General features: G+C 38.6%; 1 protein-coding gene across 2 annotated transcripts; it reads left to right on the top strand.

The window, feature by feature from the left end:
* Positions 1-44,858: 44,858 nt before the first annotated feature.
* Positions 44,859-116,047, top strand: BARD1 (BRCA1 associated RING domain 1). 2 transcript variants are annotated; one of them, XM_064587012.1, is made up of 11 exons: positions 44,859-45,120; positions 56,613-56,669; positions 61,739-61,887; positions 73,911-74,863; positions 79,900-79,980; positions 82,331-82,503; positions 88,469-88,577; positions 94,693-94,825; positions 95,373-95,465; positions 112,185-112,375; positions 113,374-116,047. In XM_064587012.1, the coding sequence occupies exons 1-11, from the start codon at positions 44,978-44,980 to the stop codon at positions 113,704-113,706; spliced, it is 2,415 nt and encodes an 804-aa protein (XP_064443082.1). In that variant the 5' UTR covers positions 44,859-44,977; the 3' UTR covers positions 113,707-116,047. The 2 variants fall into 2 exon arrangements, with proteins under 2 accessions (XP_064443082.1, XP_045724019.1); XM_045868063.2 differs by having other exon boundaries at positions 112,185-112,282; positions 113,374-116,042.
* Positions 116,048-144,179: the final 28,132 nt, after the last annotated feature.

The raw sequence follows: 144,179 nt of genomic DNA, 5'->3' as shown, positions 1-144,179 counted from the left end.
AAGCCGAGAGCTGTGGAAATAGAAGATCCTCCCCAAGCAGGTAACTGGTAGGTCACTTCTGCTCATGGGACTAATGGGTCCCAAACCAGTGTATTTCAACTACAGGTAAGTAGCACCCATAGATAAAGGTCATCAATTAAAGCAAGATTTCTTTAGCTTAAGATTATTGACATTTTGGGCTGGATAATTCTTTGTTGTGGGGGCTGTCCTGTGTAATGCAACATGTTTAGCAGTATCCCAGGCCTCTATTAACAAATGCTAACAGCAAACCCCTACTTGTGACCACCAGAAGTATCTCTAGCCTTTGCCAAATGTCTAGAGGGGCAAAATCGCACCCAGTTGTAAAGCAATGATTAAAGTATATACTGGGGGTATTTACTGGAGGATGATATTACATCATTGCAAGATATTGCCTCTGAATTGGCATTCTAGCTGTGTTGTTAGCTTCCTGGGTGGTACAGAATACAATGTGCTCAGGCGGTCCATTGGTCATGCACTTACTTCCACATTTTCTTTGTTATCAAATGGGTTCCTTAGTCTTACACAATGCATGTAGGATGAATGGAACAAATACTATGTAAACCCTTAGATAGCGGCCCTGGCTACTTATTAGGTGCTCATTATACATAAAGATAAATCCATTTTCAGTGATCCCATTTTTGTTTCAATATCAAAAGAAAACCCAAAAAAGATAAATGTCAAGATATTAATACTGATTATCTCTGGATAGAGTGGTTATGTGATTTTTACATTTGGCTTAAATTGCATTTTCCAGTTTGTAACTAATAACCAGAAAACATTACTATGAAATCAAGACCAATCACAGCATCAACCCACCTTCCTGTCCAGAATTATGTTAGGTAACTAAAAATATATCTTTCAAAGGGTATTTCCATCATATGCTAGAAAACAAGGGTGCCATCTGTGGAACAGAAAGTTCCCAGTAGTAGAAAACAGACGGGATCATACAGACAGAGAATAAGATTGGAAGAAAATATGTACACAAGGAAGTGACTGGAAGGATAAGAGAAGTCCAGAGATACTGCACACTCAGAGTGAACAAACGCAAAGAGCCTGCAAGGTATTGAAATATCATCAGGATATGAATTAATTATTTGGAATAGCAGTGGAAGGGTGGATATGGCTCTCCAGGTAACACTTTAACTGCTTTCTAAACCCAGTGCACGGTCTGCCTAGAAGTTCTCCCCGCATGACTACTAGGTGGGAGGGAGAAACAGAGTAGGCTCCAGGATTCTCTACAGACCTCCATTAAGAACAGCAGGTCTATAGAGAAAGCGAGAGAATCTGACTCCTCCCTTGACAGGACTGAACCATGAATATTATCCTCTAAATCATTTCTAAAGAAATGCTCCCATAGGAGGCCAATGCCTGGTAACAGGATATCTGGGAGGAAGGAGGACCCCAAACATCCTTGTGTACCCTGACTGACTTCATGCACTATCCCCTCCAACCACCACCGGGGGTAAGCTGCTGTAAACAGAACCTAGAGTCACCAGGACAGAAGGAAGAATTTTCAAATATTAACATAAAGAAAAAACAAAGTCGCCAAACACTTATGGAAAACCTATGAAACAGAGGCTCCAAACTCAACAGAAAACTCATTATCAAAGGAATCAGTTAATGGGAAAAAAAAGACTCAGTGACGATGTGAGGAATGAGTAGAAGTTACAGAAATGAAAACCAAGAGCCCTGCAATTCAGTAGATTGGCAGCTGGGAGCAACTGACGGCTGACTTCGTGCGGGGGCCCACTGAGCTAAGGAGGTTCTCTGAGAATGTAGTTCAAGAGAAGAATGAGGCAGAAAGTACAACAGGAAAGTTAAAACTGGAGAATACATTCACATGTTGCCACAGCATTCCAAAAAGAGAGAGCAGAGGAAATTATAGTTAAAAGAAGGAGAGGGGAGAAGGAAGAAGAGGGAAGGAAGGAAGAAAAGTAAGGAGTCCAGGAGAAGATCATTTACCAGAGCTGAAAGGCCCACCACTGCCTGAGGTCTGATGTAAAAAGACCCACATACAGACAGCCTACAAATAGTCCAGAGCTGAAGGATAAAGAGCAAATGTCTAAAGACTTTCATAAAAGAAAAAAACAAACATGTAAACATGAAGTAATGAAAATCAAATTAGTGTCGGACTCAAGGCTCCACCTTTTCCTATCCCCCGGGGAACGAGCTCACGCTGTGCTCCTGAAGGGCCAATCTTATAAGACTAAAAAATAGATGGCGCTTCTAGAAGTAGAAATCTGGCCAGACTTGTCACTGCTAATGAGAAAGCTAGAAAATGGTGGGGCAACCATTTCCAAGTCCTGAGAGAAAATTAGCTCAATCAATTCAAAAATTCTAGATCCAGCCAATTTAGTGTGAGAGGAAAATAAAGACATTTTTTCAGACATACAAGAGGCTTTCAATGGCTATGGACTATAACTCCTTTTTGGAAAAATTTATAAACTCTAGAGAGTAAGAGAAAAATCCATTTAACAGAAGTAAGCAAAGACATCTGATTTGTTGACATACAATATTTAACTAAAGCTACTCTGACCAGAGGAAATGTTAAGAAAGGACCGTAGGGCGTAACTGCAAGCAAACTATTGTTGTCTTATTCAAGAGGAGGGCTGTGTAGTTAAGAAATGCACTTGCCTCAGGGTGCCTGGGTGGCTCAGTCAATTAAGTGTCTGCCTCAGGCTCACGTCATGATTTCAGGGTCATGGGCTAGAGCCCCACATTGGGCTCCCTGCTCAGCGGGGAGTCTGCTTCTCCCTCTCCCTCTGTCCCTCACCCCCACTCATGCATATGCACTCTCTCTCTCTCAAATAAATAAATAAAACCTTAAAAGAAAATGCATTCAGCTTCAAGTAATAGAGAAATCCAACTCATGGAGAGAATTTTCTTATAACAATTCTGGAGAAAAGAAGCTGCTAGATATTGGCCCAGAAGTTTGACGATATGTCAGGAGAGTTGCCTCTACATTCTCTCAGCCTTCCCCTCACTCTGAGCATCTCATGGTTGCAAAGATGCCTATTGTAGCTCCTGATGGCACAGCCACACTGATGTAACAACAAGCAGGGTGGATGACAAGTATTTCTGTCCCTCTTGAGGGACGCCTGGGTGGCTTAGTCGGTGAATCGGCTGCCTTCAGCTCAGGTCATGATCCTGGGATCCTGGGGTCGAGGCTCGCATCAAGCTCCTTGCTCCACGAGGAGCCTGCTTCTCCCTCAGCCTGCTGTGCCTGCCGCTCCCCCTGCATGTGCCCTCTCTCTCCTGACAAATAAATAAAATCTTAAAAATCAGATGATTTCTAGTTTATTTTATTGGCCACGAGTCAAGTCATGTGACCACTCCCAGCTGGAAGGGAACCTAGAAAAAGAGTATTTAGCTTTTACCACCTCTATACCCAAGAAGGCAAGGGAGAAGTGGTTTGGGAACAACAATGGATCATTCGACCAGGTGTTGGCTACTGCTACAGACTTTTTTCTCTGGTGGTGCCCATGGTTTTTGGTCACACTCCTTCTCCATTGGTCACACTCCTTCTCCCTTGGTCACACTCCTTCGAAGAATGAAGAAGTAGACCAGACAGAGTGGTGTGCAGCAAAGCAAGGTTTATTGAGTGATAGCAAAGTGATAGTACAAAACTCCCAAGTGGGGCGGGGGGTACCTGAGAGGGTGGCCATGGGAGTTCCTAAGTCTAGGGGTTTTTATGGGCTTGTTGGCGGGCTCTTTTAATCTGATTAACCTTCCCTGTGACTGTCATCCAATCAGGTTTTTGTCACATGGGAAAGGGTGGAGGGCTCCTTCCAGGGTGGTGTAAAATCCTTTTAAGGGTGGTTTCCCCTTGAGGGGGTGGGGAGGGCGGGGGCTTGTCCCCGCCTGCCTGCCTGCGTGTGGACTATCCTTCATCACTACAGAGGCTAAAGATGCTGATTCACTATAGATGTTGGTAGTGAAGGGGATCCAGATATGCCACCCCAAAATAAGCAATCTTAGCCCAAGGATTATTTTGAACTGAAGGCAATTAAGGATCAATATAGGAAGAGTTTTCTGCCCTCTCCTTATCTGCCTGAAAGCAGGCCATAAATTCCCCACCCCCTCCCACCCCCCACCCAACCTGGACCAGGAGAGGAGAGGGACATTCATCACCAGAGATGGAGAGCCAGCACCGAGAGCAGTCTGCACAAAGCTTCTGAAAATAGCCCTTATCTTCCACTAGCTCCCCCCTGTATTTCCTGCTCACTTCCCCACAACTTACCATCCTGGAAGCCCAGATCCTCCTCATTTTATTTTATTTTTAAGATTTTTTAAGTAATCTCTACACCCAACATGGGGCTCAAATTCACAACCCCAAGATTAAGAGTTGCATGCTCTACCAGCTGAGCCAGCTGGGTGCCCTTTTTGTTTTGTTTCCAAACCTTCCTTCTTTTGTTAAGAAGAGTACAACTGGGTATTACTGCAAAGATACAAATGTAGTGATTTGAAGGGGTACATGCACCCCAATGTTTATAGCAGCAATGTCCACAATAGCCAAACTATGGAAAGAGCCCAGATGTCCACTGATAGATGAATGGATAAAGAAGATGTGGTATATATACACAAGGAAATATTATGCAGCCATCAAAAAAAAAAAAAAAAAAAACCCACCGAAATCTTGCCATTTGCAACGACGTGGATAGAACTAGAGGGTGTTATGCTAAGTGAAATAAGTCAATCAGAGAAAGACATGTATCATATGATCTCACTGATATGAGGAATTCTTAACCTCGGGAAACAAACTGAGGGTTGCTGGAGTGGTGGGGGGGTGGGAGGGCTGGGGTGGCTAGGTGACAGACATTGGGGAGGGTATGTGCTATGGTGAGTGCTGTGAATTGTCATCAGTCATCAAGACTGATGAATCACAGACCTGTACCTCCAAAACAAATAATACATTGTATGTTTAAAAAAAAAAAGTAGGCAGGGAAAAATGAAGGGGGGGAAATCGGAGGGGGAGGTGAACCATGGGAGACTATGGACTCTGAGAAACAAACTGAGGGTTCTAGAGGGGAGTGGGTGGGGGGATGGGTTAGCCTGGTGATGGGTATTAAAGAGGGCACGTATTGAATGGAGCACTGGGTGTTACACACAAAGAGTGAATCATGGAATACTACATCAAAAAGTAATGATGTAATGTATGGTGATTAACATAACATAATAAAATTAAATTTAAAAAAAAAAAGAAGAGTATGTAAGCTCCCAAGTCTATAGTCTCCCAAACTACTTCTTTTGAGTTTCACTTCTTTTCTGTGAACACCCACATATGTAAAAATATTAATAAATTTATTTTTCTTTTTTTTTTTTTAAAGATTTTATTTATTTGACAGAGAGAGAGCATGAGCAGAAGCAGAGGGACTGGCAGGGAGAGGGAGAAGCAGGCTCCCCACTGAGCAAGGAGCCCAACGACGTGGGGCTCAAACCCAGGACCCCTGGGATCATGACCTGACCTGAAGGCAGATGCTTAACCAACTGAGCCACCCAGGTGCCCCAATAAATTTATTTTTCTCCTATTAACCTTTGGTCAATAAAATTCACAGGCCCTCAGTACTGAATCTAACTGTATAGAGGAAAAGGTTTTCTTCCCTAACAATAGAAGAGTATAAATTCAAATGAATGTTTATAAATCAGGATAACAACAAATATAAACATCTGGAAAAAAAAATCTTATTAGCAACAGGGTGCCAAATACCTACCTTCTAACAACCAAAAAGGGAACTATGTAGTTTGTCCTGCCATTTGGAGCTGAGTCTGAGACTCCAAAGGTGTAAGAATGAGATGGTCCTTGTATTATTTCCTCATGTGAGTAGACTAAGTTATCTACAGGACTCTTTTTTTTTTTTTTTTTTTGCTGAATGTCATACACAGAGTTGAATTGTTCAGAATTTTGAGAACCAGGAGGATGATGAAGAAAAAAGAGAAGAAATTAGAAATACTGTAGACTTTTAAGTATTTTCACCATCTACCCCAGAAATGTTTTCTGGTACTCTAAACAAGTGAACTCCAATAATGTGTGTGTTTAAACATTTTATTTATTTATTTTAGAGAGATAGGGAGAGTGTGTGAGCAGGGGGAGGGGCAGAGGGAGAGGAAGAGAATCTCAGGCAGACTCCAGGCTGAGCGGGGAGCCTGATGTGGGGCCTGATCTCAGGACTCTGAGATCATGACCTGAGGCAAAATCAAGAGTCAGATGCTTAACTGCCTGAGCCACCTAGGCGCCCCCCCACCATGTATGTGTGTTTTTAGTTTTTAAATATAATACGTGAACTATTATATGCCCAGTCTGCTCCAAGGCGGCGTTCTGATTCAGCAATACAAGGCATTAAGATGGGAAGGCTGCCTGAAAATAAAAGATTGTTCAGGGATTTCTTTGTACCGTGATTGTTCACCCTTGTGATTGTGAATGGAATTCAAATCATTTTAAGCAAGCAAAGGAGTTCTGAATCACCTTGAATGCTACCTTGCAAATCTGCAGCAACAAACAGGAGGGCCAAAAGGTTAAAAACTCTGATGAAATTTTTAATGATAAAGATTTTCAGTTGAATTTAAAGTCTTTAATCATAATGAATTTTAGGTGAAAGAAATTACTTGCTGTTCTTGTGACTTATAATAATCCTCAGGCAAAAATTATTTCTTTAGAGATTTTATTTATTTATCTATCTATCTATTTATTTATTTATTTATTTGAGTGGGGAGAGGGGAAGAGCACAGAGGGAGAGAGAGTCCAGGGAGAAGCAGACTCCCCGCTGAGCAGAGAGCCCAAAGAGGGACTCGATCCCAGGACCCTGAGATCATGACCTGAGCCGAAGGCAGACACTTAACTGACTGAGCCACCCAGGTGCCCCTCAGGCAAAAATTATTACGACCTATTTACCACACTAATATTTTTCATGAAACGGCCCCCTCTTTTTTTATGCATAAGATAAAGTCTCTTTTAATTTTGCTTATGTGGTGTTATCATTTGAGTTTACCATTTCTGTAGCATAAAACAAACATAACCTTTACTTGAAGCATATTTAAATGATGTCAAATCTAATAAAATTAATGGCCCAATTCTTTGCAATCGTTCCAATATATTTTCTTTCTTAAACCAAAATTATGAGTAAAAATACCATTTCTTTTTAAATGATTTCACGTAATAAAAATATGAAGTCTAGATTAAATTGATCTTTTTACTACTGTTCATTCTGCTATATTCCCTTTATGAAATTGATGTTTCATGTTCAATTGTTTAATTTCAACTGAAATTGGAAAACCAAAGCATCTTAGGCTATATAATAATAAAATCACCTTACCCCGGTACAGTTTCATATTTTTCAAAGCACTTTCCCATTATTGAATTTTGTCTCATAACAAATCTAGTTATTATTATTTCCCTTTTGATATATAAGGAAAATGAAGCACCAAAAGGTTAAGTGACTTGTTTTTAGTTACCTCATTTAATTAGTGATAAAGCAAAGGCTGGCACTGAGTATTTCTGTGTCTCTCATAGAGTTCTTTGCTTTTCTATTTTATGAGTCCTGGTATTTTCAAGAACTGAGCTGGGAGCATTTCCCTCCAGCTGAACTCTAAGCTCTTCAATGGAGAGTTCAAGGAGATTGTCCGTTCTTGGCACAACCTTCCAAATTCCACAAGAGAATGTGGAAACTATAATGAGACGGGCAATCTAGTCTTGGGGGGGGAATGACAAAGTTTCATGTTTATACCTCTTTCGCCGGGAATCAGATAAATGTACCATCTGGTGAATGGATCAAGCTTAAGTCCAAGAAACAACCTCATGAAGTAGCAGGCTAGAAATTGATGGTTAACCCAGTGTCCATGGATGATTTTATAAAGTGGAGGTGTACCTCAAGGAAGATCAGAGGTCTAAGGTACAGAATAACAGGTTAAATCGGGGTATTTTCTGTCTTTCAGCAGCTGACGTAGAGTCCTATCAAGTGGAAGCTACATATTACTAGAAAATATATTTTTAAAAATTTTTTAAAAGATCGAAAAAAAATTTTTTTAATTTTTAATTTTTAAGTAATCTCCACACCCAACACGGGGCTCAAACTTACAACCCCGAGATCAAGAGTCGCACGCTTCACCGACTGAGCCAGCCAGGCGCCCCTAAAAATATAAACATTTTTAAGGCACCCAGTAGTAAAAACTGGAGGGGAAGATTTGGGGATGAAAATATACATTTCAAGGCCTAGCATTCAGAATGATTCCAGGTTTCAAGGCCTCAAAGGTCTCCTGTGACCTCAAACAGGTACCTGGGAATATGGATATCCAGAGAGACAGGGATTTGTCAGGGGTAGCATATCCATCTGGCCATACAGGTAACAGGGGAGACAAGGTCTCAGCCCAGCTTCCAGAACTGGAGAGACTGTGCCAAGATGGATTCAAACAAGATGATGCTCTGGAACAAAGTCAGAAAGATAATCCAGATTGTGGTGGGTAGTTACAGGAGCAATTTACAGTAAGATTTTTCTGAAGAAACTCGGATAGCTAAGAGACAGAAGCAAGATGGATAAGAAATTTGCCAAACTTTTACAACTGGTAAGGATAATTTAGAATGAGGAAGGACGGGAGAGATTTGGTTGCTTTCAGGTTACACGTAAACCCAAAAGGGAGTTTGCATAGGGAAGTTCCGCTTCAAACTTGGGAAACTACAGTTCTTATGGTTCAACGCCCCCTCCGCTGCCCCCCACTCCAGGCCAGTTCCCCAGAGGAAGAATTCCCCAAGAAGTCTTCAGCTTCGGGCCCTGTTTAGACTCCATCCACTAAGGACAGATGGTGCAGGCTGCCTATTCCTGGACAGGACCAAAACCAAGGAGGGCCAGGACTCTCTAGGGAGAAATAATCAGCTTTTTTTTTTTTTTTCTATTGTGGGCAGGGTAGGTATCTCAGAATAGATAATATCAAGAGGCAAACTCTACTCTGGTCTCCCAGAAACTGAGGCCAAGAGCTAAGGCAGGAAGCTACTCTAGTTTGTTGGGTATTTATTCATGGGTGTTCCAGCTGGTTAGGCTAAACTGCCTTCCCAGGACCCTTTCCCCTGACTGGAGGCAGGGAGCCTCAGGGAGGGGCTGATGGAAGCCCAGCATAGCCCTCATAGACAATAGGGTGGGGGTGAGAGCAGCAAGCACAGAGTCGAGTGTCCAGGCTTTGATGTAGTTGAGAATCCGGACTGGGCTTTACACCTACTCTCCCAGGCACGTTTATGTCCCTGGGCTCCTGTAATTATCCACTTCTGCAAGAACTATAGAATCTCCAGACGGCGAGGTGGACTACGGTGGGGAAGATGCCCTCGGGGAAGAGGTGAAAACATTTTCAGTACCCACGACCTCACCCATCCTAGCAGGAGTGGCTGAGCCCTGAGGCTTGAGAAGCGCTTATAAATCTTGTGTTTTTCTTCCATTCATTCAACCTAAAGGGACAGAGTTTATATAAATGTCAGGTTGGAAATATTTTCTTAGGGAAATATATAGTACCTGGGAAAAAAAATGCTCTTTGCAGCTGGCAGGAGAATTTCCTTTGTAGGAAAAGACAGGTTCCTTAAAGAGATGCCAGTAGCAGGGTCCTAAAAATCTTCCTGTTTATCTCCCAAGACTCCTGAAGTGGGAAGTAATTTACATAATGTGAAGGGAGGAAAGGGGCAGGCATAGGTGCGGGGAGAGGCATGTTTCCAGAAAGAAGACAGCATAGTTAGTGGCCCAGCCTAACAGGTTTGGGGGAAATAGTACCAAATCCTTGGCTAAGTCACATACAAAGTAAAATTCCTCCACCTCTGCTGTGAAATTACTTGTAAATCTAACATTTCTTGCTAACGCCTTTGCAGGGGTTTGGTTTTGTTTTTTTGTGGGAGGAGTTCAGAGGGACAAGTGTGTGCCAGGCACTTGAGTTACCCCAGGAAAAATAAAATGCTTCAGGAATACAGCTGTTGATCCCTGTCTTGAAGTGCTTATAAAATACCTTGTAGTTTAAAAATGTTCTCATAAAATCATTATTTTCTGTAAATAGGGCAGTATCAATACTTTCCATTTTGCAGATGAGGAATGCGGCTTCAGAGATAGTAACTCGGCCAAGTGAAAAGTAACTGGAGCTTTGATTCTTTTTTTCTTATTGAAGGCACCTGCTGAATTTTTTTTAATGACTTTATTTTTTAGAGTGGCAAACTTGAGTGGAAGGTACAGAGACTTCCCATACACCCCTTGTCCCCACATATGTGCATCCTCTCCCCTTATCAACAGCTCTTACCAGAGTGGTACATTTGTCACGATGGAGCCTGGGGGCATGGGTGCCATAGCGCTTGGCTCCCGGGGAGGTGGGGAGGTGGGGGGAGGGTTGGGGGAGCAAACAGATCAGGTTCCACCACTCACTGCTGACAAAATCCAAAGGCAGAGAAACCGGTGGTGGTGAAACAAGAAAGCAACGTATTTTAATTAAGGCCAACACCAAGAAGACAGCAGATGTCTCAAAAAGTCTCTCCAAGGGACGCCTGGGTGGCTCAGTCATTAAGCGTCTGCCTTCGGCTCAGGTCATGATCCCGGGGTCCTGGGATCGAGCCCCACATCGGGCTTCCTGCTTGGCGGGAAGCCTGCTTCTCCCTCTCCCACTCCCCCTGCTTGTGTTCCTTCTCTCGCTGTCTCTCTCTCTGTCAAATAAATAAATAAAATCTTAAAAAAAAAAAAAAATCTCTCCAAAATGACAAAAATACTTTCAGGTTTATGCAAGGAAAATGTGGGGCAAAGGTGGGTGGGTAAGAGCAGGTAGGCAGTGAAGGTTAAATCAGTCATCCTCTTGGAGTCAATCTCAGGCGGGGTCTTGCTGGCTCAGAACAGTCCTTATTGCTGGAAGAGGTAGTTTCAGTTCCCATTTGGGGAAGCTTTGTGTGCCTGCCCCCGCCCAGGGTCTTTTGCCTGAATTAGGAGATAAGCTGGAAAGAAGAATTTAATCAATTAGGAAGAATCTAATAAACTGAGGTCAAAATGGAGGTAGTTGAAGTCCTCTTTCGATAATCAATGAACCTACACTGAGGATCACGATCACCTAACATCCATAGCTCACATTAGGGTTCACTCTTGGTGTTGCACATTCTATGAGTTTGGACAAATGTATAATGACATGTATCCATCATTATAATATCATACAGAGTATTTTCACTACCCTACAGATCCTCTGTGCCCTCCTACTTATACCTACTCACTCCACACCCAGCAACCACTGATCTTTTGACTGTTGCCATAGTTTTGCCTTTTCCAGAATGTCATATAATTAGAACCATACAGTATGTAGCCTTTTCAGTTTGGCCCCTTTTATGTAGTAATAAGTATTTAAGATTCCTCCATGTCTTTTCATGGCTTTGGACTTTGATTCTTGTCAATTAATTGTTGGTTATAAGGAGTCAAACCTACTCATACTTGTTAAAAGGTGTCAGCAGTGTGCTGGGAAATGTTAACAATTAGGTCTCTAAGAGAGAAGAAAAGACCAGGATTTGTTTCCACATGGTAAATACTTTTCACCTGTGGCTGATTTCAAACTACCGGTGGTGACGTCCCTGAGTGCAGAGTTGGGGAAAGGTGCACCGAGTCGGCAAGAGCAGGGAAGTATGGGCTCTCACATTCCACTGGGCCTTTTATAGTAAGGACATAATAGGCAGGTCTCAGGGACATCCAAGGAGGAGCAACAAATGATAGCTAGGACTTTCTTTTAAAGCATTTGATGAGGAATCTTGTACCCTTTTTTGCTTTGCTTTGGACAGATTCACTGATCTTAATCATGCCTCTGCCAAGTTTATCTTGCTAAAGTATGACTTTCAGAGTACAAAACAAAAAAGAGAAGTCGTGTGCAGAGTCATTCGCTATGGTATCTTTCTCTTTGAAGAGACTAAGTAGGGGCAAGCTGCTGCAGTTCATGGAGTACAGAGGCGGAAAATATCAATGCTCTCCTGCGTTACCCAGTGGTATGTCATGAAGGACAGCCACCTAGGAAAATCCAGGTCAAGATCATGCAGCAAGAAGAACTAAAGTTCACAGCAGACTATTTCTCTTTTCCAAGTTCTACAACTTTTATCACAGCCATGGTGACAATTCTCTTGTAAGAGCCTTTTGGAATCTCCTAAGCCATGGTGGTTGGAAAAGCCAAGTGCAAGTTTCTGAAACTACCCCTGCATTCAACAGACACAGTCAGGGACCTTGGGAAGGAGCCCCTGTGCACCCGTGCCTGCTGGCTCCTAGGGCTTTTCTTGCAGCATGGAGTACAGACCAGGGAGCAAACTCGACTGAGACTGGTTCAAACTAGTCTGAGACAATGATGGCCCCCAAGTTTAACCTTTCACTACCTTTTACCCTCATTATAATGCTAAAAAAATCACACCCAGAGGTGGAGACTTAATATGCAAATGGAAACATAGGATATAAGAAGAAAAGGTCTCAACTACACCTCCACACCCAATTCCCTGTATTTCCCCCACCCCCAGCCACTGAGCCAGCACTCCTTTCCCATCTTGGGTCCTTAAAAACTTCCCCTGGCTGTTGTTCTGGGAACTAGTCTGTCACTTTTGTCCTGGCTGTGTCTCCCTTCAGCAGCAGATGTTGCCTGAATGAAGCCCTGCCTAAACCTTTAAATTTGGGGTCCACCCTTGTTTCGACCATTGCTGGGCCCAACAACCTGAGTCCAGTAACACAACCCCAGAGAGCAAGTTGAAGGCAATCTATACCTCAAATGGAATGGCAGAAATTCGTGTCATCCTCAGAGTCTTAAAAGAGGGGCCCCATTATATTCTCATTTAATTCACTGGTATGGCCCCTACAAAAATCAGGTTGATCCCAGCAAATGATAGTGGACCACCATAAAACAGACTAAGGTGGTAGCTTTATTCACAGCCGCTGTGTTGTATGTGGTGTTGCTATGAGAACAAATCAACACAGCTGCTATTGACCTGGAAAATGATTTTTAAAATCATTATCAGAAAAGAGGACCAAAAACACTTTTCATTCACCTGGATGAAGAGCAGTGCACGTTCCAAGTCTTGCCCTAGGTCTTTGTTAATCTTCCTGCTCTCCGTTACAATAGATTCTAAAGGGACACTCCAGGAACATCATGCTGGTCCACTGGCGAATGACATCATATTAATCAAACTAGTGAGCATGAAGTGGCAAATGCTCTGGATGCTCTGGTAAGTCATATGTGAATTGGAAATTAGATAAACCTTAGAAAAATTCATGGTACATCAGTGATATTTTTATGGTCCAATGTTTTGAGGAATGCCAGGACATTCCTTCAATGCTAAAGGACAAGAAAGCATTGTTCTATAACAAAGAAAAAGGCACAACACTTAGCCTTCTTTGGATTTAGGAGATATCCTATTAGTTGGGTTAACTAACTCAGATTCCTTGCTCCCTGGTGGCAAAATTCAGACACTTTTCACTCAGTCTCTCAGAGGACCCCAATCAGGATTGAGCCCCAGTCATCCACAAGAGTAAATCATTTTTTGGCTTTTACCCTTCTCTCTGCACCATGCCTTACAATGCTAACTAGCATCACCTCCTAAATAATTATACCCAATAGTAGGATCTGCTATTGAAGGGACCGAAACCAAGACACGGGTAGAAATGAGGGAAGTAATTACAAAGTTATTGTCATCCAGACAGAAGATAATGATGGTTCAATTAGAGGGATAGCAATGCAAGTAATTGGATGTGATCAGGAGTGGTTGAATTCTGGATGTAGTTTGAAGTTCGATGTGTGAAGCTGGATGTATGCTATGAGGAAAAGAAGGAGCCCAGGATGTCTCCAGAGATTTTGCCTGGATTAACTCGAATGATTGAGTTTCTTTCAAGTGAGATGGAAAAGACTTCAGGAGGAGCAGACTTTCTAGGGAAGATACAGAACTCAATTTTGCTCAGCTTAACATTGAGATACCTAGTAAATATTCAACAGATGCTTTCAAATAGGCGGTTGGATACATGAGTCTAGAATTCAGGGGGAAGGCCCACAGAAGAGATATGATGAGAGTCATTAGAAGAAGGATGTTATTTCAAGCAGTGAGATCACCAAAAGGGAGAAGGAGTAGAGGAACAAGGCATGAGCACTGGATCCCCCAGTGCTATAGAGAAAAGAGAAGGAACAGGCAAAGGAGATTAAAAAGAAGCTATTGGTGGCATAGAAAGAAAACTCAGGAAATGAGATGTCCAGGAGGCCAATGAGACAAAAAAAAATTTGTATATTAAGGAGGAGGGAGTGACCAGCTGTATTAAATGCTGCTGATAAGTCAGGTCAAATAAGGACTGAGTGTTTATGAGTGTGTTTAGCAGTGGGAAGATCAGTTTGAGCCTGATGATAAAGTTTTGATGCCTAAAACCCTTCATGAATTAGATGAGTTTCAGTGGATATCTGAGCATTCCTGGGGCTGAATACAATCCAGCCTTCCTCAAGAAAATGGGGAGGATATGTATGGAAAGAAGGAAGGACTTTTAAAATGAATTCTGGCCCTGGGTGGCTCAGTCGGTTAAGCGTCTGCCTTTGGCCTGGGGTCCCGGGATCGAGTCCCGCATCGGGCTCCTTGCTCAGTGGGGAGTCTGCTTCTCCCTCTGCCTGCCACTCCCCCTGATTGTGCTTGCTCTCTACCTCTCTCTCTCTTTCTGACAAATAAATAAATAAAATCTTTAAAAAAATAAATAAAATGAATTTTGGCTACTTTGCAATTTTGCCTAGGGTCAGCCATGTCATTGGCAATAAAACATTGGGAATAATATGAATGGCAAATGAGCAAAATCCCTTGGGTGCCCTGAGGGGTGGGGGTGGGGAAAATACAATAACACTAGAATCTCCTGGCAGTCATGCTAGATTAATTTACTGAATGCTTTTGTGATAGATTTTGCTGTAAAATATATTGGATCATAGATTCTACTGAACAATAGTACTTACAATTTCCAATTGTAGAGTGTTTTTGGCTTATTATAATCAATGGCGGTGCCCCTAGATACCTTGGAAATGATGGCTTGATTCAGGATAGCACAACCCTCTGATAATAATGCTGCAAGTCGTCTGACAGTAAACCTCAATTGTTCAATGAGAATCCAGGAGGGATAATGCTAAAAGGCTTACACACAAAAAGCAACTGACTCCCAGAAAGTAGGAGGCAAAATAAGTCTATGTAATCATTTCATCCATTCTCTACATTGCAAAACGTTGTTCTGTGTCTAGTTGTACTCTGGTACAAATGATGGATTTTTCTTTCTCTTGCGATAGCATTTGAATTTGGTCCAGGAATTACCTCTAGCTTACTTTACCAGCATGCAATGTCATCTCTCCTGATGGAAAATGCTGCCTACTGATGTTTGCATTTCTTCACCCACTATCCTCTTGGCAGTAATTGCACTTGAGATAAAAATAGTCTCTACCTATAGGGTTGTGGAGGATCATGTGATTTAATCTAGCATACTTAAATCACGTAGAACAGTACTTGGGAAAGAGCTTGTGCTGTAAGTGTGAGAGCTACCTCTTATATTTACCTTCATACAGCAATGCTTCCATCTCTGCATTGCCTACCATTACATGGATTTCTGGGACATGTGGCCATGACCGATTATAAAATATAGAACTTATCACATCATTGTGAGAATGAATACTTCTAATTCTAAAATGTATGAATGTGTGGGAAATGATGATCCTGAAATTTTCAGAAACCCTATAAATTCTGAAGACAAAGATGAGTATGAGCCACTCTTGTTCCAAAGGCCTGAATCAGACCTTGGAATCTTAAGATCTCTGAGCCTATGAGAAGCAATTGACATGCTAAATGAGTATTTACAGCAATTGCATACTTCTAAGAAAAGTAAGATGCATATCCTTCTGCCAACCCCACTACTCAGACTCAGCAGGTTGTCTTTGGTTCACATGGGTCACTGCTTATTGTCCAAGGCTGAATTTTCTTTGTAAAGAGGCTTTGTTGGTAACATGAGCACTGAGATCCTTGCAGAGGCATTGGTCATTCTTTTTCGAGCTCCTAATGCTGCCCTGGGATGCAGTGAGGAGGTGGAATGCAGGTCTTCTACTTCCAGAACCCCAGACCACCAACCCTTCTAAGAGCATCTTTCAGTTTTTGTCACATCCGGTTCCTGGTTGCAGAGTCTCAGAGCCCATCCTCTCTCTTGGACTCTTTTATAAAACAAAATGGTCTTAACTCTGCAAGACAAGCCCCAGCTCCCCATTCAACCAAAAACCCAACTGAGACTGAGAAAGTTTTGGAAAGGAGGAAAAATACCTCTTATGCTTCTGGTCCATCTACAGCTATACAAACAAAACTCAAATTTTTATCTCAATGAATTATTCCAGCACATCATAAAATGGGCCATAGGATCTCTTGCCTCTGGCCTTCACACATGTTGCTTTCTCTGCCTGAAATATGCATGTTTTCCCTGCCTCCTTACCTGGCAAACTCCTACTCACTCTTTGCATCTTAGTTAAAACAACACTTAGCAAATTTAAACTGTGCCTTGATTATTTTTAAACATCAACACATTGAAAATTTTAAGAACATAAATCTACTTTCATACATGATGCTCACTAGCATAGTTTAAAGTGAGGACGGGGTGGCCTCAGATGACCTGTGAATAAGCCAGGTTTCTCTTCAAGGGCTCAGTCTTCCTTCCGGCAACCTCCTCCTCTGAAGGACAACCACCTCATCAAGGAGATTTCGTTTCCTTCATCCCTTCCCAAGGATCTGGAAATCATTCCTTTACATCTAAGTGGAAATGTAAGTTGATATGTTAAATCTCCCAGGGCATTTGCAGATTAAACCTAGGTACTCTTGTGCTATGAGAGGCTTTGCTCCCAAGGAAAGTGATGTCAAGCAGCAGAGAGGATTTTCCTTATTTCAGTACAGAACTAGTGACTTTGGGCCTGCCCTAACTTCTATGAGTAAAATAACACTAAATGTATTTCAATTGTCCCTAGGATTATTTTGAAAACCAAATGAGATAATGTATTTCAAAGTAACCATAAACTATAAAGTATTACACAAATGTTAGTCCTATTATTAGTAAGTTTTACAAATTAAGTATTCATTGGCATTCAAGGCAAATCTGGAGATTCCTTATTCATAAGTCCCAGATCTCTCAAAGTTGCTAAATTCTGTTCTGCATTCAGTAGAGCTTGGAGTTCTAGGTAGATTTAGGGACAGGTTCTGAATATTTTCATAAAGCAAGGAAGCATTTTTTTTTTTAAGAATAAAATGATGCATGTGTTTCATAATGATCTTTTAAAAAATATTTTTTTATTTTCTCTTTTGCCTCATTGGGAACCTTTTGAGCCTTTCTTACTTTTGTCCCAGAAGAACATTTTATTTTCCTTTGTGACTTGAAATATTTTTTTCCTTATGGACCCAAGAGCTGAACTTTGATGTTTATTAAAATAACTCATTTCTTCATTTTCAGTAAAAATTGATTAGATCCTCCCTTACCTCCTAATTAATTTTTTAAAATTTATTTACTATGTCATATAAGTGAACTACACAGGTCTATAGAGGTTTATCTTTTATTTATTCATTTATATTTATTTATTTATTTATTTATTTATTTATTTATTTATCTGAGAGAGAGAGAGAGAGCGAGTGCGCACAAATGGGGGAGGGGCAGAGGGAGACGGAGAAAGAGAATCCCAAGCAGACTCTTGGCTGAGCGCAGAGCCAGAGGCAGGGCTGGATCCCATGACCCTGAGATTATGACCTGAGCTGAAATCAAGAGTCAGACGCCTAACCACCTAACTGACTGAGATACCCAGACACTCCAAGGCTTATCCTTTAAAAAACTACTTTTTTCTGCCAAACCAAATGTGTGCAGTTGGAACATCAGCATATATTTCATATTTGTTGCATATCACTAAGGCACTATATTTTTCCTTTTATCAAATGTTATGAATTTGCATGATTAAAAATGATTTTTGTCCACCCATATCGAAATTTTTTTTTGAAGATTGGTCTTTGTTTAAAGTGGTCTTTGTGAATCTGTTTTTCTCTGAAGCCAGAAACTGTTTAAGAAAGCAGGCAGTGAATTATGCTAGTTTGAGAAAAGAAGCAAAAGAATCTGTTTATTTTCTGTTAAAATGATATATACTAGGTAAGCGTTTGGCTGTTCATGTGCCTAGGTCAGAGGCTAGGCCCTCTCAACCAAAATCAAATGAGCCACTGAGCTTTGCTCATACCAATGCACTCAAGCACAATAACCAACCAACCAAATAAATCCATCCATCCGTCCGTCCATCCATCCATCCTCAAACTACCTACATCATTGTTCTGAGTGTCAGAAAACTGGACTGCAGTGTCCCACATTTACACTCTGAGAGTGTTGGCCATTTTTTCCTCTATTTTCATTCATTTATTCATTCGCTCATTCATCCAACAAATATTTTTGGCTCCCTATGTGTCAGGTACCCATTTAGATGAACAAGTGCCTGATCCAGGCATTCAGATGAATGAGAGAGACAAGATCCCCTGCTTTCATGGAGATTATGATCAAGTGGGTAGAAGCAGGTGATAAACAAGTAAATAAAATGAGATCGTGAAGCAGGTAAATGAGTGAGACTGATTGGCATAGGAAGGGAGGGCAACTCATTTAGAGTGTCTGGCCAGGAAGGCCTTTCTGAGGACATGAACTTTGTTTGAAGCTCTGAAGAATAAGAGGGAACCAGTCATACAAAGAACGAGAGGGAGAATGTTCCTGGCCCAGGGAACAGAAATGCAAAGTCCCTAAAGGAGGAACAGACTTGGCCTTCTCCGTATTTCTGCAAGAAGCCAGTGTGGCTGCATTTCATTGAACAGAGGGCAGAATGGTAGGACATGAATTTAGAGATGGAAGAATGGGCTGCATCGTGAATCTCATGATGACCAAAGTAGGGGTGGTTGAGTTTTATTCCAAGTGGAAGAAGAAGCCATAGGGGAGTCTTAAGCAGTGGAGTGACAGGGTCTATTTTACATTTAAAGCACTGCCTGGCTGCTGTGCAGCAACTGAATTATGAAACTGCTAGAACAGAAGTAGAAAAACTAATGGTGGGATTATGGCCCTGGTCCAAGTGAGAGATGGTGAGGACCAGGGTAAGAGCAGGGAAGACAGAGATAAGCTAATGGATTTGTGGTACATTTGAAGGTGTACATTAGTGGTACAGTTGGCAAAATGTTGATTAGATTAGATACTGAGAAGGGGATGAGGGAAAGAGAGAAATCAAGAATATCTCCTAAATTTTTGAAATGATGCATTACGTTGATGGCAGGGCCATTTACTGATATTGGAAGGCTAAGGGAGGGATATATTTTTGATGCACAATCAAGAGTTCTGTGAAGAGCATGAAATCCAGGTAGGAGAAAGTAAGGTACTAGAATAATGTATTTACCAGGTTACATCAATCAGTGTTACCAAACTGCAATTAAGGAGGAAAGAAACACGTTCTTCTAGAGTTATCTTTTTTGTTCATGGAAGAAGACTAAAAAATAGGCACGGACAATTTAATGCACTGTAATTTGGGGAGGGCAGTGATCATGTTGAGGTGCAGAACACATGGATTTACAGCACTTTTTATAGTACATTATAAAATATTGATATATTTAATTTCATTGTATAAGTCAGGAAATATTTTACTAGCAGATATATATATATAATATATATAATATATATAATATATATATAATATATATATAATAGAACTTGAAAGTGCTTGGTATAATACTATACTATTACTACAGTATAATAATATACTATACTATAATAATGTACTATTATATGCTCAAGAAATATGTGTTGAATGAATGTAAATATAACAATATAAAAGAATCACAAGTACATGTACTTATGAAAAAAGCCACTAACTAAGCATCATAAACTATTTAAAGATGTGTTTGTTGACACTTGTTTGTTAGACAAATGGTGGCAAAAAGCAAAGTGAACACATAACAGCAGGGTTCCAACAGGCATATAGGTTGAGAACCCCCAGCATAGCAGACTCCATTTTTAATTGCAGCCCAACTAGATCCAGTTATCGGCTTCTGAACACGTTATTTAATTTGGGACTTTCAAACACAAACTTCTACAGTAGCTAGGCAGCATAAAATGGTCTAGAACTATCAGTACTGATGCCAGAGGATAAAATTGAGAATATTTGCTTCGTTCCCAGGGGCAGTCCTTTCTCAGCTCTGATAGTTACTACTGTGCTGGAATGAAAGTCTCATCTTGCCAGATTTTTCAGTTTTTCAACACTTCTAAATGTTGGCAATTCCATTTTCTTTAGAAAATGCCGTGGGAGCCAAACAAAACATATCAATAGGCCAAACTTTGCTCTTGGGATCTTAATTTTGACCTTGGACTTAATCTTTGTGGGCTTCAGATAATATAATTATGTGACAGTGACATGTAAACTTAATATTATTTTCTCAGTGGTTCTTAACATTTTCAGTTACAAACTCCTTTAAGAATCTGATGAAATGGGGCACCTGGGTGGTTCAGTCGGTTAAACATCTGCCTTCGGCTCGGGTCATGATCCTGGGATCTTGGGATCGAGCCCTGCATCGGGCTCCCTGCTCAGTGGGGAGCCTGCTTCTCTCTCTCCCTCTGCCCCCTGGCTCATGCTCTCACTCTCTCTATCTCAAATAAATAAATAAAACCCAGAAATGAACCCACAACTATATGGTCAACTAATCTTTGACAAAGCAGGAAAGAATATCCAATGGAAAAAAGAGTCTTCAAAAAATGGTGCTGGGAAAATTGAACAGCCACATGCAGAAGAATGAAACTGGACCACTTTCTTATACTGTACACAAAAATAAACTCAAAATGGATGAAAGACCTAAATGTGAAATAGGAATCCATCAAAATCCTTGAGGAGAACACAGGCAGCAACCTCCATGACCTTGGCCACAACAACTTCTTGCTAGACACATCTCCAAAGGTAGGGAAACAAAAGCAAAAATGAACTATTGGGACTTTATCAAGATAAAAAGCTTTTGCACAGCAAAGGAAACAGTCAACAAAACTAAAAGGCAACCTATGGAATGGGAGAAGATATTTGCAAATGTCATATCAGATAAAGGACTAGTATCCAAAATCTATAAAGAACTTACCAAACTCAGCACCCAAAATACAAAAAACCCAGTCAAGAAATGGGCAGAAGATATGAACAGACATTTCTGCAAAGAAGACATCCAAATGGCCAACAGACACATGAAAAAGTTCTCAACATCACTAGCCATCAGGGAAGTACAAATCAAAACCACAATGAGATACCACCTCACACCAGTTAGAATTGCTAAAATGAAAAAGTCAGGAAACGACAGATGTTGATGAGGATGCGGAGAAAGGGGAACTCTCTTACACTGTTGGTGGTAATGCAAACTGGTGCAGCCTCTCTGGAAAACAGTATGGAGGTTCCTCAAAAAGTTAAAAGTAGAACTACTGTTTCTCCAAAGGATACAAACAGTGATTCAAAGGGGCATCTGCACCCCAATGTTTATAGCAGCAATATCCACAATAGCCAAACTATGGAAAAAGCGCAGATGTCCATCGACAGATGAATGGATAAAGGAGATGTGGTGTATATATATATACAATGGCATGTTACTCAGCCATCAAAAAGAATGAAATCTTGCCATTTGCAATGACGTGGATGGAACTAGAGGGTATTATGCTAAGTGAAATAAGTCAGTCAGAGAAAGACAAAGGCCATATGATTTCACTTATAAGTGGAAGTTAAGAAACAAAACAGATGAACATAGGGGGAGGGAAGGAAAAATAAGATGAAAACAGAGAAGGAGGCAAAGCATAAGAGACTCATAACTATAGGAAATAAACTGAGGTTGCTGGAGAGGTCAGTGGGGGGTGGGGTAATTGGGTGATGGGCATTGTGGAGGGCACTTGAAGTAATGAATACTGGGTATTGTATGCTACTGATGAGTCACTAAATTTTACCTCTGAAACTAATAATACAATATATGTTAATTAAATTGAATTTAAATAAAATATTTAAAAAAAAAGAATCCCTGGCTTAAACAAATGCAAAAATTAAAATGTTATAATGGCGTCTCTTCAGCTGTCAGCTCAGACCCAGATCTAACTGTATAATTTTATAATGTCTACTTTTCAGTTTGATGTTTCTCCTTGGTCTTGACCTTCTAAAATTTCTCCTATTTCCTTTTCTCCTCTCATTTTCCCCTTGTTGGTTATTCTTCTCCCTCTCCTCATGATTGTATTTATGCTACCGTGGTTGCTCAGAGATCTCTACAGTTGCCCCTACCCAAACCTGTGGTCCACTGTAGGGCTGTCTTGAATCTGCCTTGGGCCAACTCCCTTAGACATCCCTGTGGATATCTTTCAGCAGAACTTCAAAAGCACTTACTGACTACACATCTCATTTTGACACTTAATCACACTCTTGCTTTTTAATGTTATTAAATATTTTGCATGACTGTGCCATAGGGCTGCATAAAGTCTGATGGTTTGTGCCTCTTTTATACACCCCACAGCATTGAACAGAGTAGTGAACATAGATAAGGCCTTAGTAGACACAGATTAAGTTCAATTGTACTGCTCATGATTTCAAAGCTCCCTATTTTTCCATTTCTTTTTTTTTAAACAGGGCAAATCTCTCAAAGCACATGACATTTTTAAAATAAGCTTTCACCTGGTGATACAATGAAACCTAGATCCACAAGGGAACATGAGGATTTGGGCAGATGAAGGATACTCCTGTCTGGAAGCTGTAAGAACTAATATGGTAATTGATCTGCCTAGATTCTAAGGCTGATTAAGTGGTCATAGATCTTTAGGACGTAGAAGAAGATTAACCAGCGAATATGTTCTTTGCTATAGAGTAATAAGCTGTGAATTTATGGTTTTTGATAATTTCTCAATCCATTTTACATTTTTATTAAATCTCTGTTATTGGAGTACATTACCAGACTTTAGATGTAACCTGTTATTCCTTGCAAAACATAGCCTTTAAGTAAATGTTAAGATGGCTTCTAAAGGTTAATGTTGCCAGTGTCAGATTTTTCTAGGTGACAGTTTAAAAGGCTTGACATTTGCTGGGTAGCCCCTGAGGAAGTGCTTCTCCTCCCAGAACATAGCATGTGTAGAAACTAGCCTCATTGAACAAACATTAATTGGGTGTCCACTATATACTAGGTATGCTGGTATGAGGGAAAAGGAGTTCCTGCCTTTGAGATAGTAGGGATATGGTGATTAATAAAACAAACACCTGCCCCTGCCTTCTCCCCACTGTTGAATGGGGAAACAGCACAGCAAGGATAGGTACCCTGAAAGTATGAAGGAATAGCATTATGCATACTAGTGGACCCTGGAGACCCAGTAAACCTCCTGGAGGAAATGACAAAGCAGTTTTCAGAGATATTGAGTAAAACTTAAGGGAAGTTTACCTTTGGAACCTCAATCACCATCAATTCACTGTCTATTGTTTCTTACTTATTGAATTTATATTGCATAAACTGTCATCTAAGGATTAATACTTTTTTTTAAGATTTACTTATTTATTTAGAGAGAAAGAAAGCATGAGCAGGGGGAGGGGCCGAGAGAGAGGGAGAGAGAGAATCTCAAGCAGACTCTGTACTGAGCATGGAGCCCAGCTTGGGACTTGATCCCATGACCCGGAGATCATGACCTAAACTGAAATCAAGAGTCAGTTGCCTAACCGACTGAGCCACCCAGGTGCCCCAAGGATTAATATCATCTTAACTGAAACTTTGTGTATTCAAACTACAAGAGTTCCTTTTTTTTTTCTTAAGATTTATTTATTTACTTTAGAGAGAAAGAGGGAGAGAGAGTGTGTGAGTCAGGGGACAGGAAGAGGGAGAGTGAGAGAGAATCTCCACAGACTCCCCGCTGAGGGGAGCCCAACTTGAGGCTCTATCTCACAACCTGGAGATCTTGACTGAGCTGAAACCAATAGTCCATCGCTTAGCTAACTGAGCCATCCAGGTGCCTCCAAACTACAAGAGTTCTAACCAGAGTGGGTATTGGTTATTCTGAAAACTGTGCTTCACTCACCCACCCGGTGAATTTATTGTAAAGACTGCATTTGTCAAATTACATCCCAGAGCAGAGGTATCTGGGAATACCTTAAACAATAAGGTGTACATAAGTAGCGGCATTATGAGATTTCTTAGGCTTCAAGAAATATATTCTATTACTGGAAGTTTATTGGGAAAGTATTGTTAACTTAATGAAACAGGGAGGCATTAGACTGAGGTAGCTCTAATGCCTGGATCGCCTATGCAAGCAAATCAAAATCTAAGCCTATAAATGTCTTGAGGTTATGAAATCAAAACACTAAGGACAACCAGTCATAAGCAGGCAATCTCCTGGTTCCTGGAGGTAGAGGGCTCCTCACCACTTCTGGTTTGGCACCACCTGATTGGAAGGAATTGCTTTTTGCTCAAATAAACTCTAGAAATGTTTAATATGCCTGTTTACCTTTTAATGGTGTGGCGGAATAGAAAGCCATTGCCTACTAAGCCTCACAAAGATTTTGAATAATGTTTCTCAGTCTACTAGCTTTTAAAATAGTAGCTTAAAAAATGTTTCAGACTCTGATGTTGACTTAAACACAAAGATAAGACTAAGCCTACCCTCCTCAGGTTCACAGTTCTATAAACTTAAATAAATATATACATAGAAAATAAAATTTCAAATTAAACATAAATCATAGTATAAAACTAACACAATTTAAATTAAAACATTAATATAATATGTGCTACTACTTTGGTAAAACTAAATAATAAAAAGATTTCAAAGATATCAAGTCAGATTTTATATTTTCGTATACATTTTTTGACCTCAATAATACTAACGCAGAGTGTGCCAGTTCACATGAGTATTAATAATTTCAAGAATTTATCTGCTAGGTGAAGATAATCAGAAGTCATACTTAACCAAAATCTGGCCAGGAACAATGCTTGATTGTCAGTTTATTGAATTTTATATTAAATAGGTACATAAATCTAGTTATTGATGAGGAAAAGAAAAGAAATCTTTAATATGTATCTCCTCTTCTATTTATTACATTCAGAGCTAGGATATGCACATACACCTTGATATTAGTTTCCTACTGCCCAATTTATCACACACTTGGTGGCATAAAACAACTCATACTTATTCTCATACAGTTAGTTCTTGGAGTCAAGGGTCCAAAATCAGCTTTATTGGACCGAAACAAAGGTGTTGGCAGGACCACACTCCCTCAGGAGGCTCTAGGGGAGAATCTATTCCCTTGCCTTTTCTGGCTTCTAGAGATGCATTCCTTGGCTCATGGTCCCTTCCTCCATCTTCAAGGTCAGCAATGTTACTTTTTTTTTTTTTTTAAAGATTTTATTTATTTATTTGACAGTGGGAGAGATAGCGAGAGAGGGAACACAAGCAGGGGGAGTGGGAGAGGGAGAGGGAGAAGCAGGCTTCCCGCCGAGCAGGGAGCCTGATGCGGGGCTCGATCCCAGGACCCTGAGATCATGACCTGAGCTGAAGGCAGATGCTTAACCGACTGAGCCACCCAGGCGCCCCTATATTTTTTTTATTTAAGTAGGCTCCACTCCCAGTATGGAGCCCAACATGAAGTTTGAACTCACAACCCTGAGATGAAGACCTGAGCTGAGATCAAGAGTCGGATGTTCAACCAACTGAGCCACCCAGGAACCCCAGCAAGCAATGTTACATTTTCAAATCTCTCTTTGCTTCATCATCGTGTACCACCTTCTCCTCTTCTGTCTCCGTCTCATGACACATGTGATTGCATTTAGGTAATCCAGATAATCTCCCAATCTTAAAGTCTTTACCTTAATGACATCTGCGAAGTCTCATTTGCTATGTAGAACAACTTTCATAGGTTCTGGGAATGAGGACCTGCCTATCTTTGGGGGCCAGTGTAGCCTACCACAGTCTCCTTGCAGCCCAAGTATGGTGGTAGTGACTGCTGTGCAAAGGCTTTTCTTGACTTCAGTATGTTATCACTCAAAATTCCCAACACTGTTCTCAAGTTCCATTACTGAGAAAATGGTATTTACTTTGATTGGCCTTTACTCAGTACATGAAATATGGATGCAGTATAGACACAAGCATGAAATTGCATGATGGCATTCAGCTATTAGGTGGCCGTTCCAGTGACCCATGCATGTATTAGTTTGTTGTCTCAGACTATCACATTTTTCAGCACACAGCATCTCTCTGGTCTACTTGGCCCATCATCATGGTGATTTAGCTCCTTCCAGCCTGAGTTTTGACTTCCCTCACAGAAAGGATCTAATTGGTCGACCCTGAAGCATTCTTAGAGGTCATCTCCTTTGGAAAGAGCTTTCATGGCAGACTCCCTAGCCCTTGTCAATTAGTTATGGGATAAGCATCAGCAGGTCCAGTGACGCATCAGGCACTTACTACAGAAGTCCTCTCAAAAAGAGGATCTTGGGGGCGCCTGGGTGGCTCAGTTGGTTAAGCGACTGCCTTCGGCTCAGATCATGATCCTGGAGTCCCGGGATCGAGTCCCGCATCAGGCTCCCTGCTCGGCAGGGAGTCTGCTTCTCCCTCTGACCCTCCCCCCTCTCATGCTCTCTCTCTCTATCTCATTCTCTCTCTCAAATAAATAAATAAAATCTTAAAAAAAAAAAAGAAGATCTTGGCAGGGTAGGCAGTTCCTCAAAGGTGGGCCGTCTAGTTGCAAGTTTAAATGCATCATTTCTTTAGTAAAAGGAGAACAGATTCCATGATTCTATGAACTACAGAATAATGACAATCACTAGCTATAATTGAGGAGCTAGGATACATTCAAGGGAGACTATTCAAATTCATTAAGTCTTTTTCACTATCAGTTACAGCTGTATACAAAGCTAAAAGGATTGCTAAATGCTTAGGATAAAGAGGAAGGTGGGTTGAATTTGAGGAAATTGCCCTTGAGTTCTTATATCTGTATTGATTTCTTGCATGACAAAAGGTTCTTCTCTTCGGAAGAAAGGAACAAAAATCACTTTGGGGGGTAAAAGTAAATGCAGAAGCAAGTCAAAGTGAGATAATCACAAATGCAAGACCAAGCAGCAATTTGTCTGCCTTAAGTAGACAGATTAAGTTGGAGCAAAGCAGATGAGGGGATTCATTGTGACTTCTCTAGTGAGCAGGAGCCCAGTCTCAAACTCTGGCATATCCAGGCTCACAATTCAGGGTTTTTCTACCATATTTTAATTTCTGTAATTTATATTGTCATGAGTTTCAAAACTTCAGAAAGGTAAAATGACAGATAATGTTTGCAGTATTCATAGAGATTGTTTGGAGGAAAGATGCAGCAGTTACCATGATCCAATCTTTTTATGGTCTTTTTTTTCCCCATGTACTTCTATAGAAGTATATAATTTTTTTTAAAAGATTTTATTTATTTATTTGACAGAGAGAGACACAGCGAGAGAGGGAATACAAGCAGGGGGAGTGGGAGAGGGAGAAGCAGGCTTCCCGCCAAGAAGGGAGCCCGATGCCAGGACCCTGGGATCATGACCTGAGCCGAAGGCAGACCCTTAACGACTGAGCCACTCAGGCGCCCCATAGAAGTATATAATTTTTAAAACCTCCTTGGGAAATTTCAAATCATTTGGTAATTTTTACATACTACTAAGTTTCTAGAACTTGCTAAATTTTGGCTTACATGAACTAAAATTACTATGTAATTGGATTTACTGAAAAATTTAATTCAAAACAAGACTAACAATAGTTGAGAATCACCTTAAGACAACATTGTTGTTTATATCATTTCACTGACCTATCCTTATACAATCACACTTCTTTGTTACTCATTAATTAGAAAGTGAGAGGAGTAGTGTGTGTGAGAGAGTTTTTTGTCCCCGCTGTAGACCATGTTCGAAAACAGTCCTATGGCCAATGTCCTAGGAAACTGGTTGGCCACTTATCATAATTGCTAGAGCATGTTTGTGGCCTACCATAAGGGGAAAGTGAAGTCAAAATGTCTATCTTCAGAAGTGGCCCTTACTTCAAAGCAATGAGAAGGTTCACAGAATTCTAAATAAAGAAATGATTAAAATGGATGTTTCAGGAAGGGCACAATATGGACCAAATTACTAGAATAGAAAAGCATTAAAGATGGCACAAAGGTGGTGTATCTCTATCTCTTAACTTTTCATTTACTGATTGCCTCTTGGCGGACATTGACTTGGCTTCTAACGCAACCAAATGCAAAGTGATTTGGGCAGTGAAGATCATTATTCCAAAAGCAAATCTTTTTTTGCAAAGCCAAACAAATGAATTTTATAATGCATTATAATGGTTTTATCCCTCTACCAGTAGTAAAAATAGAATGTGGAGATTTAAAAACATAAATGGGATTTTGCCAAATTATCCATCCTTAATTATTTTTTGAAAAGCATTGAATACTTAAATTTGATTTACATTCTTTATCATTTTAATTCATTGTGTAAACCTGATTTGAAAATTCAAATTAATCTGAAGATACTTTCATTTCAAAATGAATCAATACATCCCTTTAATAGGAAATTTCCAGAAATACAAATTGATAGAGATAACTTTATTCCCTAGCAACATGTCTCATACCAACCTTATATTTTCTGACTGTGCATATGCATTGTATCATAAGATTATAATTGCTTTTCAAATTGTCATAACGTATAGTTATTTTTTCCTACATATTCAAACAACTTAACAAAATTAAAGTCAAACCTAACAAACTAATAATTTTTACCAATTTAAAATGCCATAGAGAAAAGCAATTAAAATAGAAACTCTTTTCTTTGTTAACAGCTCACCAGTCATACTTAGACAATGGGTAAGCAATTTTTTTCTGCTTTCTTTTTAAGTTAAAGTTTTTTTTAAAATAATCTCTACACCCAGTATGGGACTTGAACTCATGCTCCCGAGATCAAGAATTGTATGCTCTACTGACTGAGCCAGGCAGGCGCCCTGATTTTTTTTTTTTAAGTTAAATTTTAAGATGAACAACTGACTTGCTAAAGATTAGTCATAGGTGCCCAAAATATATTGTTATGGCTTAAGGATAGCATAACAAGATTTCTGAAGGTGAAATAAAATCATGTTTCTCAATGGTTATGTTTCCTTTACATAAAAATTTAGTCATTTATGGACGTTGGGAAAGACAGTCCATTCTTGATTATTCACAGATCAGAGAGGTCTTTCTTCTGAGTTTCCATAATCAAATTCCTGGATTTATATCAGATCGTATAGGAAAGCAAAATACAAAATTCTTACAAATACGTAATACGAAACTGGCCATTTATAAAATTTAGTCCCCACTCAAAGAACACAGAATTCTCTATGCATAACATTAGCCTTTATACTCCCCATGGCTTAAAGCATCAGTCTCTGGACAGTCTGATGTAAAATATAATGCAAGGCAAAGTGAAAATGCAAAAATTCCACAAGATTCAAACTTTCATAAAGTCACTGAGAGTGATAATGGAGAGCTGCTAGAATGACAGACAAATGCAAATGTACTCATTCAACCACTGGAGAAGGCAAAAGCAGCAGGCATGATGACAGACTAGAAGCTTCGAAAGAGAATTCTTTGAACACTAAAGGGTTAAGGGAGACCTGTGGGGAAATGTGGATTGAATTAATCTCTTATTATTATCTTACTATCGAAAACATTTGTGTGCAATGTTATGGCTCAAAGCAATGAAATTTTGGCTCATTCTCTGTTCATTCCAAGAATCAATACACAATTACAAGTTGTAACCTAAATGTTGTTAAATAGGATTATTTTCACAATTTCTATTTCATTTTTTCAAGCTGAAGATCCATTAGATCTCTTTCACTTCCTCTTTTTCCTTCTCTGCCTCCTCTTTTTTCTCTTTTTTTTTTTTTTTTTCTTTGTCTTCCTTTAGTATTTATGATGAAATTTTGGCCCCGGGGCTAAGAGGATCCACCTTCAGTGGATTTTTCCTCCTACCAAATAGCATCAGATCATGAGAACCTTTTGGGCAGAAACACAGAAAGGAATGATCTGACCATTTCAAATCTCAATAATCTGAAAAGGACAGGATTAGGGGTAATGATACTTGTTCTGGAATGCCATCATCTTTTGGGGGCAGATATTCTAATTCTGTGAACTTCCCAGTTCCCAGCCCTTAATCTCTCAGCACTGGAGAGTATTTCCAAAAGCAGAATGTCAGCAGATATAATTTGCAGTCTCTTCCCCCTCGTATCCTCCTTATTCACTTAGATTCCCAAACTTTTCTTCAAGATAAGGTTTTTCAAGCTTAAATTATATTCCCCTTATGGCTTATTATTATTTTTTTTTTTCTTTTAATCATCTTGCTTGTCCTGCCTCCTGAGTGTAGGCTTCCCTTAAGGTGCTTGTCCCTCTTTTCCTCAATGCTTTCCCTTGAATGTCTTGGAAATTAGGGGATTGTGTTTTTATTTTATTTTTTAAAAATATTTTATTTATTTATTTATTTGACAGAGAGAGAGAGAGAGAGAGTGAGAGCACAAGCCAGGAGACAGAGGGAGAAGCAGGTTCCTCGCTGAGCGGGGAGCCTGACATGGGACTCGATCCCAGGACCCTGGGATCATGACCTGAGCCGAAGGCAGCCGCTTAACCAACTGGGCCACTCAGGCGCCCCAGGGGATTGTGTTTTTAAATTGCTTCGTTTTATCACCTGGTAAACAGGTATGTTTTAGGGATCTTTCCAAATACATTTCTGACTAAAAATAAATAATTTTATTTCGACATGAAAGTCAGGCTTTAACACTGTACGGCCTCCCAGGTGTTCTTGTATTACTATTCTGCCATATGTGGAAAAAAATCTCTCACATTCTTCCCTTTCAGTCTGGATTTGAAACTGAATCTCTTCCTATTGAATACATTCTTTTTGTTAATTGCAAGTATCAGAGAATACCATTACCATAATAAAATTTCAGTTTCTTCCCTGCTTCGGTAATTGAAAAAGGAAATATGACTGGACTGCCTTGCTCGTTATGATTCAGCTGAGATCATCCATACTGGTAAGGAATAAGAAATATTGGTACCTACCCTCCTGGTGCCTTCTAATGAACCATAGGTAATTAATACTGGATCTTTTGGCCACCCCTAGTTCTAGTATGGATGTAAAATAGAAATATTAGGCATACATTGTAGGTTGAATTCCAATTTTAAGAGGCCATCCATACTTGCAAATTGTATACTTCAGATACCTTACAACTGATCTTCATAGATTATTTAAAGAAAATCTCTTTAGTGATAAGTGGCAATATAAAATGTGAAATGATGATTATTTACAAGAACATGCTTTCTACAGGATTTTATTATATTTCACTCAAAAAATAGGTATTAGGTAAAATGTGATTCATCGACTGTGATTATAAACTTTATAAATTGTTTCATGATATTCTTCATTTCATTTACACAGAATATGAGTAATATATTGTAGCAAGGAGCTGTTATCCCCTCTAAAGTCATGTTGGAAAGCAATACAAAAAGGTTTATTATTTTAAAAACAAATTCACGGTTTTAAAGTTGCTTTTCCTGTACTTCTATTTCAGGGAGTTAAAATACTGATTTTCACAAACATGAATATTTTCAACTTTCACTATATTAAAAAAAACAACAACATACCAAACCTTGCAAAATAATGATTACTATATTTTGATTCAAAATTTCTTCTCAGCATTTTGATAAATAAACCATTTGAACTAAGTAGTCCACGAAGAAGGAGATAATATGTTAAGGTACTTTAAAATATAGAGGCTGCAGTACCATCTACTTGGAATATGATTGTACTTCTCTTCCAGAAAGCTTGGTGCCATTTTTCACCTTAAGCTTTTCCTTTAAGAAGCACATTGTTTGGAATTCATATTACTCCCTTAGCAAGGTTAGGTTCTTTGTTGCCTTGACAGGATATGGAGGTCTTGATTCATGTTTGCTTAGAACTAAACTATCACAGTATATCACATCACTACTGAAACTATTTTGCTGGCTTTCTGTCACATTACAAATTGATTTTAAAATACATTTGCCTTATAAAGGCAAAGACTGCTTTGCCTGTGCTTAAACACTGCATAAACCAAATTTAGTGATCTGTTTATTCTTCACGCTTGCATGGACCAAGTTGTTTGCTCTTCACTATGTCCAATCGTCTGCAATAATTTACTGCAGAAAAAAGTCTTTCCCCTATTTCTGGAATCTGTAACTTTCTTACCTTATGAATTTAAGAATGAGCCAGTTTAATCTTATAACTTACTACAGTAATATATTTGTATGCATGTGCTATTTTATTCATATACATTTGTTCTTAGTTGTAATGTATAGAGGTTTGTTCTATGCTTACTTGGTTGTAAATTAAAGTACAGCACAACAGAGAAATGCATACATATGCTGATTTATTGACAAAGACTGCAAACATATTTCAGTTTATGGAAGGGAAGATGATGTATTTTTCTATTTTATCGTCTTAGGAGGTCTATATTGCTATCCTTTGTTTTCAAAAGTTAATGGCAACTTTAGAAAACTAATGGATCAAATACTGTTTAAAATTGGTCCTGCCACAACTTCAAAACTGGTATGCTTATCAACAAATAACACTTGAAATATAAGAAACACTCATTTCAAATAATACTTAATGATTTTTGAATGATTATAAAACACTTAGTGAAGCTGAGCTTGTCCAGATTGCTTGATCTATGAACATGTTAGTGCTATCATTTTATTTAAAGAGAAAATTTAAATGAGAACAAGAGGGGATATAGGGCTATCATTGTGTTTGATTTAATGTTAAATTTATTCTGAGTGAACAGATTAGTTAATCCAGTATTTTAAAGATTATCTTTAGGTTTTTTTTTTTACTGTGTTATACTGATATTGCATAATAAAAAATAACCTGTCGTCTGAGAATATCTCTATTCAAATTGCAGGGGTTTTTTTGTTTTGTTTTGTTTTGGTTTTTTTTTTTTTTTGGTCTATGGTTCAGATTCAGAATGAATTAGATTTTTGGGATTCTCACCCAATGTTTCAACCATTTATTCTGGCACCATATAATTCAAGAAAGGAAATTTAACTCCTACTTGGAAATGAAATATAGAGGAAAATTTCAAAGCAAGCTGCATTGTATGTTGATTATAATGGGAATTGGACAAAACCTCGATGGGTTTTTTTAAAGAAGGTATTTTCTTCTACAGAGGCAATTGTGCACTGACAATTGAAGTTAATGGTTTTGTTTTAATTTTAACAAATGTGGAGTTGGCTGAGTACCTCTTAATTTGAGTTTGGATGAAGAGAAGTATAATAATAAGCTCTCACATGGATGGTTTACAAACTGCTTTAACATAAGCTATTCTCACTTGATCCTCACAGCAACACAAAGAGAAGGCAATTATTATTTTCCTGGTTTTAGAGTTGATAAAAGGGAAGCACAGATTGTAAACTCTATGAAGACAAGGACAGTTGGTCTCATTCACCCCTGTATTTCCAGCACCTAAAATAGGGACTGGCATATGATAAGCTCTCAAGAACCACTTGATGCATGAGACTAGTTGGAAGATGCATTAAATGGCTTCGCTAAGGTTAAAAAAAAAAATTTAGTAAATGGGAGGGCTGGGTATGAACATATATCTTATAGTTCCAAAAACACTGCCCAGTTTTTTGTTTTTGTTTGGCTATTCATTAGTAGTTATCCCATCCCTCCTGTTTTCTCCTTCCTGCTCCCCACCTCCCAAAAAGATGCTTGTGAATTCTTTCAAAAATCTGTATACATTAAAAATATATTTCTTCTCAGGGCACCTGGGTGGCTGAGTCAGTTAAGCATCTGACTCTTGATTCCAGCTCAGGTCATGATCTCGGGGTCCTGGGATAGAGCCCTGCATTGGGCTCTGTGCTCAGTGGGGAGTCTGCTTGTGATTCTCTCTCTCTGCCCCTCCCTAGCACTCTCTCTCTCTCTCTAAAATAATAAATAAATCTTTAAAGTATATATCTCTATATATCTATATCTATATTTATATGCATTTTTCTTCCTTTAGTTTTAAATACCCTTAGCCAATAAAAATAGCTGGAAAACAAAGGGTGTTTTTTTCTTTTTCTGATCTTTCTCAGTTTTGATAATTATTGCTATCACAGCATCCACGTTCACCTAAAGCAATAAGCCTGAAAGATGTGAAAATCTTTGACATCAAGTCACTGAGTGTGAGAATAGAACCCTATTGAGAAGATAATATGATCAGAAAAAATTTCAGGTAATATATTTTACCCACAAAAACTGTCATTTCTTACTCTGTAAGGAAAAGCCTGCATTTCATGGGCTGTTTGGACAGTTTTGAGAGTGAGACAGTAGAAACCTGAAACACCTTCTAACCCTGCAGCTTTTTGCCCATCCTGCTCTGGTAGCAAAATATTTCCCCTTTGGGGGGCAGGAAGTATCTCATATGTAAAGAAACAAAACAAAACAAAACAAACAAAAAACCCAGAAGCCTTTCTTACCTAGCCCTACTGAAGTAAAACAAAAGATTAGATTTCAAACCAGACTCTCACAAATCAGAGCTCTTACCATCTTAGCTAATAATTTCATACTTTCCCAATCATTTCAAGATCTGAGTTTGCTAACCCCCCACTCCCATACACACCTTTTCTTTTTTTTGGTCACATAGTGATGTGCCCTGCCTCTGATCTGTAAACAATAATGTGTACAGGTACTTCACTTGCACAAAAGAGACCTATGTGTGCAGACATGAAATATCTTCACCTTTATACTCAATTACATCGCTTATAAGGCATTTTCAAGGGAGCCAGTCCCCATAAATCCATAGATTTCAGGTTTGTTTCCGTAGCAATCCTATATCCAGCTAAAAGCATTCCAGAGTTAAACACTTGTTCTTAAAAGTTTTCAGACATCCAACTCCTGGGACTTTTCACTGGCTGTCTTTCCTAAGGTTTTATTTATTTATTTGAGGGGGGAGGGGCAGAGGGAGTGGAGAAGCAGTTTCCTCACTGAACAGGGAGTCGGTCGACTCTGAGCTCCTCCCAGGACCCCAAGATCATGACCTGAGCCTATGGCAGATGTATAACCAACTGAGCCACCCAGGCGTCCCTGGCTGCCTTTTCTTGTAAGTTTAATCTCATGACGATGTTGTTGTTTCCTCTCCCTGCCCCTTCTCCTTTTCTTCTCCCTTCCTCCTTCCCAGGCCTCCAACCTAATTTCTCTTTCCTTGTCCCATGGAAAGTAGTTTAAACATTGTCCATTGTTACTTTAGCTTTTGCTACTACCCCTCTCAGCCAAGCATCTCATCGAGAATTTTCCCAAATCATGCCACAGACAAAATCTGGTCTGAAAATGATTTTTTTTCTTTTTTTTTACATTCTGATTTTATTCACTCATAAGTTTTATTTTTCTTCAGACAGTTCAATTATAATGTTCCAGTCACATACCAGTAGTCGTGGTTGGTGGATGGTGGGGAAGGGGAATCTAAGCAGCAACCCTGCCCCCCGCCACCCGCCCCAGCTCCGCAGAGAAGAATTCAGTCCTAGACAAATTGTGAGGAACAACTGATTTAGCTATCTCTCAGAAAACAGCTTATCTTAAGCACAGAGAAAGTAGAGCAAGTATGGTCCAGAAATAATGCCCCCCCACATCAAAGGGCCAAGCTGATTCTGACTACAGCATAAGTCATTCATTTTGTCCCCATTCATTCATTCCTGTGAGAACCTACTATGACGCTGGAGCTGTTCTGGGTGCTGGGGATAGAGCAACGAATAGACAAAAATCCCTTGGAGCATACATTCCATAAGGAAATACAGATAATAAATTAGATAAATCAGTTAAATGTATAATGTGTTAGGTAGTGATACCTGCTAAAAACATAAAGGAGGTAAAGTAGGGTAGCAAATGTTCTTCCAAATAAGCCCCTCCTGGGCTTGTGATCTAAGTGTAAAAACCACAACAAAACAAAAAGAGCCAATTTCATACAATAATTCTGAGAGATACTGAAGGCACAAGGCAACACTCGATTAGTTCAGCATAAGTACAAAAAAAAATAGGGGAATAGGGATTCTGTTGGAGTAGAATAGTGTTGACATGGAGTACCTTCCAAAGGCAGCATCTGGGGGCTTGGAAGGGTTGTGGGGCCCAAAGGCGTGAAGATCTGAAGACTTCAGAGCATGCCAGGCTTCTGAGCTGGGGCGGCAGAAAGCACTGTGGTGCTCAGCCTTGGAGCCTGGATGCCTTATCATAGACAATGGCACTGGGTTTGTGAGTACAATGTGTATCACAACCTGCAGACTTCCACAGGGGAGCAGGTAGGAGAGACCCCAGATCTGACATAATGGGTCAATGCACCGATCTGCTGTTGTTTGTGGAGAAGCTGGCTTTCTGAGTGTAGTTCTGACACATGTGTCGGTTGATATTCACGTTAAATTCATGAGTTAGACGGAAGTGAAACTTGTTTGTCAATGATGTGAGTGAATTGTTTGCTGAATACGTTCTGAGTATTTCAAGAATCCAACTTTGTGTGCCTATTCACAGTACAAGAGCTATGGACATGACATATTAATCGGCATTATTAGCATCTTCTTCATCTAAGTATAGAATAAACAACTAGCAGGGGCGCCTGGGTGGCTCAGTCGTTGAGCGGCTGCCTTCGGCTCGGGTCATGATCCCAGGGTCCTGGGATCGAGCCCCACATCGGGCTCCCTGCTCAGAGGGAAGCCTGCTTCTCCCTCTCCCACTCCCCCTGCTTGTGTTCCGTCTCTCGCTCTTGCTGTCTCTCTTTCAAATAAATAAATAAAATATTATTTAAAAAAAAAAAGAATAAACAACTAGCAGAGCGATATATCAAACCCTAATTTGCGACATTGGCCAATATCCATGGTGTAGATACTTGTACAAACTCTCACTGTGGTTGACTTCAAGCCACCAAGGAATGTGGAGTTGGCAAGAAATGTGCAAGAGTGCACCCCCCTATATACTGTAGCATTTCCACCATAGAGTAAAAAAAAATGATGTAAATCACATCAAGAGTAGGGATAATAAGAAAGGTAGGAAAATATTTAGGAAGTGATGAGTTTTTAATATTTACTACCTCTACTTTAAGAAATAATATATTTGATTCTAAGTTTATACAATATGGTTTTTAATAGTGGCTATGTTTAACAGCTAGTAAAATTTCCGCAAATTTAAATATTGGCTCTTGTGAACCAGTACAAGCCAGCTATCACACACCGCAGGTAGGTGCCAAAACTATATAAATATAAGTTATTATTAGTAATGTGACTTAATTTTTATTCTCAGACCCAAATTGCCCCCAAAAGGTAGGTTTAAAAACAAGTGCTTTAGTCCTTTAATTTTACTGTTTGCATTGATTGGACTGGGGCTTTTCTTTGAATATCTAAGTAGCAGATTTCCAAATTTCTCAGGGTACATAAATGAGCAGATAATAATCTCAGCCATTGGTTGTTGATTCCTGCTAACTTTGCTCTCAAGAAGGTGACTTTTCACTGATGATTCCCTAAATTCTAGGAGCTCCTTATTGCATTCAGCTATGTATTATCTATAATCACTACTATCTAATATGTATTAGGTTGAGCCAGATGGAATCGCTGTTATCCAACCATTTTTGACCTAGAAAACAGTAATTTCATATTTTTCAAATATCTTTGCTCTAGTCAACCTGGTACCAATGTTCCTCTGTCATTTGTGTCTCTGTGTTCATGCAATTTTTTTTTAAGATTTTATTTATTTGCGAGAGAGAGAATGGGAGAGAGCATGAGAGGGAGGAGGGTCAGAGGGAGAAGCAGACTCCCTGCTGAGCAGGGAGCCCGATGCGGGACTCGATCCAGTGACTCCAGGATCATGACCTGAGCTGAAGGCAGTCGCTTAACCAACTGAGCCACCCAGGCGCCCTGTGTTCATGCAACTTTTCACATCTGAAATAATCTTTCTCCTCCCGCTACTTCAAACCTCTCATCTTCCAAGACTTAACTCCTACTTTCACCTCTCCCACAAACATAGCCCTGATCACTTGATTCTTCATTAAGCAATTTTAAGCATTGTCTCCCCTGACCTTTTGTGATAGTTATATGTACACCACATAATTGAACACAATTATTATCTTTCTCATATTATTTGTATTGGTTCTCGCATTAGCCTTGTCTGTAACTAGACAGTCAGTTCTCTGAAGGGAGAAACTAGAAGTTAACAACATGAAGCCCCTTTTCCTCCTCTGTCAAATGGAGAGATAATGATGTCAACACCATTGGGTGATGTTAGGGTTATATGATAAATCTGGATTATATAGACTCTTCTCTGGAAATTGAAAATGAATGTAATCTACTTTCCTTAATGATTTGAGTAATTCAGGGAAAGGTAAGATTATCACTGTGTATGTCTGGCTTAAGAATGAAAGGTATCGTTATAGTTATTTTTTAGGTAATGTTTTTTGGTTTGAGTCAACTTCCCCATCTTCCAAACGAATACCTAAAAATGGCACAGATAAATGGATAGATAGACAGATAGACAGATGTTGGGAGGGGGTGGGGGGCACAGATACGTTTGAAAGTTAAAACACACTGGATTCCTGTCTAGTTGAGTATGCATTAGGATATTGTGGTTCTTATTACCTAAGAATAAAATGATCATTTTATCATTCCTGCACCTAGAGTTTTTTTGTACATTAATAAGTGCTAGCATTTATGAAGAACTTACTATTTTCTAAGGACTTTGCTAAGTGTATTAGCTTATTATATTCATATAGCAGCAACGAGGTATTTTCTATTAGTCCCATTTCACAGATGAAAAAAACTGTAATCTATTTTTTGAGATAGTGAGAAAAGTAACTAAATGAAGGCATTTGCAAAAATATGAGGAGAGATTTAATGAATTCTCACAGAGAGTGACTTTACAACAGTAACTAAATTTTAATTCAGCTTTCTAAAACTCTAGAATGTATTGCTGAAGGGGTATGAAGGGTTATTACCAATACTAGTAAAGTACATCCCCTCTGAACAAGGCATAATTTCCAAAGCAGTGTATATAGATGGGGGATAAAAAAAAAAAAAGGTTTGTAATGACCACTGCTTTCAGGGAATAGTATATAGTATTCACTCGTTTCTTTTTATTGAACACATACTGTATACAAGGCATACTTAAATATACCAATTACCTCTTCCTTGTCCATTGAGATTTAAGTTATTGTATGAATTTTGATTAAGCTGATTACAAAATTTTGAAACACAATGGAATCCAAACGAGGGCCAACGCTCATTTCCTAAATGAACATTTTATGTGCAAACAAACAGCTGCTGGAATTCAACAGAATTTAAAACAAGCTGTTTGTAAATTTTACTGACAGCTGTTTTTGGTGATTTTTGTCAACAGAATTTTCCTGCTTTGCATCACAGCGTTTTGTTGTTTTTTTTGTTTTTGTTTTTTTTTTTTTATTATAGTGTCCCCTCAAAGAATAACTTGCTTGCTTTAATCACGTTTACAGAGATTTATGACTTGATGCTTATTCAGTGGTAGAACAGTCTCAACACAAAATGTCAGGGAGCCTGTTATAAATTGCTTCTGGCATTCCTACTCTATCTTTTATTTGGCTGGGAGTATTTCCACCTGAAAGTGATAAATCCCTGCTATAACCGCTTTATGTGCTTCAGTAATTACACTGTACAGAAAAAGGGGGTTTTTACTGAGGTGTCTCCTTAAAAATAGCAAGCAATAAAAGGCAGTGGAATGGGCTGAACAAAAAACAATGACCAATGAAATATCTGTGTCAGACTGTATTTGATAAATGATCAGGCAATGCAGAAGATACCCAAACCTTTAAAACCACCGCTGTAGGGACAGATTAATGTAACTATGTCCGTAGACTAGTTACTTTTGATCCTGTGACAGAAATCTGGCAGATGCCCACAAGAATGGAGCTAACATTCTTTCAAACACCATCTCAAAAGATCTAGATGCTTCTAGAGACTTGGGTAATTTTTCAATAAATTCCAAGGTCTTCATGACATTGAGACTGTGTCCTTCTGTGCAAGGCAGAGACAGCAGCATGTCAAAACAGTTCAGTTTACTGCAGCCAATAACTTGATCAATAGATATATGCACAACTGTACCAATCAAAAAGAGAACCACATTGGTCTTGAGTGGTAGGGACTGATTAATTAGGGCCATACTTTTTTTGTTTGCTTCATATAAGCTATAGTACACAGAACAAACTTATTGTTTTTTTTCATTGCTGAGGATATTTTGCTCTTAAAGGATGAACAAAATACTGTCAGTAAAAGATCTCCAAGTTAATTGAACAAAAACCATAAAGATTTTTTTTATTATCTGGTCCTAACATCATGCCATGGATGGTGTTAGGAATCCAGTGGATACTTCATTTGAGATGATACTAAAAGAGATTATGGTCATTAAACAAAATGCAAGCTGCCTTTCAGAGTTATTGTGTCATATTTGCAAAGGAATTGCTATGGCAAGTATCTCTGCTCCAACAGTCATGAAATGAGTGGCTCCTTCTTACCCCAAATATGTACTCTTTCTTAACAGAATTTTAAAGCAAGGGTAACTTGCTTAGTGCAACTCAAAAATGCTAGAACTAGTCCTAAAATTGGGAATATGTATTGAGCACTTGTTGTGAATTAAGCTTATTGCGAATGTATGTATTAAAGCACAGTACATGTCCATTGTGAAGGGATATCCATTGGTTGTGCTGCGCTCCTGGTTTAGAACATTTTTCACGATTTGTAATTCCTTTCTCACAACAACCCCACAAGTGTGAGGTTGATATACATTCATTCTAAATTTACAAAGGATGAAACTAAGTTCCAAAGTAGGTTAAAACAATGGGCCCCTGGAGCCCATCCTAGGAAATGGCAGGGCTTGGTCTGTAACCCAGTTCTGCTTCACTCCAGAGCTCCATGCACTTAATCATTATGCCACACTGGATTCCAGAAAAAATAGCACAGAGCTTAGGATTTTAACTTAGGTCAGGAGCATTTTCACCTAGGAAGCCTAGCTTGGTCAAATGTAGAGAGCACAGACCACCCTCCTCGATGCTGTGGCGGTTTGTTCCATGCCATCAATGATCACATTCAATTGTTCTTTATTAATTGTTCTCAAACTGCAGTTTTTGGGGGGAGTCTAGGTTTCATAGAGGTCCTTGCAAACCAAATTCATATCTGACAAAGAGAATGCACTCAGAAGAGTCAAAGCGGTTGATTCCACTGCCTGACACCATAATTAAAAGCCAGAGAAGAATTAGACTACATGCTGAATTCGGGAGATAGCTTTACGTGCCGCGGCAGGAGAGTCTTGGTATTATGTTTGTCCCATTTTGCTTGTTAAATATGTTTATCCAAGTGAATATGAGGAAGATTTACTACTTTGTGAAATCCTTCACAACACAATGGAAGACAAAAATTAGCATTTAGACTGTTTTCAACAAACTGTTATACTGAGCCTGCAGATCAGGAAAGAGACCAGATCGAGGTGCCTTTGGAGTATAGTAGCACTACAGATGGTAATCAGTGCAGTGAGGAAGGGCACGAAGAGAGGATAGGGAAACAGGCTCAAGCAAGCCAATTTATCTGCCTCAGAATGCCTGTAGGACCCGAGTTTTATAGTGGATAGGCTGAATAATTTTGTAAGATCCTAAGGTACTGGGGAATACTGCTGAGCTGGAAGAGAGCAGACTGGGAGCAAAATGGAGCAACACACTTCTACTCTGATGTCCTCAGGAGGTCCTTGCGGGGACACAGGAGGGGAATTAAGACATTTAGTCCCTTTTAAAGTGAAGACAAGTTATTGCGAATGCCCTAAGCTAAGGCTTTACCAAGACCCTATAGATGGACTGGATTTTCCCGGGAAATTTCTCTCTGGAAGCAGACTTTCAGGATTTGATGCATTCTTGGTGTACCTCATCCTGGATCGGTTGCCCATCTTTTATGCACACACACAAATGCACGTGGGAGAAAGAATTGGCTCTTGAAATTCAGGATCCAGGGCTGAAAGTAAGGGTTGATTCAAAAACACAAATCTCACACCACCTCACGCCTGTCAGAATGGCTAAAATAAAAAACACAAGAAAAGTTTGGCAGTGATGTGGAGAAAAAGAAACTCTTGCACACTTTTGGTGGGAATGCAAACTGGTGCAGCTAATGTGGGAAACACAGGCAAAAGAAATGTAGCTTAAAATCTTCTTACAGCTTGCAGATCCCTGAAATATGCAGAGCGTGACCTTCCTCAAGGAACTCGTGGCTGCCTTAGTACCTTCGTGTTTAAAGGGCACCTTATCTTGGCAGCAGCTGGCCCCTCAAGGTCCTGAAAGGCTTGCTGCCAGATTCCTTGGAGTCTTGCCCTATCCCTAACCCCCTCTAATTCAAAAGTAAAAAGTCAGTCACTCCTCACAATCCCAATATAGCTCTTCTGCCCATGGGTCCTGTCCCTGAAGTAGGGAAGTGGTTAAGGTCTAGGCAGGAGAGACAGGAGGCCCCTGACCCGGCTCTGAAACTCTTCCTGGCAGGTGGAGATGCTGAGACAGAGCAGAACAGAGATAAGGGAGCAAACCAAGAGGGCACAAGAATCTCAAGGCCACAAGCTTCCCAGTCAGTTCTCAATAAAGGACCACCTCTAAAAGCCCTCAGTGGCCACCCATTAGGGACCCTTCTCACTCTCGAGAGCTTTTTTCTTTCCTTTCGGCTCTCACCTTCACTTAATAAACTTTCACTTCACTTCACCCTTTTGTGTCCGCGAGATTCATTCTTCAACTCCATGAGACAAGAACCCTGCGATCCTGCAACACAGCCACTGTGGAAAACAGTATGAAGGTTCCTCAAAATGTTAAAAATAGAATTTTGATGTGATCCAGCGATTCCACTACTGGATATTTAACCCAAGGAATACAAAATCACTAATTAGAAAAGATACATGCACCCTATGTTTATTGCTGCATTATTTGCAATAGCCAAAAGATGGAAGCAATCCAAGTGTCCATTCATAGATGAATGTATAAATGTATACACACATACACATAGACACACAATGGAATATTACTCAGCCATAAAAATGAGATCTTCCATTTGCAACAACATGGATAGATCCAGAGGGTATTATGCTAAGTGAAATAAGTATGTCAGAGAAAGACAAATACCATATGATTTCACTCATATGTGGAATTTAAGAAACAAAATAAATGAACACACACAAAAAAAGACAAACCAAGAAACAGACTCTTACATATAGAGAATTGGTGGTTACTAGAGGGCACATGGGTGGGGGGATGGGTGAAATAAATGAAGGAGATTAAGAGTACACTTTTTTTTATGATTTTATTTATTCATTTGACAGAGTAAGAGAGGCAGGCAGAGGAAGAGGGAGAAGCTGACTCCCCGCTAAGCAGAAAGCCCAGGACCCTGAGATCATGACCTGAGCCAAAGGCAGCCCCTTAACTGACTGAGCCACCCAGGCGCCCCACGAGTACACTAATTGTGATGAGCACTGAGTAATGTAAAGAATTGCTGAATCACTATATTATACATCTGGAACTAATGTAACGCTGTGCTAACTATACTGGAATTTAACAAGTAAAAGTAAAGCATCCTCCACTTGCACTGTGACAGGGCTGGAAGGAAGGAAGTAGAAGGGCAAGTTGCAGATGGGAGAATAACCTTGCTTATTCTCTTGATGAGTTTATTATGGCCACCATCAAACAGCTGCTGGGAATTTCATGAGATTTGGCGAGAGGTAATGGGGCAATGGCAGAAGGAAGGAAAAGGAAACTAATGGGAGGAAGATCTCATTGCCGCTGTATCACAATTCATTTAGCAGCACTGTACAAATAGGCCAGTGACAACTGTTTGGTCCTTATAGCATTTTACCAAAATGTGAAATTTGCATTTACTCTCATCAGTTACATTATGTCCTAATTAAAAAAGTGTGAGAACTCCCCAATTTACTCCGTTACACACACCATAGCAACGCTTTAAGTTTAACATTTCAAGTCTCCTAGAGTTTGATTTCTCTGAGGCTCTGCAAAGAGTAAGCATTGGCTTAACAGAGTTAATAATCAATTTCTTGACTACCTGTGAGATTAAGAAAAAAAATTTGCTTTACTATGCTATTATAGGTCAGTTAAAACACCCTATAAGATCTTAGTTTTACCCATTCTGCTTCTACTAACCAAGTGTTTATTTGGAAATATTTTAGATGGCTACAGTGTAGCCTAAGGATTGGAGGGGACTTGGGTGGACACAGGGATTATCAGCCAGAAAACTATGGGAACAGTCTAGGTGAGAATGAGACAAAGGGCCTGTGGTGGAGTGAAGACAGAAGTGGGTAGATTTGAGAGTAAATCAAGGAGGGAAACGCAAAGATTTGGCAGTAGATTGGGTGGGGAGGGTGAAGGGTGCTCAGTAGGTGTTATCCATTTAATATGGTGATCAATGAAGGATTCTTATGTGGAGGGTAGACACATCTTTAACAAAACAAGCCTGGAAAAGGTGGAGGGGAGGAGAAAGTTAACTTTAGGAGTAAAGAAGGTGGCATATTCAGTGTCATGATCAAAGCTTTCCCAAGTGTTACGGTAGTCGAAACAGCAGTCCTTAGAGATTATTCTCAACTAAAAGTTCCCTCCATCCGTTAAGCCTTGCCGAAGGTCCCTAGAGCCGTCGGTTCAGGAAAGTCAAGGACTTGCCTTTTCTCTCGGTTTCACCCCTCCGGGCGGTCCGGACCCGCCCCCTTTCCCGCCAACCGCAGGCCCCGCCCCTCCCGTCTCGCGCGCCCGCACTTTTGGCGCGTTTCCGCGGCCCCGCCCCTCGGGCCCCGCCCCCAGCGTCCTGCCCGCCCAGACTCGGGGACCGCTCTGCCGGGGTCGGGTCGCGGGCCTGCGGCGTCTCGGTCGTTGCCCGAGCCCGCCGCGGCTCCAGGTCTGGGAGCAGCCCTTCCCCGGAAGGCGGCGCGATGCCGGGGAACCGGCCGCCGAGGGTCCGCTCCGGGAACGAGCCTCGTCCTGCGCCCACCATGGAGCCGGAGGGGCGCAGGGCCTGGGCCCACAGCCGCGCCGCGCTCGACCGGCTGGAGAAGCTGCTGCGCTGCTCGCGTTGGTAAAGACGGACCCTCGGGCGGGTTGCCGCGAGGGCGGGGGTCAGGGTCGCCCCAATCTCGGGGGGGTGGGGATCTTTTCAAACCCCGGGTTCCCTCTTCCCGTTGCCGTCCCGCAGTCGGGCCGGCGAGCAGAGTTAGTACCTGCCCAGGGATCTGGTGTTAAGTTAGCCCCTCCCTGGGCCCCGTGCACAGCCTTTCCGCGCGGCTTTCTCGCCTTTTCTTCACCAAACCCAACGAAGATTGGTAGCTTTCGAACTTGGCGGGCCGGAGACTCGTCTGGAGGTGTGGCCAGAAATGCAGATCCCAGGCCCCGCCTCCAGGGAGCGACTTCGTAGGGCTGGGGTGGGGCTAAGACATCGGCCCTTTTTACAGGGCCCCGGACCCCTGCTGACCGAAGTAATCGCAGCACCTTTGCCGAGGGCTGCTGAGTTTGAAGCAACGTCGCTCATTGCTGAGCTGGCCCTTGGACCATTTCTCCGTAGCATCTCTTTCTGGGGAGAGTTTTGGGCACCCTTGTTGGGGGTAGATTCAGGATAGCTGTGTGATGGACGCCGCCATTCTGTTTCTCAGTTTCTCATCTCCTTGGTTTAGTCAAAAGCCTGTACGGCTCGAGGTTCCAGCTCTTTCGGATGCTATTTTTTATTTTTTGTTTCTTAACTTTCCTTCATGTTGTTGCGCCATGGGAGTCTTCTCACTTCCAGGTTTTCATTATATCTGAAGACATCATTTTCATGACTGCTACTCCATGCTTCTTTTCCTGTAGCTTTTCGTACTGTACAAACCAAGGAGGTTTATAAAACGCAAGAAGGAATTGTCACCTTTTTCATTTCTTCCAAAAGCATTGATTGAGCACCTGCTGTGCGTACAGCTCAGTATTTCTGCATCAGTATCACTCAGACAGGTTTTCTCTCTGCTTGTAGCTGCCCTGACTGTGTTTCTTTTTTGGACTTTGTTTTGATTTGTTTTTTTTTTTCCCCTCTTGATTTCCAACCTGCAGAACTTAGATATACATCAAGTACAAGTGGGCGCCTGGGTGGCTCAGTCGTTAAGCGTCTGCCTTCGGCTCAGGTCATGATCCCAGGGTCCTGGGATCGAGCCCCACATCAGGCTCCCTGCTCAGCGGGGAGCCTGCTTCTCCCTCTCCCACTCCCCCTGCTTGTGTTCCTGCTCTCGCTATCTCTCTCTCTCTGTCAAATAAATAAATAATAATAAAAAAAATCTTTAAAAAAAAATACATAAAGTACAAGTAACACCGCAGGTTTTTCTATAAAAAATGAAATGGGCTTAGCTGTGGGGCACCTGGGTGGCTCAGTAGGGTAAGCGTGGGCCCTTGATTTCCACTCCATCAGTGATCTCAGGGTCCTGAGATCTAGCCCAGGATGGGGAGTCTGCTTGAAATTCTCCCTTTCCTTCTCCCTCTGTCCCTCCCCCTCTTCTCCCTCTCTCTTTTCTCTCTCTCTCTCTCTCTCAAATAAATCTTAAAAAACAAAAAAGAAATGGACTTAACTGTCACAGACTTTTGCACTTATATTTTGTTTTATAAAACTTTAAAAAATCGTTGCACCCATTAGAAAAGTGGCACTTTTGCCAGCACATGGAGACATTCTGAGTTGTGTATGTTTTTTCATAACACAAGGGTCATCCATCTGAGACTAAGAAATTTAAAACTGGCTCTGCCAGTTGCTATAATAGAAGCAATTATAATCATACCTTCATAATTCAACAAAAGTTAGACATTCGGATGGGACATTTTTGTATGGAAGGCATTAAGGCAGGCAGCAGCCTAGTGCTTTGATTAGACTGGAGAGTCAGACTGCCTGAGTTCAGGTTCTAGCTTTGACACTATGGCCCAGGTCATTCAAATTCTCTGCCTTGGTTCCCCTGAGTGATAATAGTGCTCAGCTCATCCACCTATGAGGATTCTTTAATAATATATTATTGAGCACCAGCAAAGTGCTCTTTTGGCACTAGGGCTTCGTTAGTGAACAAAGCAGACAAAAACCTCAATCCTTATGACGCTAACATTCTGTGGGAGGGAAGAAACTAAATGAAATTATATGTGCACAGTGTTGAGTATGTTGGTTGTCCTAGGATAAGTGTTAAATAATAGCTGTCTTATAAAAATACAAAGAAGTATAGCCTGCTTGCTGAGTGGTTCGGGGAAGACAAAGTAGGTGATTTATAAGAATAATCTATAGGTTGTCCTAAAATCTAATATAGCCAATTTCACTTTTTATCCCCAACCAAATATTTTTCCAGTTTCTAACTGAAGTGAGCAGACAATAAGAGCCAGAGGCTTGAAAGTGGACATTAGTAACTAGGTCCAGACTTAATATAATTCATTCTGTTGGCTGGAGAATAATAGTGAACTCCAGTGATTTTTCTTAAAAAATTAGTATATGAACCACTGATGGAATAACTAAACTCACCTGTTTCTTTGCATTTTTTAACCTAGGGCTGTGGAAACTTTTCCTGTAAAGAGTCAAAAAATAACTATTTTAGGCTTTGCTGGCCACGGTCTCTGTTCTTATTCTTTTTGTTTTTTTACAGCCCTTAAAAACAGGGGCGCCTGGGTGGCTCAGTCAGGTCACCATCCCAGGATGCTGGGATCCAGCCCTGCATAGGGCTCCCTGCTCAGCGGGGAGTCTGCGTCTCCCTCTGCCTTTGCCTTTTTCCCCTGCTCATGCTCTCTTGTGCAGGTGCGCTCCCTCTCTCTCTCTCTCTCTCTCTCTCTCTCTCTCAAATAAATAAAATCTTCAAACAAAACAAAAAAAACCCAAAAAGCATTCTTAGCTCAAGGCTGTACAAAGATAGTCTTGATTTGGTGCATAGGCTATAGTTGGCCAAACTGTTTTAATGAGTAGAGTGTCTTAACTTTAAAGATCCTTCTCAGTGTAAAATTTTATATCCCATGAGATTTAATATTTAGAAATGATTTTGTGGTCTTCTCGGTGTCTCTGTATGTTTTGGCACTGTTCGTAGTGAATAAAGCATGGCCAGTTTTTCCTTACCCATGGGGAGAAAAAAAAAAAACGAAACAAAAAAACCAAACCCATTCTTTCCACCACCTCTGCCTTTTCCTAGTATCCGCCTGATATCATTGCTTGAAAGGAGCAACTCTGGATGGTCTGCTACTTGCTTTTGCTACCCACCATTCATAGCAGTGTCATGTTACTTGAAATTGTGTGTCAGTATGCCCTTTTACAGAGTTTCAAAGTTCTACCCAGTGGGCTAGTGATTACCCCGATTACCCTCACATTCAGCTTGCAGCTGTCATCTATATTGCGTTCCCAGGTGTCACCTGTCTCGCGTAGCATATTGGATCTATTTTGCAGGAAGCATTACTTGAGGGTGAGGGTGGATTGGCTACATTACAGGGCATCCTTTCTTGACCTTTAACATGAGTGAGGCTCCAAGGTGAAGCGGATGAAATTTTTCAAGAGGCCAGATGTGACATTTGTGTTAGGTCCAAGCCTCACAACCAGATAGAAGCTATTTAAAGATTTGGAAAAATGAGGACGACTATGTCATTTGAGAAGCTGGCAGAAAGCATAGTTAGTAATAACATGTTCCTAAAGGCAATAGGAAAAAAATAATAGGAGCTGTAGTGTAAAAGCCCACATGTCATATGACACTATTTTGTGAATTAAAATAATTAGGTACCGCTTGCCATTTGGAACAGGGGGGGCTTTGACCTCTACTACAATGTAATTTGGAGTTCTAGCACGTTTTAAATCGACTTTTAGTAAAAAATAAAAAAGGAATCTTGTGATTTTTAGGGTAGGGGATTTTATTTTTCTAAATTATCTTTCGTCATTTTAAAGGCAGTCAGGATTGTTTTCACTTACTGAATACCTTAGTTGTTAAGAGCATTGATTTTGAACACTGGCTTCCAATCGTGGCTCAGTGATTTTGGGTAAATTATTTTCTCTTTGTATGCTTTTTTCATTTGCAAAATGAATTAGTAGTAGTTTCTATCTTACAAGGTTATGGGAATTAAATGAGTTAATATTTATAAGATACTTAGAGCAGTGCCTATTATGTTCTAAGTGCTGTATGAATGTTTGTAAAACACAGGATAGATTTCCTGACCCCAGCATTAAGCTTTTGCCTTCATTAGTTTTGAATGTTCAGAAGCATTTTAATAGGCCAGTGATCCTTAAATGGGATGATTACTCCTTTGGCATGCTCTGGTGCTGGTTCTTTATTAGGACCACAAGCGATCACTGAGGCACTACGTTAGTGATGCTATGGTGAGACATTTTCTACTCTTAAGAAGCAAATGCTTAACTGTAAGGGATAAAATGCACACAGAGTTCAGGGAAAATTAGGATGAGGGCCACGGAGATGCAGAGAAGAGTACTAGGATGGTGCCAGTACAGGAAAGCTTCATGCCTTTTGAATTGGGCCTTGGAAAGATTTTCATAGATGGAGACAGGTGGAATGTGCTAGTCACAATATACTAAAAGGTACTGTAGAATAAAGGGGAAGTGAGTCAGGTGGGCAAAGAGTTAAGAAAGGGTCAGATCAGAGAGTGATTAATGGCCTAACAACAAACTATTGAGTCAGTTTGCATAGTTCCTAAGGAGAAGTGATTAGTGTTAACTTCCCTGTAACTCTGGTGTCCTCATCTATAAAATGAGGAAAATGGACTAAGTAGCCCTTTCTAAGGCTCCCTTCAGTTTGCAGATTCCATAATTATTAGTTTCCACTGGATGTAAATTTTTGTTTAAAACTTTTATTGAGGTTTAACATACATCCAGAAAAGGGCACAAATCATTGGTGTTCAGCATGTATCATATATCCTTCCTAATTGTGGGATTGATTTACTTAATGTGGTATTTTGATTCTTTGATAACCTGTTGCCTTCAGTTATATTACACATTTCATAAAGACAGGTTCACATTTGTAGCCACGGTGCTGAAGACATAGTTTCTTAGTGTTTGTTAAATTAATGTATAAAAGAATTTAGGTTAAGTTGGGATGACATTTGAGGAGTGTTTGCAGGTGGAAATACCAGAAGGACCTGGTTAATTTCACTTGCCTCACCAAGAATCCTCCATAGTTTCCTGGGGTTAGTTACCCATAGTAAACAATGACTAAGGACTTAGGGCAAATGTAGAAGGCAAAGGTCTTTCTCCCTGGGAGTTAGAGCTAGAACCATGACTTGCACAGGCCTACACATACCTGGTATTATATAGGGCTTGGGACTGCCAGAGAAACTTACCAGAGACATAGAGTATCTGTTTCTTATAGTATAGGGGATCATCTTACAAGTGGAGTTGTTATATGGGTCTGGGACATAGAGGAGGGATTTCAGGCTGGGAGTGTACTTTTGACAGTCATCTGGATGTAAGATGGTAATTTAAGGCATACTTCTAGAAGTGAGCAGGGAAGCGAATATAAAGATGAACGCGTGTGTCTGAGCGTTGAAACTCAACATTTGAACATTAGGTGGAAGAGGTGAAGCTTTAAGGACAGTTACTTAGGTACTGTTTTGCTTTGGGAGAAAGGGAATAGAGGACAGAGTAAACGGGTACTGTTTGAGTCAGACATACATGATATTCTCTGTGGCTTGTCTGTCTCATAACAGATCCTATTATAATTAATCGTTAATAGATAGAAGTCTGTTGCCCCTATTTGGCTTTTGGTATATTGGCTCATTGATTTATTCATTTACTAACACTAAACAATTAGACATGATTTTTAAAAAATTTTTCCCATGTGATTTACTTGCATTTGGCATACAAAATACACAGAATAAGATGCTTTTGAGTCATTATTCATATCCCTTACTTGATAACAATTTTGTTTATTCTAAAGATAAATACAAGAAATTGTTTAATTGGCTTGGAAAACTTGTTAACCAGATGTGTTGGTCCACACTTGGCAAAATAACCTGACAGTTTCCTAAAATGTAAGAGCACTGTGGTAGCTAGCTGTCTTGCCTAACGTTAAATAGCAGTTTATTTCATAGAAGCTTAGGGAGCTGTTCTGTTAAGAAATAGGTCTGTCTCCGTATTGTAATCTCAGCTGAATTTACTGTCCTTTTCTTCTTTGCAAAGAAATTTTTATTTCAATAGGACCTTTTTATAAAAAAAGATTATTTGTTCTCACTACTTAGTTCTTCCCTAAGTTATAATCCTCTAACTGCGCCAATCTTTCCAAATCAACTACATGTAAAGTAACAGGAATATGACTGCAAATGGGAAAAAGTAGAGTAGCTAAATTTTCAAGGTACAGAAATCCTGTTACCATGCAAATGTCTTTTCTTATTCTTCTGTATTTTTGTTTCTTTTTAATATATATGTATATCAAACAAAGAATAGGGTAAGGATAAAATAGAATTGTTAATATAAATACATTTTTGCACGTAGTTTTCCATTTGCTTCATTCATTAAGGATTTATTGAAATTCTGCTGTTCATATAGCACCATGCTAGGGAGGTAATAGTGTGTTGGGGAGCTCAGAAAAAATAAAAGTCAACATCTCTTGTTTGTAGGGCTACAATCTATTTGGAGACCAGTGGGAAAAATAGGGAATCAAGCAGATAAAATACAAAATATTTCGCTTTCAGCATTGATTTCCAGAGCTCCAACTAGATTCCATCTCTCTGGAACGTTAGAGTGTTTCATACTTCTCTTAAGTCATATACTAACTTTGCTTATAAAATTACCCAGTTCAATTATAAGCCCCTTAGTATATAGATTGTGTTGCAGGCAACCTTGTGTCTTTATGTGTCTGGTGCAAGGTACAGATTTTGCATAAGTGATGGTATAGAAACTAAAATCCAGGAATTTCTGTGTTTCTTTGTTCAGTGTTGTTTTTATATTATCATCCTGGATAGTATTTGGACGTGTTGGGCTTGAATAGTTTTGGGGGTGGGAGGGAGGAAGGGTATTCTAGGCTGGGGAGAACATTCTAAGCAGTCCTGGGCTTGGTTTTGGACATTGGGTGTTATTTGAGAAATGTTGCAGACTGTTGAGAGCAGAGTTTTTGTGGAGGAGCAGAGCAGTTTAAGAAAAGGTTGCCTGCTTTGTAGTTACTGGATTGTGAAGAACTTCTTAATAATAAGTTTTTAAAAATTGAAAGTAATACATGCATTAAAATATCAAGGTATGTGGCCATTAAATAAGTGAATGACAGGTGAGCCCGAATCCTTTTCTTTAAGGACCCACTATGATCAATTTTTTTGTGTATCTTTTAATAAGAGGTTGTCTGTGTTTATATCAGCATTATATGCCTCAGATGAGAAGATGCTATACGTCAGGAGATGTGTCATGATGTATGTAACCATTTCCTTGTTGATTAAAATTTAGGTTATTTCGGGTCTTTTGTGGTAATCTGTGCTGGAATGAATATCCTTGTCCATTGGCCTTTACATTTTAAAATTTTTTATTAAAATTATACATGAACATAGTCAACAAAGTCAATAAGGCAAAGACATAATGGAAACATTCTTTTGCTTCATCTGTACTTCAGATACAACCTCTTTCATCTCTTAGTTCTTCATAATTTACGTCTACATTTCCAAGTGATATGTTTCTATTGCTACTTCCTGAATTTTTCCATTTTAGACATTTATTTATTTACTTTCTAACTAATAAGTTTTCTTATTATCTATTAACTTTCTACTATGGAAGATGACTATATAGAATTTGAAGTACAAAATAATTTTCAATCATTATTTTGAAGGCCAGGCATCCCTGTTATCCTTGAGATGTCTTATGCTATTCTGAGTCCTTTAAAAAAAAAATATATATATATGTATTTATGACATTTTAGTTTTATTATTTCTTAATCTCTGGAATCTCTTGGTATCCTGTCTTAAGTAGATATTTTTGGTCTTTTGAAGTTTCAGTTTTGCAAGCATCTCAGTATCTCTAAAAGATAAATTACTGGCAGGGGAATAGTTGAATTAAAAGTGGGTGCATTTAGGGGCGCTTGGGTGGCTCAGTTGGTTGAGCGACTGCCTTCGGCTCAGGTCATGATCCTAGAGTCCCTGGATCGAGTCCCGCATTGGGCTCCCTGCTCAGCAAGGAGCCTGCTTCTCCCTCTAACTCCCCCCCCATGTACTCTCTCTCTCTCATTCTCGCTCTCTCAAATAAATAAATAAATCTTTAAAAAAAAAAAAAGTGGGTGCATTTAAAATTTTGATAGATATTGTCTGGTTGTAATAGAAATTGTTTGGGGCGCCTGGGTGGCTCAGTTGGTTAAGCGACTGCCTTCGGCTCAGGTCATGATCCCAGGGTCCTGGGATCGAGTCCCGCATCGGGCTCCCTGCTCTGCGGGGAGCCTGCTTCTCCCTCTCCCACTCCCCCTGCTTGTGTTCCCTCTCTCGCTGTGTGTGTCTCTGTCAAATAAATAAATAAAATCTTTAAAAAAAAAAATTGTTTTATTCCACAGTATCTTCTCAGCTAAGCTCTAGGCATTGTCAGAAAGCCTGGCTCTGACATAGATCATTGCCACCCTCTGTATCTGAACTTTTGAGCTCTTCAGTAACATTCTTTTGACCTTGACATGACTCCTTCCCAGTCTTGGTTATAACACCCCTCTCCCTGCTCCTTCCCCTATGCTCACAGGCACATACTTCTCCGTCACTCCTCCAGTGTTGTTCCTCATCTGTTAACAGCAACAAAATATATTTTAGCTCACTAATTAGAATAATTAGTACAGTTGATCAGTTATTCATAGATATTAGAGTCATTGCTAATTACACTGTAGCATCTCATCGCTAGGGTGAAGGATCAGAACCATAGATAAAGGGTTCAGAGTCATCTTAGAAAGGAGATTTAAGTTTAGAAACAGAATCAAGGCATTGAGTAGAGTACTACCATAGAAAGCTGAAGTCTGTGGACTGCATCCTGGGTGTAAGCCTACAATTGAGAGACAGGAAAGAAGCAGTTAACGAAATGCTGAAATGGGCAGATAAATGTGCTGTAAGAAAATTAAGACTCAACAGAAGGAAAGGTTTCAGGAAAGAAGTTGAGGTCAATGTTACTTCACAGAAGGGTCAGGGAAAATGAGGCCTAAAAGTGCTTTTGGGGAGCAGTTTCAGCAGTGTTGGGAGTTAAAGCTAGGGAGGTAAGGAGATGGAGTGAACTCTGTAGAGCACTTAGGACCTTTGATTTGTAGGGAAGAGCTGGGGTTGAAGGTAGAATGAGAGGCAGGATCTAAAGAAAGTGCTTTTTTTTAGGGTGGAAGAGAGAGTACCTACCTGTGCATGTTTAGGCAGATGGAAGAAGAAAGGTGACTATAATGATGAGAATAGAACACTTTAGGAGACAGAGAAGATAAGGGATCTAGGGAGAGATCCAGCAGCACATTTTAAGAAGGAAGAGTGACTACAGGAGATCTTTTCCTCTGAGCCTGAAGGGACGGATAGCATTATGGATGAAGAGGTAGGAATGGGTGGTGAAAAGCTCACACTATTCATCTCCAGTCAGGTTAATGGGATTTCAGAGCTTGGAGATTGTTTCAAATAGCATCTATTCATTTGTTTACTCACCACAAATATGTGCCACTTTGGTAGAGATGCAAAGGTGAAGAAATTACCAGCTAAATGTATAGAGACACATTTATCTCTCTCTCTCTCTCTTTTTTTTTTTTTTTTAGAGAGCGAGCGAGCAGGGGGAGGGGCAGAGGGAGGGATAGAGAGAATCCCAAGCGGACTCTGCACTGAACCCAACGCGGAGCTTTGTCTCACGACCCTAAGATCATGACTTGAGCTGAGATCGAGTCCAACGCTTAACTGACTGGGCCACCTAGGCACTCCTATCTCCCTGTCTTTTTATAATTGTTAGTCATAGTCTGAGAATGGGCGAGGAAGGAGTGGACTGCGGGGCCTATCTGGCCTTGTAGATTGGTGTCTGTGAGTGTCTCAGAGGTCAGTGGAAATGGGGTGGTGGTGAAGGTGACTGTGAAGTAGTTAACTCTGGCCTAGGGAATCCAAGGAGCTAATGAACTGAATGGTGTTCTCTCAAGGTGGAGCGCGACCTGAAGGTGGAGGTTTGGTCAGAGTGATGGAATGAAAGAGATACAGGGAATTATTATGATGGGGGAGGTGAAACACCACCACTTCTGAGAACTTAGAGCAGAGCTTGGAATGAAGTAGAATTCAGCGCACTTGATTAGGAGATAAGAGATGAGATTTGGTAGATGAAATCATGAACAAAAATTACAGGAGGAGCATGGGCGCTGGAGCAGAGATCATCTTAACTGCCAGAATCACAAAAGTGGCTGGCACGTCACAAGTCATATTTTTATTGCTGTGATCTGTGTAGTGTGATAGAAAAATCAGATATTGTGAGTTTTAAAAAAGTAATGGGTTTTATAATGTCAGTGAGCACCATTTTTGGTATCTTGAGGATAACATTGTAGGTGTGTACTCTGTTTTTAGCATTCTTTCTGAAAGCTCAATTTCACTTTAATGTTCATATTTATTAAAATGTGCAGTGTGATACTTCTGATCTTTCAAGAAATGTGGAAAACTGTTTTTATTGATATGTGGTAATATGTACAGAGGTAATTGGATAATAATGGTGTAAATACCTAAAGGTCCTAAGGTTAGTGTAATAAACCAAGCACAAAAAAATGTTCAACCTTTGAAAGCTTTATTTTTCCTGTTTGCTCTCACTGCATTACGCCCTCTGAAAGTAATGACTTGATGTGTTTATTAATAAGTAAGTACTGTTACTTTCAGAGGGTTATCAAATGTAGCAGGTACTTTGATGGACAATAATTGTGTTTCTATCTCTCTTCCCCCAATGCCATGAATCTCATTCAGTCTGCAGAATGATGATTCCTATTTGCGGTTGCTTAAAGTACAAAACAGTCAACCAATTGTGAACTGAAAGAATGGCTGTATTTTTGACAAGGCATCAATGAAATGTAAATGGCCACTTAACAATAGCCAGAAACCAGTGTATTCCTATGGGAAATCGTGAATTCTTAGGGTCAAAGTGATCAGATGTCCTGATTTTCCTGGGTCAGCCCTGGTTTATACCTGCTTGTCCCGGTGTCCTATTCAGTTATCACGCCCCTTCACTCTCAGAAATGTTCTCATATGGATAATATATGGTCATTCTATTTTTAAGTCTTATTTTGAAATTTATGGTCTGTACTTTGAATCATTAGGTGAAGATGTATCTTAGTAGTTGAAAGAAGCAGCCAGTGGTTGTTTTTGCCTGTAAGAGTATAGAGATACTTGCACAGAGTTGCTTCTATGATTTCCCAGTATGTGCATTATAGAAAATGTTACAGTGTGTACTGAGTTTGGTAGTAGCTATTTGAGTCCAGCAGATGTGTGATGATACAGTATTTAATCAGGTAGTAACAGCCTTTCAAATAAATACATCCTTAATTTTTCTGCTTAATATCTTCTGAGAAAGAGAACTATGGTAGTGATAGGCCTTGGATTTATGAAATGTTGGGTGTAAAATGTTTATCTAACAATGACCTAAGTCTTGATTGTTTTCTTTTCTTCAAACAGCACTCATATTCTGAGGGAGCCTGTGTGTTTAGGGGGGTGTGAGCACATCTTCTGTAGGTAAGTAATTATGGCTTGATACTTAGTGTTTCTATATTTTTTACTAGGTCATCATCATGTAATCATATTAATAATAACATTATGTTTATGTAGCTCTCATAGACTGCAGATAACTTACTGTACATTCTCTCATTTTGATTCTTACAACTGTCTTAATTTGCAAATAAGAGCATCAAAACTCAAAGGGGATGACTTGTCCAAAGTAGCAAAGCTTACTAAGTAGCTCGGCTAAGCTTGGGGAGAAAAATCTATTATGTATTTGAAGTATGACTCTTTTTTTTCCTTCCAGTTAGTTTTGAGTCTAGACTTCCCAGATTATGAAAATCTAGTTCTTTCTTTTTTTTTTTTTTTTAAAGATTTTATTTATTTATTTGATAGAGAGAGACACAGCAAGAGAGGGAACACAAGCAGAGGGAGTGGGAGAGGGAGAAGCAGGCTCCCCGCTGAGTGCGGGACCCTGGGATCCTGACCTGAGCAGAAAGCAGACGCTTAACGACTGAGCCACCCAGGTGCCCCTGAAAATCTAGTTCTTATAGTTAGTGGGTTGGTTTTCTAGGGTTGCTGTAACAAAGTACCAAAGACTGGGTGCTTTAGAGTGACAGAAATTTATTGTCTCACAGTTCAGGAGGCTAGAAGTCTGAGAGCAAGGTGACAAGCAGGGCTGTGAGAAAGACTGTTCCATGATTCACTTCTACCTTCTGGTGGAGAATCTTTGTCTTCTGGCATCTTTGGCATCCCTTGGCTTGTAGATACATCATTCTGATTTGAACTTCCATGTTCACATGGCTTTCTCTCTTGTTGTGCGTATTTGTTTCTGTGTCCAAACTTCCCCTTTCTGTAAGAATGCTAGTTATATTGGATTAAGCCTCACCTCGAGGATCTCATGTTAATTTGATCATCCAGAAAGATCCTATTTCCAGATAAGATCACATTCTTAGGTATTAAGACATCAACATCTTTTTGGGGGACACAGTTCAAGCCATAACAGTTACTGTGAAGTTATATCCGTGTTCTAGTAGGAAAGTCCTGGCTTATAGATTAGAATACTAGATTTTCATCTCATTCTATTTCTTATTTTGGAGAAATAAATTCAAGGACTGAATGTCTTAGTTTAATTGTCTGAGACAGGGTTGATATAGCCTCCTTTGAGTAGTTTTTTCATGATTTCAGTTACGACTCTGTGACTGGCACGAGCCACTGCAATGTGGAGTTAAGCACATATGAAAATAATTTACTGCATGACTGCTGTGGGCTGGGATGCATGGGAAGCAATTATGCTTGGGGTTCCAATTTTCTTTCTGGAAACATGGATCTGATATATGGGACATATCTAGCTGGAGGGGCGGATAGGAAATAGTACCTGTTGCCTACCTGATAACTCCATTTGGATGAAGACAGGGAATTTCAGACTGGCCGGTTGTGCAGAGCATGTCTGTTGGCCATTCGCCCCTTCCATCGGTTGTGGCCATAAAGGGTACCGCTAATTGCAGAATTGCTCAAGGCAAAAGCCGCAAGTCATACCTGATTGCTCTTTTCTTCCTTATCACATTATTAAGTTCTGTCAGCTCCACCTCAAAATGTCCCTTGAATCTTGAATTTTCCCACTTTGCTCTGTATTTACTACTGTTTACACTTTGGTCCAAGCCACTGTCCTATTCTCTCCACAGATTGTTGTCCTAAATTTCTAACTGGTTCCCTTCCCCATTTTCTCCATTCTTACCAGTGATCTTTTAAAAATGTAAATCACATCCATATCATTACCCTCCTTAAAATCCTCTCCTCTAGTGGCGGGCGCCTGGGTGGCTCAGTTGGTTAAGCGACTGCCTTCAGCTCAGGTCATGATCCCAGGGTCCTGGGATCGAGTCCCACATCGGGCTCCCTGCTCTGCGGGGAGCCTGCTTCTCCCTCTCACTCCCCCTGCTTGTGTTCCCTCTCTCGCTGTGTCTCTCTCTGTCAAATAAATAAATAAAATCTTAAAAAAAAAAAAAATCCTCTAGTGGCTTCTATTACAGTTAGAATAAAATCCAAACTCTTCACTCTAAGGTTCAGAAGACCCTGTACAGGACCCAATTCCTACCTGCCTCTCCAACCACACTTCCCACTAGCTCACCCTGTTCTAGCCACCTTCTCCTTTTAGTTCATTAAACATACCGAATTTACTACTGCCCCAGGGCTTTTGCACTTGCTCTTTCTTCCATCTAGAATGTACTGCCAAATTTTTGTGACGCTGACTTTTCATCAGTTACATTTCAGCTCATATGTCACCTCCTCCAAAAAGCCTCCCATCATCCGCTTATGAAATGATGCCCGCTTCCTGTCCTCACTCGGTAGTAAGCAGATTTATTTTGTTTCAGCTGATGGACTCACTTTGTATAATGTATCAGTGACAAATCTGCTGGAGCAAAACCAACTCCATGAAATTGTATGTAAAGTGTGTGTCTGTGTGTGTATGTGTGTGTGTGTGGAGTGTGAGAGAGATCTATACCTTTAATTGGGTTCTAAAGGGGTCTGTGACTTAAAATGGCCAATGAAAGATTAAGAGAGGCATGAGAACATCTTAGAGAGAAAGTGGTCATCTGTATATGACATGATCACAGGAAAGAATAGATTCAGTGCAATTTTGGTTCATTTTGATTATGTGATGCCAAGAATTAGGGTAACTGTAGTCTTTGCAGGTTTGAGGCTGTGTAAAACTGTTGAGCAATGCTGTAAATACCATGCAGTTTTAAAAGATGGTTTGATATATACCAGTCTAGCTGAAGCATAGAAGTGGGGCGGGGGAGGGGGGTTGGGGGAGGGGCACAGATTTTCATGTCATTGACAGTGTTGTAGTTTCAAGGTACTTTCATGCCAATCCCTGATAAAAATAGCCCATGTATTCTTTTTAAGATAGAAATCGTTTAAGACATATGGCAGACATATGCAAACTTTTTGGCTTTGGATCATTTTACACCCTTAAAAGTTGAGGACCCCAAAGCAGTTTTATATGTGTATTCGCCATGTAAAACCGAGACATTTAAAAAATACTGTTCAGTTAAAAATAACAATAATAAACTCTTTACATAGTAACATGAGTAACACTTTTTTAAGGAAAAATGACCATAAACAAAGAAAAACGAGTGAGAAGAGTGACACTGTTAAATTTATGCAGATCTCTTTATTGTTTTGCTGAATAGGAGACAGTAGATCTCATACCTGCTTATGTAATCAATCTTTTGTGATATATTGTTTTGATTGCAGCATGTGAGGAAAATCTTGTATTATACATCTGCATAATTGGAAAAAGGAAGGATTTTTAAGTAGCCTTTTTAGGTAATTTTGGATATTCTTTGATACTACACCATTATTTGGCAAGTGCTAGTTTCTTTAGATTTATTATGGTGTGGAATCTAAAAGGATAACAATGAATTTTTGGTATTCTGTTACATTAAATTTCACTGGTTTATCCTGTGCTTTGAATGGATCTTTTACCCAGCATGATTTTCTGACATCATGCTTTGGTCATTTGGAAAATATTGACTTACTGAGTTACACAGATCTATTGAGAAATGACATCTTTCCCCAGAATTCTAGATTTATGTTTACAAAATAATTTGAGAACAGTTAAAAGATGAACATTATAGAATGTATAAAATAGACTGATCTGGGTACCAGTGTGGTGCTAGGTTAAGTGTCTTACCTGAGTCTCATTTTCTTCATCTGAAAATAAGGTAATGATTCTTGATGAGTCGATTGTGACTGTTGTCACTAATGTTCCTCAAATACTTAAGTATTACACAATAATTGATGATTTAAGTCCCTTGTGGAATCAGTTTCCCCTTTTTATATGTTGGGGTTTTAAGTTAAGGGTTCATAACTACAAGCAAAGAAACTCCCAAGAAGTTCCTTTCTTTGCTACAGAAATTTGACATTTCATGATCTCAGGGTTGTGAGATTGAGCCCGTGTTGGGCTCCTTGCTGAGCGCGGAGTCTGCTTAAGATTCTCTCTCTCCCTCTCCCTCTGCCCACCTCTGCCCCCTACCCTGCCCGCACACACTCTCTCAAAAAAAAAAAAAGAAAGGAAGAAAGAAATTTGACATTTATTGAGTATAATCTCTCCTAGCTCTACTATGGTTTACAGATTCATTTTATAACATTTATTGAGTTACTTTGCATCAGAATCATGCCAGAATCTAAGATGCAAAGAGTAGAAATGCTACAGGCTTTTTCTGGAAGAAGCTCATATTTTAAGAATCCTCTGTGCCTACAAATAGTAGGTCCCATGGAAAGGAATGTGGTGTTTGGGGGAGATCTGGCTTTCATCACTGTTAGGTTACCAGTCTTGTTGGAGTTCCTCTGGTGAGGCTAAGGGAGGAGTGGATGTTTAGGTTTCTTATTTCTGAATCCACAGATAAGCTTTGGAGGGGGGGATTATGAACCCCCCCCTTTTTTTTTTACCAGAGTTTATGTATATCTTCATCAGATTTGCAAAGGATTTGTAACCTCTAAAGTTAAGAACCCCTTCCCCCCAACTATGAAACTTTAACTTCTAGACAGATAACCTGAGGTAATTTAATTGAGTCTACAGGTTATAAAAGTGTCTGAAAGAACCAAGTGTCTTTTCTCAGAAACTACATTAAAGCCTTTAGACACTTGTCGGCAACAAAACAAAAAATACCTTTCCCGGTCTCTTCGCAGTAATTTTCCATGAAGCACAGTGTTAAGATTTAGGATACAAAAGCTTGAGATGCATGGCTGTTATGCATTTGGTACTAAATATGTTTATTTATGTCCCTCTCTGTACTCTTACCCTTTAGAAGCTATGGATTTATTTGCTTGAAAAATTATGCAGACTATAAGTCAAATCTCTTCATCTCAAATTACCTAAGCAACCTCAGATTTAGATTTTGTATGTGTGTGTATTATACTCTTTCAGAAACATTATTTTAACAAATATTTTATGTTTGCTCATTGCTTGTGAAACTTTGCTTCATTTACTTCTGTTCAAACTCTGTTTATATTTCCGAATTAAGATTCTGCTGAATGCATTGATAGATATATGTATTTTTTTCTTTTAATCTTTTTTTAAGTAATTGCGTAAGTGACTGCATTGGAACCGGATGTCCAGTGTGTTATACCCCAGCCTGGATACAAGATGTGAAGATAAATAGACAATTGGACAGCATGATCCAGCTTTGTAGTAAGCTTCGGAATTTGCTACATGATGATAAGCTTTCAGGTGAGAAATATCACTGACTCTCTTCATTAAGTAGCTGATGAATTCATATTGATCACATAAAATATGTAAACATCTATCAGGAATTCTGATGACCTATTTTAGATTTTAAGATATACAGTGTTTGCAATTATTTTGAGAAGTGACAGATAACTTAGAGATAACTTAAGGAAGCCAAGGTCCAGAGAGGTTAAATGACCTTGCCTAATTTCACATGTGTAGTTAGTACCAGAAGCAGGAGAAATAGAGCCCATTTCTTCTGAGTGTCAGTCTAGACACTTTTCACCACCTACACTGCCTGCTTTTTACAGTTACATTAATTTCTGTATAATATATATAGAAAAGAGATTTTGCCCTTAAATTCACTTAAATACACTTTTACAAGATAGAATATAACCTTCTGTGCATCACTTTTCCGGACTGAATTAATTAGATGAGCACATTTTGAAAGAACAAAAATCTAATATTCATTTTCTTTTCTATTTAAATGGGGGTTAATGTTTTTCAGATTGTTCTTAGACTCTGTGTATTAACTGTATATCTTCCCATTGTGCTTTCTGCTGAGAACTAATTAGCTGGGGAAAGAAAGTAAAGGGTTTTGAATCTTCATAATTAGATACTAGAATTATCTTTTTATTGACCAGATCATGTCATTTTGCTTATGTTTATAGGATAACCTTTTCTTGACTGGCAGGATGCTGTGAATGATTGATAATGTTTATATAAAATGGTTGAATTTTTGTTTTTAAATCTTTTGATCTTAGATTTCTGACATGATGTGTTATTGCCAGTTACTAAAGGTGAAATTGATTAGACAAAATAAAGAAACAAGGCAAATACTTTGAGTCTTATTGACCATGTCCTTTTTTTTTTTTTTAAAGATTTTATTTATTTATTCATGAGAGACAGAGAGAGAGAGAGAGAGGCAGAGGGAGAAGCAGGCTCCCTGCGGAGCAGGGAGCCCGATGCGGGACTCGATCCAGGGACTCCAGGATCATGACCTGAGCCGAAGGCAGTCGCTTAACCAACTGAGCCACCCAGGCGCCCCTGACCATGTCCATATTTTTAAGAAGAATTTAAATTACAGTCTACCTATGAAAAGTTTTTTTTCATCTGATCATTGTATTAGAGTCTATTCTTTAGGATAAAATGTGCTATAGTGATAAAGTTTTACTTATTTTCAGATGTAATTATACACACACAGTTCAAAAAGTACTTACCTTTTTGAAAAAATAATGTGTGTTGTAAATCTTTTTAAGAACACAATGAGGAAAAGTTTCATTATTAGTTCATCTTTTTTCTTTCTTACTCAAAGGTAGGGCTGGTAGTGTTTATTTTCTAATGAAAAAGATTGGTATATGATCTGCTCCTCCACATACAGATACCATTGATTAAATAGAGTCCATGCATCTTTGGCCATGTTGGGGGTGGAGGGGGAGGATTAAACTCTCTCTCTCTTTTTTTTAAGATTTTTTATTTTTAAGTAGTTTGCACACCCAATGTAGGGCTCAGACTTGCAACCCCGAGATCAAGAGTCACATGCTCCACCAACTGAGCCAGCCAGGTGCCCCTAAACTCTTGATTTAAGTGTACAATATGAAAAATGTTCATGTGTGCATGAAAGTGGCTTTCCTCAGATTCTTAAAGACGTGTGGTCTATTAGGAATGGTGGCCATGCATTGACATTTGGGGTGCTACTCTGAGAGTTCTGTCAGGATGTTTTGATTTGATTCTTCAGTTGCTGTATAGTAATATATTAGCTTGCTCAGGCTGTGGTAACAAACTGGGTGGCTTAAAAAATAAAAATTTATTATCTTACAGTTCTGGAGTCTAGGAGTTTTACATTGAGGTGTTGGTTCAGTTGGTGCTTTCAAGGTCTGTGAGGGAAAGATGTCTGTGAGGGAAGGGCCTCTCTGCTTGGTTTGTCTTTGTGTCCACTTGGTGTTCTGCCTGTATGCGTATTTGTGGCAAATTTCCTCTTTTTGTAAGGATGCCAGTCATATTGCATTATTGAGTCCCACTCTACTCATTTTTACCAATTATATCAGTAATGACCCTGTTTCCAAAAATAAGGTCACATCCGGAGGTGCTGGGAGTAGGACTTGGATTTATGAGTTTGTGAGGAACACAGTTTAGCCCATGACAAGTAATGGATATTTTTTTTAAGTGACATTTTTAATGCTGATAAAAAGGGAATAGGGTAACTCTTGATGGGTAGTGAATTATGGCATAATGGGGTACTGGTATGGTACTTGAGAGAAGAGAAGAGAAGAATAAGCAGGGAACTTCTCTAGAAATTTTACTGTGGTTGGTGATATTTGAGTCTTTAGTATGGTTTTCATATTTTGTGGACTCTGAAATGCCTCCACATTTCATCATTACTAAAGATATTGTGGAAAATCATTGAATTTAGAACAAGTTTTTGTATGGGGCCTGAGGCCTTTTAGAATGCCATCTTTCTCATCTAAAAATAGATGTGGAGTTTGGGGAGGGGATTATGGTGATTTATTTTTCGAAAGCCATTTTGTGTTCATCTTCCTTATTATAGTGAGTAATAACTACTTTGGCCTTACCAAACTTTAGTAGTGCTGGCTTCAACCTTACTTACTTTAAAAAGAATTGAAATTTCAGTTTGGATAACATATAATCAGAATTTTAGGAGCAGGAAGGTCATCTTGAGTCCCTTATTCTGTGGGTGAGGAAATCTAGGACTTAGGTTATGCAGGGAGGTCACACTGTAAGTTTCTTGTTTACTGTTTTATCATTTAGCTCAAAGCTTTCATGAGGAGTGTAGGTGTTCATTATATTTTTTGAATTGGAGACAGATTGGAAGTGCTAAGGCTTAATTCATATCCCAAAGACTAAGCTTAATTAAAGCAATTTTAAAACAAATTCTTAGGTTTTGGTTTCAACAATTCATTTTATAATGGTAACATCCTCCTTTGCTCCTTTTATAGAAGATGGTAAATCTAGAGAATAAGCATATTGAAATAAAAATATCTGTCCAGATCTGTAAATTACATGGTGCAGAGCCTTTTCTGCTTATCAGTTGCATTGTCATCAACTTTTCCTCCTGAGGGCCCCAAAACAAACTAGCCTCAAAGGGCATTTGAGTTGGAGAGTATTGTTCTTTGTTTCTTTATAGTGTATTCAACATTTTATGTAGTAATTCATGTTGATTTATATAGCAAGTACTCCTAAAACTAAAGTGGTATAAGGTGTACTCGGTGAATAGGTACAGGGAACAAACAGTTGGGGACAAATAATGGTTTGTCCTCTTTATAATGAGGAAATTGGAAATGGGTCTCATAAAATAAGGGTATTCAATTAAGTTATCCCTAAGGTCTAGCTTGAAAATCATATGGTTCTGTTAAATGGGTGTTGAGGATGATGATTTAAGCAGGATGGTTGGCTATCTCCTACATCTCTATTTTTTTAAACCCTGTAGTTCACAATTTATCTTTCAAATGAACCTTGTTACTTGCATTTACTATAAAATATATAATTACCATAATTAAGGTGGGTAATTAGGAAGAGCTTGTCAAATCATGAACATGGTACATGGTATACTGGAGATAAAGAAGCCTGATTTATAGAAATACTTTTTAAAATGAGCTTCCAAATACTCGAACAGATTTTCCTCGGTTCAGTGTACTTTAAAGAGAAAAGATTGTCTGTCGCAAATTTTTCTGACAACCATTTACGGATAATTTTACCTTATTCTTTATAACATAATCTGCTTTCTACTAATAGAGTCAAATTTAAAAGTTTGTATTTTATATTGCTTCCCATCCTATTAAATCTGACTTGGCAGGTGCTGGTCAGGCTCTTTGAGGAATGTGTTGGTGGTGGTGGGACAGTTAAAAACAAAAGCACTTTGATGGTGCTTTCATTGGATCACAGTTTCCTTTTCTGTTTTCTGGTTTCCGGAGAGAGGCTTGTCTTTCTGGAGTGAATTACATAGTGTTTCATATATGTTATGACTTTTTTATAATAGATGAAGATGAACATTTGAATAGCTGTGTTGCTGTTTTTTTTTTTTTAAATGGAACTGAGTACTTCTTACAAACTAATCATTCTTCAATAAAGGCGTTAATGTTGCACAGATGGTAGCAAAGTACTTTGATTTTTAATAAGGCACTAGTTTGTCAAAGAGATTTCTCAACTTCTGTTGTGAAACCTATAATAGAATAATTTGAAAGGCACACAATGTACATAATTATAATCCTTTGATGTAGATTAATGATAGCTAAATCACATTTTCTAATTGCCTCCTTCTATAGTTTATTATTAAATTTTAAGAAAAAACTTGGCTAAGCTGCTCCTTAGCAACATGTGCATCTCTGTTTCTCGATATTTTGTGGTTTTCTCAGAAATATTTATATTCAGAGAATAGAATTTTTTAAAATGTCATCATTAAGAAATTTACTGTGTAGAGGAAGGACCAGTATTTTTCTTCATGAAAAGAATATGACAATTTATTGTGCTTCGAAGCATTCACTCATAAAAATTGTTGTAGCTGTTAATAATATGATTTGTGTTCCAGCAGGGGTGGTGCTTTTGCTTTTTACAGTCTTAACTTAGATAACTGTAAAATCCAGGATTTACAATCACATTTGCTGTTGTGGTCCTTGCTTAGTTACGACAAGAAGCGCAATTTCAAAAGCAAGTCATTTCTGATATAGTCTCAAATCTAGAGAAAAGGTCAACATGAAATCTTCCTGAGCGTATGCATTGTTACTGGATGATTAGTAAATTATTGTGTACATATAAATTACATGAACATATGCTCTTTTCATTCACTTCTTTATAAGTTAAGGGGTAGGTACACCCGAATATGAAATTGTTGTCTTAAATTTTAGATTTAGATTTTTTAGTCAGTTGTGTTGCTGCTACTTTAATTTTCCCTTAAGTGCCTAATTCGACATTTTGTAAATTTTTTTAAGTATTAAGGACTTCAGCATTTGACTTGTGTTTAATTGAAAATGTCATCATCTAGCTTTAAAATAAATTTTAGAACATCAAATACAAGTGTTTTACAGACTACCAGAGGATTAACCTTTCAGTCTTTGTAATCCTTAGTCTTAAAAAAACAATTCTGGTAACAACTTCATGTTGACCTTTCCTCTAGATTCGAGATTATATGACAAATGACTTGTTTTTGGAAGTCTACCGATCACTGCAGAGAAAAGACCTTGTTAGAAATTAGACTTAGTCTCTGTGTGAATGGATACCTTATTCTGATTGTTTTTATTTCCAAGATCCTGACCTGATAACATTTTGTGGGTCAGCTGATGTTCAGCCAGGACATAAGAAGAGTGCCCCAGAGTCTGACGTTACTCAGATACACACTCCTGCTTCCAGCTGGGTTTGCTGGCTCACTGTCTAGCCAGTTGTAATGCTTCCATTTGCCCCAGGAGGAAGAGATGGCTTCTCTGGAGTAGAAGGGAGTTTGACTGAATTCCTTTGCTAGGCAGAGTATAAGGTCTATGAAATTTCTACAGAGTTAAATACAAAATCATTTGTTTTTTATAATCCACTAGTTTTCATTTTTTCTTACCTGTTTAAAGTGCCATCTTTACTTGGCAGATCTATTTATAAAGATAGTTTTATACTCAAGAAATAAGAGGTGAAAGAGGAATAGAAGAATCAATTTTGAACTTAAGAGTTTTGAGAGATTGTAGTTACTAATCCTCTGGTGTATTAATAATTTTAAACTGATAATAGTGTTTTGTGTGAATAAAAAATACCTGAAAGGAATTCAGAAATAATATTTCATAATTTCCTTTTCTCTTGCTGTTATTTTAAGACATGAGGATGTTGAGAAGAAATGTATTCCCAGAAACAAATAAGAAAAATGAAACTAAAATTATGTTTTATCTGTTAAATATTAAAACTTTTCAGGAATAAGCACACTTGACAATTTTATATAACACCTTAGTAGCATCAGACACATTTATTTCCTACACAGCAGATGTTACCAGTTCTTAGAGTAAGATGCCATTGGTTTTCTTCTTAAAGTAACTTAGTTTTAGAACTTTGTTAAAACTTTGCTTTAGATTCTGTAATGTAAGAGAAGGCTTATAAAGAGTTCTCTTCATCTTGAATGAGGAGTAATGTCTCAGGAGAAATACATAATCAGATAGCTTCCTTTTTCTTCTTTTTTTTTAAATAGGATGAATAAAACATATTCCAAGTGCTCTAGTTGGTCAAAGGAGATTAAGTCTGTGTTAATTTGGAGAATGAGTATCAGGCAGTAGGAAATTGTTAGGTTGTTAATCCTGAAAGGTGGTGGTGGTGGTGGTGGTTTTCCAGTTTACCTGCCTTTCCTGTGCTCGCTCTTTGACCTGGAACAGCCTCATGGTAATCCAGTTCTTGTGGAGGAGAGAAGTGCTGGATTGGGCGACCGTCCTCCCTCTCCTTTAATTTCTCATCTTTATGTGAGAGAATTGGATGTATGACTCTCAAGTTTTCTTCTAGCCCTTAAAGTCTAACCTCTCATATAAATACTTGTCAAGGTTTAAGAGCAGATATCAAATAATTTATTCATCAGTATTTTTTCAGCACTGTTGATTGTGCTCACAACTGTGCTGGGCTGATCTGGGTTGGTTTTACCTGTCTGTGTGGGGTGGGAGGCAAGAATGTTGAGGGCAATGTTTTTTAAAGAAAAATGAATGGGCTTAAAGGCAAAAACAAAATAAGACAACTTGAAGGGGGATCACTGACAGAATCAGAAAGTAGATCACTATACAACTCATTCACGGACTATTTCTTAAAAATCTATTAATGGGCAAGATTGGTAGGTCTAAAAAATGCAATGCATATAGAGATTATAATACATACATAGTGTGAAGAAAAACTCACTTTGCCTGTGTGTTTCCTTTTTTTCACTCTGATGCCGGATGTGTGGGTTTTCCCCACATTAAGTCATTCTGTGACACTGAGTGTCCTACAGTTTCTTTCACTCAGTTCTGACACTGCTTGCCTGCAGATAATGTCAAAGCCACAGGTTAAGAGCTCAGTCACACAAGACTTTAGTGCTGACTATGTATTGGAGGTTCCCATGACTTCCTTGGGTTTGATTAATTTGCTAGAGTGGCTCATGGAACTCAAGAAAATGTTTTACTTACTAGATTACTGTTCATTATAAATGGATATAACTCAGGAGCAGCCAGATAGAAGAGATTCACGTAGGGCAAGGCATGAGGGAAAGGGTGTGAGGCTTATATACCCTCTGTGGGTGTGCCGCTCGCCCAGCACCTCCAGGTGTTCACCAACTTGGAAGCTCTCCAGACCCTTCCTTTTGGGTTTTTTCTTTTAAAGGCTTCATTACATAGACACAGTTGATTAAATCCTTGGCCACTGGTGATTGATTCAACGTGTATCTTCTCCCCTCTTGAAGCTTGAGGGTGAGACTGAAAGTTGTAACTCTAATCTTGATTGGTTCCCCTGGCAACCAGCCCCCATCCCTAGAGAGACTCCGGAAGTCACCTCATTAACATAAGCTTCGGTGTGGTTGAAAGAAGCTGTGATGAATAACAGAAGACACCCATTTCCTCTGGAACTATTTTAGGCACTGGAACTACGACTAAAGACTTAAAACAAAAGATGCCCCTATGGATTCTCTAGGACATTACAAGGGTTTTTGGACCTCTGTACAGGGAACCATAGATGAAAACCAAATCTATTTTCTTACTATAAATTATAGTATCACCTATAGTGTGTACTTAGTGAAAAGTTTTGATGTTTATTTAGTAAAAATAGGTATGAGTTCAAATGCCACCTCTTTTCAGCAGCCACGTTTATAACCTTAAACAGGTTTTGTTTGCTGTTTAATTTACATAAGAAATAAAAGCATTCTTTTTTACAACTGATTAAACTATATCAAAGTGTATAAAGTGTGAAAGTCCTCCTCTACCCTTTTCCCTCTGCTGAAAGTAGAAAATCCCTTTCTTTTACAGAGGTACTGTTTTCATTGTTTAACTTTATATTTTTTCTTTTGTGAATTTATGAAACCATTTGGACATAAATGCAGTAGAACTTTTAGAACATAAATGGGATTGTGCCACACTTAAAAGTGTCTTGAAGATCTCTGGGTTGTCCACTGATGTATATAGTGACCACATACGATTTTGTAGTCTACCTGCTCCATAGTTCACCAATTGCTGATTGATGAACACTGCTTTTTTTCCCTAATTTATGCTATTCCAGATACTGCTGCAGTTAACATTCTTACACATTTATGTTTGCAAGTACATGCGTGGGTATTTTCTATACTTGGTAAGAAAGATGACTAGAAGTGAAATTGCTTTGTGAAAGGGTATACACATTTACAATTTGCAAATATCTTACCATCTTGCCTTTGAAATTCCTGGATTTGATTTGCTAATGTTTTATATAGCAATTTTGCATCTTTGATCATAATTGGCAAAGGCCTCATTGTGGAATCCTGCACACACAGTGGGTTGCAATACAGGAAATGAACTCTAACCTTGGGGAATTATAGTAAGCAGAAATAGGTCTGCTCTTTTTCCCACAGGGAGACATTGCCACATCCCTCAGAGAGGCTCGCTGGGAACACAGTCCTAAGAAGTGGTCTGGGTGAAGAGCAGCCAGGGCCTTCTTGGCATACCCTGCAGAAACATCCCTGGCAGCTTGTGTCCCCCACATCAGTGTGTCTAGGTGCCTTCAGTGGTGTAAGCCAGAAATATGTGAATCATCTTTGTCATTGCTGCCTTCTTGTATTCACTGCATCACCAAATTCTGTAAATTTTTTTTTTTTTTTAAGATTTTATTTATTTGCGAGAGAGAGAATGAGAGATAGAGCATGAGAGGGAGGAGGGTCAGAGGGAGAAGCAGACTCCCTGCTGAGCAGGGAGCCTGACGTGGGACTCGATCCCGGGACCCCGGGATCATGACCTGAGCCTAAGGCAGTCGCTTAACCAACTGAGCCACCCAGGCGCCCCAAATTCTGTAAATTTTATCTCCTAAATACTTTTCAAAGAGTTCTTCCCCCTCCCCCCCTCTACCACCTCTCCAGTCTGTTATCATTTACTTATACTCCTACTTTGGCCTCTTACCCATTGCCTTCTTCCAATGTGTTTTCTCTCCAGTCAGGACTGATCTTGTAAAACATAGATGTAGTCATGCCATCTGACTTACATAAAACATTTTATTGGTTTGAGAAACAGCAAGGAGGTCCAGTGGCTAGAATGGAATAAGGAGAGAACAGGAGAGGAGATCAGGAAGGTAATGGAAAATCAGGTTGTTTCTGACCCGTTAGATGGCTACTAACATTTTGGCTTTTATTCAGAGTCAGAGTAGAAGTCAGGAGGGTTTTAGTGACATGATTTGACCAGTTATAAAAGGATCACTGACTGCTGTGTTAAGAATACACTTATGGGGGAGGAAGCAAGTACATAATCTGAGAGATTATTTAGGAGGTTGTTATAATAATCTAGTGCAAGATGATGGTGTCTTATACCATGCTGGCAGGAATGGAGGCAGTAAGAAGTGGTCAGATTTTGGATGTATTTTGTAGGTAGAACTATAGAACTTGCATTTTGCATAGAGGATATGAAAGAGAGCCAAGTTTGATTCCTGAGCTACTGGATCGATGATGTGTCATTTACTGAGATGGGGATGACTGTAGGAGGTTTGGGAGGATTTGGATCAGGAGCTCAGTTTTAGTCATGTTCAGTGTGAAATACTTACTAGGAGTAGACTTGCATGTAAGAGCTGTTTAGTAGGCAGTCGAATATTAGTCCGGAGTTCATGGAAGAGGTCTGGGCTGTACGTACATGTTTGAAGTTGTTCGTGTATAGATAGATAGATGTAAGGTTACCAAAGGAGTGATTGCAGATGAAGAAGTCCCAAGCCCTCCCACTTGAGAGGCTGATGGAATGAGGAATACCAGCAGTAAAACTTGAGGCTGAGCTCTTCATAGAATGCTTCTGCTTACCTGTCGGACTCAATTTTCTGCTCCTTCTCCAAGCTCCAGCCACAGTGGCTTTCTGTCCATTGAATGTGCTAAGCTCATTTCCAACTTAAGACCTTGGCACTTGCTCTCCTTCTACTTGGGAGCCACTTTCCTAGATCCTTATGTGGCTGCTTCCCTTTTGTCATTTGTCGTGAGGTCTCAGCTCAGAAGTGAGTTTCACAGAGAGGCCTTCCTTGATGACCTTAGCTAACGCAGCGAGGTGTTTGTACAAGAATCCTCACCCACAAAATGTAGCACCTGGTCTACTTAGGAGCAGTGATTCTTTTTTTAGATTCTACTGAATCTTCGTACGAGTTTTAATATCTGATTATTAATAAAATGTTAAAATAATTTTTATAGTATACATGTTATAACTGTATAGCTTGATGAATTTTCACAAACTGAACTTACCCAGAAGAATTGACAGTATTCTCGAAGCCGCTCTTGTTGCCCCTTTTCAGTCACTAACTCCTTTCCCCATAGTTACTGGATAATCACTATTTTGACTTAACTCATCAGATTCGTTTCAGCTGTTTTCTTTTGTATCTGGCTTCTTTTGCTGAAGAATATATTTGAGTATGTAGTTGTAGTTCATTCATTCACATTAATTTCTGGTTTACATAGCTTGAGGTTATATTAGATGGACCTAAAGAGTTGTGACTATTGTCCTTAAACCCCTAGATTGATTTTGTCTGAAGTCAATTGAACTCACAAGTCTCTGAGTTCTCCAGTTTTGTTCTTCTTAAGTGTTGATTTGGCTATTCTAGGTCTTTTACTTTCCATATTATAGTTCCTTTGCTTTCTCATGTAAATTTTAGAATCAGCTTGTCTATTTTTACAAAAAAAGCCTGGAATTTTCATTGGATTATATATAGTCTGTAGATCTATTGGGGAGAATTGACATCTTAGCAATTTTGAGTCTTCCTATTCATGAACAGTGTTTCATAATTTTCATAACTTGTACATACTTTGTTAGATTTACTTAAGTACTTTTTTGTACTATTTTAATGCCAATTTTTTTAAAAAAAATTTCATTCTGCATTTGTTCATTGTTATTATAGTTATTATATAGAAATATAGTTGAAGTTGAATTTGGTATATTGACTTTGTATTCTATGACCTTGGTAGGTTAAAGGTACTTGTTAGTTTCATTAATTAAAAAAAAAAGTTCTTTGGGATATTCTATATAGTGATGCAAGTCAATTGTAAATAGATACAGTTTTATATCTTCCTGTATAATCTGTGTGCCTTTTAGATCTTTTTCTTACTTTGGTGTGCTGTCTAGACCTTTCATTATGTTGCTGAATAGAAGTGGTGAGAACAGACATCTTTGCCTTGTTCCTTTGTAGGAACAAAATGGTAGTGGCAGTCCTTTACTGTTAAGGAGGATAGTAGCTCTGTGTATTTTTGTAGATGCCCTTCATCAGGTTGAAGAAGTTCCTATCCTTAACTTGCTGATTCTTTTTTAAAATCATAAATGGATATTGGATTTTGTCTTTTTTTTCCCTGTACCTGTTGAGAAATTCATATGGTTTTCTTTTAATTTGGCCATGTAGTGAATTATTGATTGTTGTAGTGAATTACTGATTATTGTAGTATATTGGTTGTTTTCCAGAAGTATTTTTAAAAAATTAAGCATCATTTAGCAAGTCTTAATTTTTTTGACTACTGCTTATTAAATCCCATATCTGACTGCCTATCTGTCGATCTAGTATATCTTTTCTCCATGGCTCTTATTACCACCAGCATGCTGTATGTTCTATTTATTTATTTGTCTATTCTGCCCATCCTCAGTGGAATTTAAGTTCCATGTTTAGTTCTCTGTTGTATCGCCAGTCCCTAGAATGTTGTCTGGAATTAAAGTAGGATTCTGTAAATATTTGTTCAGTAAGTGAATATCTGCTCTCAAGGAGTTCATAGTCTAGGAGGCGAGAAAGCGGTACAGAAATGTGATACAACTTAGGAGAATTAAAACACAATTCTTTGGGAGCTCAAGCTGGGGGAGACTAAGTTCATGTAACAGATTTCTTTTCCTTTTTTCTATCAGATTTGAAAGAAGATACATCTAGGGAAAATTTATTTAATGATGCAGAAAATAAGAAGAATTCAATAAAAATGTGGTTTAGTCCTCGAAGTAAGAAGGTCAGATATGTCATGAGTAAAGTTTCAGTGCAAACCCAGCCTCAAGTGATAAATGATGAGAATGCTCAGCAGGCTTCCATGTACGAATTTGTTTCTACAAGTCCTCCAACAAGTGTTTCTGAGAAGGCTAAAAAGGCTTCTGCAAGATCTGGAAAAAAACAGAAGAAGAAAACTTTAGCTGAAATCAACCAAAAATGGAACTTGGAGGCAGAAAAAGAAGATGGTGAACTTGACTCCAAAGAGGAATTAAAGGAAAAGCTGGTGTCCTTCTGCAACCAGCCGTCTGTTATCCCTAATCCTCAGACAAATGGTGAGATAGACTTACTCGCCAGTGGCTCTGCCGTGGAATCACAGGGTTGTGGCAGCCTAACTGAAGTCTCTTTACCAGTGGCTGAGCACATAGAGTCCCCAGCAACGGAGAGCAGGAATGAAGAAGTGACTCCCAAGAAGAAGCTCTGTGCAAATCCTCATCCATCTAAGCAGTGCTTGCTGTCAGGTCCCAGTGGGCAATGTGCGTGTCGCAGCAGACGGTCCAGTCCCGTCCCTAAGAGATGCAGGAGCAGCATTCCTGGCACCAGCAGGCAGCACATAGTGCTTTCGGAAAACAAACCGTCGCCTGGCTGCCCCTCACCACCCTCAAGCAAACTCAAAGTTGGTGACACATTAAGGCGGAGAAAGAGTAATGTATCAGACGAGTCCATGAGCCTCTCACGAGGTATGCCACCTGCTGTACTGAACAGCCCAAGTTACAGACGGATGATGTCTAGCCCCTCAGCAGCGAAGCTGTCACCCACTAGCCTTATGGCTGTGAAAAGAAATCATAGAGGAGAGACTCTGCTCCATATTGCTTCCATTAAGGTAGGATGCTTACCCTGAAATACAGTTTTGGAATGAGACCAGCCATAAAACAATTTCTGCGGGGCTTATGAACAGTGACATAAGATGACTAGGATAATTAGCCTACCACATGTGATACTTCCTTTAAACCAGAGAAGAAAATTCACAGGGACCGCCTCCCCACCTCAAAGCAGTGGCCCCTGGGCCTGAGGAGCATGATCTTGCAGGAGAAAACTAGTATTTCAATATTTCAGCTTCTACTTTGCCAAGGGCTTTCATTTGTCTATTCCATAATGGTTTTGTTCAGTTTTCACCACATTCTCCTGCTTTATGAATACAGACAATTGCCAAGTTCTGCTGGCAGCACATCTTTACCTAGCCAGAGAGCTAGGGACTATGTGGGAGGTGACAGACTTCTGTATGTCGGATGCTTGTCGTGGGCACTGCCAGGATTTGCAAGGTTGAAAGTTGTGGTCCGTACCTTTTTCCAATGACCTGGAAATTTGACTCTCAGAACTGGCTCCCATGGTTGACCATGAAGGAGTTTGTCTGTATCCCACAGCCAGCCATTTCTTTACTAGCCTATCCATTAAAGTTACCTCTCTTTATTTACTGCCTCAACACTGGAGGTGTGGCAGTGTGAGTTTTTGGGAACCTAGCCCGTTTGTCAGGCATGAGATATACTTGCAAGGGTTCATCTTTGCAGCTGACTCAAGAACCGCACATACGGGGAGCACTTAGCACCAAGCTTCATAGACTGTGATTTCATGCAAGTGTTATCAAAATAAAATACGGGAGAGCTTAGGACTGAATTAGGGATAACTTTTATGATCTTTTAGTAAATACGCCAGGAAATCCTTGAGTCTTTTGCGTGCGTAGAGAACTTTGGGGGATCTGGAAGCCATTGGAGACTCCCAAACATAGGGCTGGTCGGCAACATGAAACATCTGGGAAGAACATGGAGTAGACATTGAGCCCAGGCATTCCTATATTTTTGTATGGAGAAAGGGAAAAGCATAAAAAGGAGTTTCCCCAACTGTTGGGGTTTTCTTTCTTTTTTTTTAAAGATTTTATTTATTTGACAGAGAGAGAGCACGAGTAGGCAGAGAGGCAGGCAGAGGGAGAGGGAGAAGCAAGCTCCCCGCCGAGCAGGGAGCCCAATGTGGGACTCGATCCCAGGACCCTGGGATCATGACCTGAGCTGAAGGCAGACGCTTAACAGACTGAGCCACTCAGGCACCCCTGAATTTTTGTTATTTATAAATGTCCCTTATAGATGGATGCCTGTTCGCTTCTATTCTTTTGCTTTTATGAACAGTGCTGTGGTAAGCAATCTTTGTTTCATATGTGAGGGGGTGTGTCTTTAGACTAAATTCCTGGAAGTGGACTTCTGAGTTAACGTTAGGCATCTGTTACCTTATTTATCTTGATAACCTCCGTACTTGGCAGTAGAAAGGTCTTAGTAAATATCCGGACTGCCTAAATTCAGGCTACTTGAACGTAGAGAGCTACTCTATTGCCTGCAGATTCTGTTTGTAATGATCAGTTCTCAAATCCTTTTTTCCCCTCAGAATCATGGATTTACAGATGAGCCATCTAGTTTTTGGACATCCAGCAGTATTTTAATGCAAACCCCACACAGGATTATTCTTGAATTCCTTATTTATACTGTCATTTTATTACACTGTGGAATTTCAAGCAGAGTATTCATTAATATGATGTCTGGGATGTTGTGCATATTCTCATTTAACCAGAACAAAAGTTGAGATCCAGTCGGTTCTCTTTATTGCCTGTGTTTCTATTTGTATTTAAATGTGAATGTCACCTATGGTTAAAATGCTACTGAGAACATTGTTATAAATGTGAGATTTTATGAGAAAGTGTTACACCTAAGTAGAAACTAAGATAAGCACTCATTATTTGTTCTTCTGGTATAATTTTTAAAACCTTAGTATTTGATATTTCTTTAGACATAGAGAAAATTTTGTTATTAAGTCACCTTTGCTTGAAGATTGGTAGTTTTGGAATAAACATCCTCAAGTTTCTAGCAGATTATTAAAATCGTAATGATTACTCATAATTCATGCTACAGCACTGAATGTATCATGAAATAGAAGAAAGAAAGGCTTGACCTTGGCATGTCATGATACACTTTTTATTTTTTTTAAAGATTTTTATTTATTTATTTGACAGAGAGAGACACAGCGAGAGAGGGAACACAAGCAGGGGGAGTGGTAGAGGGAGAAGCAGGCTTCCTGCCGAGCAGAGAGCCTGATGCGGGGCTCGATCCCAGGACCCTGGGATCATGACCTGAGCCGAAGGCAGACATTTAACAGCTGAGCCACCCAGGTGCCTCCATGATACACTTTTGATACAGACATAATGAATCATATTTTGAAGGCAACTTACAAGGCATGATACACTTAACAAAGGTGATGGGAATCTCCTGGGTGGAGAGAGAACGTCCCTTGTGAGGAGTCTCCTTCAGGGTTTGACTTTATAATTCATTGTATTTTAAGGTAGTCATGTTGTGTGTAAAGACACGTTACTACATATCCTTCATGCTACCTTCCTGAGAAAGTAGCAGAGAACTTTGAAGCAAACTCGCATCTATGATATTTTCAAGATTCTAATTTCTAGAACATCCCTTGGACTCAGTATCCATTTTTCCCTCTGTCACCCACCACTTTTATAATACTGAACCTCCTTAATATCAGGAACTTACCATCACAGACTAGGGTGTCAGAATCATCTGTGAAACTGTTTTATTCAGTAAAGTCTGAGAAGCCAGGGAAGTGTTTAATGTATTTTAGAACTTCATTCTGGATGACTAAAAAGATTTTCTAATATCTAGTTGCCAAAAGAAGAAGTTTTAGGTAGCTGATTAGTTCATTTATGTGGAAAAGCTTAACCATTTGGGTAAGTCATCATTATTTTAATGTCCTGTACCATTTTTTATCAAGATATTTACTCTTAATTGTATTTTAGAAGAGCTAATCTTTATAATAAGGAAAAATAAGTGTGTGTGTGTGTGTGTGTGTGTTTGGAAAGTCAGTTTATACTGCTGTGACATGTATGGATGTGTGAAGAATCTTTTTGAACTAAAGGTTAGCAATAAGAAAATTGCTTGTGGTACACATCTTCCTTTATTTTCAGCCTCTTAGGTATTACTTGAGAATACCAAATCCATTTAAAATTTCTTACAAGCCTTGGTATAAACTTTCCTTAGATGATTTTTTTTTCTTGCTGTGGTTTAAGAAAATCTCAGTTATTCTTTTAAGTTGTGGGGAGTCTAAAAGAAGTGAGTACTTATTACTCAGAAGATATTCTGTTAGCAAAGTCAGTAATTTAAAGAAATTAGAAGCATTTAATTTATTTCCCAGAAACTCCATACTGGTTCAAGCTTACTCAGTTTCTGTGGGCTCTATCTAATTTTCATAATTTTATTTATGTGCATGACCTTAAATTTACATAAAGTAGAACAATGAAATTATGACAAACTTTTTAATACTATGGAGGAGAAAGCAGATTGGATATAAATTACAAGTACTTTGCAAATTGGCTATGTGTTTTGGGGAAGTCTAGGGATGGTTTGTTAACAGAAGACACTTTGATAGTATGACGAGGTGACATGAAAGAAAAATACCACTGTCTAGCAACCTTACAAGAGAGTCTGCTTTTAGTCTTTAGATTGTCACTGTTTCTATGTGACTGTTCCCCTGTGATTCTTCGTCCCACCATTGTGTTTATATTATTTTATGGGCTTCTTTAGGTTAATATGTTTTTGTGACTACTATGTAGAATTAGAATGAGGAAATCTTTCAGAAGACTCTGTGTGTGTGTGTGTGTGTGTGTGTATGTTTTCATGTTAAAGGTTGGAAATGTATGAATGTATGTGGTTCTCGCAGTTTATCTGCCCCAATATTCATGGGATTGTTTAAGAAAATTCAAATTTGTATCTTGACAGATGTTCCTGGTTTTATTTGGAATTGACTTGAAGATAGAGCAAATGGTGCTAAATAAATGTTAACTTGTACTAGTATAGAATTTGCACCCCTAAGAAACTATGGGAAAATGTTTTTTTAACTGAAACTGGGGCAATTGATTTGAAACATATATAATGCTTATTTTTTAGATCCATTAAGTATATAGGGTCATTTTGTTAATTTAGGAACATAAAGATGGATGTTGCAAATGGATTTTTTTTTTTTTTTTAAGAAAACTAAGTAAGTTATCATCTTAAGATTTCCTGTGTTTGAGAGGTAGCCCAAAACAAGCAAATAAAAGTTACTGTCTTTAGGAGACTTAGGGACTTCTAGATAATCAGACCAAGAGGGGAAAAACTCATTTCAGAAGAATATTGGAGCTGGGAGTGGGAGAGGAGAGATTTCCTTCTCCCTAAAGAAGCTCTTCACAAAACCAGTTGAACACAGCTTTGTCATAGGTAACTTTTGCCATATGTAACTTTTATTTATTCAGCCTTTTTCGGGTTAAGCTGTTTCAGTATTTGGAGGAAATAAGCCTGGCATTTGCCTAGAAAAATACCTTAGAGCAAATAAGGTGAATATAAACTAAATTGTATTAAGGATAAAGGGAGTAACTGTCAATAAGAAAACAATTTTTGGCAGTTTTAACTGAGTAATCTTGTTAGCCTTAATTTTGCTTTAAACAGTACTTGGAAATCATTTTAATGCATCCTCAAAAAGGATGTTTTTCACAAATGAAGTGATGACTTTAAATACTTCATTATCATTAGTTGATTTTTGGCTAGTGCCCTTTATTTGGTATTTTGAAATGACTTTTGATAAGGGTTGCTAATCGCAGGGATTTTATACTTGATATTCAAGGATGGACTATATGACTTCATGACTTGATACCTCAGAACAGTTCATCCATACATTACTTCTTATTTATTATTCATGAGCAGTAGGCATTAGAGAAAAGATTTACGTTTGATTCTGTCTTTAAGAAGACAGAATCTTAAAACCAAACCCAAATCTCAGTATCTTCTTTCTTGATGATTTTAATTTCTTTTTATTTTTTCATTTGTCTACTAGGGCGATGTACCTTCTGTTGAGTACCTCTTACAAAATGGAAGCGACCCAAATGTTAAAGATCATGCTGGATGGACACCATTGGTAGTTTTCTCTTTGTTTTTTATTCTCATTTTGTTTATGTTTTATAGTTATTATACTTTATAGTTATATAGTTGTCTGTATATTACCCTCTGCAGTATTTACTCTCTTTTTAATCTGAAGAACTTGTATTTTCACCAAGTAAGGGAAAATGATGATTTTTCATCTAGCTTTTCAATTGTGACAGGCAAGAAATTGGCTACCTTTTCACCGACTACCTTTAGATTTAGGAATCTAGTTATACTGTATTGTGTTTTTTTTTTTTTTTAAGATTTTATTTATTTATTTATTTATTTGAGAGAGAGAGAGAGAGAAACAGCATGAGAGGGGAGAGGGTCAGAGGGAGAAGCAGGCTCCCCGCTGAGCAGGGACCCCCCCCCCCCCATGCGGGACTCGATCCCAGGCCTCCGGGACCATGACCTGAGCCGAAGGCAGTCGCTTAACCAACTGAGCCACCCAGGTGCCCTACGCTGTCTTGTTGAATGTAGCTGACATGGAGGTAGCTACTGCAACCGACATCAGGCTCCCTTTGGCCACATTGCATGTCATTAGAACCAGATTTCTTGGAACAGAGAGAGGTCAGAGGAACAGGGTATAGGATTGTATCACAAGGCAGTGATTCTTACTGAGGATCTGTTGTAGCCTCGTTTATACCCTACCTAGTTGCAAATATATAGAGGCAGTAGAAAATCTTGGCTTACATTAAACATTTTTAAAAAACCCTTGTTATTACTAAAAATGCAATGTGAAGTATAGTCTGGAAAAGGAATGGCACAAATTCATGGGAACAATGCGACCTGGGCTCATTGTGGGCGATTTGAAGGCAGCCGTAGAGCTGTCAACAGAGGAGGTGGAAGCCCTTACCTGTGAGCTGGAAATCGGGAGATTTTCATTAGGCCAGGTATAAACAAGGTTTAAAGTTGTGAATAATAACTTCTCACCAAATTCCTTTTTTTTTTTTTTTTTTTAAAGATTTTATTTATTTGACAGAGCACAAGCAGAGGGAGAGAGAGGGAGAAGCAGGCTCCCCGCCAAGCTGGGAGCCCGATGTGGGACTCTATCCCAGGACCCTGGGATCATGACCTGGGCCGAAGGCAGCCGCTTAACCGACTGAGCCACCCAGGCGTCCCTCACCAAATTTCTAAGCTAGGAGGGTTTAGTGTCTGTTGGAGTCACTTGTTGTTTTGACTCCACGGGCTAGCTAACCTTTTCAAAGAAAGGTCAGGTTTTTTGTTTTTGTTTTTTGTTTTTGTATTTTTCAGCCAGTAAGGCAAATTGTAGTAAAGTTTGGTGAGTGATTTATTAGAGGAGCTGATGTCTAATTTGGCTTCTTTCCTCCTAGAAATAGCCCTACAGACATTTTGTGTGGTATTGCTTATTATGAATGAAACAGATGTACTTAAAAAGCACAGTATGCCCAAGATTTATTGGAGGACAATATAGTGGCCTCATTAACAGTTCATTAGACATAAGGAAAGATTTGCACGTGAAGCATCTTTGCACATCACATTGTTACCCGTTACATCATTCATTCTTTTTGAGCGCTTACTCTGTGTTATTTGTGTTACCATCAATACCAGCCATATAGTAATCTGTAGCTTCAGCAAATAGAGAGGATTGTCTTGTAAATACTCTCTCCAGGATATTCACTTGGTGGGGTGATGATGCATATGTGTGGGTGCACCACTTAGCACATGGCTAAGTACCTGATTGATTGAATCCTATTCAGCCATGGAGAATTTCACTTTTTATGCATGATCTAATTGTTAAATACTTTATTTTTTTTTAAATTTTTTTTAAAGATTTTATTTATTTATTTGAGACAGAGAGAATGAGATACAGAGAGCATGAGAGGGAGGAGGGTCAGAGGGAGAAGCAGACTCCCTGCCGAGCAGGGAACCCGATGCGGGACTCGATCCCGGGACTCCAGGATCATGACCTGAGCCGAAGGCAGTCGCTTAACCAACTGAGCCACCCAGGCGCCCCTGTTAAATACTTTCTAAGTCTTTTGTTGTTTGTAATTTTTTACTATGGATCAGTTTAGGAACTAGACTTGGTTTATACACGTACAGAGTTGGTCAGCTACATTTTCTTCTTAAAAAAAGAGTAGTTGACCAAAGGCTCAGATAAGTAACACCATTTTCCATGAATTGCGGAGATCTTGATCATCATGTATCTAACTAAGATTATGAATGGGGCTTTACTCTGAGTCAACACTTACAGTCTGTATGAATACTTAGATAAGAACCAATTTACTGACAAGTTCACATTTATTTTTCTCAAGTGCAATTTTATTGATATTATGCATTGTTCTTCCTCATCGCTTTTCTCCCTTCCTTTCTTCCTTACTTAGCATGAAGCCTGCAATCATGGGCACCTGAAGGTAGTGGAGTTGTTGCTACAGCACAAGGCATTGGTGAACACCACTGGCTATCAGAACGACTCACCGCTTCATGATGCCGCCAAGAACGGGCACCTGGATATAGTCAAGCTCTTAATTTCCTACGGAGCCTCCAGGAACGCCGTGTAAGTCATTAAACAGTGTTGTTTAGTTGCCTTGTATTCCTGAGTCAAGACTGTGACGGAACACACCCTGTAAGACCCAGGTAGATGGCTCCCTTTCTTGTCTTTCACAGCTGAGGTTAGACGTGACCATTATATTCTATATTTAAAATCAGCATTCGTGCCCTTTTTCTTTGGGATACTTACATTTTGAGGGCGTTTTGCTCCTTTACTTTAGAAACAATTGCCAAATTAATTTCGGAAGCTTTGATTTTTCTGCATAAATTCACTTAATTATATTCTGTAGATTGAGTCATACTTATTAATAAGAAAAGGAGTGTAGAAATAACTATTTTGTATGCTTTCCAGTACTTCAGAATTTGTATTAAAAATTATATTTTTTGTGCTTTTTCTGCATATTTAGTTAAAATATGTAAGAATTCAGATGTTGGGCAAGTGCTATCGAGTTATTTCTTAGACTTTTCACATCATTCAAATGAAGCTCTGGGTAAATTGTTTTGCGGTGTCAGGGCACAGAGATGCATTAGTGAATGCTGGCGGCTGCATTTTAAAATTGCTATTGTCAAGAGTGTCACAAGCAATTGCCGTATGTGAATTTTATATCTTTAATCTTTAATCTATAGCTTGGATCATGTCTCCCTATATATTATTTTACTCTTTTCAGTTAATGAGGGAGTTGAAATGGAAATAGAAGAACTGCCTCTTCATGTCCCCGTTGCTTATACAGGTTTGGAAAGTGCACATGAAAGTCACGCTTACTTTGACTACAGAGGCAAATAAGAATTACAAAATGCAGAGCTTCTAGGTTGTCATTTTTTTATAGCATAATTGAAAAACCAATAATGCAGGAGTGTACCATACCTTGGTGCTGTTTGTTTCAGTAAGTGTGTCTGATATCTTTTATTTTCTATCACATGTGATGAGATAGTTGGGGCAAACTCAAGGGGTACCTGTTTTTCTGTATTTTTATTTTTCTTGCTTGCACGTGCATGTATGCGTGTGTACACACACATTATATATACACACACACACACACACGTGGACCAACAGATATGACCCTCCTGTGGGTATAGCCAGCCATTTGTTAAAGCAAATGGTTGCTTGGGTCAGGTGAAACTGAATAGTTTCCATCCTTGGGTTCTTAAATCAGCCATGACTACTTTAATGAATGGAGCACTGGTCAAGGCGTTAGGGAATTCAGCTTTTATTTGTGACTCCATTATTGACTTTATAGCCTCAGGCAGGTTAATTTCTGTGCCTTGGTGTCCTCACCTATAAAACATGGGTGATGCCTGCTGCTTTTCTCTTTCTTCAGAGCACAGTGAGGATTAATGAGCCAAAACACAGGGCCTGTCTGGTGGTTTGTACACCATGATTCTTCACTGCACTGTGAAGCTTATTAATATGCAAGGTGTAGGCATGAGACAGTGAGCCGACTCCGCCTTCACAGGCGCCTCTCAGATAAATGTGTTGTTTGTAAATAGGCTTACCGGGTGAAGTGGCAGATGTAGGTATCGCTGTAGCCCAGCAGCATCCAGGAGACCTTTCTGCGGTGATGGGAGTGCTCTCTATCTGTGCTGGGCCCTCGCTGCTGTTGAAATGTGCCTGTGCCTACTGAGGACCTAGATTTGAAAATGTATTTTAATCAATATAAATGGCCACATGGGCCAAGTGGCTACTGAATTGGACAGCTGCTTGATATAGTGAGGATAGTGGGGAGAGAGGATTTATTTGGTGAGAGGTTGGGGAAAACACTGGGCAGAGGTTGGTCGGGCGGCTTGGTGCCAGGACAGTGGAGATTGAATCGGGGGTGGGCGCGTGTGTGGTAGCTGTTTCTAAACGTTATTCCTTCCTTTCCAGACTGGTGGTCATCATACTCTGGTATTTGCTCTGTTTTTCGCTTTCTGTTTTATTTCCTAGTAGTTGTTGGTTCACCTGACTGGCTTCACCAGTTTTCTAACTGGTTTCCTCCTTTTCCGATTATTTTTCTTTGTTCATTCCCCACACTGCAGCGTGGTTCCTAAGGCCCTGGATGGTGTGGCACCACTAAGTTCTCCAGCCTCATCTTGCTACTCTTCCTCCCATCCCCCTTTCCCTTCAGCCTTTTTTATACCAGCCTTTCTAAATCACTCCTGCTCTCCTGGTCCTGCCAGGTGCCTAACATAGTCTGTACCCACATTCATTCGTAGTGGAAGCGAGTAAGTATTTGAATGCATGAAAAGATGGTATATTTTTTCCTCTCTTTTGAAAAAGGGTCAGATCTGACGACAATAGGAATAACCTCCCTCTGCTCCCCGATTCACTGTAAGTGTGGAGTGAAAGTCTAAAACCAAGTTTCCATAAGCTGCATCTTTTCTAGGGTGGTAGCACTGGTTCCTGGTAGATGTTAGGGTAAATGATGTGTGCTCCCTGGGCAGAATCCTTAGTCTCTTGTCCATTGGGCATCCATAGTATGTTACCTTTTGTGGGGTCATGGCTTCCCATTCCTACAGCCTTGACATTTTTAAGATCTGTTTTTCTTTCTGCCAGTGTTGTGTATTTTTAAGTACTGACAAGTGACAATAGATGGAATTCATTGTTTGACTTTCTCTGTTTAAGCATAGAGCATGGGGAGGGGAGCCTGGGGGGCTGTATGGACTTCTTACTACTCTTTTTTTTTTTTTTTTTGCCTGATGCTCTTGTTCGTTTTAAGCCATTAATATCTCTGACTCTAGAGTCTGAGTTGGCAAGCATATTATTTTTATTTTCTCTGCTTATATTTTTATTTCTCTTACATTTTTATTTCTGTTTATGTCTCTTTTACCCTTAATGGAACTCTTCTCTCAATCACCAGGACTAGACTCTTTCTATCCCTGGAAGAAGAAGGGTTGGAACCGGAAAGGGTGAAGGCTGTTCTTCTGTCCTTGCCTCTTGATGGCTTGGTACTTGGACTAATTGAAGTTGTACGTGGGTAGGGTCTATCTACTTTTTCTGAGTTTCCAAAGGGCAGTCTTCAGCTCTATAACAGACATTTTGTTAGTTGTCTTCATTCTTTCGAGGTTGAGGTAGTTTTCTTACTCGGATGCCTTCATTTTCTGGGTCTCCAGTGACATCCTGTTAGGTCCTCTCAGACTCTCGCCACTGCTCCTTTACTTCCTCATCCCTCATTGTTTATCTGCTCCTGGTGTTCTAGTGGAGTGAACAGACAGATCAGTGCCTTCATAGGTCAGTGCACAAGATTCTGTGGAAATCTAGATTGGGGGCTCTAAGTGTGACTAGAGGAAGTCATAAAAGGCTTTCTAGTGGAAGGAGCACTTCCACAGAATTGTGAAGAAGAGGAATAGGAGGATGGGCTTTCCAGAAGGAGTTGGTGGGTATTAAGATACACTGTAGCCAAGGCCGTTGTCCTTTCAGCTCTAGAAGCTTTGGTGATGGTAAGACTGGTATGAATGGGAGGACGATGGCCACTGAAGAGGCTGGGGAAGGTGGCCTTGTGTGCCAGAGGGGTCAAGTTTTACACCGAAACCTTCCCCCCAGCACAGGGGCTGGGAGCTCAGTGGAGAGGTGTGTCCAGTAACCCAGGGAGGTGAGTCTGAGCTAAAGTAGTGGTGGTGCATAAAAACTTGATTCTAATTTCAAATTTCAGTGGTCCACAAAAAAGCAGAAACATGACAGGATTTAATAGGCTCCATCTCCTGTGATGCAGGACTGAGGTTTCACCGATTATCTTTCAATGTTTAACATTTGTATGTGCCATTCTCCAGTTCATTAGCAATACTGGAGGGCTAAGGGTTTAGTGGGCTGTGTAGAAGCAGAAGCGTCCCTAATCCAAGCTCATGTTTAAAGACCATATGAGAAAGTGAGCTTTGTGTAGTTAAGACTTGAAATATAAATTAGAAGCCTGCCAGTTATTTTATGAAGGAAAACGTTATATAGACAGTACAAGTATCTCACTTGTTCAGACAATTGTTTTACTGGTTACTAGTTGCTGATGGTACTTTTGGGAAATACTTTCATTAACATTGTTTTATGTTGTCATAATGGTTATTCATATCTGTGTAAAACAAGTATACTATAGTTACTGTTTATTAAAATACACTTGCCTAGGCTTTTACATATTATTTCTTTGAAGTGTGAAATTTACAGTTGTCTTTCTTAAGAAGTCCTTTGGTGTACAGTGATTTTTTTGACGGCATATAATGTGACATCTTTTTTTGCTGTTGATTATTCATTTTTGTACTTGGTGGTTTAAGACCTAGAATATTGATTCATTATCTCAGATTTCTATTTTGATTGTCATACAGAATATATGTGTGAGGGGATTATTTATTTGGCATGTGAGCACAGTAATTTAAGAGAATGAAATTAAGAAGTATCAAGTATAGTGGATGAAATCAAGTACCTTTTGAAATGAACTGAGATTGCTCTAAATGTATGGGAATTTGGAATGACCCCAAATCCAGCACAATGGCTTATCACTTTGTTGTAAACCAGAAGGCAGAAACACAATACAACTCTTGGCTGGAGAAGGACTGTTGCCAGAGAAGGGTTGCAAATTATTGAACCTAGGCCTAAAGGGAAATCTGAGAGTACTAATTTGTCGATGTTTATGGGCATATCCCAAGAAGGGTGAGTGAACGGATAGTCATGAGTAGCAGTCATTAGAGAAATGGTTACTGTGGTTTATTTCTTCAGGCACTAGCTATCTCTTCCTGCTATGCCATCAAAACCGCTTTCTCCAAGGTCACTAATGACCTTGTCTCCAAACCAAATTGGTGCTTCTGTCCCTCGTTTATATGCCCTTCACACAGCATCAGAGTTGACTCCTTCCTCCTTCCTCTTCCTTCTACTGTTTCCTTCCAGATCTCTCTCTGTACATTCAGTACAATTTTAAAAACTGGTATTGTACCATGTTTATCGTTTTATGTCCTCTTGAACACATTGCATGTTCATATGCACGCACGTTAATGGCCATTACATGGATATACCATAATCTGAAAAACCATAAAAGCTTATAAAAGAAATGGTCATTTTAGGAAACTTTTTTGTCATAATAAAATATATTGAAATTATTCTGAAACCATATGTAAGGAAGTGGAAGAGTAGACAAAAGTTGTATATTTTTAATAATTATAATTTTTATAATTTTATAACAAAAATTATAATTATATAATAAAATAATTATAATTTAAAAACTAATGATGGGCAATATTGACTATTGGAATAAACAAGAAAAACACAACCTTAGTCAAGTCATTAGAACCTTGTTCTTTCTGTTTTCTTATCTATGAAATGGCAGATTTCTACTATTTCTTAATTATCTTCCAGTGTAACATATTCTATGACTTGTGAATTAGTACACGCTGAGATGTCTGCATCAGTGTCAGCTTGTTCCCTAAACCACCAGTTGATTCTCTTGATGGCTGTGATTACTACACAATGTACATCCATATTAAAGTTAATTTTCAAAGTGCCCTGCTTACTGCTTTATTCATTTGTTTGTCATGTGGCATGGTTTTCTTTCTGCAGATACGAATTCCTGTCCTGTGCATTTATCTAATTTCTGTATTTGTTTATGTAGAATATAGAGCTTATCATAGCTATGGGAAATTATTTTTATTTGCATTTGAAAGCCTCTTGCCCTTGGTGATTAATGTTTATGAAGCTATATTAGAAATATGAGTATGAATACAGAAGAATACAGAGTTGTGAAAACATTCATCTGTAAGTAACAACATATTCAATTAAAAATACTCCCTAGAATGGTCTGATGTCAAATTGAAATTTCACATCTTTTTTCCATTGACTTCAGCAGCTTGTGATACTCGATCCTTACAGCTTTGTGTGAATTCTGAGTCATTCATTTTAGTAAAAGTTGTATATTATTAAGGAAGTTGAAAAAATTCTTCCCCTGGCGCATGCATTTAGTTAAAAATCAAGTCACACATTCTATTTATTTACTTAAACCCATCTGCACTTATTTTACCAGTAACATATTTGGTTTGCGGCCTGTGGATTATGCAGACGGTGAAAATATGAAATCACTATTGCTGCTGCCAGAGAAGAATGAATCATCATCAACTCGCCATTACTCAGTAGTAAGTATGGATTAGGCCTTGGGAAATTTATGTCTTTTATTGAAATTGGTTGTGAAAGGAACATAATAGGAAAATTTCTACTTAGCAAATTGCTTTCAATCACCAAACAATTATTGAACACTTCCTTTGTATTAGGAATTGTGAGTTCAGAGACTGTTATCATCAGAATAAGTCTAACAACAAGTATTTTTTTGAGCCCCCCTCTATATTTTAGGGAGCATTCATACTGCAACCAATGTGACAGATGGGGCTCTTGTTCTCAAGGAGCTAACACTAATGAGAGATAGGAAAGAGAGAGACTGTAAATATGTAAGCTAATATAAATGAAATAGTTTGAGGAACTTACAAATGTGTGGTTTGAAGATTTTGTAGAGTGTAATTGAGTGGAGGTGGAGGGCTCCAGTTTAAAAGGTACTGCTTTAGCTGGGGTCATTGAGGAGGGCCTCCAGAGAGCTGATGTTTGATGTAAAACTTGAATGAGGAGGAGGACGAGGCATCTGGGTGAACATCTGTCTGGACGACAAGTGTTCCCTATAGTAAATATTGTATAGGGTCCCTCAGTGGATGAGCTTGGTGTGTTTGAAGGTTAGAGAGGAGGTTGTACTTGCTGGCGACTAGTCAGTGTCTAAGAGTAATGGAAACCACTGAAAGGATTTAAAGCAAGGGAATGACATGATTCGATTTATGTTTTAGAAAGTTCACTCTGGCTGATTTGTAGTAAAGAGACAGGGGTGGGGCAAGAGCAGAAGCAGGGCGGTTACTGAGGACTGTTTCACTGTGACGAGAAGAGATAGCACCCAGATTAAGATAATGGCCGTGGAGATTGTGAGAAGTAATGAGGTTTAGTGTATATTTTTGAGTTAATGGCAACAAACTTTCTGATGGATTATATATGAAGTGTGGATAAATAGAACTAGTGTGACTTTAGCGGTGGGGTGGTAGATGGTGGTGCCATTTCCTGCTGTGGGGAAGGAAATCAGTAATTCCCTGCCAATTTTATGTCTGTAAGGCAGCAAACATGTTGAATGGTCAGGTGAGTCTGTAGCTTAGGAAAGAGTGGTAAGTTAGAGAAAGTGGAAGGAATGCTTATTCCTTAGGAACTTATGGTTTAGTGGGGAATATAGATGTTAAAAAAGTTCATTACATACTGTAATAAATTTATAATAGAAGCCATAAAAATGTACAGTAGATTCATAGAGAAGGAAGAAGCTGACTTCAGGAGGGATCAGAAGAGTTTCACAGAGAAGGTGACAAAGAAGGCATGTAAACTTGTAAAGGTAAAAGTTTTAGCAAGGCGTCTAATAGAATGTTGGCTGCAGATAACAAAACAGTTACTTAAATGCCTAAAGGCAGTGTTTTATTTTATCTAAAGATAATCTCAGTATAGGAGAGCTTTCCTTGGTGAGTTCAGCAATTAAATGGCTGCCCCAGAGACCCAAATTCTGTCTGTCTGTGTTGCCATCCTCAGCTTGATGGCTTTGTCCTCACTTGACTAATCTCCCCTCAGTGATGATAGGACGATTGCCACAATTGTAGATGGGACAGTGTCCAGTGTTAAAAGAGGGACTAAAACCTTCCCCAGAAGCCTTCCACTGGACTTCCCCTTATGTCAGAACTGGTCACACAATTGGTGCTGACATACATTGTGGTTGAAGACAGGGTCAGCCCTTGAAGAGTGGGTATCTGTAAAAATCGGGATTCTGTTAGTGTGGAGAAAGTGAGGCATGGGTCCAGTGAGCATTGCCCCATTGTGAATCAGGTATACAAAGTGGGGATGGCAGTCCAAATCTAAGGAACAACAGCTTGAAGACAAGGAAGCGTAAAGGACCTTCAAAATCTGAGAAACTAGATATAGTGTGAGAAGAGCACAAGGTGTATTATTAGAGAGGAGCTGGAGCGAGGTTGGGATCAGATTTTAAAAGGCTTTGGATCCCCTGAGGAGGAGTTAGGCGTTACTGGTCCACTCAGTGGGGTACTCGCAGTGCGTGTTAGCGCAGAGGACAGCTCGGAGTGGGCCGAGACTGAAGACTGGTCTGGAGGCTGTGAGGTAGACAGAGCTCTGATGTGAAAGGATGGTGTGATGTGGGTAGGGAGAGAAGAGGGGTTTTCAAGAGAGGGTTGTGGGAGGCACATCACAACTGCCCAGATAGGGGAAGATGAGGGAAAGGGATGACTTGAGGTCTATGACCAGAGGTCCTGCGCTTCTTGTCTAGTGAGGACAGTGGTGCAGTGATTGATGCCATTGTTGAAGACGAGGAGGTGACCTAAGGTACTTGAGGGGATCATAGGTGCTGTCGCAGGCTAGTTCCTTTGTACTCGGAGAACTCTCTTATCTCCCGCCTTCTCCTGGACGTCAGCTCTGCAAATGGGCACCAAGCTGGAATTTTGATAATGAACGGAAAGAGAAAGTAGAAATCAGCAGTTTAATTTTCTTAGTTTATAAATGAGAAAGCTGAAACCTAGTTTGATTTGCTCATGGTTAAGGAGCCATTATAAAAAAAAGAAAACAAAAAGTAAGGTTTTTTTTTTTTTTTTTTAAAGATTTTATTTATTTATTTGACAGAGAGAGATAACGAGAGCAGGAACACAAGCAGGGGGAGTGGGAGAGGGAGAAGCAGGCTTCCTGCCGAGCAGGGAGCCCGATGTGGGGCTCGATCCCAGGACTCTGGGATCATGACCTGAGCCGAAGGCAGACGCTTAACGACTGAGCCACCCAGGCGCCCCAAGTTTTTTTTTTTTTTAATGGATCAGTTAGAACTTGAATTTCTTACATCTTAGGTAAGTACTCATTCAGTCCCACCATACTTAATATGGTAAAATAAATTGGCATTTATTTTATTCATTAGGACTTGGACTCTCCTGGCAGAACATAGAACTAAGAACTAAGTTGTCATTTGCCAATGTTGCTTTTATGAAAAGCTGGAGAAGGATTGTTTTAAATGTGTCAAAAATAAAGATGTCACTATGGTATTCTTGGAGTGTGAAAATGGGAAATTGGTTATCGTCCTCTCAATTCTACTATCCATTTACTGTTTTTATTAAATGTAAGAAACCTATGCTTTCCTACATGGACATGGCCTGAGAATATCATTGTTTACTACCTTAGTGGTAGATTTTTGGCTAAGGAAAAGCTAATGGACAGAAGTCCTAAGTTGCAAGGGTTGTGTCTTTCTGGAGTCTGTCTTCGCTCAGCTGCTGCCAGACTCCCTTTCACTCACTCTTTTTCAGCCACGTTGGGCTGCCTCACTGTTTCTTAAATCCACCAACCACACTCCGATTTCAGGTCCTCCGCACTAGCTGTTTTCTCTGCCAGGAACAGTTGTAGGGAGCTGGGTGTATGCATGGCATCCGACTCTGGTGGAGTCCTATCAGGGAGGGCTCTGTACTGCCGTATCTGACATAGCAGAGTGCTTCCTATCCTCCCAGCCCGGCTTTATTTTCCCGTATCACTAATAATTTTTATTGGATTCTTTCCCCCATTGTTTTTACGCCCACAGCCAAGTGCCCAGATACCAACAGACCCAAGACTTTGTTTGAATTTTTAGTTCTTAGAATTTAGCTCAGGGCCTTAAGATAATGGCATGGGTATTGAGAAATACATATCTGCTCTATGCGAAACAGCAATGCAGGCGTGATGATAAATGTGTTCACGTATCTGACAAATATTTATTGGGTGTCTGCAATATATCAGTCAGTGTTCCAGGCACTTGGGGATACCGTGATCTCTGCTAGGTTGGAACTTCAATTTGAGAGTGAAGATGGAGACACACAGGGTGCCTGGCTGGCTCAGTCGGTTAAGCGTGGCGTCTGCCTTCGGCTCAGGTCATGATCCCAGGGTCCTGGGATCGAGCTCCCTTGGAGGGCTCCTTGTTCAGCAGGCAGTCTGCTTCTCCCTCTCCCTCTGCCCTCCCCCCTACTGTGCTCTCTCACTCTCTTGCTCTCTCTCAAATAAATAAAATCTTTAAAAAAAAAAAAGAGTTTGTTTAATGTCATTGTACATAGTAACTAATATCTATAGAATCAGGGTACTGAACCCTTGGGATGTTTTCTGAACATCTTTTGAACCTCATGGTTCTAAGATCTCTGTTTATTCAAGCTAAATTCCTCGCCCACCCCTCACCTCCTGTTCCAAATCAAATGTGTGGCGTTGGTGGCCGTTTGCTTTATTATGATTACTTTTTTTAATAGTATTTCTTAACTATGAGAAATTAGTGCCAGTTTCTATTTTTTATTCAAATGTAGAAACTGATAGGAAAATGCTTGACCCACTTTGGTGCTTTTCTGGGGTTGATGGAAATAGTATCATATGCTGTATTTAGAATTGATATCTTTTCACTCTTGGTATTTTGTGTAGAGAACTCATTTAGCTGAAGTGGAGTTATATAAATTGGAAAATAATGTGTTGCATTTAAAGCTATTTTTGTGGCACTTATTTGTATAACTGACAATTTTTGAATTACTATTTTTATTATTATTATCATTTTTTAAAGATGTTATTTATTTATTTGACACAGAGAGAGAGAGACAGCAAGAGAGTGAACACAAGCAGGGGGAGTGGGAGAGGGAGAAGCAGGCTCCCTGCTGAGCCAGGGAGCCAGATGAGGGGCTCGATCCCAGGACCCTGGGATCATGACCTGAGCCGAAGGCAGACGCTTAACGACTGAGCCACCCAGGCACCCCCCCCTTTTTTTTTTAACTAGTATTTAGTAATTGAATGATCCATGAAGTGTACTGCACTATTTTCATCTTAAGGAATATTTGCAGTGTTTAGATTAGACATGGTTATATCACCTTATAACTTAATGAATAGGGAAGATACATATACAGAAATGTGATGTCAGTATGTGTAAACTTTTCCAGTAAAACGTTTGCGCCTTGAACCCTAGATGAATAAGTAATTCAGGAAACTTAACTTCTAAGTGCTGAATATTGTCATCATAAAAACCTTTTATAGAAATCCATAGATCCATTCAATAGATTTGAATGAATGAGGTCGATCTGTTTATGGATATAGCTAAACAACTTAGATGTTACATTGTAGCGCGTCAGACTGAATTATCACTACTCTGATATGTGAAGTGAATATTTAAATACTAACTGTCTCAAATCTAGTTGCTGAACTGTACTAGTGATCATACCTTCAGTGTTTCACTCATGTTCTTCGGAGCTTTTGAGAACCCAGAAAAATCCTCTGCATATAAAGTCACACACGTCAGAGGACCCTGTGTCTAGTATTTGAAAATTTCAGTACTGTATTTGGCTTTTTGTCCTCTAATTTTCTTCTTTGCTGGGTCGTTGCTCGTCTCTTACCGGATGGCTTGTGGCCAGCCCTCACTCCAGTTCTGTTCGTTAAGTTCTTTTGGCTGCTGTTGGGCACACATCTCCTTGTTTCTTTGAATCTTTCGCTTCTGATCTCAAATGCTGTCCACTGGTGTCTTTGTTTTTGTTTCGTGTAAGCTCTATGTCTCTCTCTTCAAGTGAAAATATTGGTTGTTGTTAGAGCAGTTCTTTCCTTTTCATGAGCTGCGTTGAGTTATTACTGTTGGTGGATCTGATCTAACTTTTGTGTTCTCTTGTCTGTTTTAATTTTCTTGGTTTTGATAGGTAGCTGTTTTGATGTTAAGAGTTTGTTCTATTTTTGAGCTCCGTGCTATTAGAAGCTTTAGTATTCTTTGATTTTTCACATAATCTCAGTTTAAAATAGAAAGACCAAACTGAGTTTTAACTTTAGTGGAGTAAGTTAGTGGAGGGGAGATAAGGAATTGATCATTTTTTAAGGGGGTGTTTTGGGTTACTTAAGAAAAAAAAAAAGGCTTCCTGGTGACAGAATGAAGTCGTAAAATCCTACAGAGATCCAATTTAGAATCAAGGAGACAAGATGCCCTGGGTTTAGATTGCTACCCCAAATAACATTTTATTGGGGGAAAAAATAAGGGACTAATAAAATGCATTGAGCATTAAGGCTCTTGAGTGACGATTCGATGGACATTGTGGGGAATTACTAGATAGAGGAAGATAAGTACAGAGACTCAAGCTTCTATCAAGTGCAAGTCAGTTAATATCTTTCTCTAGTCTAAATGATTTTAACACTGTGGTATCTCCCCTTTCTTAACAGATGAACACTGGTCAGCATAGGGATGGACCTCTTGTGCTTATAGGCAGTGGGCTTTCTTCAGAACAACAAAAAATGCTCAGTGAGCTTGCAGCAATTCTTAAGGCTAAAAAATGTGCTGAATTTGACAATACAGGTGAGGAGTTTTATATATTTTTGGTTCAAAAAATTTTTAAATAAGTAATCCCTTTGTAGACCTCCCTTGATAATTTGTATGTTTTAACTATTGGAGATTGGCAGTATACTTTGAATCTTGTAATACATCGAAAATGTGTTTATAGTTATAAACTACTTACAGGCCTAATTTAGTTAGGAAACATGAAGTTTAAAGCTTTGCACATACTTTAAGACAGAACAAGTGTCAGAAGGGCAAACTTATGGGTTCACTAATGACAGATAAATTGTGTGCAATGTAATGCTTTAATTCTTTAGTTATAATTTGAAAATAAAAGAAAAATATATGTTTGCTAACGTGGCTTTAAGGTACATGGTTTATGATCTGATATTTCATGTTGTTGGCCAGGATGGAGAATGATACCAAACTTAAAAAGTCTTATGTCTAAGTATAAAGATTGTTGCTTTTGAAGAAAATTCAGATTCTGAAGTGCAGACTAACTGGTTATAATAGTTAAAGAATTATTTTGGTTTATATCTCTGTTTCTCTTCTTTTTTTTTTGTTCTAGTAACTCATGTCATTGTTCCTGGGGATACAGTTCAAAGTACCCTAAAATGTATGCTTGGGATTCTCAATGGATGTTGGATCTTAAAATTTGAATGTAAGTACTGGACTTGGGAGAACTACAAAATGAATTAAGTTAACTAATTTCATTTTTTATGGTGTTCTACTGCCAATAATTATTTAAGGAACTTAATGCTTTTTTTTTTACCCCCTGGTTAGTCACTGCATTTTGAAAAAGCTTCTTATATTAGTGGTATCATTTAGATGTTCTTGATGTGTCCACAGAAGTGCTTTTTAGTCTTTTTTAAAGTCTTTTTTTCTCTACTATGAACTATTTTAATAAAGAGTAAATGGATTACATAGTAGACTTTTAAGCTTAAACAATCCATATCACTGTTGAGATACATTTAACTTAATAAACACATGTTTTAAATACACTACCATGATGTGAAATAGTTTATGGCTTTTGTTTTATGACTTTTTTTTAGGTGTGGGGAAGGAATAGAGGGCGAGGGAGAGAGAATCTTAAGCAGGTTCCACACCCATGGCGGAGCCCGACCCGGGGTTCGATCTCACCCCTCTGAGATCATGACCTGAGCTGAAACCAAGAGTCAGACGCTTAACCAACTGAGCCTCCCAGGCACCTTGCTTTATGATTTCTGAAAACTGTGTATGCTTTCTTAGCTGATCCACTGTATTTTTGGAAACTGTTGGAAGTTTCGACTGCCTTGTACTACCTGATTTGGAGTGATTACACCAGCTGTTAATCCACACCTTTGCTAAAGATGCATCATCCTTATTTGCTTCTTCTTCTTTTTTTTTTTTTAAATATTTTATTTATTTATTTGAGAGAGACAGAGATAGTGAGAGAGAGCTTGAGCAGGAAGGAGGGGGAGAAGCAGGCTTCCCGCGGAGCAGGGAGCCTGATGCGGGGCTCGATCCCAGGACCCCGGGATCCTGACCTGAGCCGAAGGTAGAGGCTTAACCATCTGAGCCACCCAGGCGCCCCTTTATTTGCTTCTTATTGGTGCTCAAGCACCATTGCTTTGAGAACAGCCTTTCCCCTTCCCTGCTCTCACTTGTTCGCTTTTCTTACCCTTGGATTCACTTAGGACTTCAAACAACAAAAGAAAGCTCATGCAGGGTTATTTCCTATTCTTCAATAACTAAAGTATCTACTTTGCATATGATGGCTAAAATAGGACGGTGGGTATACCTGTTTTGTGCACTAGTTTTTTAGAAGAGAATAATGGCTGTAAAAGGGGTACACAGGGGTCTTGTGATGATGGGGCCAAGTATCTTGATCCTAGCGGTGGTTACATTACACACATGATTAAATTGTATAGATCTGCATGCATATGCACACACACAGACCTGAGTGCATGTGTAACTGATGAAATCTGAATAAGCTCTATGGATTGTATCCGTGTCAAATTCTTGGTTTTGATATTGTGCTCTAAATGTGTGTAGGGAGTTAGATTGGACACTGGAGGAAGGGCGCATGGGACTTCCTGTACATTTCTGTGTATCATCCTATGAATCTATAATTATTTCAGATTAAAAAGATAAAAAAGGATAGCAAGTATTTTTAATGAAACCTTGTTTTTAAGAAGCAAAAGATGGTTAGAATTAGTTTTAAAAAACTTTATGTTATGGCTTTGTGCTTTGAAGGTTTTATGGTAGAAATGCTTGATTTATCAAGATCTTAATTGTGTTATTAATTTGATCTCTAGTTTGAAATTAATTGGGTTTGTAGAATGGTTTCCCTTTAGCAATTGGTATTCGTGTCCTTCTTAAATGCAGCTACCACTGTCCTTGTGATGCCATTCTCCACTGATGGGTCAGATCCAGTGAAGGCTGTGACCATCAAGCACTGTTACTCATTTCTGCTCATCCTGTCTGTGATTAGTCTGTCCTGGTTATGACCAGTTCAAGGACTATGATAAGCAGTCGGACTGACGGATTATGTATATAGAAAAAAAAAGTTTCCCTTTCTGCCTCACTCTTATTTTTGAACTTCTTTTCCCTTTTAAATCTGTGGCAAGTCTTATTGGGCCTTAGTGTTTAACACATTTGGTTTCATGATTGTAGATGCTGTTTTACTGAACCTGCTCCAGAAGCTTTGCCAGCGGTTATAGGAAGGAACAGATTTTCGTAATAACAAGGTCTTAACAATAAAGAAGCCATGTGGAATTTTGAATGTTAAAGCATTGCCAATTTAAGTCTTGTTCTTGTGAATATGCCCAACTTGCATCTGGTTAAATGTACACGCTACATGATTCATTTCCATAAAATCTGCCTTCTTTAAGAAATGGAAGTTTTATCATTTTAATGGCTTGGCCATGTCATTTTTATAGAATCACAATGGACTCAAGCTGACTCAGTAGTGTGTTGTTTGGTGATTCGCACAGTGGGGAATAACACACTCCAGTGTCAGTAGTTCTGTAGGATAAAGGATGCGTGGAATCTTTTTTTTTCATTGTTTTAATTTTTTTAGATTTATTTATTTATTTATTTATTAGAGAGAGAGAGAGAGAGAGAGAGCACAAGCAGGGGGAGTAGCAGGCAGAGGGAGAGGGAGAAGCAGGCTCCCCGAAGAGCAGGGAACCCGATGTGGGACTCAATCCCAGGGCCCTGGGATCATGACCTGAGCTGAAGGCAGACACTTAACCGACTGAGCCACCCAGGTACCCTCATTGCATGGAATCTCTTACTAAAGTTCATATCCTGGTACTTTCTAACAAAGAGTCCAAAGAGAAATAGGGTCAGGGTTTGGGACAATTACTGTTGTAAATAGTCACTGGGTCTATCAAGAGAAGGCAAGAAACTGCGAATACCTTCTGTCCTAATATATATTTCTCACTACATTGTTTTTTGTGTCAGACCTGTCAGTTTGATTTTTTAAAATGTTCAAATCTATTCAGAACTTTCTGAAACAAACATGTATGTTGAAGAAACATGAGATGGACCAAAGCTTTCAAAATTAATTGTAAAGATTTATGACTTACTGAAAGTAGGTCTTGTGGTTGAAGATACCAATTAGCTTCCTGGTAGACAAAATCTTTACTTGTTTAACTATGTGGAAACATCAATATTCTCTTTTCATGGGATTTTTCCATAAACCAGGTAGATTCAAGAGGAAATTCTATCTAAACTTTTCTCTGTAGATAATTACCAAAATAACCTAACAAGTTAAACAAATTTAAACAAATTAACAAAAAGGAATTATAGCTATCTAAATTTACCTGTTGGAAATTTTCTGTTTTAACCATGTTTGTCTTAATTGGTTACTATCTCCTTATTTTCCCACATTATATATGTAGAGTATATTACAGTGTCACAGGTAATGGATATACCAATGGAGATTCTGAGAATAGGCTGTAGTTACACTATTGTGCCAGCCATTTGTTTCTTATTTATTTTATAGATATTTTACAGAAATGAGAGATACAGATAGGAAAATTCCTTTAAGATTAAGTTTATGGCTGAGCTCCTGCTTAAGTCCTGGTTCTGTGCTAATTCCTCACATGCAACTTAGAACCGTCATCGTACAAATTAAAGACATGACTAGAATGAAAAAATAGAAGATACACGAATAAGTGATTTTTATTCACCTTCTAGACTGTGAATACAGTGGAACTACATCCTAAAGATGTAAACTAGCCTTCAAAAAGAGGAAATGTCTTTTATTGACCTATCCTTTTAGTACAGTGCTTTCAAAATTTCCTCTAGCCTGAGCTGTTTTTTTTTTTTTTTTTTTAATTAATTCTGCCTCTTCACTTCTCATCTCAATGTGAAGAGGAGAGCAGATGGCTGTCATCTTTTCTTAATAATCTCTCCCTCTTCCCCATTCTCCTCTACGTTTCGCTGCTGGAGAAGTTTTGAAAGTCCTTAGCACCCGAGGGCATTGCCATGGGAATGTGCCAAACATTTTACACTGGCCTGGTGTCTGTGAGGTGAGGAAGCACCAAGTAGGGTGATTTTTTTGTGTCTGTTTTAGTTGAGATGGATGGAACCCAAAAGGCAATCATTATACCATCATATTATAAATAACCTCATAATCAGGTTAACAAACTTAGACTTTTCTATTAAATATGTTTGTTCAAATTTTATTCTATTCAATAAAATGAATAGAATCTATTCAGTTCTATTTAAACTTTGCTAATTTCTAAAAAAATAAATATAGCAAAGCATTTCTTTTTTTTGTTATGTTAGTCACCATACATTACATCATTAGTTTTTGATGTAGTGTTCCATGATTGTTTGCGTATAACACCCAGTGCTCCATGCAGTACGTGCCCTCTTTAATACCCATCACCAGGCTAACCCATCCCCCCACCCCCTCCCCTCTAGAACCCTCAGTTTGTTTCTCAGAGTCCATAGACTCTCATGGTTCATCTCTCCCTCCTATTTCCCACCCTTCATTTTTCCCTTCCTGCTATCTTCTTTTTTTTTTCTTCTTTTTAACATATAATGTATTATTTGTTTAAGAGGTACAGGTCTGTGATTCAACAGTCTTACACAATTCACAGCGCTCACCATAGCACATACCCTCCCCAATGTCTGTCACCCAGTCACCCCATCCCTCCTATCCCCCCACCATGCCAGCAACCCTCAGTTTGTTTCCTGAGATTAAGAATTCCTCATATCAGTGAGGTCATATGATACATGTCTTTCTGTGATTGACTTATTTCGCTCAGCATAATACCCTCCAGTTCCATCCACGTCGTTGCAAATGGCAAGATTTCATTCCTTTTGATGGCTGCATAATATTCATTGTATATATATACCACATCTTCTTTATCCATTCATCTGTCGATGGACATCTTGGCTCTTTCCATAGTTTGGCTATTGTGGACATTGCTGCTATAAACATCAGGGTGCACGTACCCCTTCGGATCCCTACATTTGTATCTCTGGGGTAAATACCCAGTAGTGCAATTCCTGGATCATATGGTAGCTCTATTTTCAACTTTTTGAGGAATCTCCATACTGTTTTCCAGAGTGGCTGCACCAGCTTGCGTTCCCACCAACAGTGTAGGAGGGCTCCCCTTTCTCCGCATCCCTGCCAACATCTGTTCTTTCCTGACTTGTTCATTTTAGCCATTCTGACTGGTGTGAGGTGGTATCTCACTGAGGTTTTGATTTGGATTTCCCTGATGACGAGTGATATTGAGCACTTTTTCATGTGTCTGTTGGCCATTTGCATGTCTTCTTTGGAAAAATGTCTGTTCATGTCTTCTGCCCATTTCTTGATTGGACCCTTTGTTCTTTGGATGTTGACTTTAGTAAGTTCTTTATAGATTTGGATACTAGCCCTTTATCTGATATGTCATTTGCAGATATCTTCTTCCATTCTGTTGGTTGTCTTTTGGTTTTGTTGACTGTTTCTTTTGCTGTGCAAAAGCTTTTTATCTCGATGAAGTCCCAATAGTTCATTTTTGCCCTTGCTTCCCTAGCCTTTGGCGATGTTTCTAGGAAGAAGTTGCTGCGGCTGAGGTCGAAGAGGTTGCTGCCTGTGTTCTCCTTTAGGATTTTGATGGACTCCTGGCTCACGTTTAGATCTTTCAACCATTTTGAGTCTATTTTTGTGTGTGGTGTAAGGAAATGGTCCAGTTTCATTCTTCTGCATGTGGCTGTCCAATTTTCCCAACATCAGTCGTTGAAGAGACTGTCTTTTTTCCATTGGACATTCTTTCCTGCTTTGTTGAAGATCAGTTGACCATAGAGTTGAGGGTCCATTTCTGGGCTCTCTAATCTGTTCCATTGATCTATGTGTCTGTTTTTGTGCCAGTACCATACTGTCTTGATGATGACAGCTTTGTAGTAGAGCTTGAAGTCCAGAATTGGGATGCCATCAGCTTTGCTTTTCTTTTTCGATATTCCTCTGGCTATTCAGGGTCTTTTCTGGCTCCATACACATTTTAGGATTATTCCATTTCTTTGAAAAAAGTGGATGGTATTTTGATAGGGATTGCATTAAATGTGTATATTACTCTAGGTAGCATCGACATCTTCACAATATTTGTTCTTCTCATCCATGAGCATGGAACGTTTTTCCATTTCTTTGTGTCTTCCTCAATTTCTTTCATGAGTATTTTATAGTTTTCTGAATACAGATTCTTTGCCTCTTGGTTAAATTTATTCCCAGGTATCTTATCGTTTTGGGTGCAATTGTAAATGGGATCAACTCCTTAATTTCTCTTTTTTCTGTCTTGTTGTTGGTGTATAGAAATGCCACTGATTTCTGTGCATTGATTTTATATCCTGCCACTTGACTGAATTCCTGTATGAGTTCTAACAGTTTTGGGGTGGAGTCTTTTGGGTTTTCCACATGAAGTATCACATCATCTGCAAAGAGTGAGAGTTTGACTTCTTTGCCGATTTGGATGCCTTTTATTTCTTTTTGTTGTCTGATTGCTCTGGCTAGGACTTCTAATGCTGTGTTGAATAGCAGTGGTGATAGTGGACATCCCTGCCGTGTTCCTGACCTTAGGGGGAAAGCTCTCAGTTTCTCCCCATTGAGAATGATATTCGCTGTGGGTTTTTCATAGATGGCTTTTATGATATTGAGGTATGTACTCTCTATCCCTATACTCTGAAGAGTTTTGATCAAGAAAGGATGCTGTACTTTGTCAAATGCTTTTTCTGCATCTATTAAGAGGATCATATAATTCTTGTTCTTTCTTTTATTAATGTATCACGTTGATTGATTTACAGTTGTTGAACCAACCGTGCAGCCCAGGGATAAATCCCACTTGGTTGTGGTGAATAATCCTTTTAATGTACTGCTGGATCCTATTGGCTAGTATTTTGGTGAGAATTTTTGTATCCATGTTCATCAGGGATATTGGCCTGTAATTCTCCTTTTTGATGGGGTCTTTGGTTCTGGATCAAGGTAATGCTGGCCTCATAAAACGAGTTTGGAAGTTTTCCTTCTGTTTCTATTTTTTGGAACAATTTCAGAAGAATAGGTATTAATTCTCCTTTAAATGTTTGGTAGAATTCCCCTGGGAAGCCATCTGGCCCTGGGCTCTTGTTTGTTGGGAGATTTTTAATTACTGCTTCCATTTCCTTAGTGGTTATAGGTCTATTCAGGTTTTCTGTTTCTTCCTGGTTCAGTTTTGGTAGTTGATACATCTCTAGGAATGCCTCCATTTCTTCCAGGTTATCTAATTTGCTGGCATATAGTTGGTCATAATATGTTCTTATAACTGTTTTTATTTCTTTGGTGTTGGTTGTGATCTCTCCTCTTTCATTCATGATTTTACTTATTTGGGTCATTTCTCTTTTCTTTTTGATAAGTCTGGCTAGGGTTTTAGCAATCTTGTTAATTCTTTCAAAGAACCAGCTCCTAGTTTTGTTGATCTGTTCTACTGTTCTCTTGGTTTCTGTTTCATTGATTTCTGCTCGGATCTTTATTTTTTCTCTTCTCCTGCTGGGTTTAGGCTTTATTTGCTGTTCTTTCTCCAGCTCCTTTGGGTGTAGGGTTAGTTTGTGTATTTGAGACCTTTCTTGTTTCTTGAGAAAGGCTTGTATTGCTATATACTTTCCTCTTAGGACCGCCTTTGCTGCATCCCAAGGATTTTGAACAGTTGTGTTTTCATTTTCATTGGTTTCCATGAATTTTTGTAATTCTTCTTTAATTTCCTGGTTGACCCATTCATTCTTTAGTAGGATGCTCTTTAGCCTCCATGTATTTGAGTTCTTTCCAACTTTCCTCTTGAGATTTAGTTCTAGTTTCAAAGCATTGTGGTCTGAAAATATGCAGGGAATGATCCCAATCTTTTGGTACCGGTTGAGACCTGATTTGTGACCTAGGATGTGATCTATTCTGGAAGAGTGTTCTGTGGGCATTAGAGAAGAGTGTGTATTCTGTTGCTTTGGGATGGAATGTTCTGAATATATCTGTGAAGTCCATTTGGTCCAGTGTTTCATTTAAAGTCTTTATTTCTTTATTGATCTTTTGCTTAGGTGATCTGTCCATTTCAGTGAGGGGGGTGTTTAAGTCCCCACTATTATTTTTGTATTGTCGATATGTTTCTTTGCTTTTGTTATTAATTGGCTTATATAATTGGCTGCTCCCATGTTAGGGGCATAGATATTTACAATTGTTAGATCTTGTTGGATAGACCCTTTAAGTAGGATATAGTGTCCTTCCTCATCTCTTATTACAGTCTTTGGTTTAAAATCTAATTTGTCTGATGTAAGGATTGACACCCCAGCCTTCTTTTGGTGTCCATTAGCATGGTAATGGTTTTCCACCCCCTCACGTTCAATCTGGGGGTGTCTTTGGGTCTAAAATGAGTCTCTTGCAGACAGCATATTGATGGGTCTTGTTTTTTTATCCAGTCTGATACCCTGTGTCTTTTGATTGGGGAATTTAGCCCATTTACATTCAGGGTAACTATTGAAAGATATGAATTTAGTGCCACTGTATTGCCTGTAAGGTGACTGTTACTGTATATTATCTGTGTTCCTTTCTGATCTGTGTTACTTTTAGGCTCTCTCTTTGCTTAATGGACCCTTTAGAATGTGTCTTGTAGGGCTCATTTCATGTTTGCAAATTCCTTTAGTTTTTGTTTGTCCTGGAAGCTTTTTATCTCTTCTTCTATTTTTAATGACAGCCTAGCTGGATATTGTATTCTTGGCTGCATATTTTTCTCATTTAGTGCTCTGAAGATATCATGCCAGTCCTTTCTGGCCTGCCAGGTCTCTGTGGATAGGTCTGTTGCCAATCTAATGTTTCTACCATTGTAGGTTACAGACCTCTTCTCCTGAGCTGCTTTCAGGATTTTCTCTTTGTCTCTGAGACTCGTCAGTTTTACTATTAGATCCAGGGTGTTGGCCTATTTTTATTGATTTTGAGGGGGGTTCTCTGTGCCTCTTACCAAAGCATTTCTATCAACTAAAATTGATAGGCAACTTCATGTTTACTGAAATGTGGTAAACAGAATGCCACAACAACCGCTGGTGGATGTTCGTTCTGACTCCGAAATCTCTGAGAAAACTTGAGATTGCAGGGTTAAAAATAACCCGAAAGGATCAGAGTTAAATGCCCTTGGGATGTGTGTGGTCTGTTCTAAAGTACACAGCAGAAGATGTTTTGTAGATAGGAAGCCAGCTGTAAACAGCACACTGTGCATTGCCTTCTTTGTTCTCTTATTCTGTGTTAAGGTCCGAATACAATGCTGTTTACAATTAATTGATCACAGCCAGTTACAGATTCTTTATTCCTTCTCCACTCCCACTGCTTCACTTTACTAACCCTGTGTATGTGGAAAAATGTGCCTTACTAAGCCCCTGCTGTAAATCATTATAGACCTGTATCACTGTAGAAGTTTTATTAGATTATGGAAAATAAACCTCAGCACCTTGGGCTGTTTGCCCGGGGTCCCCTGTGCCTCGCTATACTGTCGTCTCTTTTCTCAGTTCCTTTGCCACCCCAGGTCCCTGACTCTCTGAGGTCGACACTGTAATCCTTCACCAATGATTCTGTAAGAATTATTAAAAAAAAAATAACGTCTTTTGATCTAATAGTTCCACTTCTGAGGATTTGTCCTAAGCAAGAAATACAGAAGAAAGAAAAAAGTTATTTTCATTGTTATTTCCAATAGCAGGACATAGGGGGAATAACCTTAAATTGGAAATAGTTAAAAGTTTAAATATATTCTCTGAAAAAATTCATATTTTTATGTGGTAATTATTAAGACTAAAGTGTTACAAAAAACAGGATTGTTGAAATTTTGAAGAAGCATAAAACAATTATATCTTTACTTTTAATATTATATAAATGTGTGAATGCATGCAGGCGAAGGACAGTCCAGAGAAAACGTTGGTGGATTGATAAGCAGAAACCTGTTTGTGACATTTTAAAAGACGATGTGTGTCTGGGGCGCCTGGGTGTCTCAGTCGGTGAAGCATCTGACTGTTGATTTCAGCTTGGGTCGTGATCTCAGGGTCTTGAGATTGAGCCCCACACTGAGCTCTGCATTGGGCTCCATCCTTGGCTGGGAGTCTGCTTGGAATTCGCACTCTCTCTCTCTCTTTCTCTCTCTCTGCCCCTCCCCGCGCTTGTGCACTCTCTCTCTGTCTCCCTGAAAAACAAAAAGCAAACAAAAAACCCAGTGTGTGTCTTTTAAATGAAATCCAATTCAGCTTCTCAAGTTCCCATGAAAATTAGAAAGTTTATCTTGTTTTTCAACTTTACAAAGATTAATTGGACAGGTAAAGGCTTCAGTCTTACTTTCAGGGAAGTTAGCACCTGTGTGTGTATGTTGCCACAGTCAGATATACTGGATCTTTTGTTCTAGTTCTGTAGACCTAGCAAGTACATTTTGATGTGGTGATTGCCCTACCAGTCAAAACAGAAATTCTTATATACATATTTAAACTTTCAATATATGACTAAAGAATACCAAGTATGAGTTTTTAAATTATTTTATTAAGAAAAAATTTTGGATGTTTGAAAAAAAGAATAAAGTTTAGTCTTTAACCACAACTCTAAAAAGGGGATTATTTGGGGGCACCTGGGTAGGTCACTCAGGCAAGCAGCTGCCTTCGGCTCAGTTCATGATCTCAGGGTCCTGAGATCGAGCCCCACATTGGGTCCGTGCTCCGCAGGAAGTCTGCTCTCCTTCTCCCTGTGCCTGCTGCTCCCCCTGCTTGTGCTCTCTTGCTCGTGTTCTCTCTCTTTCTCAAATAAATAAATAAAATCTTTTAAAAAATTAAAAATAATAAAATCTTAAAAAAATGAAAGGGATTATTTTGATATTGTTCATAATACGGGATTTTAGAATTGATACCCAAATTTTGCCTAATAAAATTTTACGATACAGCATGTAATATATATCTATATATTTAAAGATATATTTATTTATTTTAGAGAGAGTGTATGTGTGAGCAGGGGAAAGGGCAGAGGGAGAGGGAGATTGAATCACAAGCACACTCTGGCTGAGCGCAGAGCCTGAGGCAGGGCTTGATCTCACGACCCTGAGATCATGACCCTGAGCTCATGACCCTGAGATCATGACCTGAGCCAAAACCAAGAGTCAGACGCTCAACCAACTGAGCCACCCAGGCACCCTAATACAGCATGTAATATATTTTTGTGGTAGAATTTGATCTGCTTCTCAAATATACATTAAGTAAAATAAATCCAGCATACTGTCCTATGAAGAAATATGCTTTTATATATAAGTAAGTTTGTAATTGGAATACTAGCTTAAAAAGTAATCAGAAATAACCAGTTGTTAAATGGTATTTATATAAAATTATAAAGTCTAATGATCTGTGATAGCATTTTCTGTGATATCCCCAGTCTAGATGTTTATGATGGCATGAGTGGAACATTTAGCTTTTATTTTATATTTTCAGCCTTCATTTCATTGTCCTTCCACTCTATACTGCGGCATTTCATAATATTGGGTTCATTTCTTCTTGTACCAGGCACCCAGATTTTCAGAAATTGCAGGGAGAGTGTAAGTTGTTTTTCCATTGTTCTTGTCACCGTTTTGAAAGGTTTCCTGTAATGATTTCCTTTTTTCTAAAGTTTAGTGATATTATAGCTTCTTTGCCTAAAAAGCCAAATAGAAAAGCATTTAAAAAATATTTTGTTTGAGGCGCCTGGGTGGCTCAGTTGGTTAAGCGACTTCCTTCGGCTCAGGTCATGATCCTGGAGTCCCGGGATCGAGTCCCGCATCAGGCTCCCTGCTCAGCAGGGAGTCTGCTTCTCCTTCTGACCCTCCCCCCTCTCATGCTCTCTTTCTATCTCATTCTCTCTCTCAAATAAATAAATAAAATCTTTAAGGGCGCCTGGGTGGCTCAGTCGTTAAGCGTCTGCCTTCAGCTCAGGTCATGATCCCAGGGTCCTGGGATTGAGCCCCACGTCGGGCTCCCTGCTCTGCGGGAAGCCTGCTTCTCCCTCTCCCACTCCCCCTGCTTGTGTTCCTGCTCTCACTATGTCTCTCTCTGTCAAATAAATAAATAAAATCTTTAAAAAAAAAAAAAAGTTTAAAAAATATTTTGTACAACTTGGATATTCATTTTTAATAGAATCAGAGGGGGAATTTCTCAATGTCTGTTTTACTAATATGCTGTTATTTTGAGTTCCATAAGTGCCTGGTTTGGATCTAATGATATGTTTATTAGGACTTTTGATTTTGCCATAGAATGATATTTGTTTCTGTATCTTAATTTTTTTTTTTTTTTTAGGACTTAGGTGTTGTCTGAGAGTGGTATTTAATTCTGATTTTCACTGCTATTTCAGTTATGTATAGCCAGTAGCTCCAGAAAAATAGCAATTCTTTAAAATAGGGGTTTATTTACTGCTCTAGGTTTTGAAGAAAGTGAGCAGATTCTGTGACCTTCCATGGAAGGATAGTTTTCCACTTTGGACATTTAATAAATCTCCATTTTAAAGCTTTATTCCATCTTCGTTGTATTTTATAATCATTTGTATGTAGCTGTGGATTTAGGAACCCTTTTTCCTACTCCTTCCCATTTCCATGATTTAAAACTAGATTTTTCCCTTCTAAAACTAGAAAAAAGTGATTAAGCTTAGTATAGATTCACAAACATCATCAGCAGTTCATGAAAATAAACAGTCATTGATATATGTGCTATTAATGAGGTGTAAGAGGTAAGAGTGGTTACTAGAGATTTAAGATAAAGGGATACCTTTCCATATAGTACAAACTTCTTCTTCTTTTTTTTTTTTTTAAGATTTTATTTACTTATTTGACAGAGAGAGAGATAGCGAGAGAAGGAACACAAGCAGGGGGAGTGGGAGAGGGAGAAGCAGGCTTCCCGCTGAGCAGGGAGCCTGACGCGGGGCTCAATCCCAAGACCCTGGGATCATGACCTGAGCCGGAGGCAGACACTTAACAACTGAGCCACCCAGCCGCCCCTAGTACAAACTTCTTTTTAAAAAATTATTGTAGCCCAGAATTCATAAGCTGCATTAGTATGCAAAGATTCCAGGCTTTGCTAAGGTAGCCAGAGCTACTTTTAATGACTTTGAGTTAATGACTTTGAGTTAAGCAGTACTTTGGGAATTGGGCTTCTTACCTATATATAAAAAAGTAATAAATCAGGGCCAAAGGAAAGCTTACCTGAAATGGTAGACACGATCAGGAATATATGTGGTCTAAAAGAATCTCTGAACTTTAATAAAAGAGATAATTCATTCCAATATTTCTGCAAAATGATAGCTTCAGTCAAAATCTTAAAACATAAGGGAACATGTGAAAAGGAAGAAAGGATATGAACTTTTTATAAGGATAGTGGCTCCACAAATTTTAACGTATATATCATTCTGGCATATATAGAAATCTGTGTTTACATCAGTAGCATAGCTTATTCATGTAAAGTCATTTTGGTTTGGAAATTATTAGCTGAAAAGCTAATAAATGGTCTTGCATATGCTTCTTATTTCTTCAAAAGAGAGGATAAGTATCCATCTTTTGCTAATAAGCTGTTTTAGTGTCTGATGATGGAATAATACCAACTTCACTAAATATTTATTACAAACATAAAACGTTTTTTGGTTTTAAGAAGTGTCTTTTAATTGGTGGAAAATGGCCTATTTTTAAGTCTTGATGTATATATAGAGAATAAAGATTACAGTATATATGGTGCTTTGGATGACTTTATGTCAGTGAATGTTATGAAAGTTTTGATGTTTTGTTTAACATGGAAGATAGGTTTAGGAATTCTTGCTGCAGTTTGCTTAACTTTTATTGAGTAAATAAAATATTAAAATACCATCCATTATTTCGACTTGTTAATTTGGTAATATTTTGGCTGGTAGATTCTTCTATTTCATTGATGATGTTAGTGTATCACTATTTAAATTGTTGAAAGTTTATTTTAAAGTATCTTATTCTTTTTTTTTTTTTACTTGTTTAGTAAATCAAGTTAGTTGGTTTATCTCAAAAGAGGTTCACTAGAAAATTGATATGAATTGATATGTAATGATCATAAATGTCAGTAAGTAAATGTTGAGAAAGACTAGTAATAAACTCATTGATTCACTAAAGACAAAGCCAAATGCATTGTTCTCCCCACACCTCCTCTCCCAGGGTAGTCACCAGTTTTTGCCATTTGGTATAATTTTTTGCTAATCTCTTAAATGAGGATCCTCCCACTTAGTCATCTGTTAAGTGGTTATCTGACATTGTGAGAGAGGTGTAGTATGTTAAATCTGAGTAGAGAATGTCTGACATTTTCTTTGGTGCTTTATTTTTTTAATAAAATAAAGAATAAAGATTAAAGAATAAAGATTAAAAACTGATCTAGGAGTTGGAAGATATCTGAGTTCTCGTTCTTAGTTGTCACTGGGAAAACTGCTTAAATTTCTTAAGACTTAAGTTTTGGGGCGCCTGGGTGGCTCAGTCGGTTAAGTCAAGTCATGATCCTCGGGTCCTGGGATCGAGCCGCAGGTCGGGCTCCCTGCTCAGCGGGGAGTCTGCTTCTCCCTCTTCCCCTGCCCCTCCCCCGCCCCCATTTTGGCTCTCTCTCAGATAAATAAATAAAATCTTTAAAAAAAAGACTTGAGTTTCTTTATCTGAAATGAAGAGATTGATTAGATGAAGCATCAGGAGTTTCTTTTTTCTGTTTGTTTTGTTTTTGATTTTTTTTTTTTTTATTCATTTGAGACAGAAAGATAGAGAGCATGAGCAGGGGGAGGTGCAGAGGCAGAGGGAGAAGCAGGCTCTCTGCTGAGCAGGGAGCCGGATGTGGGTCTCGATCCCAGGACTCTGGGATCATGACCTGAGCCGAAGGCAGAGGCTTAACCATCTGAGCCACCCAGGTGCCCTGCATCAGACGTTTCAAATTGGTAGTCTAAGGGCCAAAGCAGATACAATTTATGTGGACAACTCAGTCCAGCATAACTGTTTACATTTTGTGTCTTTATGTGTGATGTTCTTTTTCCTATTGGTTACAGTCTCCACGACTTCCTGCTCCTTGACATCGTGTTCCTTACATGTTTACATAATCCCTTTGGCCCTTGTAGGCATTCAGCTTGCAACCCTTGGGCTAGATGTCACTCCTAATTTTCAAAAAATTCTTGATATTTTCTGTGCTATGACAGCAACTAACAACACTTAGTCACCATTCAAGCATGTTATTAAAGAAGCTGAACTGATTGAGCCACCCAGGCCTCCCTATACAGTACATATTTTAATATTAGCTCCATTAGAAAGCCAGTTGTTTACTCAGTGGCAACTATTAAAAATTTTTTAAATGCAGTTTTTATTATATGTAGAAACCCAACAATTTTTATAGAACGATTGTGTTTATGAGTTAGTGAGAATAATAAGATTCAGAGGTTCAGCATAACAAAGTTGGCTAAATAGGATTTTTGTATTAAAAACATTGGAGGAAAGGGATACCAAAGCATAAGTAAAATTAACAAAGAATCACATGATAGTTCTGGAATTACAGCTATCCCAAGGTTGAGTGTTGAATTTGAATATGCATTAATAATTCCAAGTTAAGAAAAATTCAATCTCTTGACAAAGCTCTGCTTTTGGAGAGATGGAGAATTCAGTTGTTAAAATCTCGCGACTTTTATATATTAAGCAGTATCTTGGAACATCTTTATTGAAGCAGCTCTAAAGCACTTGAAATATTTACCAAGTCATCTCTAGCCTGGAGACTTCCAACTGTGTACCTGTCAGATTCCAAACACGTCCCAAGCTCTGCTTACTATTTAACAAGCACTGTCGTGTCTCTGCTGGGTGGCCATCTGAGCTAGGTGCTGTGGACCTAAACACTTTCCTTACGTCAGCTCACTTTAGAGTCTTAACGGGGTTAGACAAAGAACTGTGGAAATGAGCAGTGCAGGAGGTAAGCCCTCAAGTTCAAATCACTGTGGGCTGAACTAAATGAGGGCCTTTTTTTTTTTTTAAAGATTTTATTTATTTATTTGAGACAGTGAGAATGAGAGAGAGAGAGAACACATGAGAGGGGGGAGGGTCAGAGGGAGAAGCAGGCTCCCTGCCGAGCAGGGAGCCCGATGCGGGACTCGATCCCGGGACTCCAGGATCATGACCTGAGCCGAAGGCAGTCGCCCAACCAACTGAGCCACCCAGGCGCCCCGAGCATGTGACTCTTGATCTCAGGGTCGTGAGTTCGAGGCCCATGTTGGGAATAGAGTTTACTTAAAATAAATAAATTAATTAATTAAAAAATACATATATATATAATTTTATTAAAACAAAGAAAGCAGTCCTCCTTCCTGTCTTTTCTTTCTTTTTTTTTCTTTTTTTCTTTTTTTTAAAGATTTTATTTATTTATTTGAGACAGAGAGAGCACATGAGAGGGGGGAGGGTCAGAGGGAGAAGCAGACTCCCTGCTGAGCAGGGAGCCCGATGCGGGACTCGATCCAGGGACTCCAGGATCATGGCCTGAGCCGAAGGCAGTTGCTTAACCAACTGAGCCACCCAGGCGCCCCAATGAGGGCCTTTTTATCTACCTTCCTTTTGGTAATTGCTATAAATAAAAATTTAGATTTTTATAATTGCATGTGAAATAGCATATTGATTTCGGTTTTTCAGAAAAGAAACTAAAATTAGTGTTCAGTACACTTCACTGCTCAGTTCTCTGAAGGGAAGATTCCTTATATTTTTATGGAAAGCCATTTTTATTACATTTTGTTTTAACATAAGTAAGGTTTCTATTTCTGTTTCAGAACAACAGTTAAAACAACCACGGAGAAGAAAAATCACCTAGGTAAATTACTTGTTTCAGTGAGAAACCAGTACTCGATACTTACTTTGCTTTTATCCTTTTTTTTTTTTTTTTTTGTTAGGGGTGAAAGCATGTCTACAGAGAAAAGCATGTGAACAGGAGGAAAAATACGAGATCCCTGAAGGTCCACGGCAAAGCAGGCTCAACAAGGAACAGCTGGTATTTGTCTTTGGATACTACTGTCATTGGGCTTATTATAACTTAATAGTATCACCATCAGGAAAACTTCTCTTGCCCTTTCGACAAGTACAGGTGACTGATTAAAATTTTAATTGTGCTTGTTTCAAGCACTTGATTCTGAGAGATGATCACAATGAGCAGTAAAACCCAGAAGGTGATAATTTCATGCTGTTAATGGACTGTTGGCATCTTGAACATTCCCATAAACCTTTCAGAATCTGAGGTAAGTCTCAGATCAGAGAGTAACTTGAAAGAAGACTTACGGCTGCTGCTTGGATTTAGTTCCCATATGTCTTTATTGCCACATATTGCAGTTTTAATGGGTAATATTCCATTATCCTGTGTGCGTGTGTGTATATATATATAGGAAATGACAAAGAAAAATTTTCATAGAAGGCAGTTGTGGAACTTTTTTTCCCATAAAGCACAAAGAAGTGTGTTTCGTGGCTAGCTGGATGCCTAGCCATGGCTTCATAATGTATTGTATGTGTTGTGTTGTATGTGTCTAGAACCCTGGAGGCCACATTCTCACCGGGGCTGTCCTCGAGAGCGGAGATTGGTCACATAGAGGGACCTGAGTAAGGATGGACAGAACTGGGTCAAGATCCACAGAAATGATGTTACTTGTATAATTTTATTAAGTGTAGCTGCGTATCCCTGAAGCACTGTTCAGATACCCTAGGAGTTCATGGGGTTTTAAGTCCCACCAAATGTGAATAACATTCTGATAAAGGAAGTTTGACGAGAAATTTCTGTTTGCTTTTTTAAAAATATGTGTGTGTGTATCAGAAACATCCACACACAGCACACCCTAACACCTAAAATCTGAGGAGAGGGAAGTTCCTGAGATGATGGCTGAGTTTTAGGAGAAAGATTGCAACTAGGAAGCCTATAAATATCGAAGTATTTTCCTTGACCCAAATAATGCACTTGAAATACGGTTTATCCCAGCACTTCATTTAAGCAGCCTCTTAACAGCTCATGACTACTTATTTTTATTTTCCTCATTCATATGCAGTGTTTTTAAATATTTTGATCTGCTTTTAACAAGCCTTTTCTTGTTATTTCAGTTGCCAAAGCTGTTTGATGGATGCTACTTCTATTTTGGGGGAACCTTCAAACACCATCCAAAGGACAACCTTATTAAGCTTGTCGCTGCAGCAGGGGGCCAGGTCCTTAGTAGAAAGCCCAAGCCAGACAGTGACGTGACTCAGACCATCAATACAGTTGCGTACCACGCGAGACCTGATTCCGATCAGCGCTTCTGCACACAGTATATCATCTACGAAGATTTGTCTAATCATCGCCCAGAGAGGGTTCGGCAGGGCAAAGTCTGGATGGCTCCTTCCAGCTGGTTTATTGATTGTGTGATGTCCTTTGAGTTGCTCCCTCTTGACAGCTGAATATTGCACCAGATGTATGTTTCAAATTGAACTCACACGGTGTGAGAACCCAGCCATTGCACTGTTTTGATCATTCACATTTTTATAATAGGTAGACTCGTTCATACATATGTTTTCCTTGAATTAAAAAACAAAACAAAACTTAGGCCAGACTTAGAATTCATTCTGTGTTTACCATTTAGAAGCTGAAATTGCTTTGAAGGATTTTTCTTTTTAAAACTGGTGTATGTTTTGATTCATCATGTCTTTTTATTCAAATTATCAGCTATCAAAGATTAATGAGAGAGTACCAGAACTATTGATTAAATATACAAGCAGTATCGTTACTCTCTCAGCCTTTTAATGTTCTTTGATGAAAGTAAACCACACTTGCCACCAGCAAAAATACTTCCCATCCTTAGTAAACAAAAAATATTGTCAAATAATTGATTCTGGCTTTATTGTAATAGAGTACCTGGTCTGAATGTACCACCATAGGTGTTAAATTCTTCTGTCTACAATTCTCTTCATCTTACGTTGTGTTTAGTTTTTTTATAATTTACGTGGATGTCAGTTCCTACGTTTTTATCTCTTCTTTTTATCTTACGTATTCATCAAGAAATCATGATTTAAACCATAGCATTTTTCTTCGGTGGTGAAAATCAACATTGGACTCATGGTACATATTTTTATTGTATATATTTGCTTATTGTTAGCTATCAGTTTGTGACTGTGTTTATCTACAGTATATGTACATATACATAGAGCATTTTCTCTAACAAATTTTAGTATCAGTATTCCTTAGAAGGTCTCACCAGATTAGTAAGTTGTCAATCAGATGTTAATTAAATTAGGGGCTAGTCCTTTTTCCTGTAGACCTCGCTACATATTGCTGAAATAATTGTTTTTGAAGGTCTTAATTTCTTCTTTTGTGAAGTTTTTTATTTTTCCATTTTTAGATTGCTGTGGAGGCAGAAGTTGGGGATTATCTGATTAGAACAAATTTTGTCCAGGTGGTACAAAAGGCCATCACAATAAGTCTAAAGGCAGGAGTGGGAAGGGCTGTCTCCCAATACAAGACCACAGAGAGGAGACAGGATGCCGCCTGAGCCTGGGGAGTCCTGGGGAGGTTACTCTGATTGGAGTGTTCTTGTTTGTTAATGAATTGACAAGGTAAATTAGATCATTTAAAAATATTTGTAAGAAGAATTCTTTAATAAGTCTTCCTAGAAACTGAGCATACTTCTATGAAAGACATGGGAAGGGAGACACTGCGGGACCTGCCAGGTTTGGTCTCTGACAGGCTGGAGATTTGTGAAGCACTGGATGGGAATACTGAGTCTGAAGTGAATGAACATTAGTAAGATTCATTTATTTGTAAGTTTGAGATTCTGCTGATTATTTCGAAATAAATCTTATTGGTAATTCCTTCTTTGACATGTGACGTTTCCATATCAAGAAACACGTTTTGTAAACACACTGATACACTGGGTACCCTGATCTTCAGGGATGAATTAGTTCTGCAACCCTCTCCAACCAGTCATGTCTTTGTCCCACATTTCATTCTAATGGAGAATGATGAACACCATAGCACCAAGCAAATCTGAGGGGTTAGATAATGTCTGGATTAAATAATTTAGGACTCTCTGGGATTTCGGTTGTCATTTTTGGTTTATAACTGACTTGTGGTCACTTTTTATTGCCTCATGGGTCACATTCCTAGGCAGGTTTGTGTCTGTTCTTCTGATTTGAATCCCTGTTTGTAAAACAACTTTGGGGGTTGCTGCTCACTCTCCTTCATTCATTTTCTTGGTTTATCCCCCCTCCCTCTTTGTTGTATTCTGTCCCCCACTGTTAAGCGGTTTTATTTTTGGTTCCTTTAAATATTTATTTTGACAGCAGTTGGTTGATGTTAAACTCTTGAACCTTGTAATTTCTGTGTAGATATACTTGTAACTGTTTTCATTTGTCAATCACAGATTCAAGCTTCCTTTTTATTGACTATAAATTATTAAAGTTATTTGTGTTTCTGTATTTCTGTATCTTCTCATAGTAGTAGTTTACTTATTGTGGGCTGTTGACAAGTGAGACTTAGTAAGACCTGAGAGGAAACCTTTGAGCTAACAAAAGCTTATCTTTTGGAACACTTAACACATTGTAGTTAATTTTGGATAGAAATATTTCTAAACTATAATAGATACTTTATTACCTTAAATAAATGTGTCTGAATACAGTGTGATTTTGATGGTTTGGAATCATCATTAAGAGGGTCAGTGATTACGCAGTGATTCCTTCACGGATCCATTAAAGCCAGAGGGTCGGCAGCTTGTCCACAGTATCACAGGGCTGCTTGTTACTTTTCTATTTCCTTTTTTTTTTTTTTTTAATTTTTCTTTAAGATTTTATTTGAATGAAGAGAGTGAGCTAGCCGGGGGAGGGGCAGAGGGAGAGGGAGAAGCAGAGTCCCACTTAGCAGGGAGCTTGATGTGGGGCTCAATCCCAGGACCCCGGGATCAGGACCTGAGCCGAAGGCAGACGCTTGACCAACTGAGCCACCCAGGTGCCCCTAATTAATTTATTTTCTTTTGACTTGCTAAGGAATGAAAACCAGGCAGGAACCATATTAGAATTATGGGTGAAATGAGGATAAATAAGCAGTGTGTAAGGATTTTGGTGATTTACCTAATAATTTAGGTAATTTACCTAAATTTTTGTGGAAAAGATTTACCATTTATTCCACCTATTTTGATATCTTTTGAGCCTGCTTTGTGAATTTGGTGATGAAGTGACCTCTGCATAGGTGAAGATTATCTTTTGGGAGGTTTGATGTTTCTGTGGGAATAAGAAGATGCAGGGAGGGGTAGTCACATGACACATTAGCTGTAATGACCTCCTTGGGTTGGGGCAGAAAAAGAGCCCGCTGTGATCTGAAGGTTCGTGGACCTCATGACAGCCACAGATGTGTATTCTATTCTCTAACGAGAACACAAAATGGTGGGAAATCGTGCTTATTTTATTTAATAACTATAAGTCATTATTTTGTTTGAACTACAAATTGTGAACTTAATGTATGATCACCTAATAAATGAAAACTAAGCAGTTCTAATTTTTCTCAGTCAGCTAATACATACTGTGGCTACTTAGTTACATACTATCTTATGAATTAAGGATTGTTGATTATGTAGCATTTTAAGGCACATAACAATACCTTTCCTTTATTAGAATAGCAATGTGGGAGAAGTTGAGGAAGGCACTAGACCTTTCTGACTCCGACCTGGCTTAAAAGGTAGATGACTAACTCCCCAGACCTGAAGAGGATGACTAACTCCCGTGGGCCTGTGTAGGTCACCTCCATAAAGCCAGTAAGCCTACTGTCAGGCTTGGAGATTGAATTGATTGAATTAAAGATAGGGCAGGCTGGGGGAGGGGGGGTGGGGCATGACTCCTGTGCAGGCTTTGGATTCAGCTGGACCTGGGTTTGTTTATCCTCTCTACTAGTTTTGCTAACCTGTGTCTGCAGTTATAAAGTGAGAAAAATACTCTCCATCTCACATGGGCATAAAGATGGACAAGAGCATTGAGCATTTACAGGATCACCTTCCAAAACCTTGGTGAACAATATGGATAAGAGACTTCTCTAAAAGCAGCTCATTAGAGGTGACTTTTGGTAGCACAACTCATTTTAGTCCTGAATAGTCCTGGCTCTTTCCCCCAACCCCGGCTCAACTGCTACCTGTCCTGTCTTCACTTTGCTGGGCTGTCTTTTTTTTTTTTTTTTTTTAATTCAATTAATTAACACATAATGTATTCTTGGTTTCAGAGGTACAGGTCTGTGATTCATCAGTCTTATATAATACCCAGTGCTCATTACATCACATGTCCTCCTAAATGTCCATCCTCCAGGGATCCCAGCCCCCTGCCCCCCTCCCCTTCAGCAACCCTCAGTTTGTTTCCTATGATTAAGAGTCTCTTATGGTTTGTTTCCCTCTCTGGTTTCATCTTTTATTTTTTCCTCTCTTCCCCTATGATCCTCTGTTTTGCTTCTTAAATTCCACATATCAGTGAGATCATTTGATAATTGTCTTTCTCTGATTGACTTATTTCACTTAGCATAATACCCTTTAGTTCCATCCACATCGATGCAAATGGAAATATTTCAATTTTTGATGGCTGCATAATATTCCATTGTATATATATACCACCTCTTCTTTATCCATTCATCTGTTGATGGACATCTTGGCTCTTTCCATAGTTTGGCTATTGTGGACATTGCTGCTATAAACATTAGGGTGCAGGTGCCCCTTTGGATCACTACATTTGTATCTTTGGGGTAAATACCCAGTAGTGTAATTGCTGATTCGTAGGGTAGCTCGATTTTCAACTTTCTGAGGAAACTCCATACTGTTTTCCAGAGTGGCTGCACCAGCTTGCATTCCCACCAACAGTGTAGGAGAGTTCCCCTTTCTCCGCATCCTTGCCAACATCTTTCGTTTCCTGACTTGTTCATTTTAGCCATTCTGACTGGTGTGAAGTGGTATCTCGAGGTTTTGATTTGTATTTCCCTGATGCCAAGTGATGTTGAGCACTTTTTCATGTGTCTCTTGGCCATTTGGATGTCTTCTTTGCAGAAATGTCTGTTCATGTCTTCTGCCTGTTTCTTGATTGGATTATTCTTTGGGTGTTGAGTTTGATAAGTTCTTTATAGATTTTGGATACTAGCCCTTTATCTGATATGTCATTTGCAAATATCTTCCCCCATTCTGTTGGTTGTCGTTTGGTTTTGTTAATTGTTTCCTTTGCTGTTCAAAAGCTTTTTATCTTGAATGAGATTTACAGCTTGAAGAACAAATATTGTTAAAATGTCTGTGCTACCTAGAGCAATCTACACATTTAATCCAATCCCTATCAAAATACCATCAACTTTTTTCACAGAACTGGAACAAATAATCCTAAAATTTGTATAGAACCAGAAAAGACCCCGAATAGCTAGAGGAATGTTGAAAAAGAAAAGCAAAGCTGGTGGCATCACAATTCTGGACTTCAAGCTCTATTACAAAGCTTTAATCATGAAGACAGTATGGTACTGGCACAAAAACAGACACATAGATTAATGGAACAGAATAGAGAGCCCAGAAATGGACCCTCAACTCTATGGTCAACTAATCTTCGACAAAGCAGGAAAGAATGTCCAATGGAAAAAAAAGAGTCTCTTCAATAAATGGTGTTGGGAAAATTGGACAGCCACATGTAGAAGAATGAAACTGTTGAGAGATTTTTTGATTACTGCCTCAATTTCCTTACTGGTTATGGGTCTGTTCAGGTTTTCTATATTTCCTGCTTCAGTTTTGGTAGTTTATATGTCTCTAGGAAAGCATCCATTTCCTCCAGATTGCCTAATTTGTTGGCATATAGTTACTCATAATATGTTCTTATAATTGTGTTTCTTTGGTGTTGGTTGTGATCTCTCCTCTTTCATTCATGATTTTATTTATTTGGGTCCTTTCTCTTTGATAAGTTTGTCAAGGGGTTTATCAATCCTATTAATTCTTTCAAAGGACCAGCTCCTAGTTTTGTTGATCTGTTCTATTGTTCTTTTGGTTTCCATTTCATTGATTTCTGCTCTGATCTTTATTATTTCTCTTCTCCTGCTGGGTTTAGTCTTAACAACAACAGGACCCAGCCTGTCTGACTAATTTCTCACCTCTGACTTCTCTCCCCATCTCTTTAGTGAAGTGTCCCCATCTGTGTGGCCTCTCCTACCCATTCAGCTAACATTTTGTTTAGCCTTCATCCCATGCATACATTTATTTTGGATACCAGGACTGCTTAGGCCTCCACACTTGAGATACGCACTCCTTTATTCATTTACTTGGGCTTTGGACATACAGAGTTAATCTACAACCCAGAAAAACATTCTTGTCTTTTTTTTCTCTTCAAGTGCTTTTATAAGTAAGGGATTAAACCCCAAATTTACTTCCCATATTTTCCCATGTAATTAAATATTCTTTTTTTTTTTTTTAAAGATTTTATTTATTTATTTGACAGAGAGAGAGACAGCGAGAAAGGGAACACAAGCAGGGGAAGTGGGAGAGGGAGAAGCAGGCTTCCCGCCGAGCAGAGAGCCCAACGTGGGGCTTGATCCCAGGACCCTGGGATCATGACCCGAGCCAAAGGCAGACGCTTAACGACTGAGCCACCCAGGCGCCCCATAATTAAATATTCTTATACATAGTTTCCAATAGTTGTATGGTAGCCTCTCAACAAGATATAATTTAACTAAATCACTGGTATTTTGTATTTGGATTGTTCCAGTCATAGATAAATCTGTATCAATATTGTTATGATAAATTTTGATCCTGGAGGAAGGAGGAGCTTTTCTTTAAAATGTGAAACTAAGTCACCATCTATCATTACCATCTCTACAAAATGCAGTGCATGCCCTACACATACATACATTTATTTATTTATTTATTTATTTATTTATTTATTTATTAAAGTTTTTTTTTTAAATTTTATTTATTTATTCATGAGAGACAGAGAGAGAGAGAGAGGCAGAGGGAGAAGCAGGCTCCCAAGGAGCAGGGAGCCCGATGCGGGACTCCATCCCAGGACCCTGAGATCATGACCTGAGCCGAAGGCAGACGCTTAACCATCTGAGCCACCCAGGTGCCCTATTAAAGATTTTGATTTATTTATTTGACAGACAGTGAGAGAGGGAACACAAGCAGGGGCAGCGGGAAAGGGAGAAGCAGGCTTCCTGCTGAGCAAGGAGCCTGATGTGGGGCTCGATCCCAGGACCCTGGGATCATGACCTGAGCCGAAGGCAGACGCTTAACTGACTGAGCCACCCAGGCGCCCCTGCCCTACACATTTAAATTAAGACCTCTAGTTATGCTTAAAATATAAAAATTAGAAAATGAGCCTTAATTGATTGCTATGATTTCATGAATTGATGAGACTTTGCATCGAAGGTTCAAACGCTCCTGCTCTTAAGGGTTAGAAACTAATTGGGGAAAAAAAAAAAAAAGGAACCTTAGGTCTTTTGGTAGAGACCTCAGAGATCACCTTGCCTGTGTTAAGATGAGGAAACAGGCCCAGAGAACTCTAGATCACACAGTTCATTGTTGGCAGGGCCCAGATAAAGCATGTATGTTCCTCTCTTCCTGCCATACTACCTCCCAAGCTACCTTACTTCTTTAAGTAAATTAAAGTGTTTGCTATTACAGGAGCCTGTGATTTTTTATTTGAATGTACTTATTGGGCTGGCCTATGACATCTAGAAAGAGCAGACATTCCTAATTAGTGCATCTGTTTCTGAGACCAAAAAGTATCTTAAAATCTTTTTTAACTTTTGTTTCAGGCAACCACAACCAATTGGTGAAGTTGGTTTATCAGCTAGGATGTATTTACCATTACCAAACTGAACCACGTCTTAAAAACTTATGTGACCTTTATATGTTTGTTGCTGTCCCCACAGCATGCCAGGTGTATATAGGACATATTCCAGTCAATAATTGTGGCTCAGTACAGAAATGATTCTCAACTGGCAGGCCATGTCCTCCTAGTTGGGAGTTAAAGGAGCTAAAGAACAACAACAACAACAACAACAACAAGCAAAACCTCCAAGACAGGGAGAGCATAGGAAGACGAATATATTTTAAAAAGCTTTCTGGGTGATTTTTATGCCTGCACTTACCACAGTTGCAAGGTACTGCTTGGCACCATTTATTACTGGAAATTTCGTTGTGAAATTGTATTTCTGATTCAGCTACCTAATGCAATGCAGAATGTGTGTGTGTGTGTGTGTGCGCGTGCAAATGTGACCATATATTATGTATGTAATGTGTCTGATTCCCCAAGACCTACATTTTTGAAGCTGAGGCATGTGGAATTTGAGGTAGAATATGGTGATGTGTATGCCGTAACATCACCATTCCCATTGTGATAATCATTTCCTTGTCCTGTGAGCACTAAAGTTCTGATACCTGGTAGTAAGTTCAGATTATTTTTCTGAGCAGTAGAAGTAACAATTAGCAAGTGTGATGTTTATTTTAAAAGTTAATTATTACATTCTGAAAAGTAAAAATCTAAAGATTTTTTCCTATTGACCTTTCTTTTGCAGATATGTGACAGAAGCACAAAGAGTGGGCAATTGACTTTCAGTAAGTAACCTCTTATTTAAAGTGCTAGCAGTTACACATGAGTTTTGTCTTTTTTAAAAAAAATATATAGATCTGGTTTTACATTTTCAAAAGAGGTTGAAAAAGAGTCTGATAGTGATTTACTCACAAATTTGTACATTGATTCATTGGATTTTTATTGGGAAACTAGTGGATATCAGGCTGTGTTGCTTACTTGGAACAACTAAGGTGAATAAGACATGTCTACAACCCTCAAGGTGCTTGCACTCTAGCAGGAGAGCCAAACAAGTAAAGAAGTAAAGTAGAAAGTATAGATTTCACAGGCCTTGTTCTTGGTGAGGCACATCCCTGTGACCTGTGCCGAAGGAACCTGTTGGTGGAAACCTGCACACTAATGGGCTTTTCCACGTCAGGACATACTTCTAGAAGTCTGCCTCGCCGTCTTGGCAGAAGAAGCAACCAGTGTTTGCTCTGGACATAATCAAGTATTTTTTGGAAGGGTACCTGGGACTCATTCTTAGGATGAGATGACTTAATATTCATCATGATATTCACTAAGCATTTTTTGATTCCCCTTGAGTGATACTCCTTGTCTTTTGTAGAAGAAACTGACATTTTATCAATATTTTATTAGTTTTTTAAAAAAATTTTTCTTTTAATTAGGAAGTCAAGTCAGAAATAAGAAATGCAGCTTGCTGAAGCCATGAATAGGAAATGAGTTTTTTGCTGTCTGTGTTTAATTTGCTAAGTTAGCAAGTTTAATCTCAAGATAATTTAAACAGTAGTTAAAGCTATCCAGTTTTATTTCATCTACCTTTTTGAAAAAAATGCATCATATTAATATTCATGCTGGTTTTCTATGAATTCAAATGTAGTCATTAGGAGGAAGGTTTTCTTTTTTTTAATGTAAAAAATGTGTTTTAAATGGATTGTTGATATTTTGAAATTTTCTATTTTATAGCAAAGTAATTTGTGTACATAGTTTAAAAAGTGAAATAGTGCTAGAAGATTTAGACTAAAAGGCATCAGTCTCCTGTACCTCTTTCTCAGTTTCTGTTCAGAAACAATCACTTTGTACTCTTTTAGTAGTTTACATTGGTATTTGCCTTCTATGTAAGTAAGTATGGGTTTACTGCATTCTTTTGATTAATCTATTTTAGACATTTGTGATTTCCTATTATGGTAGCTGATCTTTTTTCCCCCCACTCTAAGATTCCTTCTTTCCTTTCTAAATTATTCCAAACAGCTAACTTAAATTTTTTCTCAGGGCTTTCACAATAATGACTATGGACATGGTCCCCTGCTTTCCATGTTTTTTTTTGTAGTGATTGCATTTCCTTTTTATAAACCTTTTTGTTTTTCTTTAATTTTTATTAGTTTTAAATCTCTGTCTAAAGGTTTGAACCTATGTCTACATCTTCAACTACTTTCTGACATCTTTGAAAAAAGTCACAATATCATTTTTCTCTGAGACAAAACTAGGTAACAGACTAGCTTGTTTTTCCTGGAAACATACCTCCTAAAGGCTTCTGTCTTCTCTCTCCAATGTGGACTGCTTGCCAGTGAAATCTGCAAAGCTTTTATCTTGTGACTTACCTGCTCGTCTAGATCTTAGGAAACCCCTTTGCTTCTCTTTCCTATTGGGAAGGGGGAGTCCCTATTTATGGGTTTACACCTGTATCATGATTAAGCATATCCTCCAGCAGCTTCATGAGAAAGAATACAGTTTTTATATATTTTGGCTGAAAAATGTCTTCATTTTGCTATCACCTGTGATTTTGCTTTGATAAATAATTCTTAGATGGCTATTGTTTTCCCTCAGAGTGGGGTTTCAAGAGTGAGTCAGCATCTCCCTTCTTGACCATGCCCATCTGCAGGCACTTGGTTTTGAGCTTCTTCCCATCTAGGAAGTCATTTCACTTGCCATATATTGTGTTGAGGGTTATGTCAGATTACTCAGTGGTTTTCAGCCAGAGAAAGTGCAGGCAGTGGACCAATGTCTTAAACATCTGTACTCACTCTTTCGAATACCTTTTATGTATGGTTATACATAACTATAGTTATGTTAATAAAAGGGTATTTTGGATTACTTATGCCATTTGTAAATAATAGGGCATACTCTTGTTTAAAATGGTGTAATGTGGCCCTTTGAGAGTAATGTTTGACAAAAAAAAAAAGGGTTAGTCAGGTGGGGCTTGGGCAACTTACTAACAGGACATATAAACAGTTTCTTTTCTGAATGAGATTTGAGCCCTTAAATGATGATTTTTGAATGATCAAATCATGTCCTGCCCTGATAATCCCACTGACTCTATTTGTACTATTTTATATACAAAATATCAGTACTTCATGGATAATCTTTTAAACAGCAAGTCTTTCAATCTAATGTTTCTTGGCCAGGCACTTTTTTCTTTAGGTAGAACTATTGAGATTTATAAATCTTGTAACCTAAAAGTAAAAGCAATATTGATAGGAGATCTTCTAAACAGCAAATGGAAGTCATCTAGATGTAGGGGAGGTAATGGGCATTTTTAAAAAGCATTAGAAAGAGCTATCAATGATAACCCAAAAAAGATAAGGCCAAGTGATGATGACCAGTTGGGCATTTTGGGGAGTAGAATATCAAGTGGAAAACCTATTAATTTCCTATAACTATTGTTGAGGAAAGAGGAAGAAAGGACAAATTAAAATATTTAGAACAATTGCTTTGTGTCTTGTTATGTTACACTATAATAATTTCTTAAGAATTGGCAGGCATCCAGAATGTGGAGGGGGTGGTCAGAGATGGCAGCCTGGCAAGATCCTGAACTCACCTCCTCCTGGGAACACACTGAGTCTACAGCTACATATGGGATAATTCCTCTGAAAAAGACCTGAAAACTAGCTGAGCAGCTCTTTCATAAAAACTAAGTTGCTATTGACTTAAAATAGACTGTTGTATAGATAGGCTATTATATATGAGCCTCATGATTACCACAAAGCAAAAACCTATAGCAGATACGCAAAAGATATTAAGAAAGGAAACTAAGCAAAGCACTAAAGAAATCAAACCAGAAGGGAAGAGAGCAAGAGAAGAAGAAAGGAAAAGAGAGGAACTATAAAACAACCAGAAAACAATGAACAAAATGGCAATAAATACATACCTATCAGTAATTGCTTTTAATGTAAATGGACTAAATTCTCCAATCCAAAGACAGAGAGTAGCTGAATGGATAAAAAAAACAAAAACAAACAAAAAACAAGACTCATGTATATGGTGCCTATAAAAGACTCACTTCTGATGTAAGGAAACACAGGCAAAGTGAAGGGATAGAAAAAATATTCCATGCAAATGGAAACAAAAAGAAAGCTGGGGTAGCTCTACTTATATCAGACAAAGTAGACTTTATTTTGTTTTATTTTTTAAAAGATTTTATTTATTTATTTGAAAGAAAGAGCGAGAGAGAACACAAACAGGGGCAGAAGGAGAGGAAAAAGCAACTGAACAGGGAGCCCAATGCGGGCTCACTCCCTGGACCCTGGCATCATGACCTGAGCCAAAGGCAGACACTTAACTGACTGAGCCACCCAAGTGCCCCCTGACAAAGTGGACTTTAAAACAAAGACTGTAATGAAAGACAAAGAAGGGCATTACTTAATGATAAAGGGGTCAATCCAACAAAAGGATATGATATTTGTAATTATTTACATATTCAAACATAAGAGCACCTAAATAAATAAAGCAAATTCTAACAGACCTACAGGGAGAGATTGACAGCAATACAATAATAGTAGGGGAATTGAATACCCCACTTATATCAGTGGATAGGTCATGCAGTCAGAAAATCAGTAAAGAAATATTTGCCTTAAATGGCAGATAGATGGACTTAATAGATACAAAACATTCTGTCTAGAAACACCAGAATATGCATTCCTCTCAAGTGCACATGGAACATTCTCTAGGATAGATCATATATTAGACCACAAAACAAGATTCAATAAATTTAAGACTGAAATCATATGAAGCATTTTTTTCTGACCACAGTGGTATGAAACTAGAAATCAATTATAAGAAGAAAACTGGAAAAATCACAAGTATGTGGAGATTAAACAACATGCTACTGAGTAACTAATGGGTCAATGAAGAAATAAAAGTAGAAATCAGAAAAATACCCTGAGACAAAATGAAAATACAACATACCAGAAGCTATGAGGTACAGATGCCCAAAAGTTTTTTGTTTGGAATCTGTACAAAAGCAGTTCAAAGAGGAAAGTTCACAGGATGCAAGCCTACCTCAAAAAATAAAGCAAACAAACAACCCAACAAGAAAAATATGAATCTTTATACTTAAAGGAACTAAAAAAACAAAAACAAAAAACAAAACAAAAAAAAATGAAGCCCAAAGTTAGTAGAAGGAAGGAAATAACAAAGATCAAAGTGGAAATAAGTGAAATAGAGATTTAAAAGGCAATAGAATAGATCAATGAAACTAAGAGCTAGTTCTTTGAAAAGATAAACAAAATTAATAAACCTTTAGCTAGACTCACCAGAAAAGAAGAGAGGGGGTTCAAATAAATAAATGAAAGAGGAGAAGTTACAACTGATACTATAGATATTTATACAAAGGATCTTAAAAGACTACTTTCAACAATTACATACCAACAAATTGGACAATCTAGAAGAAATAAATTCCTAGAAACATATAATCTCTCAATACTGAATCATAAAGAAATACAAAATCTGAATAGACCAGTTATCTGTAAGGAGATTGACTCCGTAATCAAAAAGCTCCCAACAAACAAATGTCCAGGACCAGACAGCTTAACTTTTAAATTCTACCAGACATTCAAAGATTTAATCGCTATCCTTCTCAAATTCTTCCAAAAAATTGAAGAGAAAGGAATGCTCCCAAGCTCATTTTACAAGGCCAGCATTACTCTTATACCAAAACACTGCAAAAAAGGAAAATTTCAGGCTAATATCTCTGATGAACACAGACACAGAAAGTCTTAACAAAGTGTTCGCAAACTGAATTCAACAATACATTAAAAGGATCATACATCATGATCAAGTGAGATTTATTCCAGGGATGCAAGGATGATCAACATCCACAAATCAATCAAGGTGATACACCACATTAACAAAATGAAGGCTAAAAATTATACAGATGCAAAAAAGGTTGACAAAATTCAATATTTATTTATTTATTAGTGTGTTTATGTGAGCGGATGAGAGTGGGGAGGAGGGACAGAGAGAGAAGAAGGAGAGAGAGAGAGAGAGAATCTCAAACAGGCTCCACACCCAATGTGGAGCCTGACCTGCGCTCAATCTCACAACCCTGAGATCATGACCTGAGCCAAAATCAAGAGTTGGACACTTAACAGACTGAGCCACCCAGGTGCCACCCCCCCCCTTTTTAAAGAGAAATACTGATTTTAATTCAGCATAAGGGAAACTAGACATTTGTCATCTTTCAGCCTAAAAATTAGCAAAGCTGTTGAAACAAGGCACAATTTTTCCCCATACTTGTTACGTGGTTCCAGTTAAAAAAAATTAAAATGTTAAAACATAAAAATAGAAGTCTGTGATTTTTAAAAAAAGTGTATCAAAAATTCCCACGAAACCTGTCAACGTTGTTCCTTATCCTACAAAATAACACCAGTAAGATGAGTAAAAGTGTTAAAAACCATTACGACAGCATTTCTGAAATGCAACTTTCCTGACCTCCTGTTTCCCCTAAAAACAACTTCTCATGGAGTGCAAAAGGACTTTAAAATCTCTGGAGGGAAGGTCAAGCTTTATTGCAGTTTTCCCCCTGCAATCTCTTAGATGTAGGGAAAGTGCAGGGAATGTGCTTGTGCCCTGGCTGTCACTACTTCTCAGTTTAGAAAAAGGCTGAGGATTTGGGGTGTCATACTTCTCATGTGGGGACCTATGCCTGCAGAGTAGTCTGGAGGGTGCATTTTGGGGACAAGGGAGGATGTCTTGCCTAGCCTCCTCCTTTGCTCCCTTCACATGAGGAAGAGGGAGACAGTGAGGAGCCATACCTGTCTGCATAATATACAGCAACTTATAACCCAACCTACCCCTTCCTGAGCTCCCCAGAGGGTTCTATTGAAGTCAGTAGGATGGATTTAGTTAAGGATGGCCCTCCCCTTGGGTTTGTGGGGAAAAAATAGCCCTGAATGTGATAATGAGGTCATCCTTGCTGAAATCATCATCATTATGGAAAATACTGTACATGCCCCAATAGCAGGTCCCAGCCCTTTGTACTGAGGCCAGGGGAATATGCTGGGTAAAATTCAAGGAAGACATAAGTCATCATTTCCTCTTCTGCTAGCCCTAGAGAAAAAAAAAAAAAAAATCCAGGGCCCTTAAAATGTCCCTTAGCTACATCAACATTTATTTATGATAAAAACTCAACAATGTGGGTATAGAGAGAATATACCTCAACATAAGGCCATATATGACAAGGCCATATATGACAAGCCCACACCTAACATCATACTCAGTGGTGAAAATCTGAAAATTTTTCCTCTAAGATCAGCAACAAGACAAGGATGTCCACTCTTACTACTTTTATTTAGCATAGTATTGAAAGTCCTAGCCAGAGCACTTAGACAAGAAAAAAAAAGACATTCAAATTGGAAAGGAAGTAAAACTGTCACTATTTGCAGATGACATAATTTTATATATAAAAAACCCTAAAGAATCCCCCCCCAAAACTGTGAGAACTAATAAATTCAGTAAATTTTCTAGGTACAAAATCAGTATGCAAGAATCTGTTGTGTCTCTACATACTAACAATTAACTATTAGAGAAATTAAGAAAATATCATTTATAATTATATCAAAAATAATAAAATGCCTAGGAATAAATTTAATCAAGGAAGTGAAAGACCTGTACACTGTAAACTATAAAACACTGACAGAAGAAATTGAAGAAGATATAAGAAATTGAAGAAATGGAAAGATTCTGTGCTCATGGATTGGAAGAATTAATATTGTTAAGATGTCCATATTAATTAAGGAATCTACAGATTTAATGCCACCCATATTGATATTCCAAAAGCATTTTTCACAGAAATAGAATAAATAATCCTAAAATTTGTATAGAGCCATGAATCACCTCAAATAGCCAAAGCAATCTTGAGAAAGAAAAAGCTGAATGCATCCATGCTCTCTGATTTCAAACTGTACTAGAAAGCTGTAGTAATCAAAAACATTATGGTATTGGCATAAAAACAGACACATAGATCAATGGAACAGAATAGTGTCCAGAAATGAACTCACCCATGTATGGTCAACTAGTTTATGACAGAGAAGCCAAGAATATACAATGGGGAAATGACTGTCTCTTTAATAAATGACATTGGGAAAACTGGCCAGCCACATGCAAAAGAATAGAACTAGACTACTATCTTATACACAAAAATTAACTCAAAATGGATTAAAGACTTGATTGTAAGACCTATCAATATTAACTCCTCAAAAAACCAAAACCAAACAAAAACAAACAAACAAAACCCCCCCAAAACAGGTGGTAAGTTCCTTGACATTGGCCTTGGCAATGATTTTTTGGACCTAACTCTAAAAGCAAAGGCAATGAAAGCAAAAATAAACAAGCAGGACTACCTCAAACAAAGCTTATGCACACCAAAGGAAACCATCAACAAACTGAAAAGACAACCTACTGAATGGGAGAAAATATTCACAAATCATATATCTGATAAGGGGTTAATATCCAAAATATTTAAAGAACTCCTACAACTCAACAGCAAAAAGTCAAAAAAAAGATTTAAAAAAAGGCAGAGAATCTGAGTAGACATTTTTCTGAAGAAGACCTACAGATGGCCAACAGGCACACGAAAATATATACATCACTATTTATCAGGGAAATGCAAATCAAAACCATGATGAGATACTCCATCATATCTGTTAGAATGACTATTCTCAAAAAGACAAAAAATATCAAGTGTAGAGAAAAGAGATCCCTTGTACATCATTGGTAGGAATGCAAATTAGAGCAGGCACTCTAGAAAACAGTATGGAGATTCCTCAAAAAAATAAAAATAGATCTATCTATATGATACAGCAATTCCACTTGTGGCTATTTATCTAAAGAAAATGAAAACACAAATCTGAAAAGATATATGCAACCCTAAGTTCATCGCAGCATTATTTACAATAGCCAAGATATGGAAACAACCTGTGTCCATCAATGGCTATATGTATATATATATATATAACTTATTGCAAATTGTGATAACATGGATGGACCTTAAGGGTGTTATGCTAAGTGAAGTAAGTCAGAAAGACAAATACTGCATGAAATCACTTATATATGGAATCTAAAAACAAATTAAACAAAACAGAACTCATGCATACAGAAAACAAATTGGTGGTTGCCAGAGGGGAGCGGGTTTGAGGGTTGATGACATGGGTGAAGAGGTACAAACTTCCAGTTATAAAATAAATGTCATGGGGTTGTAATGTACAACATGGTGACTATAGTCAATAATACTGTAGTACATATTTATAAGTCACCAAGAGAGAATCTTAAAAATTCTCATTACAAGAAAAAAAGTATATAACCATATGAAGACGGATGGTAACTAGATTCATTGTGGTAATCATTTCTCAGTGTGTGTGTGTGTATGTGTGTATCAAATCATCATGTGCATCTAAAATTAATATAATGTATGTCAATTATGCCTCTTAAAAAAGAAAATTGGCAGGTAAGATAAGCCTGTTCACTAAAAGATAAGTTTGTCATCTTGTGCCTTTTCATCTATACAATAAGCCACTGAGCCTACTTTGGGTAGTAAATAATCTATGGAAATATCATATTCAGGTGGTTACCTCTGTGGAATATCTTAAATATCATATGATAATTTTTGAGGGAAAGGAATCCATAGAACAAAAAAGAGGAATTTAAGAGTTAAACTTGTCTTTAATGGGACCATCCCTACTAAAATTGTCAGTATGTGCTGAGTGTCAGGAAATCTTGAATTAGAATCTTGATCCTGTGCCATTTCCTCCTTTTGTTTTGAACCTTTTCCAAAATTTTGATCCTTTATAAATCATTTCCATTTGTAGGTGATCTTCAGGATCTCTAAAAATAGCATACTGCTTCAGTTGTCTAGTTTAAAACATTGCATCACATGTAAGCAAAAATACTATACAACTGGAGCTCAGAGTACCCCTCTCCCCCCGCCGATTATCAGATTTTCCTTTTTCTCCATTTTATATCTGGGTGTTTTCTTCTTGCCATTCTGTCACCAGATATTTTTAATAGGTTTTTTTTTTTTTCTTATTGTAAATTATTTGCTTCGATCTCTCCTTTTTTCTTTAAATTCCAGTTAGTTAACACATAGTGTAATATTAGTTTCAGGGGTAGAATTCAGAGATTCATCATTTACATACAACACTGAGTGCTCATCACAAGTGCCCTCCTTAATTCCCATCACCAATTTAACCCATCCCCCGCCCACCCCCCTTCAGCAACCCTCAGTTTGTTCTCCATAGTTAAGAGTCTGTTTTATGGTTGACCTTTTTTTCCCCCAGGTTCCGCTGTTTCATTGCCTCCATCTTTTTCCTATATATTGAACAGAAGACTGATTGTGTTGTCCTTTACTTACCTTTTTCTTTTTTTTTTTTTGCTTCTGCCAGACTTCCATTTACCTTGATACTACCATTCTCCTGCTTTGCTCTGTATTTGTACCCCTTGTCTGTTCAGTGGTGTTCAGTCTGAATATCTGATCTTCAGTACTCTCCAGTTATTTTCTAGCTTTGTCATCCAAGAGGAAAATATGTTTCACAGGACTCTTGGAATTGTCTACTTTTGTAAAGCCATCAGAAGTTCCCCTACTTCAGTAGATGGAATACTACTTTAAAAAAAAAAAATTTGTCCTATAAATTATTGGTTTTCTTTCTCCTCTACCCTCTTCCCCAGATTTTGGCTTTTACTGCAACATTTACTCGATGTAGCTATCAAACAATTGCCAAAATTTTTATTTTGTTACTGGTGAAAATCAATAATCCTTTGGCTCTTATTACAGAAATTGTGATTTAATTTATATAACCTCCTTTTAAAAAAAATTTTTTAAATTTTTTTAATTTTTAATTTTTTAAAAAGATTTTATTTATTTATTCATGAGAGACAGAGAGAGAGAGGCAGAGGGAGAAGCAGACTCCCAAGGAGCAGGGAGCCTGCTGCGGGACTCGATCCCAGGACCCTGGGATCATGACCTGAGCCGAAGGCAGACGCTTAACCATCTAAGCCACCCAGGCGCCCTATATAACCTCCTTAAAGCTAGGACTATGTAGTGATCATAGCAGTGAATTCTTTCTTGCTGCATGCCCTACCATGACCAGACACCATTTTCATTGCTTCATATGTACTAAATAATTCTCACAACAGCCTTCATTTCCTCAGTAGTATTTTTGTCCCATTTTAAAAGAGGTTAAGTAATAAAGGAATCTTCAAGAGTTCCAATGCAAGATGGATGAAACAGATAGAAATATAACCCATGTAGAATAATGTCCAGGTTCACTGCTAATGGCAAATTTCTTATAATGCTGGGAAATGGCCTGGCTGAAAAAGGTGACTATGGTTTTTCCCCTATCTGCTTTAAAATATGAAAGTAATGTGATTTTAATATGTCTGCATTCAAGAGAGGACAGTGTCCTGTATACATTTCTTTTGCCTCTGATCTGATAAAATTCATTTTTACCCTTTCACAATATAGGTCATTTCAGAGAAGATTCTTGCTTATTAGGTAAAATATACTAGTAATAAAGAATATATAAAAGAGGCAAATCTGTCCCATCTGGTGAAAAAAGAACATTAAAAAATTTGGAGAAATATTTAAGTGCTGGGCTGTCTGGATTTTGCCAAAAATCCAGAACCAAGTTTTTAATGTTACAGGCTTGAGTTGTCATCACCCTTGGAGGAAGATAGGCATATTTGTTTTTTGCATTATGAGTACAGCCAGTTTCACTGTGGCATTGATGGAGTTTGCTGGCTTCAGCTGCTGGGTTTTTGCTATTATAAAGATAAGAGCTGATGCAATCATACAGAAGCTCCTGATATTTATGTAGATGTACTCTATGGCTTGAAGGATTCTGCTCTACCTAATTTCAAATCACTGCTAGGCATGGTTGGGCCAGTACAATGTTTCTCAATTTCTTGGAGCTTTGCTACATATTTCTGCCACATAAAAGTCAAGGATGTATTAAATTAAATCACCCATCTCCTGATAATAAGATTGGTGACTGCCACTCTTATATCAGAGCACACTCTTATATCCACAACTGAAGATGTCAAGCATTTCTGTCTCTATCAGAACAAATTTAAGTATTTCTGATACAAGGTTCAAATAGAACATTTTGCCAAATATTTATGTTTATTTTATATATTAAGAGCATAACATTGAAAACCTTTTTTCTTAACAACGAGGGGTTCCTTTTGCCTTGTATATCATTGCCAACCATGGTGACTCTCCGATCAGAATTTAGTAATGTTTTTGATTCATGAGAAAGAATAGCATGTGTTTTGCTCCTCTGTAGCAATCTTGGTTCTGCAGAGGAGGTGGTAGCAAAAAATTTATTTTTTTCCGAGTGCACTAAGCAGATGTGAATCAGAAGACACATGGGAAGGAAATATATATTCTTGGGAGCACTGTTTTTGCAAAGGCTCTTTTTGGCAATAACCACGCTTTGTGTCTCTGTCCTTTACAATATTCTGTAATTTCTAATACCACATAAAATAAATTTACAGTTTCCTCTTCAAGTCAGCAGTTGTAAGTTCTGCTATCAATCCCTCAAGTTAAAGTATATTTTGTGGTTTGAAGCAGCATGATGTAGTAGCAAGAGCATTAGACCAGGAGTTGAAGTTCTGGGTTAAGTTCCCACTGGGCCACTTACTGTCAACCAGGACAAGGCCTTTCAGAGTCTTGTTTTTTTGATCTATGTCAAAAAAATAATAGTCTTTTACTATCCCAGTTGCTTTGTATATCAAGTAATAATGCATGTGTAAATTGTTAGGTCCTCTATAGAGACCTATATAGAGATATAAGGAATTATAATTTAGGAGGCTTCTGACAATATACTAGCTTTTCTAAGGGGGGAAATAGCTGATAGATGTACTTGACCAAGGCAGACGAAGTTACTGGCTGTCAAAGGAAATGGGAAGGGTTTTTGACATCAAATAAAACTGATATTTTAGAGATGAATGGCATCTCCAGAAGCTCTCCAGTTCCAAGATACAGATTTGCAATAATTGTAGTATTATTGTCAGAATATTTACAACCTATCTAAATTTGAAATATTTTATAGATGTCATGTAATCAAAGGTAAATCAAATGAATGATATCTTTAATTAATGCCTTCTACTCTATTAAAATTATGGAATATTTTTGCTGTACACCAAAATACAACTATGATGCAGTTCTGATAATAGCTTAGATTATTTATTATCCTTCCTTCACATGATTATAAGGTAGTGAGTTATTTCTTGAAAAATGTTATTTACATTTTTAAATAAGGAGATATTATTCAATGAAAATGTTTTATTTCTAAGCCTCATAATTTTTTATGACAGAATATAAAGGATATTTTCTTGAGCTAGTCATAATTATATAATCTTAGTGGTATAGGAGAATCATAAACTGCAATCAAGATTAATCTTTACATTGGATTCTCAGTCATGAATGGGGATTCAGTATCTCCTTCAAAGATTAGAAAGGGGAATTAAGTGGTATAGACTATTAAGTTCACAAAGTAATCACATAAAAGGGATCTAAAATATGTCTGTAGTCTGAAGTTTTGTTCTTTACAGTGTAATAAAAATATGTGAAATCAGAACTTAGCTCTGAACTTGTGAACTTGCAAAACTCTATATAACATTTCAGGAAATATGTTCTGAAGAGTAGTCAGAAATCAAAGGTCAGTTCAATATGACTAACAAAGAGATGGTAAGTGATGACCAAGAATGTTTTTCTTTTTTACCTTCCTTGTTCTCCTTCCTTCCTTCCTTCCTTTCTTTCTTTCTTTCTTTCTTTCTTTCTCTCTCTCTCTCTCTCTCTCTTTTTCTTTCTTCCGAGTGCACTAAGCAGATGTGAATCAGAAGACACATGGGAAGGAAATATATATTCTTGGGAGCACTGTTTTTGCAAATGCTCTTTTTGGCAATAACCACGCTTTGTGTCTCTGTCCTTTACAATATTCTGTAATTTCTAATACCACATAAAATAAATTTACAGTTTCCTTTTCAAGTCAGCAGTTGTAGGTTCTGCTATCAACCTAGTCAAATCTACCTTTCCATTTCTTTCTTTCCTTCTTTCTTTCTTTCTTTCTTTCTTTCTTTCTTTCTTTCTTTCTTTCTTTCTTTCTTTCTTTCTTTCTTTCTTCTTCTTTCTTTTTCTTCTTTCTTTCTTTCTTCTTATTTGGTGATTCTTTATTGAAGGAAAACATTCCATCTATAAACATCATTCTCCTCAAAATGCTCAAAATACTTTCCAAAAGAATTAAGTCTTTCATTGAGATTTTTACACTACTTATCAAAAAGTCTTTACACCCTATTTACTTTTGATATTATAAATGTGTATCTGTCAAAAAGCATTGCATCTTAAGTAAATATTTACCTGGTGATCAGGTCTACTACTAGTCATATGTAGACTCTATAGAATTAAAGATGAGAAGACATAGTTTTTGATTCATGAGGATAAGTTTTCCTGACTAAACAAGTTTAAGAATCATTTTAAAAGGCAACAAAATTTTAAAATCTAAGACAAAACCAAATTGTATTTTACCACTTATCTAACATGGGAGGGTGTATGTGTGTCAGTTATGTATCACCATAACAAAATGTATTGGTTTAAAAAATGGGTCATATTTCATGAGGCTGTGGCTTGATTAGATTCACTTGGATGAATGGCAGCATGGTATCAGCTGAGATTCCAGACATCTGTAGATTTGACTGGGTTGAGTCCTTTAATACATACTGCTCATGTGACTGGCAGTTGGTATTGGCTACACAAGCCCCTTGTCTCTTTGTTCTTCTCCATGTGGCCTCTCAACTTAGATTTGGTTTAGACTTCTAAGAACATGCCAACTGACTTCCAAAAGAGAATAGTATTTTAAGCAGTGAAGAAAGAAAGTGCTCTTGAAGCAAAATCTCTTGAAGCCTGGTCTCAGTAGTTAAACATTATCATTCTGCATTCTGCATTCTATTGATTGAAGCATATTGCACGGTCAGTTCAGATCCAGGGGAGGGGAAATAAAGCCCACATCTCAATGGAAGGAAAGATTGAAGAATTTATAGCCATCTTTAACCCATTGTGGGGAGACAGTTCTCCATGTTTGGTGAGAAATTGTCATGGTATCCTAAACATTGTTTCAGATTCTGCTGTTTCTTAGATTACTTGCTTTTGCTAAACATCCTTCTTCATTGCTTATTGATTCAAAACAGAGTTCACTGTATACATAGAACATTATGATTTTGGGGGGACACCTGAGTAGTTCAGTTGGTTAAGCAACTGACTCTTGATTTTGGCCCACCTCATGATCTCAGCCCTGCCACCAGGCTCCACACTCAGCATGGAGTCTGCTTGAGATTCTCTCTCTCTCCCTCTACCCCTCCCCCCACTTGTGCTCTCTAAACAAACAAACATTGTGACTTTTTGATCTGGCACATAGCTTTGGAAAAATATGTGTAAAGGCTGCAGAATAATTATCATCAGCACAAAAACAGAAGAAAAAACTTACTTTTTTTTTTAAGATTTTATTTATTTATTTGACAGAGAGAGGGCACCAGCAGGGGGAATGGCAGGCAGAAGGAGAGGGAGAAGTAGGCTTTCTACGGAGCAGAGAGCCCAACATGGGGCTCAATCCCAGGACCCCAGGATTATGACCCCAGCTGAAGGTAGATGCCTAGCAGACACCTAACTGACTGAGCCACCCAGGCACCTAAAAAACTTACATTGTTTATGCTCATTGTTTGGTTAGACTGGGTGGGCTGACAGAAATTTTGATCATTGTTATACCTACTCTTTTTTTTTAAAGATTTTATTTATTTATTTGAGAGAGAGAATGAGAGAGAGAGCACACGAGAGGGGGGAAGGTCAGAGGGAGAAGCAGACTCCCCGCTGAGCAGGGAGCCCAATGCGGGACTTGATCCCGGGACTCCAGGATCATGACCTGAGCCAAAGGCAGTCGCTTAACCAACTGAGCCACCCAGGCGCCCTGTTATACCTACTCTTAATAGCAGAGATTTTTAGTTGTTGCCTGTTATAATTCATTCTCTCCTCCTTCCTTAATATAGATTTATAATCTTTTAGCCTAATAAAAGACTACATTTCCAAGTGTCCATTGCAGTTAGCTGTGCAATTAAATGCTAATGGTCAGTCACAAGAAGTGTTCCCTGAATAAGAACCTTCTTGTCTTCTTTCATTTTACTGTTCTAAGTGGATGGACTTGTAAGACAAGGATCACACCCGGATATCATGGAGTGGGAAGCCAAAAAGACTCCAGTTCCCTGATGACATTGTGGAGAGCCCACACCAGCTCAGGACTGCCAACCTCAGAATTTCTTTTACGTGAGATAAACTTGTGTCTTCTTGTATAAGCTACTTCTATTTCAGATTTTTGTTGTTATAAGGAGCCAAGCTTAACCCCATTTGATATATCTGCTAAGCAAATCCTCCGTCTTACACTGAAACTGAATGAAAATATAGTCAATGGTGATAAATATCTTCTTTATGGGTGACATTTAACACAATTCATGTTTTTTTTGTGTGTGTTTTTTTGTTTGTTTGTTTTCTTTTGGGCCTGGTACTTGTTTGGTGACATCAATGAAAGAAACATTGTGTGGTTATTTACATGCAAGGAAAATTAACAAAACTTTAAAGCTGACTTCAGATAATATTCTGATTGTTGTTTGCCAAGTCATAATTTGCCAAAGACTACACCAAAGAAAGTTGGTTGTTTTGTTTTTTTGCTTTGGTTGTCAGCACTACTGAGAGTCCCAAGCAGAAAATGAGTAAATCTCAGTAAAATTAAATAAAAAGTAAAATACAACTAACATATAATCAATGTTTGATACAAAGAAAATTATGCAATATTTTTATGTAAATAGAATTTTTTTTTTTAGTGTTTAAATTTTATTTTTCTTTTGGTAAGGTGGTAAAATTCCTCAAGGAGTGATGCAATTTTACACATTATTTTACACTGAAAGGAATTACATCTGTCTCTGCTTGTGCTTTGGGTTTGTTTTACAGTAGATAAACCAGTGCCCACACCTCTTCACCCAGTAACAGTCCCTGCAGTGCTCCTTGATGACACCTTTGGTCTTGAACTCCAGGATAAACTGCAGGCTGAGCAGGAGGTGGCTGGGGAGAAGCAAGGGCACTGCAGCCACCATCACATTGGGCTTTGCACCAACAGGACCTCCAGCGCAAAGTGGTCCCAGCAGGAGAGTGGGAGAGCCTGGGGGGGTTCACTGGGCACTGACTTTGATGGAGCAGAGGGTTCAGGGAAGATACCGGCATTTTCCTTACAAACACAGTTGCCATGTTGTGGCTGAATTTGGGAAGAAGATGTCCTGGAAGGCTGGCAGCACAGTTCTCATGCACCTTCTCAACAGAAGTATATAAATACAATCCTGAAAATTTATTTTCTTCATTTGAATTGTGTTTTTATGCTCGTGGTGTCTACTTAAAAAAAAACAACATTTCTCCAGACTAAATCTCATCCTGGGTCACAAGTCAGGTCTCAACTGGTACCAAAAGATTGGGATCATTTCCTGCATATTTTTGGACCACAATGCTTTGAAACTAGAACTCAATCACAAGAGGAAAGCTGGAAAGAACTCAAATACATGGAGGCTAAAGAGCATCCTACTAAAGAATGAATGGGCCAACTAGGAAATTTAAAGTAGAATTAAAAAAATTCATAGAAACAAATGAAAATGAAAACACAACTGTTCAAAATCTCTGGGATGCAGCAAAGGCAGCCCTAAGAGGAAAGTACATAGCAATACAAGCTTTTCTCAAGAAACAAGAAAGTTCTCAAATATACAACCTAACCCTATACCCAAAGGAGCTGGAGAAAGAACAGCAAATAAAGCCTAAACCCAGCAGGAGAAGAGAAATAATAAAGATCTGAGCAGAAATCAATGAAACAGAAACCAAAAGAACAGTAGAACAGATCAACGAAACTAGGAGCTTGTTCTCTGAAAGAATTAATAAGATTGATAAACCTCTGGCCAGACTTATCAAAAAGAAAAGAGAAATGACCCAAACAAATAAAATCATGAATGAAAGAGGAGAGATCACAAACAACACCAAAGAAATACAAACAATTATAAGAACATATTATGAACAACTGTATACCAGCAAATTAGATAACCTAGAAGAAATGGAGGCATTCCTAGAGATGTATCAACTACCAAAACTGAACCAGGAAGAAACAGAACACCTGAACAGACCCATGACCAGCAAGGAAATTGAAGCAGTAATCAAAAATCTCCCAACAAACAAGAGCCCAGGGCCAGATGGCTTCCCAGGGGAATTCTACCAAACATTTAAAGGAGAATTAATACCTATTCTTCTGAAATTGTTCCACAAAATAGGAATGGAAGGAAAACTTCCAAACTCATTTTATGAGGCCACCATTACCTTGATCCAGAACCAGACAAAGACCCCATCAAAAAGGAGAGTTACAGACCAGTATCCCTGATGAACATGAATGCAAAAATTCTCACCAAAATACTAGCAAATAGGATCCAGCAGTACATTAAAAGGATTATTCACCACGACCAAGTGGGATTTATCCCTGGGCTGCAAGGTTGGTCCAACATCCGCAAATCAATCAATGTGATACAATACATTAATAAAAGAAAGAACAAGAACCATATGATCCTCTCAATAAATGCAGAAAAAGCATTTGACAAAGTACAGCATCCTTTCTTGATTAAAACTCTTCACAGTGTAGGGACTGAGATTACCTACCTCAATATCATAAAAGCTATCTATGAAAAACCTACAGCGAATATCATTTTCAATGGGGAAAAACTGAGAGCTTTTCCCTAAGGTCAGGAATGCGGCAGGGATGTCCACTATCACCACTGCTATTCAACATAGTACTAGAAGTCCTAGCCTTAGCAATCAGACAACAAGAAGTAAAAAGCATCCGAATCAGCAAAGAAGTCCAACTCTCACTCTTTGCAGATGATATGATACTTTATGTGGAAAACCCAAAAGACTCCACCCCAAAACTGCTAGAACTCATACAGGAATTCAGTAAAGTGGCAGGTTATAAAATCAATGCACAGAAATCAGTGGCATTTCTATACACCAACAACAAGACAGAAGAAAGAGAAATTAAGGAGTCAATCCCATTTACAATTGCACCCAAAACGATAAGACACCTGGGAATAAATCTAACCAAAGAGGCAAAAAATCTGTACTCAGAAAACTACAGAATACTCATGAAAGAAATTGAGGGAGATACAAAGAAATGGAAATCCATGCTCATGGATTGGAAGAACAAGTATTGTGAAGATGTCTATGCTACCTAGAGCAATCTACACATTTAATGCAATCCCTATCAAAATACCATCTACTTTTTTCAAAGAAATGGAGCAAATAATCCTAAAATTTGTATGGAACCAGAAAAGACCCCGAATAGCCAGAGGAATGTTGAAAAAGAAAAGCAAAGCTGGCAGCATCACAATTCCTGACTTCATGCTCTATTACAAAGCTGTCATCATCAAGACAGTATGGTACTGGCACAAAAACAGACACATAGATCAATGGAACAGAATAGAGAGCCCAGAAATGGACCCTCAACTCTATGGCCAATTGATCTTCAACAAAGCAGGAAAGAATGTCCAATGGAAAAAAGACAGTCTCTTCAACAAATGGTGTTGGGAAAATTGGACAGCCACATGCAGAAGAATGAAGCTGGACCATTTCCTTACACCACACACAAAAATAAACTCAAAATGGATGAAAGACCTAAATGTGAGACAGGAATCCATCAAAATCCTTGAGGAGAACACAGGCAGCAACCCCTTCGACCTCAGCCGTAGCAACTTCTTCCTAGAAACATCGCCAAAGGCAAGGGAAGCAAGGGCAAAAATGAACTATTGGGACTTCATCGAGATAAAAAGCTTTTGAACAGCAAAGGAAACAGTCAACAAAACCAAACGACAACCGACAACTGACAGAATGGGAGAAGATATTTGCAAATGACATATCAGATAAAGGGCTAGTATCCAAAATCTATAAAGAACTTATCAAACTCAACACCCAAAGAATAATCCAATCAAGAAATGGGCAGAAGACATGAACAGACATTTCTGCAAAGAAGACATCCAAATGGCCAAGAGACACATGAAAAAGTGCTCAACATCACTTGGCATCAGGGAAATCCAAATCAAAACCTCAGTGAGATACCACCTCACACCAGTCAGAATGGCTAAAATGAACAAGTCAGGAAACGACAGATCTTGGCAAGGATGTGGAGAAAGGGGAACTCTCCTACACTGTTGGTGGGAATGCAAGCTGGTGCAGCCTGTCTGGAAAACAATTGAAAATAGAGCTACCCTGTGACCCAGCAATTGCACTACTGGTGCATACAAAGATACAAAGGTAGTGATCTGAAGGGGCATGTACACCCCAGTGTTTATAGCAGCAATGTCCACAATAGCCAAACTATGGAAAGAGCCTAGATGTCCATCCACAGATGAATGGATAAAGAAGATGTGGTGTATATAAACAATGGAATATTATGCAGGCATCAAAAAAATGAGATCTTGCCATTTGCAACAATGTGGATGGAACTAGAGGTTATTATGCTAAGCAAAATAAGTCAATCAGAGAAAGAGAAGTATGATATGATCTCATTGATATGAGGAATTTGAGAAACAAGAGAGAGGATCATAGGGGAAGGGAGGGTAAAATGAAACAAGACAAAACTGGAGAGGGAGACAAACCATAACAGCTCTTAGTCTCAGGAAACAAACTGAGGGTTGCTGGAGTGGAGGGGGGTGGGAGGAATGGGGTGGCTGGGTGATGGACATTGGGAGGGTTTGTGGTATGGTGAGCTCTGTGAATTGTGTAAGACTGATGAATCACAGACCTGTACTCCTGAAACAATACATTATATGTTAATAAAAAAAGAAAAAAGATTTATTGAGACATAATTCACATGCCACAAAATTCACCCTTTTAAACTGTACAATTCACTGTATTTTAGTATATCCACAGAATTGTGGGACCATCACCACCATCTAATTTCCAAACTTTTTCATAACCCTATAAAGAAAGTTCACACTCATCATTCCCCATTTAGCCTTACCTCCTGCCCCTGGGGAACAATAATCTCTTGTTTCTATAGATTTACCTATTCTGATAATTTCATATATGTAGAATTATACAGTATGGCCTTTGGTGATTGGCTTCTTTCACTTAGCATAATGCTTTCAAGGTTTATCCATACTGTAACATTTATGGGTCCTTCACTCTTTTTTTATGGCTGAATAATTTCCGTTATTCAGATCTACCATGTTTTATTATCAGCACATGGATATTTGAGTTGTTTCCACATTTGGGTTACTATGAATAATGCTGCTCTATAAATATCTGTATACAAGTTTTTGTGTAGATATATGTTTTCATTTCTCTTGGGTCTATACCTAGGAGTGAAATTGCTGGTTCATATAGTAGCTCTATGTTTAATCATTTTTGGAACATCTAGACTGTTTCCCATAGAGATTGTTCCATTTTACATTGCCAGCAGCAGTATAGGAGGGTTCTGAGTCTCCACATTCTCCATAACACTTGTTATCTGACTTTTTGATTCTCGAAATCTTAGGTCCTGTACAGTGGCAACTCATTTGGGTTTTGATTTGCATTTCACTGATTACTAATGATACTGAACATCTTTTCATGTGCTTATTGGCTATTTGTACATTGCCCTTGGAGAAACATCTATTCATTACCTCTGCCTATTTTTTAATTGGGTTGATTTTATTATTGAGTTGTGAGAATTCTTTTTTTTTTTTTTTAAGATTTTATTTATTTGCGAGAGAGACAATGAGAGACAGCATGAGAGGGAGGAGGGTCAGAGGGAGAAGCAGACTCCCTGCTGAGCAGGGAGCCTGATGTGGGACTCGATCCCGGGACTCCAGGATCATGACCTGAGCCGAAGGCAGTTGCTTAACCAACTGAGCCACCCAGGTGCCCAGAGTTGTGAGAATTCTTTACAACTTCTAGATACAAGTCCCTTATCAAATATATGATTTACAAACATTTTCTCCCATTCTGTGATTGTCGTTTTATCATTGTTGTGTTTTGAAAACAACAACAACAACAACAAATTTTGATGGTATTTGATTATTTTTTTCTTTTGTCACTTGTGCTTTTAGTGTCATGTCTAAGAAACCATTGCCTAATCCAAAGTTATGAAGATTTATTTCTATGTTACCATTTAAGAGTTTCACACTTTTTGCTCCTACACTTAGGTTTTTGATCCACTGAGTTAATTTTTATGTATGGTGTTAAGGTATGTATTCTGCTTCATTCTTTTGTGTGTGGATATCCAATTGTCCCAGCACCATTTGTTGGAAAAATTATTCTTTTCCCATTGATTTGTTGGCACCCTTATCAAAACTCAATTGATCTTAAATGTAAAGGTTTATTCTTGGACTCTTAATTCTATTCCTCAATCTAGGACTAGCCTATGCAAGCCACACTGTCTTAATGACTGTGGAGTTCTAGTAAGTTTTAAAATTGTGTTTTGAAATTGAGAAGTGTGAGGTCTCCAACTTTGTTTTTCTTTTTCAAGTTTGCTTTGACTATTCAGTGTCTCATATATTTCCATATGAATTTTAGGGTCAGCTTGTCTATGTATGCAAAAAAGGTAGCAGAATTTTGGAGACAATTGTATTAAATCTTCAGACAAATTTGGGGAGTATTCCCATCTTAATAATATTAAGTTTTGGGTGCCTGGGTGGCTCAGTTGGTTAAGCAACTGCCTTTGGCTCAGGTCATGATTCTGGAGTCCCTGGATCGAGTCCCGCATCGGGCTCCCTGCTCAGCAGGGAGTCTGCTTCTCCCTCTGACCCTCCCCCCTCTCATGTACTCGCTCTCTCTCATTCTCTCTCTCTCAAATAAATAAAATCTTTAAAAAAAATATTAAGTCTTCCAATTCATGAACATGGGATGTGTCTTTTATTTATCTAGTTCTTCTTTAACTTATTTCAGTGATGTTTTATGGTTTTTTCAGTGTACAAACCTTACACATCTTTTGCTAAGTTTATTTTAAGTAGTTTTTTCTTTAATCTTATGGAAAATGTAATTCTTTTCT

The sequence above is a fragment of the Mirounga angustirostris genome, unplaced genomic scaffold (assembly GCF_029215605.1).
Source record: "Mirounga angustirostris isolate CCGP_5_RB_7025 unplaced genomic scaffold, mMirAng1.0.hap1 SCAF_3, whole genome shotgun sequence".
NCBI classification, from domain to species: domain Eukaryota; kingdom Metazoa; phylum Chordata; class Mammalia; order Carnivora; family Phocidae; genus Mirounga; species Mirounga angustirostris.
This window is presented reverse-complemented; position numbering and strand designations above follow the sequence as displayed.

Bases quoted from the DNA above. Each gene is read 5' to 3' on its own strand.
- BARD1 (XM_064587012.1), top strand. From the start codon at position 44,978: ATGCCGGGGAACCGGCCGCCGAGGGTCCGCTCCGGGAACGAGCCTCGT. The intron at 79,981-82,330 runs GTAGTTTTCTCT...TTCCTTACTTAG, and splicing joins ATGCTGGATGGACACCATTG to CATGAAGCCTGCAATCATGG. The intron at 112,376-113,373 runs GTGACTGATTAA...TTGTTATTTCAG, and splicing joins TGCCCTTTCGACAAGTACAG to TTGCCAAAGCTGTTTGATGG.